The sequence below is a fragment of the Callionymus lyra genome, chromosome 5 (assembly GCF_982586985.1).
Source record: "Callionymus lyra chromosome 5, fCalLyr1.hap1.1, whole genome shotgun sequence".
NCBI lineage: Eukaryota > Metazoa > Chordata > Actinopteri > Syngnathiformes > Callionymidae > Callionymus > Callionymus lyra.
The window spans coordinates 20,870,066-21,014,244 of record NC_141822.1 but is presented as its reverse complement, the minus strand read 5'-3'; the positions used below and the strand labels follow the sequence as shown (position 1 = coordinate 21,014,244).

Below are 144,179 nucleotides of genomic sequence, written 5' to 3'. Positions count from 1 at the left end.
AATGTTATTTTGTTAGGAATTTTGTTTTTATAGACTTTTCTTTTTGCTATAATTTGAAGCCAAATTTGACAATTGGATTTCCTTATCCTTGTAATTACGATTATTTTTAACAAGCTAGATGAACCATTTACTGACGGATGTGTCAGTGCAGTTTATTAATTTTAAAAAAACTTGTGTTTGACTGTAAACATAAATCCCTCCACAACGGTGGATAAACCCCACTAGTAGTTGTCAGATCTTCCTGAAAGTCTCTAACTTAGGTACTTAGGTATTTGTTTTGCATCTGTTTTGCTCCTTCCCAGATGCAAAACAAATAGACTCAAGGACTCATTCATTCCTCAGGCTATTTGATTGTACAAATGACTTACTTACTTACTTACAATTCTGAGTTTGGGGGCAGGAGTGGAGTAAAAGTATCAGGATGTTCTGTTCTATGTTAGTCTTTGTATCCTTTGTCTTTGTAATTTTTCTTTGATCTATGTTCTTTATCTTTAGACTTAGATTGTATCATCTTGTTCTTTCTCTTTATTTCTCTTTGTTCATGTCTTATTTTTTATTTTTTATTTATTTATGAATAATTGCTGTATTGCTGTGGCTAATTGGAAAAAAAAGCAATTTCAATAAAGTTCTACCTAACCTAAAGTTCTACCTAACCTACACTTTCAATTTAATACCTATGGATCTGCCAGGTAGATAACGCACAAACTCAATTGCATTAGTGAGCGTTAAAATGTGTTTTATTTACAAGTTTTGAATGTTTTTAAAGTTGAGACTAATCTCTTTTGTAAATACTTCAAGTGGCTGTGATTGGGGGTCAGAATGGAAGCCTTCCTTAACTTTCCACTAAAGCGTCCAAATTTGCTTTGGATTGAGGTCTATACACTTGAGAGAGGATTTATTTACTTTGTTTTATGCATATAATTGGTAACCAAGTCGGTATAAATGAATGTATGGCAACTAAAAACTATTTAGGTAAAGAAAAATGTTTTAACCAGTGGTGCACCAGTCGTAATTTTTGTGTCCGATATCGATTTGCAAATCTCAACAGGCCGACTACGATTTTTGCAGATGATTATTTTTCCCCTCATCAACTTAAAAACACACAAAAGTAACTATAAAAAAAAAAAATCTATTAGATAACATCAATAAAACCGAGCAACATATGAAAAAACAACAGCCTTTGAGGGGAAACAAAGGGATGTTTTTCTTCGCAAATTTTGCAAATGGCATTTTTTTTGTGTTATCTTTTCAAAAGTGTGTTTTGTGTTTATTTTTTTGAATTTCCTATGATATTAAACGCACCATAGCAATACGCCCGTAATTGAATGCCTAATTTTAATCAAGTGTTACAGAGAACGTTACCAGACATCATGTTTCTTTAACTCCAGCTCCTCCACACATTCATTGTTGCTTTATTTAAAGTGATAACTAAATGTTTTAACCTTCTATCATCTAGTTTGAATATAAATAGCTAAAGCTATATAGCTACATAATAATATAAATATTCTGAAAACCAAATGAGCATTTATTTTTCATCTTATAAAAGGATGGTTCGTCACGAGTGCCTATATGCAGTCCTACTTTTTACTCAAAACACTTAACCTAAATAAATACACAACCGTGGTTAGTGTAACCATCTCCAACTGTTGCAGGTTCTTGACACATTTGTATGTGGAGTTTGTATGTTCTCCCCATGTCTGAGAGGGTTTATTCCAGGAACTCCGGTTTCCTCCCACAGATTGATTGGGAAGTCCCAAATGTTCCATAGGTGTGAATGTGTGTGTGAATGGTTGTGTATCTCCATGTGCCCTGCGACACATTGGCGACCCATTTAAGGAGGTGTCCCCCGCGTCACTCCCGAAGTAGCTGGGATAGAATCCCGCCCCTTGCGACCCCACTGAGGGAATTAGCGGCAGAAAGTGAAATGAAAAACATTAACTGAATTTAAAAGTAAATTGAGATCATTTTCATTGGATTCAGGTAGATGTGTAATGTCTTGAACAACAACAATTTAATCTGTAAACTGTTAAATCTTTGTAGTATATAAGGACAATCATGCCGAGTCGAATGATGGCATGTGTAACAGAAACTATAGATTTTTCATTGTGCTGAAAGAGATGTCAAAATGTGTGCGCGAGTGTGTGTGCGCAAAACGATATTCCGTGTAAACCATGTCTATCTAATTCTTCACGGCTGGAGACGGAGACGTTAAGGGATTTGGTGAAAGGTGTGTGTGTGTGTAAGTGTGTGTGCGCTTCAAAAGATATTATGTAGATCAGAAGCAGGCAGGGAGCCTCTGAGGCTATTAGCTTATCTGTATTGTATTGAGATGAGGGTATGTACACATCTACTGATGACACCAGAGAATCCACGAGTGTGTGTGTGTGTGTTGACACACACGTTTTTTTTATCCCTCCGGTGTCTGCCTTCCTGTTAAAATGTGCTCGTCTGCGTAAAAACCTCTGGTATTATTGTCATTTGCATAATTTGACAGTTCTTGTTCTTGTCGACCCAATTGATCACATGTATCGCGCAGAAAACACTTTTTGTTTGTCTTGGCTGACGCAACAGGGGAGTTATTGTCGTCGGAATGGAAAACATTTGAATACGCGAAACGAACGGGAAGCGTGTGACGCCGAGGTGTGAGGGTCTGATCACTTTGGGAGCCGGAGAGAGTTTGAAAATTGTCTGGTGTGACATTTCATTTCTGCCTCCATCAAGAAATTGCGTCGCACTCGCGTTGCAGATTTATGCCGCTCGGCAATCGGAATGAGCTGCATTGCAGCACCGCTTTGTCTCCATCGTCTTTTTTTTGTTCTTCTAAGTGATTCAGGGGTTAAATTGATACATTCAAATGTCCCATCACAGGTTGAAGCACAAGCTGATGAGGTTTAACAAGAAGCTTCTCCTCATTGTTGCCGACGTTAGCACCTTTTTAACCTGCTTTGATTGATGCTCCGTCAGAAGTTACTGCAATTCACACTACAGAGATTCCTACTTAAAAGTCTCAAGACCTCTAAATTATTTATTGATGTCTGCTCCAATCTACATTTGGCTGAGAGAAGCTGGTTCGGGGGGGGATTGTAAGGGTCCGGGCAGAAGGGGGGGCGGTGCTCTGCAGCGCCTAGAGGAACTTGTTTTCCATGTTCACTTGTTCACCTGCCTGTCTTCTCTAATGGGGCTCAGCGGGGGAGGAACAGGCTTGGAAAATGTGATGCAGAACCACATTTCAGCGGATCCGCCACTGATCTAAATGGTAGTAAAACACTAACCTTCATCTGTCAATGGATCAGGTCACGTCAGTCGGTGAAGATCTGGGAGTAAAAATCGTAGAACAATTAAGAAAGTACAAAAAAAGTAAATGTAAACCTTAAAAATGAAAGCTATTGTGATGAATCTCATGAAACGATGTCTTTATTAGATGCAAACTCTCTGAAACGTTCTTAATTTAGTTACACATATAATAATTTAGTTTGAAACATATATTCATTTTCCATAATTCCAGTTTAACAAATAAATATCAAAGTTTTTGCTAAAATCCACCTTGAACTCCCACCACCAAATGGTCAAGTCATCCAAATCCTAATGAAATGTTTTTGAACAACACAAACTGAAGGTTTTGATCCAGATTAAAACTTGGATTTGATCACATTGATCTGATTTCAGAGTCCGAGTCACAGTATTTTTTTAATTTTTTTATTTGCTTTGACTCTTTTGACTCATCTTTCCAGGGAATGGATTTTAGAAGATTCTTGAAATTCCAAAAGAACAGAATCACTGTTTACTTGGACGTCATTGTAAATACACTTTTTCCATATTGTATATATACCTTATTGAAAAGGTATTAATACATAAAATATAACAAGTATTAAATAATTTAAAGGAATTCAATCTTTCCATGTTTTAAAAAAAAAAAAATTCAACCATTCAATATTCTGATGGCATTGATTTACTTCCATACCTCTGCACTGTAGTGTTTTTATATGCCACCGATTTAACGCACTTAGCAGACTTTTTTACTGATGTTTACTAACACAGCAGAACTTGATTTTGGAGAGAATAAACAACATTAGCAAAAAAGGTATCAACCGAAATATTTGAAAAAAGACACGAAAATACATAATTCAGAAACATGTAGAGAACCAGACTGAGCAGCAGAAAGAAGGAAAACAGGAAGTAAAAAGGCAGAATAATATATGACATACACTTGAGTCATCGACTTCATCTCTACAGAAATGAAAACTGAAGTCTTTTATTTAACACTGAAGAGGAAACAAGAGTCATAAGCAGATTCATCCAAACACACGTGGATCATATTGAAACCTCAAGAGAGTCTCTGCACATGTGCTGATGCTGAAGACACATCAAACATCTTCACTTCCTCCACTGGTACTGGGAGCTGCTCTTTACTCCTGCTCCTCCAGACCACAACAACCACAACAACAACAACAACACACATCATGACGATCACAACACTGAGCAGCAGAGACCTCACTAGACGGTGATCAACCTCTGGCTCTCCGAACATTACAAGGGTCTTAGATCTGAACACACAACGTTCGTCTTTCATAATGAAACACCAGAACCCTCCGCTGTCTTCCAGAAAGATGTTATTGATCACCAGGCTCGGGTCGGAGTGAAAGATTCCGTCTTTTTTGTCCTTGATCAAACACACGTGATTGTCTTCCTTTCAGTTCCGTTTGTCTTCATGAACCAGATAATTATATTAGGCTGTTTCCAGTCGCCACATTGTAGAGTCACGTTTTCTCCTCCAGTGAAGAATGCATCTGTATGCGGGTCAGACTCAGGACACACAATACAGTTTGTAATATTCACGATCCTGATCACTGCGATCACATATGTATCTCCCTGTGTGGTTCAAGGTCAGTGATGGACACATCAGAGTGTAGTTGTGACTATCTTCATATGTCATCAATGATTTAATGATCTTCCACACGTGTGGTTTGTTTTCACTGATGTCAGAGCAGTTCATCTCCAGACTCTCTCCCTCCAAGCTGTGAATGTAATTTGATTGTATAGAACTGTAATACTCTTTCAGTACTTCGCAGTTCTGATGGTTCTTCTCCAGACAGTAATAAATGAACAGACCAGAACTTTTGTCAAACGTTACCAGAAGAGATGGTTTGTTCTTCACTTGTTGTAGTTTTTACATTGAAGATGTTTCATCATCGATTAAAGCTAATTCCATATGTCTGGTTCTGTGGTTATATTAACGTAAAGCCTACTGGACACTCTGGTTTGGTCCCAAACCATCACAATTCAGCTCCAGTGTCTGTCCAAGATAAGGGTTTAAGGACTGACGTCTTTTCTTTTGTGTGTCACAAACCAGGAGAGTGGAATTCCTCTTGTGCGTCATGTTGTTCTTGGTCCAGCGCTGTTCTTGGTACTGACCCGAGTCTGAAACCTCCAGAATGGATATTCTATAAGGAGCTTCTCTCTGCAGATGCTGTAAAGAGTTCCACAGAAGTTTCTTCTCTCATCTCTGCTGCTTCATGATCTCAATCTCTTCACCATAAGCAGCTTCTCGTCTACGATTGGTGGAACCTGACGATTTTATCAGGAGGATGCTCTGCATGCTACTTCCTGTTAACATTATAGATGTGAAGCGTCAACGGAAACTGATGATTTACACTATTTTAATGGAATTTCGCAAAACCTGGCACTTTAAAAAAATATTAACATTACATTAGCGTAGTTTAAAGGCATATAATAGCATAAAAGTCCTTTAAACTTATTTTAAAAATGACTGGCAATTTGTCTCAGAAACAAAGCAAAGTGAATCAAGACGAGTGAGAAAAAAAAAAGAGATCAAATATCAATTTCACAATAGTGAACTCACTATTGGCTGGCATTCTATATAAGTTTTCACTCCATTTGTGTCACTTTTGCTTCCTTGTCCACCGTCAACGTTTGATGTTGGCAACACTACAATGGTGAGCTCCACAGCTTCTCGGACTTTTCTTGATTCCATTTTTAGCCAAAGCACAAGAAAATAACCAGACAGACAAAAGCAAATTAACCTTGTGACTGTAAACACTGACCGTGTTCTCCAACAATACAAAGGTCGACCCCCCGACCCCTACTGATTAATGTTGACTGTGGAAAGAGTGTCATATTTCTTAGTACACACGTCTCAGAGGATTTCTCCTGAAACTGCAAACACCACTACAATAGTCAAGAAGGCCCAGCAGCGACTTTACTTTCTGAGGATCCTCAAGAAAAACAACCTGGAGGAGAAGCTGCTGCTGTCCTTCTACTGCTGCTCCATCCAGAGTGTGTTGTCCTACTGTATAATACATTGGGTATGTTACTGCACTACAGCGTACAATACAGTACTACGGAGGGTCATCAACACTGCCCAAAAAAATCACAGGCTGCCCTCTGCTCACCCTGAATGACATCTTTACCTCTCACTGTCTGGGCAGCCAACATCATGAACTCTTGCTAACCTGTTCCTCACCTGTTCCACATGCTGCCCTCTGGCAGACAGTACAGGTCCCTCAAAACTGGCACAAATGGACTCAAGAACAGTTTCTACCCCTCAGCTATACGTGAACTGAATAAACACAAATAACTATCAATAAAGACGTTATCACGTCACATCTCAGAGCACCTTGAAAAAAAAAACATTGCACTTTTAATAACGAGACAATATTATAAAACCTCTTACCTCTGCTGCTTTTCTATTTATCAGTACACATTATCTTTGTTTCTTACTTTTTATTCATCTGTTTATCCCTTCTTTGATATTTTTACCTGAAATATGTGTCATAATAAGCACCGTCTGGATGATGAACATTTTGCGTCTTTGCTCACCATCTACCCATGATCCTCTGCACGAAACATTCATTTTGTGTGACTGACTGGTGGTCCCTTTTCTGAAAACCACAATAAAATGCTAATGCTGAACCAATCTGGTTATTTCAAGTCAAAAATTCACAAGATTTTCATTCCACTAATATAAACTGCTACAAAGTACCTTAATCCATCAAAATGTAACTGTTGCATCAACTAAAAATTGCTCATTATTGCTTCAGTATTTTAAACGCAAAAGGAACATTTGAAGCGTAAGTTGGCTGCGGACCAAGTGAACAGTTAAAAATACCTGGCCCGGGCTGAAGACTCGCTCGGACAGAGTTTTAAATGAATCATCTCAGGGATTTGAAACATCGCTGCAACCTTGAGGGCTGAAAGATGAGACGGAGGTCTCTCCTCTTGGTTGGGTGAAGTTGGAGGAAAAGTAGTGAGTTCATTTACTTTGTATTGTGCGGAGAGCAGCAGATGAAGGAGGGGGAGCTTAGTCCAGGAGGATGGCCCATGTTTCTCTCCGGCTGTTTATTGAGGGACTGTCTCAGAGGCCGGCTATTGATTTCTGTCTGGATGAGATGGGATAACCTGTGCAGACTGTGACGAATGGACAGGCCGGAACAGGGGATGTGTGACGGAGTGCAGCACTTGCCACCACACTGAGGCTGATTGAAGCACCCCGAAATGTTAACTTTGCCTTGACCTCCGATGCTTGTTGTCCGTCCAACAAAGTATGGATTTTTAGTACATTGAAAAACATGAGCACACTGAAGTATTTTGTGATATTGTCATGTTTATCACTTCAATCGCCTCTACAAGATAGTTCAATCTCGATTAAAGTGGTACAAATAGATGAAAGAATTATTGTGCTAGAAGTATTAAGTTGTTTGGCCCCGGACAACATTTGGCCTCGGAGGCCACACGCGGCCCCTGCTTTCATTTATCAGTATCTGATGTTGATAAAACTGAATATGTGTTAAATTTCCATTATATGATGTTTGGTTCACATTTACAATATAAAGTATTTAATAATTACTTGACCCAGTCTCAGTTTGCATTACAACCCCATAGAAGCTTCTCAAAAACATCCACCAATATCTAGATGTAGTCCCCTTACAAAAGCAGAGCTTTATTTATTTATTACAATAAATAAATAAATAAAATCAACAAGAGGCCAAAACCCTTTCACACAAAAAAAAGACAATATATGCACAGTAACTGTCTGATTCTGTACTTCAGACACAATTGAATTAATGTCCAATTATTTACAGTTTGGTACAAGTAAAAGAAGAAGAGGAAGAAAAGCCATGATGGTCATGGAAGTGGTAAAGGAGAAAATGATGATTGGAACTTTGATTTAAAGCAACCATATTGAGTCATTAAAAATTAAGCAGATGTTTCTAAAGTTTAAAGCTAAATAAAGGGTCTTCAACCAGCTTTCAGTATGCGAGGCAGTCATCTTTTAGTCTCCGATTAAACTATTAATATATTAATTCTAAGAATGGACACAGAAGTAGAATAAATATAATAAGAAAGCAAGCTACGTGTACACATTTTAGGGAATATTTGGTGATTCTCTGTTGAATAAAGTAATTAATTTGACAATATCGTATCGTCACGAGGTTCAGTCGACCCCCAGGATGTTTTTTTTTTCTGTTGTGCCTTTTTTTCATAAAAAAACTTTTTTCGGACACTTGCTGTGTTTCATACCAAGTGGTCCAGAATTATACTCTTTTAAGAGTCTTTCATCAAGAGAAGCCACTTCTGACTGAAGCTGAGTCTCTATCAAGGTTGTGTAGTTGATTGTTCTCTTTTTATGTGCAGAGTGAGAGTCATGCACAGATCCCAACACACACACACACACACACACACACACACACACACACTTCCTAGGCTCTCTGTCAACTTAACGGTTGCCGATCAATGGAAGGAGGTCAGGGTGGTGATGGAGAACTTGTGTATATATATATGTGCGTTCATTTGTTCATGTGTCTGTGCGCGTGTTTATTTGTGCGTATGATGGAAGGCAGGGCTTACAATGCCGAGCAATTGAGGGGAAGAAAAGTGTCCAAATTTCATTTTTTCTCATCTGCTACAGACGGCGAGGAGGGGAAGCCGATGTGTTATTTTTCTTGGCTTTAGCCCTCACGGCTCTAAGTGGGTATTGATCAGGTGCCTTAATGCAAACCTGTCAAATTAATTTTGCCGCGAGAGAAGCCTTTGACTGTTGCGAGATTGCTTCAACATTGAATTGTTCAGGGGGGTTGATGGCTGGCTACAAGGGTAAGAAGTGGATGTTACACGTGGAGCGCTGCTGGCATTCTAATCATCTTTGAACAGAAGGAAAATATCTCACAGTCGCCCCTGAACGATAATTGTCTCACAGTTTTTGACTCCAATAATGACAAGTTGTAGAGTTGTAACTATTAAGTCACCAGCTGAAGTCTGAAGTCAAGTTCAAGTCAAGGACAGAGAACTTAGACCACATTAACACGTTAAAGTCTTTACCTTTAATGAATTTTGATTTAACTAGAATTAAAAAACAGACCTGGAATAGTTAGAAAAAAACAAAATGGACTTAAATTAAAAATAGTATACATGAAACTACCGCAAATAAAGAAAACAAAGTTTAAAATCACTTAGTCACTCAAAAATGAAGTTTATACATTTTAATTTAAACAGAAATGCTATCAAAACAATGTCCAATCTTGTTTTTATGAGTTTTAGCAAATTTTGATTAAAAAAATTGGGGTAACCAACTCCATATTGAGAATATTACTTTCCCAATAGTAATTTAAATAAATACTATAAAGTCTTTTTTTTTTTTAGTCTGTTCAAATTTTTTTCCCAATCATGATCTTCTCTTTCACTCTTTTGAGTCTCATATGACTCTTTCAACATGTAGGCCGCTGTGTTTTGCCTGTTTCATGGTAATACTGTGAGTGTAACTTGTGTACCTGTATTTGCATAAGTTTTTTTTTTTAGCCTTGATGCTAATGTACCTGGAGATTTGGGTCATTTAATAATCAAAAAGGGGAATAAACTCTTAACTTTAATTGACAAAATGAAACTATAATTGTGACACCCTCGTCTTAAAATAACTGGTAGCAAAATCTTCATCATAAAAAACATAGTAAAGATGCTAATACATGTTTAATTGTTCTTGTCGCTTTATTTATTAATTTTAATTTTCCTGATTTTGATGATGATCGTCTTACTGGGATTATGTTTCGACTAAAATATCCTTTCCTCTGTATCCGTTATGTATGTCTACATACTGTAACAATTATAAAACTTGTAAAGATATTAGGGGAAAAATACTCCGTAAAAAGGAAATATTATTACTAAAGATTCTATTTAAGGTTTATTATATTAACTTTAACGTAGACAGAAAGCTAGTTAACCTGGCTTTCTTGTCCAGTTGACACTTTTGAAAATTGTATTTGAGCTGACAAAATGCTGATAATGCAACATGTCTTTAAAAGATATTGCAGAGATAAGAATATATCAAAATGTAAAACGGTCACAAATCTTCATTCCATTCTTTAATCCCACACGGCAATTCACCCTGGATCGAGTCCTCTACGAAAGAAGGGATTCAAGGGATCAAGAGTTAAGAAGTGCTTCTGCATGGATCTGCATGTGATCACGCCTTCGCCGCGTCTACATTTTTTGTTTATTAGACAGATGTAAGTTTTACACAGAATGCCGTCAGCCCTTTCCATCGACCCCCTCGGCCTTTTAGATTTGTTTTATGGCCCATTTAGTGGCAACGGTGAGACAACACTCCCTCTCCTCCTTTTAAGCGTCGGCCCGCCTTGAATATTAGCTCGAACAACACGCACAACACCAACAATCTATAAACGTTACAGCATCGACGCGAACGTCTCCATCATGAACAAATCATTATTATACGTTTCTCCGTTCAAGAGGATTCTGGTGACAGAATTATAGCACTAAGTACCGCCTTGATTCAGAATGATCTTAACTGCGGTGAGTTGAGAGTAGCTCATATTCCTGATGGCACTTTAACTGTGCGCTCGATTCATATGGATGTTTAAATCAGGTTTGTTCTTCCTCTGTGGTGTCCACACGTGTCTCTCGGGCTGTTTCTTTTGCATTGAGTTTCAGTCAGAGATTATTATAAAGTTCCCTCTTTACACTCCAGGATACAAAAGATTTTTTTTAAATGAACAGTATAGTTCTGTTATTTCCATGTCTGGTTAAGGCTTAAACTTTCTTTTCCATAGAAACCTCTTTTAGCTCTTCTGGAAAATACCCAAATTCCACAAGACAACCTGATCTTCCCAAAGACACCTCTTGAACTTCAACCTTCCCACTTAACCCTTGTGTTTCCCGTGGGTCAAGGTGACCCGGAAAAAAGACCTTCCCTGGCTTCCAAAAATACATATGCAGTGGTGGAGGTGGTTCACCTTCACTCAGAGACAACACAAGGGATACCAAAAACACATTTGTTTTAGTGCCACTGGGTCACCTTGACCCTGAGATAACACAAGTGCTAAGTGGGAAGGTTGAGGTTCAAGAGGTGTCTTTGGGAAGATCAGGTTGTCTTGTGGAATTTGGGTATTTTTCCCAGAAGAGCTAAAAGAGGTTTCTATGGAAAAGAAAGTTTAAGCCTAACCTACATATTACCAGACATGGAAATAACAGAACTATACTGTTCATTTAAAAAAAAAATCTTTTGTACCTGTGTTGTGTTGTTTGTGTTGATTGTGCACATCTGCCTTTCCTCTGTAGAAAATATATACATAGTGTCTTATAAAACACTTGTTTAAACCCATAGGTGCAGAAGTTTCTTTAATTTGTTTAGCATGAGATTCAGACCTTGAACTTTTTCTTTCCGGGTCAAAGAAAGATGGCTTCCTGGCATACTTTTGTAAAACGTCCGAAATAACGTGTGACCTTGAAGTTCTCGTAAGACCAGCGTATAACATGATGACAGTATTCAATGAGAATACATATCTGTAATATCATAACTTGACAAACTATTCTCGCACCGGAGGAAAAAAATACAAAAACACATTTCCATGGAAGTCAGATGGAGTCTGTCACCGAACAGGAAATTCCCGCACAGACAGAAGTGATGGTATTTAGTTTCGACTAACATACACAGGCACATAAGGAGGCACCGAAGACAACCCCGACATAAAACAACCCCCCCACCCGCCCCTCAAAAGTGGGATCATTATTCTTAAACTAACACTGTACAGTTGGTTAGTTTTGAAAAAGGAAATGTGTGTCGGATATTTGGGAAGACCATCTGTAGAGGAAACAGAAGGAAGAGGAAGCAACTCCCCAAAAAAAAGGGACATAATATCAACTTCCACTATAAAAATTAATGAGCCACGATGACTAATTAGACTTGAATAAAATAAAATGATCACTTCTTTTCTGTTCCAATTCTTCTTACAAGATGGCTGAAGTTAAGTTACTTAAAACAAATATTCATGTGTGACTTTTCTTAGCATGATATTACCTTAAATAACATCACATTCCAGGTTTCTTTATTGAAATATAGTTATATTTAAGTGTGCAATCTTGCTGAGCAGTGGATACATTAATTAAGAATGAATCATGTTAAGAAATTTGTAACAGGTTAATGAAAAAAAAAGATCACAATGAAAAAAACATTACGATATGAACTTACAAATTCTCATGATTGGTAGAAGTGTTTTTTTGTGAAGGTCAATATCACATTTTCATTTGTATTCTCGAAACAAAAGCAACTTTTTTTGCTACTAAAATACTCAAAAAATATACCAAAACATATAACTGGAAGTAGGTTTCTGTTTTTTTTTAAACAAAGACCTTCTATCTTTCATTGGGGAATATAAACTGTCATTTTTTATTTATTTATCTATTTTTGCTCTCTTGTGAATCCACTGCAAAAACTGCTTTCACTGTCAAATTATTTCCCACCTACAGACACATATTTTATGCATCTGCTGGTCCAAACTGATTCAAAGGCAGGAATGAATTAACATGTTTATTGTCAGTTTGGGTGTTAAAAGAGGATTAAAATACGCGTGTACGTATGTGTGTTGGTTCTGTCAGTCCTCATATCCGTCATAGTCTGTTTCCCATTCCACTGTGACAAAGACATAAGGCAATCTCACCGACCGAAGGCATTTCATTTTTTTTAAATTGCTGCCCAATGAATCCTGATTCAGACGAGTGTAGCCAACTCTTTTAAATTCACATATCCGCATGCATACATGTGCGATTTAGCGGCACTATCTATTACCTACAAAAACAAAAAAAACACACACACAATCACTCCGTGGCCTCAGGGGGGGCAAGACAGAGGAAATGTCTCTTTTAAGGGGTGAATAAAGCCAGATGAGCTCTGACACTTTAACCTTGCATATGCAAAATGTATTTCCAAGCCCTAACGGAAAAACACTCGTTTGAATTACAAAAAATATGTTTTTCTCCAAGTGAGGTGACAGGTTGATATTATATTTATTAAGTTACACCCCCCAAAATGTATTTTTCACAACTTTCAATCCACTTAATCTTTAAAACAGTCTTATAATTTAAAATAACATTTTCTCTACGTTGTATTAAAATAATTTGTGTTTTTTTTATGGAGAGAATTGACATTCTTCCGCAGATCTGTCGCAAGAATTCAAATTTTGAACACCCTTTCTATGCTGCTCGCTAATCATATTTTTCAAGTTAAACCTTGGTGATTTTTGTTTGGGAGTTCATTGTTCACGTTTCAGTTTGATAAGGTGTTTGTCCCTGAACACACCACTTAGGTTCATACCCTCGCCAAGATGAAATTTCTCCCTCGTCGAAGCTGACGGGACACATTGAGAACATCTAGTCGGGGAAGGTCGTCGTTTAATTTTCAAGTATTCAAGTTCTTATAGGCCAGTTAAACTAAGACAATAGGAATATATGAAGATCATAGACCTTGAAAAGTCCACGAAAAAATAACCAAATAGATACAAACTGAAATGTGAACACTGGGAACAGTATTCCTAAATTTATAATAAAATAATAATCAATTTTTATTCATTAATAATAAATAAAAAAAAAAGTTATTTATACGTATTATAATATTTAGTTTACTATATACATCAAATTGTCTTATATATATATATACTGTATATATATATATATATATATATATATATATATAAATACTATCTTTATTGTTAACACCTTGTATTAAATGTATGTCCGTTTCTAACAAAAGTCGCACCTCATTCTAATATCAAAGGAAATAAAAAATAAATGAATACTACTTGAAAGAGCATTTCTTTCACACATGCTAGTAAAGGGAGAAAAGAACATGACGGTTCTTTGCCCACATCCGCACGAGAGCGTTGTATAAAGAAACACACATTTCTCAAAACAAGTCTGCATAATTTCATCCCAAGCATCACTCTCTTTTGTACTTCTACAAAATGGCACCATCGCCCGCCATGCTGTTGTTACCGCTAGCCAGATGATGTTAGCTTTTAGCCGCATTGTGCGAGAGAAAATAAGGCCTGTAGTGCCGCAAGCATCAGGTGTGTGTTCCCGACAGCCAATACTCGGATCAAAAGATGCATTTCTCTGTTTCTTAATTGAATTGGGAGGCACCTGCAATTGGATTGGATCTCAGCTGTGCATGTGTGTGTGTGATGTAATCTGTGTATTAAATGATTGCTTGTTGCACGTGTTTGAGGGTGTGTGAAATCCGGCATGTGTTTGATTGTAAATTGAATGGAGTGTTCTTAAAGTCCGAGAGGTGTGTGTGTGTTTGTCCGTGCACCTGAGGCCCGGTGAGTGTTGTGCTCTGGTGTTTGAAGAGCCTGTTTGATGTGAAGAATACACACCTCTGAAGTATTAAAACAACACTGAAGTAGAGAGAGAGAGACACACAAAGAAGATAAGAATGATGAAAACTTCAAAAGATCACTAAATGTTCAAACATGTTTTTTATCACAAAGTAGCTGAAATAACAATCCTTATTGTTGCTCTTGGAGATTTTTTCATTTTCTAATGACAGGAGCAGCACAAGGTGTTGAAATGTTCGTCCACTTAGCTTGATTTCTTTCATTCACTGGTTAAGATCTCATCTGGTGAACAGCATTTAATAAATGAAAGTCTTCATAAATATATATTTTTTTTCTGATCAATGCGTCTACTTTAGTCTGTGTATTATTTCTGAGGAAGTTGAGTAGATGATCATTTCAGAGGATCTGACTCAGAATTTAGGTTTTTGTGTTCGGGTTGTTCCACAACAAATTTTCCTTTTTTAAATTTTATTTCAAGGCTTCATAGTTACGGAGCAGGTAAAGTGCAGCGGCAGTATTCTTTGGTATGTATATACATGACTTTAAATTGACAAGAACTTGTAAAAATAATACATTTAAATCACCAAAACAAAAAAAATAAAAATTATAGATGTTGCATATGACTCTAAAAGTCACAGTGTTCAAGAAATGTAAAATAAATCACAACAGTTTTTTACCTGATTTTAATTAAATATTGATTTGTTTGTATAGCACATTTACCAAGTTAAGTTTGTGCTAGAATGTATACTGTCAAGTCAAGTGACACAACCATCAAAAGAATTGTGAATCTAGATGTAACTAGCCAGCACAGCTCAATTCTAATGCAGGCAATTTCTAACTATATCCTCAAAGTTAAATTTAAATATGTGTTTAAAGGATTTTTGTTTACAAGTAAACATAAACATAGCCACCCCTCAGAGGAGGTGTTCATATGATACATGATTCAATCATAGGGCAGAGCTGAAATTTGTATTGTTAATTAATATTGTTACAATTTTTTTGATGGTGTTAATTTTATGTATTTTGCTCTTGTATATTCATCAGGTTCAGAAACTATTTTTCTTGGTTCATAGACAATTACAATCTTTAAAACAAGTTTGTAGGAATGTTTTGTTCTACAGCAGACTAGAATTCCTGGCTTAGGGTTAGGTTTCATCAAGTGGTGTTGGAAATCGGCACTGCAGCCTTCTGAAGGCCAGTGCATTTGATGCTTCTGAAAATAATGCAAAAAGTGTTGTTAAAGTTGAGATAACAAAGAGTGAATGAGGAATCACAATGCTGCTTATTTCCGAGAAGTTGGAAATTTAGCACTTTAAAGGACAGCTAATGTCAAACTCCAACTTCCATGACTTACTTGCAGCTTTCAAATGTATAAATCTTTCTTTCGAAGATGCAGTAAGTCTCTCATCATGACCATGTTTTGAAGTTACTACTTTATAAAGTTCTCCAAGGCCTGAAATCTCAGTGAACGAGAGTGAAGCCCATTATGATGTAATAATGGCTTCACTCCTCCTCCAGCCAGCTGTAACCAAGCTACGCTTTGTTTATACAACAAGTCCATTGGAGGTGGAGCCTGCCAGGATTGATGACAGGTGGTTACAATCCTCAACCTATCACAGCAGAGTGGGTGTGGTTATGGTAAACAAGATTGTATTTCCAGAAAAACGAAGTTGTCAATTTAAGAGACACTCAAATCAAACCCTTAGTTGATGAGGTTCAAGACCATAGCTGGTGGCCTTCACCGACCCTGACATACGGTGTCAGAAGTGTAGTAGACTGAACGCCCCCAATTAAGGGAAGCGCAAGGGTTCGCTTTATTTGAGGCTGGAGATAGAAGTTAAATGGTTTGAATGAGACCTCAAAAAGTTTAGATTGTGTACTGCCATAACCATCAACACTCTTGAATGGTCTATGTGCAGGGTAGGCCATCAACAATGTGATGGCAACATGAGGTGGAAAACTGTTTTAAGATACCAGGAGACCGAAGTTTGAAGCAAAAGAGTAATAGAAAAGTGTAGAAGTTTTTGCATTTTCATGACGAAATAGTGAAGAGTATTCACAGCTAGTGTTGTAGCAACTGTACAATAGGTAGGTTTCTTGATGACCAAGTATTTTCTATATCCCTTTTTTTGTACAACCAGGGTTCTTCTAATTAGATTTATTCTTGTGCAGACAACTATAAACACTAATGTTTATAATGTTGGAGGATTAATTCTGCAGCAGCAACTTTATTCCACATCTTACTCTCCTGACGACCTTTAAAAAAGCTCTTGGCTCTGCTAAATAAAGCTACTAATCTCAAACGTCCATAATGCAACATTGCAATCCTGCTGACAATAGACCAACAGATAGAAAAAGGTCATGACATCAAATGAATACGAAAAAGAGAAATGAAAGATGAGCAAGTTACACCAGTTTCTCTCAGTGGATTCGTACTCCATGCCTAAATCCATCCTTTTCTCAATTAGGGAAATGAAAAATATATGATCGTCTTAAATTGCGAGGGATTAAGCGTCCGGTCCTGATGTGCGTCGTAGGGTGATTCATGACACAAACCCCCACTTTAGGACTTTTACCATAATTAAGAAAATTCAATTCACTTACCAATTCTAAACCATCTTATGAGTATTCAGATTTGTGACTTTTTGTCCGTTTGTACGAAAACGCTTTACTGATAAAAAAAACTTGTCCAACTAAGACAAAGTCGTAGAGTGTATTAATGTGCTCTTTGTTGTTTGCGTGTGTTATCGGGATCTTAATCTGTGCTTCTGGGATTTGCAGGTAAAACTTTTGACAAATTGTGATTCCAGATTTTTTACAGATGGTATTTTCGTCTCTAATGGCTATTGCTGGAAGTTGTTCTTTATTCTGAAAATGGATTGTGAATAGTTTAAGCACACACCATATTTCCTTTTCTGCTTCCTTCTTCTTCTGTCGCACATCCTCCTCAAGACAAACACTCGATTATTTAAAGCTGTCAGATGCAGCGTGGAGTTTTTTTTTTCTAAATTACAACATGAAGGATAAAATCAGTGTTTCTGTGTACGTGCGAAGGTTCGCGTGCATGGTGTGTAGCAGAGGTCTGCCGCTCCATATGTTGTGTTTGCCCTCCCGTCGAGCGCCGAGCCCCTCTGTCACCCATCACCCCCCGACACTCATGCACACAAATAAATTTGCCTTTATTCAACACTTCATTATTCTCCGGAGAAAAATGTAAATGTCGTCTTAATGTGGGTTCATCATTAAGTTGCCGGGTAAGCTTCTGCAACTGTTTGTTTCTGTGCATGTTTTATTTCACTTTTTTAGTTGATTCTCATTTTCAATATACATTTTTTTAAGTATTATTAGGGTTTTTTGACCTGCTACATAGTTTTTCCAAGACCTTCAACACTTTTTACTGATTGGTTAAAAACATCCTTAACACAGATTAATATAAGTATTTTAAAAAGTTTACAGTTAGTAATTAGATATTTTAATTCATTTTGAACACCTTTTTTCGTGATCTGGCTGAGCTACTTCTAGCTCATACCTGCTGGTCATCTAGATTGACCTACAATGGATCACCATGCACCATGTAGACTCGTCCTTAAGATCTGCTGCCACATGATCACGATATATTCATCTTGAAATACACTAATGCAGTAAAGTCGTTTGACTCCTTTGAGTATCTCGGGGATTGTAAGGCGTTACAACCTACACAAAATGATTGTGCCGAATGGCTTCTATGTAGAAATAAACAGCTTTAACCTTCTGGCTCAACATTTATAGATTTAATTTCATCTGTTTCATTAAACTGGATATTCTAGATATTCATTCTTGATCAGTTTTATTTAGTGCTAAAATAATTATAGTAATTACTATTGGTTGTTTGATTATGAATCAAAAATGCCAATAAATTAATAAAGTTATTTAATACAAATACATTATGTTTTAATGTTTATGTTGTGTTTTGTAACTCCTTTCCCTGTAGTGTTGCAATTGTAATCGTTGTTTCTTGTTGTTGTCATATTTATTACAAATGTATTTATTATTATTTACATTTTTGTGTACTGCTTATAAAAATTTAAATGTGTATGTTTGTATATGTTGTTAATCTTTTTTGTGACCTTTCTGGGATTACCCAAAATTCCCCACTGTGAAGAATAAAGGAATATATTATCTTATTTTAGGAATAACTTATCCCTTGTCATGTGTCTGGGTCAAGGTGAACAACCTCCATGACTTCCTTAAATACATATGCAGTGGTGGAGGTTGTACACCTTGACCCAGAGACAAGACAAGGGATACCACAAACACATTTGTTTTGGGACCTACAGGCCACCTTGACCCTGAGGTAACACAAGGGTAAAATAAATGAATTTCTAAAATGTGAAAAATCACAAAGGAAGAATGTGATCTATACCAACTGTCCAGAGTTTTGATTGTTCCTTCTGTAGTTCCTTCTAGACGTTTTGTTTAAATGTTTGAAGACAGAGTGACGCCTTATCGTGGTGAGATTGTTTGTGAAGTGTGACAATGATGTGAGATGTGTGTGTGTGTGTGTGTGTTCATTTGTGTGTTGAGGTGGCCTTTTCCTCTCCCTTGGGCTGAACAAGCCAATGATGGCCTTTTTTCTTCTGCTCCTTAGCTGATAACACATAGCGCCGCCACCTAATGTCCTCCCTCCTGCTCCCTCTGTGGTCATCTCACTCGGCTATCAACACCCGCTCACTTGCTTTATCTGTCTCGCTCTCCATTTATTTCCCCCCTGGCCTTCTCTCTGTCTCTCTACTGCTCCTGTCTGCAGGAATGAATCAGACATAAGAGGCCAAACAAGATTTTCAACCCATTGCTTTTGATTAAGTGACTTAACACAGAGGTCCGCGGCCCGGCAATATCACTAATGGTCCGAAGAGAAAGAGATAGTGTTTGGGGGAAACAGAGGGAGACACGGTAGATGGGGGGGGGTGCATGGGGGCGGGAAGACAGACGTGGTCTAAATCTCCCACAAGTAGTACCATTATCCCCGGCTAAAGGAGAAAGTGATTATGAACTTAAAAAAGGAGCTTTGAGCTCGTGGCTTTCTCTCACTGCAAGTTTAGTTGGAGAATTATGATTAAGCCGGATTTTAAATTGAAGCAAATGCCTTTTTCCTCTACGGCGCAGACAGGAGAGTATTGAGTATGGAAGAGTGAGTGGAGAAAGCCCTACAGTAGCAGCAAAACAGTCGGCACGCACTTCATCCATTTGGATATTATTGGAAACAGAACTTCCGTGAAAGGCTTTAAACTGCATGTTTGCCAATGAATTCATTTGTTAGAGTTGTTGAGAGTTTAACTCTGGAATATGCGTATTGCCGTCCGTCATATCTGTACATTACATCCTCATGTTTCTTCTCTTATATCAGACGAAATGTTGAGTCATTATAACGATGGTAAACCCTAAACTCTGAGTACTGTGTGCCTCACAACTAAGACTTTAGCTTGTTTGAATGTCTAACAACTTTACAGCTTTGTTTGTTATCATTTTTACTGAATTAAACTATTAAAATAAAATAAATTCATGAAAAGCAACTTTTTAACAGTCTCCCCATTGAGGCATGAAGCATTATTTGGAACTTAAACCAAAAACTGAGTCAATGATTTAACAAAAAACATGTTAATTTTGCAAACATTCTATATTTCCTTGTGTTAAAAGACATTTTTTATGCCCTTATTATGTCTGTATGTAGATATTATTGAGGACACAACCTTCTTAAAGGGATATTAACAGTAGACAAAACATCATTATTATAGATAAAGCTCTTGAATCTGTATGTATTTCTGACTAAATGTATATAAATCACTTATTCATCAGATTATAAAATAAAATGCATGTTAGAAATTTCTCTGATAATTAAGGCTTCTTCATTTTTATGAAGGAAGGTTAATTGTTTTTTGCAGTATTTAATATTATTAGGTATGGATTTCTGTCTTGGCTCTAAGTTGGGGTCTCCCCCTGTGTAGCTGGGACATGCTGCCGCTGTCACCCTGATGAACTTAAGAACATTAAACAAAAATTATCACAAATTGTCACATGACAAAAGTTCTCTACTGATGTATGACTAAAGGAATGTTGCAAAGTGTTCTATTTACTTAAAAAAACGAAGCAAAAATCGAACTTTTAACTATGTCATTATAGACATGATATATAAACAACTAGACAATATAAAAAAAAACATTTATTCTCAATATAAATGCTTTAATAAACAAGAGTGCATTTATTGTGTCCATGTTTGGCAAACGGATCTATCTAAATCCTGCTCTTAATGCAAAACATATGTCACTACTTAACTGAATTCCTGCAGGGTATCAAAACAATTTGGAATATGATCTGTGTGATGGCAGGATATACTTAAAGCATTTCTCCCCAAAAAAAACAAGAACATTTTTTTTTGATAATCACTTGTTTTCCCTCGGATTTTCCCCCAGTGATGGTCTCCACAAAAATCCAAAAAATATGTCTCACAGATTTTGATTTGAGGACGTCTCTGAGATGTATTTGAAGGATGCCGCCGAGACGCGGAGTGACATATGACGTCCATTACATGGAGCCGGCTTTTCTTCTTTTTTTTTTCTTCCCGTTGAAATGCCCCGTCTGGTTTCCAGACCACGCGGTGAAAATGAATTTAGTTTTCTGAAATTTCACTGTTATTGCTTTGTGCTCCAGTCACAGTTTCCAGGATGCTAACTATCCTCCTGGTGAGCTGTGTTTATGCTCGTGCGCTGAGAAATTATACATTTGCTGCCGGTGGGTGTGAGTTCGCCTTCACCTGTGTTTATGTTTGTTGCATCCGAACGTTGTGTGTTTTCCTTCCTGCACATTAGCGGTAATTATAGTCAGTAATAACCCTAACGAGGAGAGAGGGACACGCTGCGTTCAGAGCAGCAATTACAAGTTAATCAGCCTCCATGTTGTTGGGAGTAATTAGGCAACAGTGTGAAGAGGATTTACATCTCGGATATTTACTTTGTGTGTGTGTGTGAGCGTGTGTGTGTGTGTCTGAATCCTCTAAGTTGTCAGTACAATGCACTTCTATAATGTCTAGTTTGTTGCTAAAGTAGTTAAAGATGGAGTGTGTGTTTTGAGTGCTCAGAGGTTCAAATTAAAATGTTAAAATTGATGGACTCCTCTTTATTCCCTCAGTTATATTTAAGCAAAGTGAAGACGATTTAATGTATATTTTTAATGCATCTAGGTCTGTTTCGGGGTTTTACTTAATAACATTAATATTATTTACGAATGTATAATCTTAAGATGCAACAGGCCATCATATGTGAATCTTAAACTATAATTCACATTTAGAGACGTTATAATATTGTTATTCTGACGGCTCCTCTTTGAATTAGCTCCAAAAAATAAATAAAAAAAATGCCATAAAAAGCAATTTCCATTTGTGGACGGCAGCCATTTATCTTGTAAAGAGAATGCGATAAGGAAAATAATTAAACTCAGCTGTTTAAATTTTAATATGCTAACAGAGGTGACCACCTACAAGCGGTGCAGCTATACCGCACGCCGCTGCGTAAAGATAATTAGGTGCTAACACGTTTTCCTCGGATGCGGATCCGCACGGGTGTGTGTGTGCGTGAGCTGGAGTGTGCGGGGCCTTTAATTGTTTGACTGGGAGGAGGACGCCGCCTGCCAAGTGCCATTTAGGTTGAGGTGCTAATAGCAGGGGTCTGACACTGATACACACACTTTAATTGTATGTTGTGTTAATGAGACAACGGGGGGATACAGGGGGAGGTGTGGAAGAAGGAAAGGGGGGATTGGAAAAAAAGACAAGACGGTGACCGGACAGCGACGAGTGTGATGCGTACTTCTGACAGCTCATTGAGCAGCTCTGTCAACATTAATGAACGCGTGTGTGCTTATCACGGTGATCGTCGCCGTCGACAACACGGCTAATCTAGAGTGTAATTACTGAAGAAAGAAAGGAATAATGCATTTAAAGTTTGCCCGTGCTCACAACCAGACAAGATATAGTCATGCTGAACCTCAGAAGAACAGTGATTTGTGCACAAATGTTCATTTTATTATATATCTAATTATAGGCTAGTTCTATTAGAGGATCACTGCCAAAATCCGGTTTGCTACATGAATATTCAAGCTGAAGTACCTGCTGTGCCCGGGGGGTTTTACAAGATACAAAAATGTTAAAAATAAAAAAGTTACAAATATTGTATTTTTTTTAATATGCTTGAATGGACTTAAAAGGGTGATAGAGTAATTTGTCGGCTGATCGCGGCAGATTCCGAAAAATTCTCTGGAAGCGGCAAAATGCTGGTGGTGGACTTTGAAACTTTTAAAAGGCTGTAATTTACTTAATATTTGGGCTATGGAGACTAATTTAGTCAACCTTTCTTGGAATGGGACAAGGAGAATGAGCCTATTCACGCTACTACTGGTAATAAGGGAGTAGTTAGACCACTAACGTTCTTGAGTCTGGTCTTAGAGGTCTATGGAAAATGTGACAAACTCATGGCTCAGGGGCACGATTTGGCCCAACAAGAAATGTTTATGGCCCAGTGGATGGTTTGGCTTAAAACCAAAGTAGATTTATATTCATGTTGATCAAGTTCAAGTTATTTTTATTGTCAAATATGCATGTATTAAGACATACAGCATAAATTCACTTGTGGTCCTCTCTGACCCAAGATGCAAAACATTAAAAACATGAAAAACATGAATACGGTTGAAAGGACTTAACAATTAAAGACTTAAACAGACATTTATTAAGACATTAAATAAAAAATAATAATAAATAACCAACAAAAATAATTAAATAATCAACAAAAATAAATAATCAACTAATAAACAGAATATAATCAAACAGTGAGTAGGTTTTGATAAGGAAGATTATGGATATCCACAATTATACACATATTTCTAACAACAGTAAAACTGTGGTCAGAATTTAGTGGGAATCTGATACTCCCTGTTAAAGACATTTTGGTAAATATAATATTTTTATGGCCCAAAACCAAGAGTTCTAAAAGATTTTGGCCACTCGTGTGATTGAGTTTCAGATCCCAGGTCACTTCTCTTCTCTTCGTCATGCCTGGTCTTTGGTCTTAATAAGAGGTCTGGAAGCAGGTACATAAACTCAATACAAGTCACTTGCATTACTATCAGACTACATGCTTTTGCTAGATGGTTATTTTAGCCGCATGGTCCCTGAACAAACGAGATTCCACCCAGTGCTCTCGAAGCGTACCTATTAAAGTGGCTCAGTGTGAATCCATTATATGGAATATTGGGACTTTGCCAACCTCATAAAGAAAATATGAATTGAGTGAATTAATGAATTTATTGTAACCCAAAACTATTTTTTATCCTTTTATAGTTACTGCTTTTTAATATTCACATGTATTTTTTTTTCTTTAAGTAGATAGTGTTTTTATTGTAATCTTGTTTTCAATGTAAATACATTTTAGTTGGTAAGAGGCTACTTTCTAGGTACATTTTTGTGTTATCAATGGCTCGAGTCACGACACGTCAGAGCGTTTGTCTTCACTGATCTCCAGACTGCATGATTAGAAGTTACCCCTGTGATCTCCTGAAGTATCAGTGGTCAATGATGAGGAAATTCCGTATTGAGGTCAGTGTGTTGAAGTTCAAGAGGTCGAACAGCAATCTACATGCATGATGTTTTAATTTGCTAATATGAATTTCTGTGTGTGTGTGTGTGTGTGTGTCAGGGCAATGATGTTGGTGTGTGTGTGTGCCAGATTAAAAGAAAGAGGTGGGGTAGATTGTCCTCCTAATTACTGCAGTGGTGATGGAAAAAGAGATGCCGGGGTCAAGGGTTAATAGCTTGATTGTCGGACAAGAAGCACCAGCAGGAAGGGGTGGTGGTGGTGGCGGGGGGGGGGGGGGGGGGGCTGACGGATGAGAGTGAAGAGGAGAGTGTAAGGAAAGATGAATCAGTTTGATGGAATGACAACAAATATGTTTTTTCAGGGAAAAGATGAAACAGTGATGAAAAGATCAAGGTGAAAGGAAGAAGTAATGGGACAGGGGGAGCTACAGAGACTGCAGTGACAAAATAAACAAACACTTTTCTCTATTTATACGAATACATCTTTCACAGCGAATAAACTCTAAGTATTTATCTTATGCGTTTTATATTCAGCATCTACTTTTTGTTACCCCAGTGTACATGAAGCAATGAAGGTTGAATATAATAGAAGAAGATATGAAACTGAATTTGTTGTTGTTTGTTTCTTCTTAAGGTTGCAGGTTCGTAACTTGTGACATTTCTGTGTGAAGTTTGTATGTTCTCCCCGTGTTGCGTAGGTTTACTCCGGGCACTCGGGTTTCCTCCCACAGTCCAAAAACATACAGAGGTTGAAACTTGTGGAAATTGAGCATAGGTATGAGTGTGTGTGTATTTGAATGGTTGTGTGTCTTTGTGTGCTCTGTGACAGACTGGCATCCTGTCCAGGGTGTCCCTCGCCTCTTGCCCATAGACACTGGGATAGTCCCCCCCCCCCGCAATAATTATTTTTAGGTATTGAATTGATGAATTGTTGAGCAAGATGTTGTTGTGTAAGTAAGTAATCCATATTTATAGAGCAATTTTCAAGAGCGCTTATACAATCCATAAATATACACAATAAAATAAATATATATATAAATAAAATAAAATACTCAAGACAACACAGAGACAAACATAAGAGTCTCAAGGAAAAGCCAAACCATAAATAATTCTCATGTAGTATAACGAACAAATGTATTTCTGTATGTTGATAAATTCAGGGACACAGCTACTTACAAAAATATGAAAACTACTTGCAACATAGACTTAAAAAAAAGAATATTAAGGTATTAATTAAATCCATATGATCTTTTTTTAAATTCCAAATTGTTTTTCAAAGAAAGGCTTGAGGGATAAAACACAGACAGGCAGACGGCTAAAGCTGATTATTTACCCTAAAAACATTTTTGTTTTCTTCCTATTATGTTGTTTGTTGGATATAACGGTGTTGTTGTAAACCACCTTAACTTGAAAAAAAAGGTGTTTAATTGTACGAGACAATTAATGGAGTTAAATATTAAAAGTTTTTTGCATTAAAATATGGTGACGAACAAGTGGAAACGGGGACTCGACGGCCTGCAGACAGAGTAGTAAGTGGAGTAGGTTGCTGATTGTAAACATTATTGAAACACTGATTGTGTCGTTCCTGTTTGTAATTAATTATCCTGATTGATTGCTTTTTTCTTCTGAGTGGCATTTCATCATGGTGTTCTTTACTTAATGCCCCCGCCTCTCTCTCGCAGCTAATAAGACAACAATTAAAACAGTCATTTGCATCTTACATTATAAGTGCTATTAGCATGCGAGCGGGGAAAGCAGAGCTGAAGGGCCAGAGTATCGAGGAGAAAAAAAAAAACACTCCCCAAAAAACGGTGTGTGTCGCACACACACTTACTTCTGCACTGCCCTGAACTGATTTATGGGAACTGTGACTGCGAGTTCCATGACCCCGCGACGGTACTTCGTAGCTGACCCCTGTGTACACATGTAGAGGCACACGGCAAGGTATCACGGCGTCTAGATGTAGGAATATTAGTTTCCAAACAATGGGGTGTCCACAGGCCTGTCCTTGAGGCTGATTGGCTGAGAATTGTCAAACAATCACGGTGACAGCGATCACCCCCTTCTCCCCTCCCTCTAAAATCAATTTCAATCAACGAGGAGACGCAATATTATCAAATGTCAAGTCCACACTGGCCCCTCGGCCTCGTGCTGCTGCAGAAAAAAAAATTATTCCTGACAGCCACTTGGCGACTTAATTAAGTGCAAAAAAAAAGGCAAGAGGAACGGGAGGGTGTGGTGTTGAAAGGGAGCGGGATTAGGAAGCAAAACACCTTGATTGGTCAGTTGCTCTTTTTGTTCGCTTGACTGGTCATATTGACAAGACCCGAGAATGATACTGCCACCAGGGAGGAGTCCTGGAGCGAGGCCTACGGGTGAGGAAAGGAAAAAAAAAAAGGAATAATCATGAAATTGAAGTAGGAAGAAACCAGCGGGTGTACTTTCATGTGTGTTGGAGAGTTTGAAGTGTTAAGGGTGCGAGAAGGACATGGATGGAAAAGGTATAAAAATATACAACAGTCCACATTAGACGTCCATTTAAAGTCCTTTACGGAATACAAATTGGGCAACTGTGTTTAGATAATGAGCCAGGGGTCTCAAACTCAACTGGCCACCAGAGATAAATTCATGTCAAGACTAGACCACGGGTTGGTCGATCTGAGACTTCCAAATTGTATAGAAGTCACTTTACAAGACTGCAAAAACTGTGTCCTCCAACTGAAAAAAAATCTATAAACTTTGGAAAATGGTATCAAAACACAAGTTTATAATCCATGATTTGTGTCTTGTTGTTTGGACTATTGTAATAGTTTATTTTCATGTCTAAACAAGAAGGAGCTGTCTCGCCTGCAGTTAATACAAAACTCTGCAGCGAGAATTCTGTCCCGCTCTAGTAGAAGAACTTACATTTCCCAGATCCTTAAAACTCTGCGTTGGCTGCCAGTTTCTTACAGGATCAATTTAAAAATTCTGGTTCTTACTTTCAGATCTATTCATGGTCAGACTCCTGCTTACATCAGTGATCTGATCCAGCCTTACACCCCAGCTCGGGCTCTTAGGTCTGTGGATCAGAATCTACTGAAGGTTCCTGAACACGCTTCCGGACCAGAGGAGAGAAATCCTTCCAGACTGTTGCTCCTAAGCTTTGGAACGATCTTCCTCTCCCTCTGTGTTTGATGATCTACTGACTCCTTCAAAGACATCTTTAAGACCTTTTTGATTTGTGCAGGTTTTTTCCTGATTTTCTGGGACTCCTGTGTTTGTCCTGTAAATTTTTAGGTATTTTTACATGTGTATTGCTTTTGATTGTTCAAGCGCTTTGTGACCCTGGTCTAGAAGATGCTTTACAAATAACTAATACTTACTTACTTAAATGGTCTCCTAGCTTTTTTTCTACATGGCTTCAAAATTATATATATTTTGCTTTTGTGTTGTATCAACATCAATTGAGATCAATGTTGATTTAGTTATTTTTGTTAAGCTTTTTCATTCTGAGTATAACTCTTAACTAAGTATAAAATAAACCTAAAATAATTGGTGCCAATGCATGCATGAGATTATTGACAAGAATCTCTTCGTAGCGCACCGAAACAAAGCCGTCCATTCGGGACTCGCTGGATACGAAAATGATTCCTTGGGAAATAAATCACATTTCGATTGGCTTGTAATTGAAGAGGATCGATCAGCACATTCTTCATGGTTCTTTTTTAAGAATTTTCCTTTTTTTTAATTTCAACGTGCACACAGACATATAGCGAATGAATAGAGACACTTAATCTCTGGGGAAACCGATTAGTGATTGAGCAAATCAGTAAACATGAGACTTTAACCTTTCTTATGCAGATTCATATGATGGAGGTGAGCATTAAAATAGGTTCACACGCAGATGCCAAACTACTGTCACGGGTAACCCTATTATCACACTTCTTGAAAACCATATACATATCTGTAACACTTTTAATAAAAAGAGAAAATGTAGTTTAAGTGCATATTAATAACCATTTACAGGTTGGCTTTTAAGAGGCACCCTAGTTATTAACGTTTTTTGGATTGGTTGTTTTAATAGTTGGATTGTTATACTCTGTTGTGGGACTGATGCCCAAACAGCACCACAGGTTGAAGGAATCCATCCTGCCTCCTCTATTTTACCCAATTTTATTGATCATCCCTAGTCAAACATCTGCTCCTCATGCTTTCAACGCTACAGTGTGAACCTCATTGGTTTTATTCCTATTTCTTGACAGGAAAATGTGCTGAATGTTTAAAAAAAAAAAAGATACCTTGTTCCTGATGGTGACCCAGAACACCGCAAAAACATAATCAATAGTTTCTCGTCTAGTTATTTTATATCACAAAATGTGATTTGAATCTGTAACTCTTTACTGAAAACAGCCATAGAGATAAACACGGGAAAAACATGTAGTCAGTACAGTAAATTGATTATAAATAAACATCATGAACTATAATGCAAAAAAATATATGCACTGTAGTGGTCACTGTTTTAAACAAAACAAAACAAAAGTAGCATATATATTATTCTGGTGATTGATGGATAAACACTAAAGATTTTATTCAGAACAACATGGATGATTCACACTAAAAATCACAAGAGGTTTTACCTGCTCTACATTGACCAATAAGTAATTATGATCAATTTTCCAATCAGTCTGCGGTTATATCATGATTTATAAAAGGGAGAGAGGTCTCCGCGGCGCCGTTGCCACTTTGTCACTCTAAATGAGAGTGGCCTTTCCTCCCGTGTTCTCATGTGACAGGAACAAGCAGGTTGTCGATACACAAACGAGAGGCCGCCGTTGTATGGAAAGATGCACACATCCAGCCCAGGCCAGTTAGCACACTTATAAGACAAATGTCCAGAGCAGTCAAGTAGATAGTGGGGGGTGCGGGGGTGCCACGCAAACACACAATAAAACCAAACATGTAGATGGTATATGAAACTGACGACGGATCACTCAATAAGCTCATTGATTAGCTTCCGATTTACAGCTGCGGCTTGGATTGTAAACAGCAGCATGGATTTTTTTTCCTCGTCTTTCCATAAAAATCATACACTATTAATTCACCTTTTAGAGACAAATCAATGTGAAAGCAGCTGAATTAGGAACCGGGCGACTGAGGCTTTGGATGAAATAGAGCAGCTATAAAAGGTAACTTGCATCATGGATTAGTACCAATCGTATTGATCAGATAAATTATTTTCATTTATCAAGAAATCTACATTTATTTATTTCAGTCCGTGTTTCTTTTAGATTTAGTTAATTTCTGATGCTGTGAGTCCAAAAAAAAAAGATGAATTAAGTTATTAATGGATAATGTTCAACATTTAAATTACAATCCTACCCTGGAGCACATGTGTACGTGAGAAGACGAGGTCATATAAGGTACATGGAACCCGTTGGCTATTGGTTTTAAAACCAGACTGGGGAAGTCTTTCAGCAAATTCTGTGGATTGTCTTGGACAAATTGAAATCTAGAATTCTTTTACCATTGTATGGATTTCTTTCAGGTTTTACTGTGAATTTGGGCCATTTTTTATTTTATTTTAGGCGTTTTTATTTTAATTTTAAAATATTTCCCATCTTAACTTTATAATCAAAGATATATAAAATAAACCCTTAGATGTGATGATGTTAATTCCTTACCCATCTGAATTTAAACAAAAATAAAAATGAGTGTTTTGCACTACTTGGACTCATTAAAAACTTGATGTAGAACAAATTTCAGATACATTAGGTAATGAAATCCTTTGACAAATTAATGTACTGCCCAGTCCTATCTATAACAAAACCAGCACATATCTTAAATCACTTTGGGAGAAAAGGCAAAAGCTCAGCCGGTACACCAGATTTTTGAGAGAGAAAACATGTTGTGATTTTATTTGACAGTTCCAAAAGGATGAAAGCTAATTCAGATTTCCATGAACTTTTGTTTGACTGAATATAAGTGTGTTTCTATGCATCAGGTCATAGAGCATTATGACCGGTTGCTCACAGCAGGGTTCTTGTTTATCCTGCATATGTGAGATGCTCTTTTCCTAATCCCTGACCAAAGCCCTCAATTTATGCCGTGATGTTGTTCTCCGGACAAACATGTCCGTGCAAATCTTTTAATACTAATGACACTTTTAACAAAAAAAGTTTGGCTGAATTTAGGGCAAGGACCTCATCTTTTATCCATGTGTACTGCTCAGTGTAAGACAAAGTTGGAAGCTTATATCATTCACACACAAACACCTCCACACCTAAGGGTGTTCTGTGTAAATAAGCGGACCAGGACCGCTGTAGGGGGGTCAGCACAGCCATCTATCTACCCCTGCCTGAGGTCATCCAGCACGGAGACGTAAACATCACAGAATATTTCCTCTTTTTTTTTTCTTTCTTCTTTTTTTCTAAAACACTCTTCCACCCTGCAGCCATCACTTACTGCTTTGTGTTCATAAAGTGTTTGGATGTGTAACAACACCGGTGACAAGGAAAAGACGCAAGGAAGACAGAACACTGTCCAGAGGTCACTGTGTGTCCGTGTTAGTGTTTTATAATGTCTGCAACTACAAATGCTGCACACGCCTCCACAGTATGGTTGTGGGTTTGTTTTCATCTCTACCCCTGCAATCAAACTTTAAGTCCATGAAGATGAATGACACAATGTTATTGTGTTACTATTTGTGAAGATTATATGAACATAACTGAATGCAGTTCAATCTGCCTTAGATACAATTCCTATTTTCCATCCTCATCTGATTCATCATGCTATTAATAAATCATTAAAAGCCTATATATTCTTAATATATATAAGTCAAATGATATTTCACATAGTAAACTTTGGCTATTTCTTTTTAAATAAATTACTCAAAATATGCTGCTTCATTCACTCATGTTCTGTATTTTATTCCAAATCTGTTGTACTTTACAGAGCAAAGATAATTTTTAACTTTTTTCTCATTTCTATGTTTATTAAGTGTACAATGTATGTTTGATTACGCACATCTTTCTGTGCAAAACATATTTTTTAAATCAATAATACTTTCTATTATGTTGTAACTCACCACTAAAAAAATAGACGTCTATCCTTATATGTTAACTTAAACAATCCAGAGTGTTAATTGTGTATATCCGTGTGTTAACCGGTACATGCACGACTGCATAAATACTTAACATAAATCAGAAGATTGTAACCACAACATAAAATAAGTACACTGTGGTTATGAGGCATTAGCTGTTGTATTTACCATCCTGACCACCACTTAACATTGTGTGTTTGCGAGCGGGTGTGTGTGCACGTTCTGTGGTTGTGTTAAAGCTTTTAGTGGAACTGAAACAAAGCAATTCCTCATCTCTAACTGTCAGAGAGACCTCATCTTACATCTGATTGTTCTGGCAAACACACCAACACAAACATACACGAGGAGAGTGAAGGTCCCTCCTGGTTTGTCCGGGCTACTCCTCAGAATAACCCAGACCCCCCCCTCAACCCCTAGCACTCCTTTTACGTTCTTAAATATTGATAAGTAGCTTTGCAACATTAATATCTTAGATGGCTTACAAGAACACTTAAATAAAATCTCACTCACCCACTCCCTCCTTTCTGATCATCTCGGCCCTCTGCTTGTTTTTTCTGTTTTTTTCATTTTTATAATGCGTTTGTCTGTCTGGGAATTGTGTGACTGAGAGCGAGTGAGAGTAGGATTACATGTGTGTGTGTGTGTGCGTCATGCTTTTGATTAGGAAATAGTTAAAAAATGTGAATCGAATGGTGTCCGACGACAAAATAAATTAAATAAACCAAGTATAAAGGAGTGCTTTACATAAAAAGCAAGGTTAAACAGTGATAATAATCCAGTATTAAAACGAATTAATCCCAAATATCTGACCCCAATAGGTACAGATCGATGTGAAGTTTACCGTTGACCGTGCAAAAAATTGAGATTAGCGTTAAAAGTGTGGGAAAATTTAATCCCTGTGGAGAGAAGAGACGACGGCCACTCGTCTGCTCACGTCCCGGTGTGTGTTTAAGTGTCTCTCTGTGTTTTTTTTCTGGGGAGTCAATTGACAAGATTTAGCTGCTCTCAGATCCCGAGAGGCCTATAGAGAGTTTTAAAGGGATTAGATGAGGATTAAGCACCAACTGGGAAGGATTAGCCCCAGTTCTCTTCTGGCTGCTCACATTCGACACAGCACCGGGAAAAGCATCTGCGTTACACACTTCCTCTTGCTTTTCGTCGGGGCAAATATACACACACACACACACACACACACACACACACACACACACACACACTGTCTAGAGGGTTTTTGTCAGCACTGAAAGTTCAAGTGGAAGTTCAACAGTTTGGTCTAATCCCCATTTCCATGGTTACCGTGACCTTCAGTTTAATATTAGTCGATGTAATGGAGACAGTAGACATCTATTATGGAGATAAGGTGCAAATTTAAATGTTTATTGTCGCTTTTTATTGATAAATAAAAACAACCAATTTTTTTATGAAGCTATTTTCTATAAAAATGAGAAAAGTTAAAATTGAACACGCAGTTGACGGTGCCAAGGAATGCTAAAACTTTTCTAAAATAGGTGGATAAAAATGAAAGAGTTGGACTATAATGCAAAATACAATATAAATGCATAAGTAAACTATAATAAAAAGGCATTAAATTATGAAATTGTAATAGACTAAAGCATTATTAAAATAACATTTACTTTGGGAAAAGATCAGTTGCATAGATACACAAACGTTTACCAACATGTGCACATATACCAGGAAGGACCCCTTAACCTTATATTCATCCGAGTGAAGCGTCTCCAATGAGAGGAATATTTCTGTCAGTGTGGGTGTGTATGTATGTATCATTGGGCACTTTTTCCAGGTGAAGCCATACGGAGAAGAGTGATAGACCGACGCGCAGTGAGGTTCATCAAAGTCACGGTGTGCGACGGCACTCATTTTTCATTGGCTGAGGGGTCTCGCGCACCTGCAACCTGCAACGATGAGCCCACCTGAGAGAGGGGAGAAAGGGAACGTCCGGAAGAAAAATGAGGGGAAAAAGGGGAGAAAGATGGTGACAGCAAAATAAAGTAAGAAACAAACAGGGGGGAAGAGTCGCCGGGAGAAAGCAGGGAGATGGTAGTTGTCGCCGGGACAGTTTGAACGACAGCGTTCTCCCTTTTACATTTCACACCCGGACGCTCCTCGCACCGCCAGGGGGAGGAGGAGGAGGAGGAGGAGGCAGGAGTGAGCTGGTGGTGTGGGTTGTTTTGCTCAAGGGAGAAGGATGGGGAGATACATTGTGAGGAGGCTCTTATTATACATTTACCTTGTTTTTTTGGCTCACAGGGGGCTCACACACACACGGCGAACATACACACAGATGGATGTTCACACATCTGCCCGTAAAACAAAAACAATCTAAATCACTTACACAAGGTAACTTTTTATATTATAACTTTCATTTAATATGTGTCAGACTGTTGACTGATGTGATAGTTTTGGATAAAATTGGGCCAGTTTGTTTACCTGTAAAAAAGTTATGGATTATACTTTATACATAATGTCATTTCTGATGAATTTTAACTTAAAATGATTTTCCTTTTGATTATAACAGTAACATATTCTTATGCTAAACCCAAAAATCGTAAAGGATAGACGCAGAACTTTAGTGGCAAAACTACCAAGGATCAAAGCAAAGAAAAGGCAACAATACAATGAAAATCACGAATGCATCGGTAAAAATGACATATCAATTGCAATGAAATGTACTGGTATCTCTTATTTCTAGTTTTTGCTATAGTTTGAACGCTTTCTGAGAATAAGCCATCCTAACTTCATTAGACATCAACTCAAAACTTCAGAACTATTAACATCGAAGCATATTGTTTTGTTCATTTTTCCTTCAAATGTCCTTTCCCATTGATCATAAAAAATATAATGCACTACGTATGTATGTTTGTGTGTGTGTGTGTGTGTGATGGCAGGGTGTCACCTGCTGCACGCTGAGGTCATCATAACCGTGTGATGTCCATCGCGCCTGTCAACACACGTTTGATTGTACACACACTTCGCAGTTGCTCGCGGCCATACAAACTCAGCATCTGTCCACTTGACTCCACGCTATACTGAAGCCATCAGTCAGCCAGTGTCGTCCACACACACACACACACACACACACACATATGCAGGTAAAGACGTATATAGATAGACATGAAGTGACAGAAGCATACTCACACTCTCTCACACACACACTCACACACACACACGGTCCAGTAGACACATATCACTTACAAGCTGCCTCCTACTGCTCAGGTTCAAGCATTCACACCCTCACTCACTCAAAACAGACGGCTTACACTGGAAATGAAGATAATCTATCACGTGGAACACACACAAACACACATGTCACCTTCACAGCTCACTTATTATCACCGTGACACTGTGCCTGCTGGTCACTTGTGAATTCATACATGTTAACGTAACATTCGGTGAGTTGAAAAGACGCTGTATTTCAGACTCACGATGCAACTTTAAATTTGAAAAGTCAAAATACGTCTTAAGATAGATGCATAATAACTCTGATTTTCCAAAAAATCCTGACTGAAAATAGTAAACTCTTTCCAACATTTTCAACGTCTTGTTTCTGTTTTCTTTGAAATCCCCGATACTTAAGCATCATAAAATATTTTGCAACTAGTTGTAACTTCCTCTCCAAGATGCAGTAAGTCTCTCTCAAGCTCTAAAGTTATTATTTTTCAGTTTTATCTTGCCCTTTAAAGTATATACTTTAGGAGTATTGTTTTGATCGTTTAAGTGCTTTGTGACCCTGGTCTGGAAAAGCGCTATACAAATATAAATTACTTACTTACTTACTTACTTACTTTACAAAGTTCTAGCCTGTCGGAAATGTCTGCAAACAAGAGGTTATGAGAGCAGAGTCCATTACGATGTAATAATGTCTTCACTCCTCCTCCAGCTAGCTGTAATCCCGCCAAGCTTTGTTTGTACAACAAGTACCTTGAAGGTGAAGATTTCTGGGATTGATGATGTGCAGTGACAAAAACATGATAGATAGATAGATAGATAGATAGATAGATAGATAGATAGATAGGTAGGTAGGTAGGTAGGTAGGTAGGTAGGTAGGTAGGTAGGTAGGTAGGTAGGTAGGTAGGTAGGTAGGTAGGTAGGTAGGTAGGTAGGTAGATAGATAGACACATTCATAAATACATCTATTTTTTATGTAAATATTCCAATGAAAAGAGAGTTTTGTACTGAGGAGTACAATAGAGGTCCAAGATACATTTAAGATACACTTAAATCAATAGTTGCCCTCAATTTAAGTGTTTTTTTATTGAATATAACAATATAGGAATGCAGAAACGTAATGTGTCGAATGTGTGACAGTAACAATCAATTACACTGTAATTAAGGATATATAGGATAAATTAAAGGATTAATATATTATTCTAATTCTCTAGCAAAAAACAATTGGTTAAAATTAATTGTCATTTACACGAATGCTCCTTTATGTGTATTCCTTTCTTAACGTATCTTAAAGCCTTGACTGATGCGTAACAATCAAGCCACAAAAAAAAACAACAACCACAAATTCCTCTAGAGAATGCTAGCTAGAACATTTGACAAACGCTATCCTGCAGCGCTCCGGTCCAAACAGCAGCTGGCTGAAGGCTACCATGGACCACTTTCATGGCCCTCTTGTTACTGGGCTGTAAATTCAACGGATGGCGCCTGTCTCTGAGTATTGATCCGGCCCGTCACCTTGAACCTCGGTATTGACACATGGGGCGTCGCTGAGCAGGGAAAAGCGGCAATTTACTGACCCTCAATTATGACATTCATAGATGATGTCACAACAACGCTTTGGGACAGACGCGCGCTCGCCGTCGAGGGAGAAAATCCATTTGTTTGTAGCCTGCACCGAGCCACTCAAACACACCTACCCTAAACACCACTTAATGGCACCTTGTAAGCTTGAGTGTGATTTTGTGTATGTGATAGGCTTCTACGTCTGCCGTCCTCTCAGCCTCCAGACAGATGGTTCAATGAACCATGTCATTAGCAGAATTTAGTCGGACAATTCAACGCCTTATTCAACTCCATGTATTAATAAATCATCTTGAAGGACAACGACTACTTATTTAAATGTTTTTACTACTTATAAATGTGTCATTTAAATCAATCAGATATTTTTCTATTTGACCTCATTTTATTTTTGTAAACAAAACAAACAAGTATTTATCATTACAATTAACTTTAAATTTCAAGTATTATTTTATTTATATAACTTTTTATACACATTAAACATGGGCTTTTATTTCAAAACAAATAGATTAATTTCAATAAATTAAATAAGCTTTTTTACCATTTATAAACTGCAGAATTATACATAATACTGCATGCCACAGTTTATTGTCAGGGATAATAACCCAAGTCCAGATATAATAACATATGATAAGCAACATATTTCTAGAGTCTGTTATTAGTAGCTATTCATTAAAAATACTTTATACTATACACTCTTTCTCATGATCCGCATGTCTCCCCTGTGGTAGAGTTTGCCACTTTGGATGATAAAAAGTTTTACTTGAGAATGGAAAACACCATCAACTATACAGTAAAGATACAAAACTATATTATATTTCAAAACAACAATTATAACTCCTGAATCTTTTATAGGATTAATCTACTTGACTGATTTTTTTAGAAATACTAAGTCGTGTGGATGCGTAATACCATATAATAAATAAACGTGTATAAATCTAAATTCATAGGGAAAATGGAAAAACCTGTACATATGCACTTCAGCAATATAGTTATCAAATAAATATTAATTAATGTTAATGTTAATGTTAATGTTAATGTCATCACTACTTTCAGTCTTTAAAAAAAACAAAAATTAACTAGTTATTTTTACTTTTTCTCATGTATGAAAAAGGTTAAATCAGGAAAAATAATAAATAGCAAACCGATGGAGATGCAAATAATTGAATAACTGCTATCATTCACTATCTGTAACGCAGTTATAATAGTTCTATCAGTGAACTTCCAGTCCTGACCTTTTATATCAAACATGTGGCAATATTACATTACAAATGGATTTGGAATTGAAGTGATATCCGATGTCACATATCTGAGTCAGTAAGTAGTGGCCAGGGGCAGCCCAGCCATCGTTAATACTGTATTCACAATCCATTGATGAGATCATGAAAACGCGTGTGCGAGCGCGTGTGCGAGCGCGTGTGCGCACCGGCCTCTTAAGACACCGCCACGCACACATGCAGAGAAAAAAGAGACAGGGCTCCCGAGGGGCCCGGGGGGCTCTCAGTGTTGACCATTGAGGATGTGGGTCAGAATAAAAGGGCAAATAGGGATAGGCTCTTAACGGCACTACACAGATGGGCCGCAGTCGCGAGACACACACACAAACACAAACACACACTGCAGGGAGGTCAAGGTTCACCGGGAGAACGGCCGGTCACTGCTCATCCATCAGTTTTATTACTCGACGATGTCAAAACAGAGTTAGACCGTGGACGAGACACGGATTGTTGGACCGGCATTTGATACAGACTCGGCTCATAACTATTCATGACCGAAAGACTCTTCAGTACGATTCGAATTACAGTTTAGAGTCAATCACTGCACTTAACATACATTACTAATGGTATACAATTGATCAAGTCCAAACCTGAATAAATCTACAATATATATTAATTATAATAACTATTTGAAAAGAGCAATCTTATGAAAAAAAAGCTATATTATATGAATTGACCAGTTCAAATTAACATGTTTACTTTAAATCATGAGGAAAAACTGTTTGATGGAGTCTACGGACTCCTTCAAGAAACATATTAAGACGCTTTTATTTGTTCAGGCTTTTCCTTGATTTTCTGAAACTCCTGTTGTGTTATCAGTTTTTATCTTGCCCTTTAAAGTATATACTTTATTGAATATTGTTTTGAATGTTTAAGCACTTTGTGACCCTGGTCTAGAAAAGTGCTATATAAATAAAAATGACTTACTTACTTACTTTGCTACAACTTATAACTGATCATTGATGCCACAGGACAGTGAAGTTGAAAGTGAACTAATTAAAGTGAGCTACCTTTTAAATTAAGGTAAAATAACTGTCAAACAATCCTCAACTGCGTTTAAATCTAGGACACTCAGGTGGGAAATCAGGAAAAGTTTTGAGCTTAAAGTGATTGAGAAAGATGTAATGAACGCTCCAAAAAAAAAAAAGGAAAAACAGAATGATGCCCCGCAGGAGGGAAGTGTAGACCTAAATTTTGTAAGAAGACAAAACAGGGTCACATACGTCATCCTTTCTTAATAAAAAAGGATGGAAAGTACACCTGTTCTACCTATTCTGGAAACAGTTTAAATGGATTAACTGTCTGGCTGTCACTCCAAGTCCTGTCACTTGTAGGCATGTTTAACTTCCATACGAAGTACTGAATACAGAACACTTCTTGTACAACCTCATAGAATTTAAAAAAAAAAAAATTTTCTCATCAGGAGTATTGAGGACATGACCTCATGAGGACAACATGCCCTCATGAGGTCAACCCAAGTAAAAACTGTTTCTGATACTGACAGCTAACTATATTATTCGTATTTATTAATGTAGCTGTAATTAGACATTTCTCAAGTTATTTGTTTAATGAATAGTTGTTGCCCCTCAAAATGATTTAAGTGAATATTGAGATCATGTATAGAAAAAATGTATTTATTATAAGTTATTTTATGACATGAAAAGTTGACTTTTTAAATGATTTTTAAACAGTTTTTTTTTGTTATTCCGTTATATTTTGGCTTGATAGCCCCTTACAACTGTCACAGCATCAATGTGGCCCCTGAGGATATTGTATTGCCCAACCCTGGTCTAACTTGAATTCCATAAAATAATGCTTTTATGGATTTTTGTTATTAAGTAATTATTATTGATCAGATCACGTCAATCATATAAAGTGAGATATTGAGATTTTTTGTTGTCAACAATTCTGATGATTCTTGTCTGACTTAATAAAGAATACTTTACTCCCCTTTGGTTTCAAGACCCATTAATAGTACTTTGTAAAAGAAAGAAATACACAAACTGAACAACACACGTTAAAACCTGACTTGAATGATACTCACAATTGAGCTAAAATATCATCATTTAAATGCCGCACCGGAACTACTTAAACGGTCACATTTTACTTCTGAAAAACTATTTAATTGATGACGTGTACTTGAGCGTGGCCCTACAGAAAGTGGATAAATATATATACGTGACTTGCTTTTCCTCCCATTTCCCCATGGGTGACCCCCTCGGGAGTGGGCGGCCATTTTGTCCTGTCACTCCCCCGTGATTTCCTTCCCTCCGTGCCTGTCCAATAATGACAGTTTAATTTGCCAGCCAATTACACCTGAGCGTTATTTAAATGAGCCAGTCAGGGCGGCTGACAGACGGACGAGTCGCTCCAGTTAGCGCTGAGTACGAGAGGTCGATTGACTCCAGAGTGTCTCTGTAGTTCGGGAAGACTTTGGGTGGATGTTGTTGGACATACTTTCTCAGTGGTAAGAATAAAGAGAGGAGGAATTATGTGATTGAATAAAGGAAAGATTTAATCCTCTTTTTTTTTTTTGCTCTTGTGTAAGTAAGACATGGGCATCTTATCCCTCTCATCTATGTAATGGGGGGGGATTTACTTAAACACATAATCTCCTCCCTTAAATATGCTTTGAAAAACCTCGAGGCTTTCTCTTATTGTAATTGTGTGCGGTGAAAAATGCCGTCTATAATCATAAATGACTTGGATTCAACGTAAGAACGCACTTTTCTTAATTGAACCAGCCTTTATTTAAACCTAAGAGCCGCCCACCAAAATCATTTCTTGATGACGACTCAGTCTTTTTAATAGAAATTGATGGTTAAGTAAAAATAACCTGGAACTAATATCTTGAGATTACATAAATCTTTTATCGTCTGGCCGTGCTGTGCTGCTTTAAGCTCTGTGAGCACAATGAAAGACTTATTTATAATCACATCGGCATAACCACTCTTAGAAATATTAAAAAATGGCTGCAGGGTTTTGTAAATTGCTCTTTTTTTTCAAATTTGCAACGTGACCTGAAAGGCTTTTCCTCACCGTAGGAATGACTCGGCGAGGAAAAAAAAGGCTAACATGATGTAAATGGATGAAAGTTTAGCAAGTGGTAAATTATTTTAACTCTTTTTGTCTCCCTTGGCCCTGAGATAACACAATGGATACCACAAAAACATTTGTTTTCAGTCCTACGGGTTACCTTGGCCCTGAGATAACACAATGGATACCACAAAAACATTTGTTTTCAGTCCTACGGGTTACCTTGGCCCTGAGATAACACAATGGATACCACAAAAACATTTGTTTTCAGTCCTACGGGTTACCTTGGCCCTGAGATAACACAATGGATACCACAAAAACATTTGTTTTCAGTCCTACGGGTTACCTTGGCCCTGAGATAACACAATGGATACCACAAAAACATTTGTTTTTTCAGTCCTACGGGTTACCTTGGCCCTGAGATAACACAATGGATACCACAAAAACATTTGTTTTTTCAGTCCTACGGGTTACCTTGGCCCTGAGATAACACAATGGATACCACAAAAACATTTGTTTTTTCAGTCCTACGGGTTACCTTGGCCCTGAGATAACACAAGGGTTAAGGTGACAACTTGAATATTAAGTTAATAAATTCAACCGATTTACTCTGGAAACAGACAAATGTTACATTTCAACCATGTACATACTTAAGTTAAATACGAAACCTAAACTGTGAGTATTTCTTATACATACATCTATACATATATATTTTTTTCTCTCCAGTTATTTCGAAACATAACACAAAAAAAATGTGTTCCATGTTTGTACTCTTGCTGTGTATTAATGGGAGCTTAAAATGTTATAATAATATATATTAATAATTGGAATTGATTTCCTGAGCTCCCCTGAGTTTTTGCATCAACATAAAAATGAAGAAATATATATATATATATATATATATATATATTATGTCTTCTTGTGACATTAAATAAACAAATAAATATCTCCTAAAAATGATAAATACATTGTGTTTATTAGAAGTGTATTTAGATATAATTAAATAAAGAAATTAGAAAATAAATAGGCCAAATATTGATCATTTATGAAAAAGAATAAAAGTATGAAAGGATGCATAGTAATCGCCGGAAACAGCAAGGAGAAAAAAATTAAATTTGAAACCACGAAAGATATTTTTGGTACATTAATGTCTTATAAACTTAAGCTTTGTACAATATTTAATCACCAATCAACTCTAGTCACACAAGTGATCTAATAAAGTGTAGAAATTAAAGAAAGGGCAAAATAAGAAAATTAGACATTGCATGGTTGTTAAAGGGGGTAAAAATGAGGCAGAGGGGAAATCACACATTTTATCTCTTTGTTTTGTTAATTGTTTCTACAGCTGATGTTTTCTTTTACTGTTCATCCGAGATTTGTGCCAATAAGAACAGGATTAAAGAAAAATGGCAAAGACACGAGAAAGAAGTAAAAAAAGTTGAGTTACAGCACAAGAGAAAAAGGAAGTGTTGTGTCATAGAAAACGTAGACGGTAAAGTAAAGTCAATTATTCATTTGTTAAAAAAAAAGATCTATAGGATAATGACGAAGGGGGTTGTTATGATTGGAAAGGAGGTGATATCATTAAAACAAAAACGAAACAAGTACCAAAAATCCAAAGAAAAGAGCAAATGTTCCAGAGGAACAGGAAAGTAAACAAAGGCTATTACGGCGTAAATGAAGGGAATATTAAATCAAATCCACGATGGATGACAAATTCAAGGGAATCTTCTTTGTGCTGCATGTGCACAGATGCGACCCAGACGACCATCGGTAGCTCAGTCAGTTAGTCAGTTAGTTAGTTAGCAAGGGAATCCGTGGGTACTTAGGCCCCAATTATCCACTAAATCTGCCTCTCTCTCTAAATGAGATTATTGCCACACACAAAAGCTGTGGCTCCCATTGGGTTCCATTAACTTTGATTACTCCTCATTATTTACTTACAGCTCTGCCACTGTTATTGCTTTCACCTACACTGAGACACAGCAATGTCGGGGGGCCCGTGTGAGGGTGGGGGGGGGGGGGGGGGGCACATAAACAGGAAGGCACATGCAGAGTTATATAGAATTACATATAGCACAAACAAAGTCTTCGCGGGGGTAAAAAATGCAAGTAATTAAAACAGTGTTATGTTTTACATAAAATGAAATTAGAGGCATTTTAAGAGCTCTTGGTTGTTAATGATGTGTGAGGAGAATATAACAAGTGGTAATAACTTCACTTGTGCTGTGGTAATGCAACCAGAAGGAACCAAGAATGTTGATTATGTTTATAAGTGTTGATTTATATGAATAATTGCTTATCTTAAATTCAGATTTAAAAAAATGTTTTGTAATAAACATACTTTGGTAATATTGGTTCAGTATTATTCAAAGTTTCCTCGTGTGTGAGTTGAACTGTGTCCTTATATAATTATGTTGGGGTTTGGCACTAAACCCTTGTGGGTTAAGTTGACCTGAAGGCCCGAAACCTTGACCCCACCTTGGCCCAGAGAAAACACAAGGGATACAATAGAAACTTTGCCTGGCCTTTGGGTCATATTGACCCAGAAATAACGCAAGGGATATCTTAGACACATTGTCGGATCGTTGGGTCATATTGACCCCAAGATAACACGAGGGATATCGTAGACACATTGTTCGGGCCTTTGGATCATATTGACCCAGAAATAACACAAGGGATATCTAAGACACATTGTCGGGCCTTTGGGTCACATTGACCCAGAGATAACACTTGGATTCAAACAAAATTGAACTGAAATTAAATGGAATAATATTAAGACCTTAAATGGTGTGTTCCTTTGTGATAATTACTAATGTATTTAAAGGGCAACTAATATGTTGATTTTAGTGTCTCTTGAATTTATCTTGGACCTTTATTGTACTCATCAGTATGTGTTGTTTGTACAAACCTCTCTTTTCTTTTAAATATGTACATTAGAAAATGTGCTTTGAATTTAGATTTAACTGAATAATATTAAGTAAGAAAGTAAGGGCCAAAATAGTTTTTTCCTTCATAATAATTACCAATATATTAAAATCAGATATGCTCTTTTTTTAATCTAAACTTCAATTAAATCACAATAACCCCATTTTTCCCCTCACTTTTAATACACTAAATATCGGTTCTGAATTCACAAACTGTTAAATTTACTGGCATCTTTAAGAAAACATTGTTATGTTATAAAAACAGGGATAAGGAAAAACAAAAATCATTACAGAAGAAACTCTTCCCTGAGATGTGAACCTCAGTTGTTGTTTTGAGGCGATTCCCCCAAGCTCAAGCTCGTAGAAAACCGGAGAAACAACCATTACCTCATGCACTCGCTGAGCTGCCATTCACACCAAGTCACTTCGAAGTGTGCACGTGCCATATCATTTCGGTCTGGTGGGGCCTTTTGTGTGAAGTCTATTACCACACGGGCAACAGGAGATCACAGCTGTTTAGCCTCAGAACTTTTTCCAACGGGCGAAGAGAGTGAAACTATACAAAAGGCAATGAGGAGAAAGGAGTGGAGGGACCATGAACCTCGCTCTAAGGCTTAATTTCACTGACATCCTCGTCCCTTGCTTAATTGCAAAAATCCCTCTGTTGCCTCGCCGTGACGCTCCTAAGGCGCTCCGAGGAATAAGGGGGGAAAAAAAAAAAAGAAAAAAGTGAGGTTCTAATTTCATTTTGGTTTTCTTAGTACAACTCTTAGATGTTTAATTCTATCCCAATTCCATGTAATCAGACGAAAGAGTTCCCTGGAGGGAGGGCCACGCAGGCCAGAGCCGCGCCGTCTGCTATTTGCAAATGTAATTTGTCCACCTCAATTCTGCACACCCTCGTTTTCCCATCTCTGCGTTGCTCCGTTGGCCATTTTATCCTCCATTATCTTTACATCCCTCTTTTCCTCGCCCTCCATCCTCTTCCAGAAGCAACATCTTCTCCTTCTCTTCTTCTCGCCTCCTTCTCTTCCCCTTTTTTTTTCCGCTTCCAGCCTCTAGGCGCAGCCGGGACGGTTGTTATTGTGATTTCATATTTTCTCCTCATCTCTGCCTCTGCAGCCTCTGGACATTGACTACAAAATCCATTATCATTTGTATATTTTAATTATGCAAATGAGGATAGCTCAGCTGGCCTGTTGGAGGGCTGCAGGGGAGGAAGCGGGAACTCCATTGCGGGTGATTACAATTCATCCGCTCGTCTCGCTTTAATTGTAACAAGCTAATTACCTTGTTTCCATTTAGTTTGAACAATGCCAAAAAGAAAGGGGAACAGTGATAGCTCTGGCTAAGAGTTAGGCTAGCAGGCATGAGGAGGTGGGGAGGTGGGGAGAGTAGGGAGGGGTGGAGGTAAAGTTTATCCAGTTATAAAGATCTTTCATGTACGGCAAACGATCAACGAGAATTAAATGTTGTTGTTATTCATGTAGTATCTTCTGCCTTTGAAGTGAGAAAGTAACATTTGGGTTTTTAACTAAATACAGTGTCACCATCTGACATAATACTGATTCATTAAATAATATATAATCATATATCATCTCCTCTCATTTGAATTGGAATTTTCCAAGCATAATGTTCATAAAAAAGATAAAACATACTGTGCACATCTAAAAATATGATAACAAAATATATGTAAATAATGAACAAATATGAAAAAACAACAATAAAGAGTAGAATAATTAAAGTGTAACACATAACAGAAGTTGAGGGAGGGTTAGTTAAAAACACTAAGTAAATACTAGTCTACTGACTCCTTCAAGAAACATCTTAAGACATTTTTATTTGTTCAGGCTTTTCCTTGATTTTCTGGAACTCCTGTGTTGTTCTCAGTGTTATCTTGACCTTTTAAGTATATATTTTATTATGTATTGTTTTGATTGTTTAAACGCTTTGTGACCCTGGTCTGGAAAAGCGCTCTATAAATCTAAATTACTTACTTACTTACTTACTGTATGATTTTTCTATAATGTTTAATATTTGAACTTGACAATTCCCAAAATGCATTGTAAAAATGAGTCTTTAAAGTAAGTCAATTGCTTAAATCAAATCTTTATTCCTGAATACCATGGGCAGTTTAGAAAAGCAAATGCTTTTGTTACACATCTTTGCACCAAAGAACAAAAATGTAAACTCTTTTTAGAATATTGAAATACAATGATTTATTTTTTTTATATTTTAACTATCATATGTCCAACGGTTATCACTGTTAAGTATTAAAACAGATATTTTATTTGTTAAACTTGTGATTTTCTTTTTTTAATTCTCAAAACTCTCAAAAAATATTTGGAAAGATTATTTTAATTTAAAAAAAAGAAAAGAAGATCTAGTACTTTTTGAATAAGGAGGCTTGTATTTCCGCCGGAGGTTTCAATCCCTATATTCTCTGTGTTCAGGAGGTTTCTCATGAAATGAGTCCAGGGCTTCTGGGGATCAAGACCAGGCCTCCGCTGAACGAAATCTCATTATCTCTCCCTTGCATTCACCCATGCGACGCTTAGACACATGCACAGACATACACACAGGGACATGTATTCACACACTCCCTGTCACGCCACAGTGAGCAGCGAGTCACACTGAGGGGACCTTGAATGTATGCCACCGCCAGCAGACTCTTGTACTTCAACATCATTACTGATCAGATGTAAACAATATTCAATACACTGGATCAATGACAAGATAAATGATGTTGGATACAAACGCTCCTTAAATAGTGAGATACAAACTTGTGTACTCAAAAGTAACTTTTAAATAATCACTTTTACACAATGGCAAAATAAATCTATAATACAATATAACATTATTTGTTTCAAAATAGTGTGTTTTAAGAATACCGTCCAATAGTTATGTGAAAATAGAGAAATGTGCCTCTGTAACTGAAAATCAATTCACGGATATATATCAGGGTTTAACAAATATCAATATGGTTTGCTCATTTTTGTGTTGCAATTAAAATTCAGGCCACAGGATGGCAGCAGTCATTAAGTCCTCCGCAGCCAAAAGAACAATGTAATCCTGCTAGATCCCGGCGATGGACCAGAGGCTTGACATGATGTCATCAACATTCAGAGTGCCCTAAAATTGATGCAAGTTTTTTTAAATATATATCGTATTGACTCATATTGTGTGATGAATATGTTGTATCGACTCGTATCGTGAGCTGAATATATTGTATCAAATTGTATCTTGAGCTAAATAAATAATCATCATCGTTATATTATCGCTACAGCCCTATTTAAAGGTGACAACCACTTAACTAGAGCCGAGTCTGCAGTAAAACAATGAAGAGGAAAATATTGTATTTAATCAGACCCAAAAGAGTCGTTCCAGCCTCACTCAAAAGTGTTACTGTTGCACAGTATTTTAGTACAAGATACATTAAACATTATTTAATTGTTTAAAGGATTGTTCTTTAGACCACATGGTTTAATATTTTCCTGTAAACCAGCCACACACACACACACGCAGACACAACTCTCAAGTTCCTAACTTCCTTCCTCTTCAGGCCCACCTACTTTGCAATGCCATCAGGGAGATAGTTGAAAGGTATTTGAAACTGTCTTCCTTAATCATTTCCCGGGTCCCACAGGACACATGACGGATGGATGGAACAGGGAGAGAAAGAGGAGCAACAGGGAGGGGAGAAGTTTTACCTCAAGTATTCTTTCATGAAACAAACCCAGAAAGTGTTAAATTAGCGGCACTGGAGCCTCTTGAACACATTATTCCTGAAATTGTATAAAACAATTAAAAACTTTTTTTGTTTTACACTGTGATGACTTTAGAAGGAATAAAACCGCACCTGGTCAGCTTTTCATTAAAATATTTGAACGTATTTCAGCTAATTATAATGGCAGTAAAAGTATTACTTAAATGGGAATATCGAGACAATAACACACATAACAAACATCATACACATAAATTAGTTCGACCAATTTTTAAAGAAATGTTCATTTAATTTGAAATGAAAAAGAGAAAAGATGTATAAAAATGATTACTAGAAAGAAAACCATTAATCCATTTGATATATTTTTGACCAATAAGTGACATTTTATATTTGAAATGTATCAAAAATAATCTTATTGTGAAAAAAGAGATCAACAGACAAGGGCCAAAAAGTGAAAAGTTATGAATAAAACTAATAATATTAATAATCAATCATACTTTATTTAATGCACTTTGGTGATGCATTTCAATACAGATGTTTAATTAATCAAATATTTGTGTTTTGAGTTATAATTTAATAATATTAAGCAACAGAAAATAAATAACATATTATGAGTTTGTATATAAATCCAATGGCCAAAAAAGTAGATTAATTTGTATGTTTATTAAATATTCATGCTGTGAAGTTTAATTTGATTCAGGCGGTAACAATTTGCTGCTTTGTTTCTGTGAGAAGAGATAAAATCTATGAAACAAAGCATATGTTGAACATGTAAATGACATTCATATTACACACTTCATAAACACACTTTCATTTCCATATACAAGAGATGCGTACTCAGTGGTTTTAAGCTTAATCTCCAAATAACTGTCACACAACAATAAGAGCTTAATGGAAACATCTGGCTGTTGTTAATTTCTGTGTTCGCCTCGTTCCATTTATCTTTCGCTGGGAGAAAATGTCACATTTTCTGACTTAAATGAAAGGCTGTAAAAGCGAATGGAGGATCTGTTTTGTATATTGAATCAAGCAAATCGGCAGGATCTTAAAGATTATCTATTATAAATAAAGCTGCAAAGTTATCCTATAATAACTTCTGATTACTTTAATGTACAAATGTCATGCTAAAGGTAGAAGCTACTGTGTAACTACCATTAGTACAGAGGATTATTTGTTATATACAGTTTGTAACTATCAGCATTCTCCAACATTCAAACTTTAAAACATTAAAGGTACATACTTAACATAAAAGACTGTTAAACATATTGTTTATACGCGCACATAAAATATGTTATAATTGAAAAAACATTTACATTAGAACGTATTTAAAATGGTTTATAGAATATTTCATGGTGGTTTATAATCACATATGTCAACTTATTACAAGCTTTATGAAGTATTATAAGAGGTGGACAATAATACTGTATTTGGATGTTTTAAAAATATGTTAAGAAAGTCAGGTTATTACAGTGTAAATACAAGACATTTTTCTCACATTACTTAATCTTAAAGTCCAACACTTTTTTTATGAAGGTTATTATAAGTTTCCATGCATGATAATAAACCTTGAGAAGAACTTCTTCTATGAGAATGTATATAATAATGTATTATACACAAGATATTTATAGAAGGTGTTCTTTTTTTTTAAAAAAAAAGGGACACTACTAGTTTATACTTTCTGAAGTTTGACTGCACAAAACACTAAAACATTATAGTATTTGAATATCTAAAATGATGTCTCCATAGATAGGCAGTAGACTGGCATTAGCAGGGAAATCTAATAAATGAGCAAAGATAGACAGGAAGAGCGAGACAGATTTAAATCAAACACTCTGGGGAGGATTTTAAAGCTGTTGATGTAAAATAACCATCGCTCTAAGATCTATTTTTATCAGATGACCTCTCATTTCTCCTGTGTCCTCATGCTAGAGAGTGACATTCAGCATCATTTTACAGTTGCATAGATATTTCAAATGTTTGGATTGGGATACATTTAAAAGGCATTTTAATTTTTTTAAATTATTTTGTTAGAATGTAATATATGTTGTCTTTAAAGGCAACTGATGTCAAACTCCAACTCTCATGATTCACTCACATGTTTTAAATGTAGTAATTCCCTCATCATGATGATGTTTTGAAGTTAATACTTTGCTTTTTTGAAGTTAATACTTTATAATTTGAACCCATCTGAAATCTGAGCGAGAGGTTATGGTCATCCTCCAGCCAGCTGTAATCACGTGCAGCTTTGTTTGTGCAACGAGTCCCTTGTAGGTGGAGACTTCTGATGAAGCATTGTGACAAACCTTGATGTTTGACTAGTCATAGCACAGTGGGTGTGGTTATAATAAATCTCCCAGAAAAGTATTTTCGGTGTATTTATTTGTATATATTTCAATGATAAGAGAGTTATGTACAAACAGAGACATACTGATGAGTACAATAAATGGAAAGATAGATGGATGGGTGGTTTGATGGATGGAGGTCAAAGATAAATTTAAGAGACATTTAATTCAACACAATAGTTGCCCTTAAAGTAAGATGCATGGGTTAACAATAAACAAATATCAAAATAGATTAAACTTACTGTGTCTGCAATAACTGGATAACATCAGTGTTGAAAGGAGGCTAGGTTTGACTTAAGCGTAAATGGACTTCCTCTCTTCTACCTGCCAGAAACAAGCAGTGCCGGTTAATTGTTCTATGTTAACCGCCCTCAGGTGAGAATGTATCACCTCAATGTGTCACCTGAGTGAACGACTAGACGGGTGCCAGATTCTCTCCTTTGACTCCATTCTGCCAAGTCGTTACAACGGCGTTCACAGTCGCCCAGACAAAATGTAGAGCTCAAGGCACATTTTCATCTTTAACACCAACATGTTTTTTAGCACATTTGCATCTTCTATTTCTACTGATGAATCTAAATGCTGATGTATCTAAACTCCTATATGTAACCATTTAACACAAGTTGTGTTTTACTGTGTCTCTTTGTGGTTCCCAACAGGAGAATACATAGGGCAAGATGATAAAGACAATGTCCTCACAAAGCCAGGCTACCATAGGTATTAAGACAAACAAACAACCCTGTATGTTTTTGGAAAGTTGGAGGAAACAAATATATATATAAATACATAAACTGATGCATCTCAGGGAGAACATGAATGAAATGTCTAACTCCTATTTCTTGAAAGTAAGAACTGAACAATGAGCCTTTTGTAAATATAATTTTATTTAAATAAAACTCAAACAAGATTTGATTATGTCCTTGTCTTGATAAAAGGGTCTTTTACAGCTCAATTTGTGTACTGTACTGTAGACATTTAAATGTCCCTATAATTATCTTTACTTTCTTTTTAATTCAAGTATAAAGTGTGTTTTGCAGTTTTTCAAAAATAAAAATGTGACATAAATAGTCATAAAACAAACAGGGAGAGTCTGAATTAATAACATTTTCTATTTGTTGCAGGTTAATATAAAATCCAACTGTTTAAACGTTTGGTTACCGGATTGTCGTGACTATTCTTGCAAAGACAACTGTATACAGGTTTCTACATAATCTTTTTATAAATTTCTATGTTTGCGTGATACTTCTATTCTCTGCCACTCTCAGCACTTTTATTGTCTGTTATTTTGCGCATTAGTATTTTAATGATTAAACCTCAGCCAACCAGGGCTGCGGAAGGCCTTGGATTATCACTGTAACATCTGTGGACTCTGGTAATGGACCGCATATGTTTTTAATGTTGAGATTTGTGAGTCAACATGTTGCTCATTTTAGGACTGAGGATGAGTCTTTAAAAATAAATAAATCAAAATTGAGTGCAACTGTCTTTAAGCAAAGTACCACTGATGATAAGAGACTCACCCAAACTGTGCAAAAGTCAATATGCACTTAAGGATTTCTCAATATCCCCATCTGTCACTTTCACACTGCAGCAGTTCTTACTTAGCGTACAGATTCCCTGTGAGTGTAACATGCTGCGGGGATTTCATAAAAATAGCAGACACAAATGTGTAAATGATCTCAGCTTTTAAGATTTTAGTGTCCCTTTTTATTAAGGTCAACCCTGTGAGGTGAAAATGTACTTTAAAAGTCAAACGTGGAGCAGTGCTCTTTGAGGCAACTGGAATTTAAACTTGTCCTAAACCAACCTTAATCACAAACCTTCTATTCTGATTTATTTAGACTTTAGATTTTAGCCTTTCTTTTATTGTCATTGCACAGAAAAAACACAGGCAGGGAAACTAGGGACAACATTTTCATTGCTTGGCAACCGTTAACACAGCATTGAGTGAATGTATATCTAAAAAAGTATAAATATAAGTATTAATAAGTAAACAATAGTGCAATATAGTATATACAGAATAAATAAAGATTGTTTTGAATATTGCATGTTTAATCAGTTATGTCTCAGGATTTATTGCATTTAAAGTATCCTCAAACTTTATATTTTATTCACAAGGAACATTTTTAATTAGAAGAAAAATATATTATAGTATTATCCCTTCAATATTTTGAAATGAAAAAGGTTTAGGTAATGTTGAGGTAGTGGTTATAATCCGCAGAGGGCACTATGGTCTTGATCTGGTTCGGCTTCTTATCTCATCTGTAGTTGGTCATACTCTAAAAAAAGTTCAAGACCCTTAAAGTTAAACTAAATAAATATCTAATACTCTGTATACTGTAGCACCGAATCTTTGATATTAATATTAATCATAATAAATATAAATACAATAATATATAAATGAATTATACATATTTAGATAAGGCTTACGGTCAACCAGTTAACCAGTTACCGAAAGTTATTTATAATTATTTTTACCACATTTGGGTGTGTAATAAAATGGCTTTGATGTCTTTTTTTTTAAAAGAACATTAGCTTACATGTCCAAATATCCAAATATTTTTGTACGGTTCTATCAATGGAAACATCTGTCATTAAGATGTGAAAAATAGATTAAATATAATCCACCAAGTTATGAAAAACATGTGTCTGTGTATCACAAAGGGGACGAGGGGGGTGTTTGTGTCACTAAGTCACGGTCAAAAACAACAGAGGCTCACATTTCTATAATCATTCGTGATGGCTAGATAAGTGTCACATATCGCTCACGTCTTTTGCAGCAGTTAATCCTTCACACTGGTGCGGTGGGGTATTTGTGACTAAGTGGATCACCGCTGATTCACAGGGAGATCGAAAGAAAAACAATAATAATGATGATATGTGTTTTGATGTCCATTTAATGTCAATAGAAGCTTTTTTTTTCAAAACAGTGTTGGCAAAAAAAACAACCTCTCCTATTTTGAGTTACGGTTCATTTAGGGTCTCCTGTTGGGTGAAACATTCTCTTTTATTATTATTTCTAATGTTTTTCAAGGAGAAACCAAAACTCTACTCTACTATAATAGATTATGTATATATATATATATATATATATATATATATATATATATTAAAAGTGTATTCCTATCATCTATAAATGTAATCATAAAGTGGTTGTATGTAAGCAAAGCATTCCCAGGGGCAGAACAATTACTTCAGCTTTGATTAAAAAACCTGCTCGTTCAAATGTGTTATCATCAACACATGATGTGTTTTAATCTCTGAACGAATACATGGACATATGCGAGTCATTCCGTGTCAACGCACATAAAAGCTCCACACTGTCCAAGCCGCATAATAAAAAAGACGGCGTGTATTAATTGTTATTTAAACGGCGGAGCAGATAGGTGGATGAACAATAATTATTTTCCGGAACAATAATTATTACCATTTTTTTTGTCTGTTGTTAACCATTTTGCCTGTGGTCCCTCTTTAAAAAGACAGCATACTGACAAGCCCTTGAGCAAATTGCATTTAACGCGAATATCAAATAATTAAAAACTCAATTAAAAAAAAAAAGAAAAAAGTACTGCAGTTTATTTCTATTCTAGGATTGAATTAATAATGTAAACAAATATTGCCTTATGTTAAGAATGGAAGTGAATTGTTAAAACAATTTTGACTTCAATCAAATTTCATATGATGAGTAAACATATTTAAGACTTTGTTTATTAACCATGTAAGATTAATGGCTGTTAACTATTGTCCTGCTGTTTTTATGTGTAAATAAAATAGACAAACAATAGAAGATTAACTAGATGGTTTAATCTGGCAGAGACCTTGGATACTGTACTGCATGTATAATGATGGGATTACATGTAGGGATACAGGATTACACAATTAAACTGGTCAAGGGTGATCATACTGGTGTGACGCCATGAGGTGAAATCAACCTGTCAACACATGCTAGTAGACATGACAATAATATGAACATTTTGTGGCAGCTATTAACTCGGTTTTGAGGTTAAAAACTTGATATTAAACATTTTATGTTCATTTAAATGTAAACACAGTGGACCCAAGTCAACCTGTATCGCGATGGTACGACAGTTCAAGTATTCTCTCTTATTTATTCACTTCTTACATCACTGTGTATAACTCTTTTCTTTCCTGGTGATTAAGCAGTAAATTAACATCCAGTCCTCATCAATAATACAGGAATAGAAAAAGCCTTGGTTGTTCCGCTTCCTGTCTGCAGCACTAATAGTCTCCTTAACGTCCACATTAACAAAGCTCTTGTTTACTCGGTGGATGGACGGACGAGTCTGAAACACGGTGGAAAGTCGAGACCCGTAAAAGCATCGGGGATCTAGTATTTGTGGAAGTTACGGGAAAGACGAATCTCCAGGATCATGCTGATGAATTGCATTTTCACCGGTAAACACCATTCTAGGCTCTAACGGCAAATTGCATCGCAGACATGTTTAACGTCTAAGACCATTTAAATTAAATTAATACATTCAACGGAAATTGTACTTAAGCGCGTAAACCACAAACAAACATTTGCTGCTTCATACAAACAGAAATCATCACACACGCGGGCACAGCCGGGAACACACATGTATGCATTCACAAACACATACACACTATATTCCATCAAATATTCATGACATTAACCAGTCTATAAATCTAGGCTGCATTACTTTCAAAATGTGCCCATCTCTTTTAAGCTCATCAGAACTGAGTAGAGGGTTGTTAAAGACAGACTTCTTATAACCAGAGAACAAGCTAAGACACAATCACATACCGAAGAAAACAGTAGTACGGCCCTTATGGGACAGCATTTTCGGTAATTCACTCCCAATCCATTCGAATGCTTTCTCGAAACGTAAGTGCCAATCTTCCTTGTTGGGGAGTTTTCTTGATTTTATCTCTCGTATGAAATGATGCAGTTCGCTCCATAATGGCCTATTTAAGTAACATTACCGTGGAAAATTCCCCAGTAAAGAAAATTAAGCCATGATACCGTGAGATCATCTCACTTAGTTTCCTTGTCCCTGCAGAGATATCTCTTGTTGACACCCTGCAGAGAACTGGATGATTCTCATGGACGAGAGATAATGGTCTTCTACTCTTTGTTGCTGTCTGAAAATCCTGATGATCTAAAAATGCTCCAGTGACCACCTATTCTATTATTTACAAAAATGACCCAAAAACCATTAATTAAAGATTTTTTAAAAAAGGATTATTTAAATGGAAAATTCCCTGTCCATTTGGTTATGGATCTTACCTGTAAAAACAATGAAAGTAGATGACATTGTTGTGTTTTGTCTGCAAATGGAATGATCCTTTTTAACGACAAAAAACTTGTTTTCTTGCACTATTTTAAGTAACTCTTAAAGCTTGATCATCTTAATATGGATATTGATATATAAATCGTGGATGGTGAGTTTTATAGCTCATTCCAAGTACATTCTGTTAAAAATCTTTGATGGTAAAATAAACATGAGCAAATTTAGCTCAACACAAACCAACTTGTATCAGATGCTCCTTGCTAACAACTACAATAGAACTCAACTAGCATCTAAGGCATAACAAAAAAATCAACATGTTGCAATCGTATTGCTCTTCTGGTGTCATTAAAAGGTGTACTTTGTTCATTGTTATGTACCATAACATAGTTGATAAAACTCAGGGATGAAAGGTGAACGTTACTATTGTGAAATTACCCTAAATTACAAAAGCCAATTACAATTAATTCAATTAAACTGATCAGATTATTCACACAGATGCACTAAATGAAGTAAGTTTGGACCAATCATCATAGGAATGTAAATCATTAAAAATGGAACTAGCAACAAAATAAAAATAAAAACTTGAAATGCACCTAGAAAGTGCACACCTCCCTTAAGACGTTCATTTAGTTTGAGTTACTGAAAAAATGCTGATAATGCATTAGTTTTTTAAGAACTAAATAACAAATTCTAATAACTTGGTAAAAATCCAATTAGGAATTGTCATGTATTGATTGAAGTGTCTCTTAAATATATCTTGGACCTCTATTGTACTTATTAGTATGTTTATATTTGTTAAAAAAAAAAAGTGATTCAGCCTCACCCACTGAAATCGCTTTGTTTTTCTGGATATAAAATCTTGTTTACCATAACAACACCCACTCTGCTGGGATTTGTCAAAACCGCAAGTTTATTGTTAGATCATAATGGGTTCCGCTCTCAGAACCTCCCGTTCGCTGAGCATTGCCATGATGAGGGACCTACTGCATCTTGGAGAGAATTAGCTTCCCTTTAAGCACAACATTTTCTAGTTAATCTGTTATCTTTTTCTTTTCTTTTATCATAAATGATGACTTAAATACCAACTGTTTAAAAGAGAATTTAAACATGGCCCCAAAAGGTGAAGGATACAATACTAACAATTGGAACCTTAACAAATGCTTGTATACAAGCTGGTCACAAAAACCTGTTTCGACCAAGTAATGATGGTGACCTAGTTAAACGATATAAAGATTTTTTCAGTGTTTTCCAAGCTTGAATAAAAGTTTTTGCAATATGATTTTTTTTCCTATTAGTAATACATTTTAGGGAGGGATTTTAGTGGGGTTGAGGTGGGGATATATTGTTTGTATACTACAAAAGAGGTTCATGCAATTGTTTGAATTATCTTCCCAATACATTTAAGTTTGTAGCCAACAACCTGCACACAGACACTCAAAGCCCCCTCCTTCGATGCTCTCTGCTTGTCTTTTAAAAGCACTGTAGTGCCCAGCAGTCTGTCTGCTCTGGAGCTAATTGGCTTTAGCTCAGTGTTCACTGTTAACATCTCATTACTCATTCCACTTGGAATAACTTCCACAAGTTTGCTTGTGTTCTGGGGTCATTAAAAGTCAAGCAAGCCTTTAATTATGAAGCTGAATCACTCAGTAAGTAAAGCTCCATCTCAGAGCAGCTATCTGTACTCTTTATCTTGCTCCAGAAAACAAACAAGACGCGAGCAAATTGAAATGACGACGGATGAATGACGACCATAACTTCTCACGTATGATATCTATCATACATTAAAAGTATATTGTGTGATAGAAGTGATGTTAATAATTATGATAATCAATAAGAAAACTTGTTTAACATGACAGCCTTAATAAATTGCATAGACTGAATATGTTCAAGAAATAGCCGTGTTTACAAATAGCTTCTTAAATAAATATACATGCAATTCTTGAAATTGAAATTCAGGAAATCCCTTCATCATTTAAAACCTTGAGGTATCGCATAACCAACTAGAGCAAAGATTCTATGTATAACACTTCTCTAATGGAAAAGAAAAATCAGCTTTTGTCGGGGTGTCCAAGTCATTAAAGGGATTAATATATTTATAAAAGCATTTAATCTTTAACCTATTTTCTATCTTTCCTGATTACATTTCAATCAAATTTAATTATTCAAGATTCAGACGAAGGACATCCCGTTTGTTAATGTCATATTAATCTTCTGACAAACACTTACATTAAAGTGGCAAAAAAAAACAATCTGGTTAGTGTTATCCTTGTGTTATTATCTCAAAATGAATATTACCAAATCATTTATTCAAGCTATTGTTCCAGATCTTTGGTGAAATATAGGGGTCTTTAGTGGCGGGTCTGTTGTGATAATTGGTACATTTGCCTCGGGCAGGCCTGCATGTATAATAGCATATGTCTGGTCACGGAAACATCAGAAGATTGAAAAATAAACCCCTGAAATAGAACATATGGACGCATGTATCTCACTTACGTACTTGTTTAAGTATCACAAGAATTATTAAAGAGTTTACTATGTAAAGTGCTGATTCAGCAATCTGAAGAAATTGTGATTTTGGAAAAATATTTATCTTCTATGTATGTTAATTGTAATGCATGGTTAACCTCAAGAAGACAGTCATTCAGTAAAAGACGTGCTAAGTAAGGATTAGAGCATTAGATTCTGCTCACCATATTGTAACCTAAATCTGCATTTAAATCCACAATAAATGCGTTATATTTTAAGTAATTATAGGTTTTTGACTGAAATGTGTATGTGTTTCCCCTGTATAAATCGTGAGTTTATGATTGCTTCATAGCTATAATATCCGTCATTAGAATTAAAAGTTAAATCTTGTTATTAAAGTGCATCACTCACATGGGAAATATTTGATTTAATTACACATCAAACATATTAGTTACCGATAACAAACACAAATCATCAATAATTATCATTATCTTTTCTGGTATCCGGATGAAAGTATTTTTTAACAGCTGCAATAAATCATAATTGTATACATCATTATATACTATTTAACCTAATGCTGTCTCAAGAGACCAAAGGACTTATGTCTGTACATCATCACCACTCTTGCCTCTGTGTCGTGAGCTCACTCGTCCCGCTGCAGCAAGTGTCCCCGTAGTGTCCGCGAGACAAAAGCATGTCAGGTGACAAGCTAAATTGCTTTGAAAGGAAGCAGATGGGGCTTTTGCTCTCGACTCCCCCCGTCTCACACACACACACACACACACACCCGACGCACACACACACATCAATTATGACCATTCTCAAGGTCTACCTTTACTAATAATGTATAGAGAGATATACTGTATATTAAATGTTTTTTTTCCAATTAATACATTGAATATATTCATCATTTAATAAATCAATTTGTTCCACATGTCCCAGTCACAGAACCCCTTCATCATTTTTAGCAAACCCTAAAATGATGAACGCTAAAGTAATAATAATAATAATAATAATAATGTCTATTTATATAGCGCCTTATAACGCTGACATATTATGTATTTATTCTATTTATAAAATATTGCAGTATTTTTAACTTATTTATATTTATACTTTTGTATACATTAATTATTATATGAAATATTTAAAAGGTTATATATTTATTCTGTTTATACTATATTGCACTATTTTTAACTTATTAATATTTATACTTTTTATATATACATTCACTCTGCTTGGTTGCCAAGCAACGAAATTTCGTTGCCAGTTTCACTGCTGTGTTTTCTGTGCAATGACAATAAAAGAAAGTATATAGTCTAAAGTCTAAAACAGATTTTTTGTAAAACGACAGCTAAAAATACATTTTCTGGCATTTAAATGGAAGGAAATTTCAATGGATAAAGATTGTGATGTTGTTTTATTGAGCTAAAGTGTAGAGTTTATGTTTATGTTTGCTAGCTAGTACCAGACCCCAGTTCTAGCTAGCAAGATTTTTTTTTTTTTAAATATTTCTAACCGTTTTATGGCGTTTAGTACTGTTTCACTTTGCTTAAATTGATGGTGAAAGTCAGGAAAAAAGTTTTAAAAAAAATGGTTTACACATACCTTGGTGTTTTTTGTTTTTTTTTACTTACATCAGTGGAAGAAGTATGACGATTTTCTCAAGATGGCTGCCATCACGGTTGACGTTGGAGTTCTAATAATTGATTTTATTTCTATTTAAATAACTACTGAGACATTCACTCTTCTTTTATTTTAAATACTAATCTTGCTAAATCGTTCTTTAGTTAAAAAAAAAAGTTGTTGACGAGAGCGAGTTTCGAAAGGCTGAAGCCTCCACACGTCAATCAAACGCGAGAGGCGGGAGGGGGCGGGGGGAGGAGGATTAGCGCGGCGCGTGGCACCGCTGAAGCGCGAATAAAGGCAGCGCGAGCTCCGCGGTGTAGTCACAGCTAACGGTCTCCGCGAGCCTCCGCGTCTCCGCGTGAAAACTCCACGAGAAAGAGAGTTTTTTAAAAGAATGCAGGACACTTGCGTGGGTCAACTCCAGGGATATTTTACAAGCCTGTGAAGCGCTTTTTTTTTATTTGGAGGGGGATTTACCCTCTCTGGGGGTGAGGTAAGAACATTTTTACTGCTTTTTTTTTCCCTATAAAGTTTGCAACCGGAGAAAACACACTAAAAATATGCATGTATTTATTTTTATAAATCCTATGTCGGTTTATTGATGCGAACGGTTTTAAAAAGTTTGCATCAATTCAAGCCTTTGGATTCCGTTGCATGAAGTTTACCGCGAAACGTGGCCGGATTTAATATCTTTTTTAAATTGAAATAATTCAATATATTTTCTTACATTCGCTTCTTACTACAACAAGATGCAAACTATATTGTTTAAAATATGTCTCGGGACTTAAATTGAGGCCCTTTTTTTGCGTGGCGATAAAACGGAAAAAATGAAACATTAAATAACGCAACTAAAGTTTTATTTAGATCTAGATATGTTACCATTTTTTTAAACAAAATATATATAGGTTTAAAACTAGTTGCATTACTTAAATCTAAACGAGTTGACAAGGAGGATGACGAAACAAACGAACATTTAACATCGGACAGCGTAGATGGATAATACAATATAAATATATATTTCTTTGTTATTATATATATATTTTTTTCGTTGCTAATGACATTAAAACTAATATATTTGTGAAAATGTTGGCCCTATGTAGTTATTTTTATTTATCAATGTAAGGTGTGAGGCTATAAATACAAACTTTCAATACTATAAAAGTGACAGTTTTGAAATCATAAACGCCACATTATAACCGTTGCACAAAAAATAAATAATAGTAAATATTTTGATGTGTATCATTTTAAAACGCACCGCCAGGTTTCTCCGGTTTAACATATTTGTTCTATTTAAACGCGTACGGTTTACGATATCTTTACGTTTACCGTAATTGTGCGATGTATTTTCGATATGGATTCAGGTCCATTTAATTCGTTTTTTAATATAGTTAACAATATGGTTTTGTTTGGCCTCTCTTGCAAAATGATCTATAAATGTTTATTTTTCTGTTTTATTATGTCAATATCTTTAAATAATTTCACCAACATTTTAAATAATACCTTTGCTTACTGGCCTAATGTTAAAAAAAGAAGAAAAAGTAAAAGGCCTTGAATTTAAAATTCACATTAGAAAATAATCTTTCCATAATATTTGATTAATGAGATTGTTTTTAATATATTTATTTTTTACTTTTTAAATGAATGTATAAATGCACATTTATAGCTACATTTAAATATATCTAAATAAATATTTAAATTAAATTAAATGTAAAGGTTTTTAAACCTGGATAAAGTAAAAAAAAGTTTGTATTTATTGAATCTATGTATTTTAATCTAGGTAAATAATTCTTTTTTTAAATCTTTTCTTTCCAATGTATGCAGGTTTTTCTTCGTGCAAAAATCCCAATATCAAAATGGAAAAAAGTCATCTCTCCAGTCCGGCTGAGATCATCATGACGAGTTCAACAGGCCCGTACCAACAGGAACCTCTGACTCCCCCGAGACTTCACTCCTCATCTTCCTCTTCTTCCATCACATCCCCCTCATCATCCTCTTCCCCGATGAAGCCCAACCAGGTGGGCCAGGTCATCCTCTACGGCGTGCCCATCGTGTCTCTGGTGATCGACAACAACGAAAGACTCTGCCTGGCTCAGATCTCCAACACGCTCCTCAAGAACTACAGCTACAACGAGATCCACAACCGGCGCGTGGCTCTGGGCATCACCTGCGTCCAGTGCACGCCGGTCCAGCTGGAGATCCTGCGCCGGGCCGGCGCCATGCCCATCTCCTCGCGCCGCTGCGGCATGATCACCAAGCGCGAGGCCGAGCGCCTCTGCAAATCCTTCCTGGGCGAGAACATGCCGCCCAAGCTCCCCGACAACTTCGCCTTCGACGTGTCGCACGAGTGCGCCTGGGGTTGCCGGGGCAACTTCATCCCGGCGCGCTACAACAGCTCCCGGGCCAAATGCATCAAGTGCTCCTTCTGCAACATGTACTTCTCGCCCAACAAGTTCATCTTCCACTCCCACCGCACGTCCGACGCCAAGTACACGCAGCCCGACGCCGCCAACTTCAACTCCTGGCGCCGGCACCTCAAGCTCTCCGACAAGCACCCGGCGGACGAGATGGTGTACGCCTGGGAGGACGTGAAGGCCATGTTCAACGGGGGCAGCCGGAAGAGAGCGCTGCCTTCCGCCCCCCAGTGCCCCTCCATGGGCTCCATGAAGGGCCTCCCGGGCTCCGTGATGCCCCACATGATGGGCGCCGACCTGGGCTCCCAGAAGAGGGCGCACTTCGACGACGACGACGACCTGGACGGCGCCGGCCTGTCCCCGCGTAAAACCCAGCGCAGCTACCCCGTCATCCCGGTCCCCAGCAAGAGCTTCGGGATGCTCCAGAAGTTCCCCCCGACGTCCCTCTTCCCCTCGCCGTACCCCTTCCCGGCGTTCGGCATCTGTCAGCAGAAAAAGGAGGACAGCGACTTGACCGCCGGACATAAAGGAGCCGGCTTGTCCAGCCTCTTGTGGCCCGGACGCAAGGACACTTTTTATCCCCCTTTCTGCATGTTTTGGCCCCCGAGGGCGGCGGGTGGGATCCCCGTGCCCACCTACCTCCAACCTCAGCCCAGCGCCCTCTCGTCTCTGGCGGACAACCCTTCGCTCCGACAGGCTTTCCTGGATCTGTCGGACAGCTCCGAGCCCGGGGCCGCCATCGCCCCCGGCACGACCCCAACCCCCAGACCCGGCCTGTTTGACCCAGAGGGCACAGGGAACATGCTGACCCCCGACATGCGCCCCGTGACGTCGGAGGGCTGGATCAAACTCCTGGACAACCAGACCCTCCAAAGCAGGAAGCCCAGCTACGGCTCCGCCTTCCGCCCCGTCGTCAAGGACGCCGAGGGCATCGCCAAGCTTCACGGCAACGCCGCCCCGACCGCCGCCGACGACGACTTCGGCACGGCGGGCGGAGGGTCGCATCACCGGATGTCGCCCGGCAGCAGCTGCAGCTACGGCAGCGAGAGCGGGGGCGAGGCGGCGGACAGCGAGGAGGAAGGGGAGGTGGACGTGGAGTCGTCCAAGCTGGACGACGGGGAGGACGACTTCGCCGCCACCACCGGCCTCCCGCAGAGGAGCAACCCGTTCATGCCGGGCGACTCCTCCTCCTCCTCGTCCCGGGAGGAGAAAGAGGGCGCGGCGCCGTACCCCGGCGTCTCTCCCCGGTCCCCCTCGAACCCGGCCTCGCCCGACCGTCCCGCCTCTCCTCCTCCTCCTCCCGGCTCCTCACCGCCTCACCAGGAGGAGCGAGCGTACAAAAATGTAAATATATATCCACCCTCGGGGTCACATTAGTTAATTGTTATTTACATGCGATGGCATCCGAGCACTGATCTGCATAAGTAGATTGATAGACTGGCTTCTCCCCTGTAGCGATAGAGTGTCGCCCCCAATCTGATCTCAGCTAACAGGCCCTGGCGCTTGTGTTGGCTCTCCTGCTGACACCCGGGCCTGTCGGGGCGACGCTAATCTTTAACCTGTCGACACCAACATTTAGTAGGCCTCAGAGAGACGGGCTGGGAGGGTTAGGGTTGGGTTTTTTAGAAAGAAATAGAGAGAAATCAAACCATTTATTCACTAATAATACTAATGTTTATCTTAGAGTCACTGATCGTTTTTTTTTTCCAGGGCGAGAAGAATCGAGATGAAGGACTTCCTGCTTATGTGACCAAAGACCTGTCAGGTGAGCAACATTTTTTTAAATTCAAGCATCACATGCAATCTCCCCTTTTATTTCACACCCACAAAGCCAAGGTTATTATTTGGTTCATTTAAAAATTAAGGATAAAATAAACCTTTATTTTTTACTCTTATAAATGTAACAGCAATTAGATAAAAACTTTCTAAAATCAGATATAAAACTGAAATATATTTAAATATATACATAACACTAAACAGTAAAAGATGTTCTCTACATTTCCCCCGTTATAAATTAAACCAATCACACATTTTATTGGCTGAATCCGGCGAATTGTTGCTTAACAAACAAAACAAAATATGAAGATAATGTGATTTTTATTTTCCTCAAGTGACCGTTTTATTATGTCTGCAATTAAACGGACTCAATTTAATTCCACCCTAACACTGTGTATTTATGTGGGAAGAGCATCACTATTAAACATTAAATTAAAATGTGTTTATTTATTTTAACAAGATTTTCAAGCCCTTCATCTGTTCTTATGTGGATGACTTGTTGCTCAATATATCAGAGCACAGTTGGTTTCATCAGCAGTTTATACAGCTTTTTTTTTCTTTTTTTTTTTACACTGTTTTGTCAAATACTATCACACAGTTTATTGTCATCCCTCCACCGCGTAGTTTTCCATCAGGCCTGTGGCTCGGCTGTATTATAGCATCTTTGTTTCATTTAGTGTGTGAGTGAGTGCTTTTATGTGTTTCTCTGAAAGGCTCATATTCCTGCAATGTTTCATTTGCTTTTCTCATCTCCCACTTCGACCCTGTCGCACGGGAGAACCTTTTTTTTTTACTTCTGTGCGTCCCGTGCTGGTGCGAAACACACACTCGCACACGTGCACACAAGTGGAGGACACACGCTGTGCACACACTTAGTTATCTCCATGTGTCTGGATAACCAGCTCAGCCAATGGACCTTACTGAGCTGTCTCCGTTTCTTCTCTCTGTCTCATTTTCCCTCAGATGAAAACAAAGAGCAGAATAGTTTCTTTGTATCAGAGAGTGAGACGCCGGCTCCGGACTACTGGAGGGAGAACTCAGGTACGAATAAATTTGTTTGTTTTTCATCTGGGAAACATTTTGAATTCGAAATATGTCTACTGCAGACATTTAATAACCTTTCACTTAAGATGGATGTATCAAACAACAAACTTTGTTTATGCTACAATAAGATAAACACAGTATACTTATAAAAAAAAGCAATAAACTGTAGGGGAAATAGTAAAAAGAAAATTATTACCTCAATTCAAGAGTAAAACAAGTTAACATTATATAAAGTGACATTAAATCAGGAGTAAATTGTGGAATAAGATGAATTAGAAAATTTGAAAAATAGACTAATTAATATTACCTGAAAATATTTATTTCTACTTAATGATAAAATAGTCTATTTTATCAAAACTAGGATGAATTAAGGATACACATTTAATTTAAAAGAATATTTAAAACACTGAAGTTACCAACAATACTAACAGTATTAAGTACTAACAATAATTACAAACATTATAGGTAAAATCAACTAAACTAATGGTTAAATAAAACATAAATACATTTAATTCAAAATATACTTTTAAACATGTTTTTGTTCATTCACACGTGATATCTTTTTTTGGCATTTAATAGTCTTAAAAGGGAATATTTTCTTTAAAGAAGTTAATAAAGTTTGACAACAACTTTCTTTTGTTTGGTGAAGCTGAAAGGAAAACATAAAAAAGTATCATCCATAAATGTTAATTCATCACAAACAAGTCAACAAAATCATTTGATAACCTTTAGTTTCTAAAAAAAGTAAATCGCTTGTTTAAAAACATAAGCTCCACATGAAAGTCAAACAACACTAATGACCCCATTTAGGAAAAACTCACAAGATTGACATGGAAGTCTTCTTCTAAAAAGTGAGGGAAGGCTTCTTTATTTATAGACGCACTGAGATCCAGTAAAGCATCTTCTGCCGCCGCTCTGCCAGGCCTTCTCTCGGCGGCTCGTAAACTCTTTTGGGGGCCGTTATAGTTCAACAAGAAAACATCAGCTCAGAAATAAGCAGTCGCACCGGCAGCCTCCATCCAAGCCCAATATTGCCGCAGACATAATTGCCTTTTTTTTTTCTCCCCTTCTTCCTTCCTCAGCGCAAAATAAGCCCTTTCCTGTTTGAAAAAGATCACAGCTTATTGCCTTTTTATATCTGTCAGGAAGACATTAAAAGTGCTTTATGACATCTGTGCCAACATTTATATCCAGCACCCCCCTCCCCGTCTCCGGCACCCCCCGCACACACGCTATAATGATCCCCGGCACATAATGTATAATGTATTTCGAAAAATTACACGAAACAAATTAAATGAGACCACCTTTCCCCTGATTGCCAAACGTCTCCCTGGGCGGTGGGAAGCTCTACGTGATTAGAAGGACTGATTCCTCTGAGTGCCCCCCAACCTCCCTCCCGCACCCCCCACTGTCTTTAAACTCTCCCTCTGTTTCTAGGGAGGAAAAAAAAAATAATCTAATTTTCCATTTATGTAATGCAAACCGCTTTGGCTTTGACTATTCACGGTTAATTGACTGTCAAACGAGGTTGTTATCCTCAGGCACTGTCTGCAAATTTGCTTGTCAAATGAGACAGACAGAGGAGAGGGAAAAAAAAGGAGAGCGGAGAGCAGAACCGGCATCTAAACGAGAGAAAAGAGCGTTAGAGAAAAAAAAGGGGGCTTTGAAAGGTGGTGTGTGAAATGACTTGAGCAGAATAAACACGTCCGGGGGATCACTTCATTTGAGACGACGCTTCATTGTTAAAATTCAGACATCTGGGTGGGGGGGGGGGGGGCAAAAAAACAACAACGTCAATTGTCTGTTCAGCGTCGGGAAATAATTAACTTTCTAACATCAATTACATTCACAAAGACTGACTTTTATCTACCTGGATTAAATATTCAGCAGTTTGTTTTATACTAACATCAAATGAAAATGTTACACCTTCAAAATAAGTGATAGGATAACTTTGCAAATCTAACCTTTAACCTCTGATCTAACCTTGTCCACTTGGGGTCAAAATTAAAGCGATCTAATAAAGAAAAAGTTACACGAACTGATATGTACTGACACCTACTGGTCATTAGTGGAACTAAGCATGACCTGGCTGTAAAGGCGGTAAATTACAATGTCATAATTTAACCCAATGTTATTTGTTTTTCTAACGATACAATTATTAACTACACGTTGTTTAATTCACATGTAATAATATTCCACAGTATTTGGTTTAATATTGAAAAAAAAAGTCTAGTTTTAATAGTTTCTCTTTTGTTTTTTTTAAATGTTCCTCATAACCGTACATAATACAAATTATTTGTACTGGCTTTTATTTTAATAAAAATAACAAAAATATATATAATATAAATATTAGCTTATTTTGTCGTTTGTTGTATTTTAAATTGTGTATTTTCTGTCTAACCCCTCAACATTGAAATGGATGAATATAAGGATAAGATTAAGACAAAAAGCATACAAATATTATATTTTATATATTATATTTGGTGATTTTTTTCTTAATTTTTCTTTTGCAAACTTAAATTGAGTGTTGTAGTTTGCTGCAGGTATTAAAATAATTTATTTTCTATTTACAGGTGATCGAGGTGCTGCTTCTCCTGTTACTCTGAAGAAGGATGTTGAAAACATGGAGAAAGGTAATTAATAGACTGAAATGTAGGATGGCTGCTACATGAAGGATGTGAACATCAACTTATTGACCGTGTGGTTTCAACAGAGGAACTCCAGAAGGTCCTGCTGGAGCAGATCGACTTCAGGAGGCGACTGGAGCAGGAGTTTCACGCCCTAAAAGGAGCCTCACCGTTTCCCGTCTTCCGTAAGTGTGTTCGGATCCTCGTCGTTCGGCACGTTAAACGATTTCATCACCATGAAATGATTTCCAATGATGAGATGCTTTTAATGTTTATCAGTCTAATCAAACCCTTTACAATCATTTCAGACAATTTCCAAGATCAAATGAAACGGGAGCTCGCCTACAGAGAAGAGATGGTTCAACAGTTACAGATGGTGAGACTTCTAATGACTTGGATCGACTCCTGTGCTCTTCTAATCAGCAAAAAGTATCTTTTATTCGTGACAAAAGTTCCTTAAAGGTTTAATCCAAAGCAGATATACATTTGTTTTATTTATAAAAAAACTACTTAAAATATACATTATTCTTGAAAATTGGGAAATCAAGGATTAATAATAATAATTACTAATAAAAAAATGTGTCAACTCCTTATGTTACTACCAAAAATAAGGCCAATCCTTCAGTTTGTCTTTCATGGGTGAGAAGTTTCAGAAGGTTCTGGTGCACATCAATCATCAGAGCAGCAGGAAGACAGGCTGACGGATGACTTTTGTCTTTGACACGCAGGAAAACTGTGCACGTGCACACACACACACAATGACAAGAAAAAAAACATCTGAATAATGATTAATGTGCCTAGATTTAGCAGATGGTTTCGTCTCAGACGTCTGACGCACTCATTTTTTTCTGGATATTTAAATGCAGTCAAAATTAACTGAACTCTGTCGTGTTTTTTTAATCATGATATCGAGATTTCACAATTATGAGGCAGCGTGACAGAAAAGTCATTCCTACTGTACCTTCTGCTGTTATGACATTTAGGAAACATCGAATTTCTTACTCATTTTATACTTCTTCAAAATTGTCGCTTCATTTGAGATACGTTTGTCTGACTCATCTTTTTCTTTCTTTTAGATTCCGTATGCAAATATCATAAGAAAAGAAAAGATTGCCTCACATCTCACTAAGTGAAAAAGGTAAGAATGGATCAAGTAACGCAAACTAATTACTAGTTATTTACATTTTTTATCTGACACTATATTTTTTATTATTTTTTTAAACGTGAAAGTTGAAACAATACTTGTAAAAAGGTTCTAATTTTTGTGTTTTATTCTGTATCCACAGAAAGATGATGAACACAGAGTGGAAAAAGAAGTCTTGTTTTTTTTTCTCCATCTGACGTTTCAGCCATCTCTCCCTTTTTCTTGATCAAAACCAATGATCTGACAAAAAAAAAAAAAAAAGTGTTTGCGCTCTATTGACTGCACCGACACTAAAACTGAAAGCTTTACCAGAGCAGGACCAAAGCAGCAGTGGCTTCTGGGTACTTTTTAAAGGCAGCTGAAGATTTCTTCATGAAACAAAAAGACTTTTTAAAAATGACTTCAGTGAGACTGGATCATATTTTTGAGGACTCTGCTGGTGCGGATCTTACTGTAGATAGAAGACACTGACGATTGTTGCTGTTATTACTGTTGTTGTGATGACATCGAACAAGGAGCGTATACATCAAAGTATTTATGACATTTATTTATTTGCTGTGAATCACACATCATCATCATCATCTCTGTCATCATTGTTGTTATTACAATTTTAAATGTTACACAAAACTTTTTGAATATACACGGAGCCACCTGCTCAAAAATAAAAAAAGTTCTGGTCTTTTTTCAAAGCTGGTACTTTGCTCAAACGAACATGAGAGTCTGAGCCTTTGCAAAGTTGTACATACTGTAAAATACTGAACTTCACTAATTGTATAAAATGTCATGAGTGAGAAGGACCTCGCTGTCTATATATACATATACAGTATATATCTGTGCTTGTGTGTTTTGTCTGTTTATTTAAGTATCCAGCCTTGAGCTCATAATTGTAAAATAATATATTTATTACATGGTGGCATACACATGAAATGATGGTGTTATTCATGTTGAAATAGGAGAAAAAAGACAGAAGTAAACACATCCATTTGTTTTTAAGGATGACTGAAATAATCAATAAATGATATTGTCATTTATGAAACATTGCAAATGTGTTTGTAAATACACCAACATTCTTGTCCTTTCTCTACTTTTTATGTGCACATTAAAAGTCTACATGAATAATGTAGTCAACGTTTTTGTCACTATTTTTACTCACAAAATGTCAGCTTCCTAAATATAGAGTAGGTCTATATAGTAAGTAAGTGAGGGTTATTTGTAAAGGAAATCCTGTTGTGTTATCAGTTTTATCTTGCCCTTTAAAGTATATACTTTATTGAATATTGTTTTGATTGTTTAAGCGCTTTGTGACCCTGGTCTGGCAAAGCGCTATACAAATAAACATTACTTACTTACTTACTTACTTTCTACGCCAGGCAATAGAAAATGTGAAATACCTGAAGTGACTAAACTGAGAGCTGTTTTAACATGAAATTATAAAAACGATTGCGTTGCAAAAAATAATGTTTTAACAGAGAGGCATATAGATTAGTTTATTTTCTGAATTGCAGAAAATATCTGTAAAAAAAATAAATATATAGAATTAGTGTTACTTTACTTTAGTGTCTTAATTATTTTTTTTTCTAAAATGAAGAAATTAATAGAAGTTAAAGGGAAGATCGTTTTGTTTTAAATACTAATAAAAAAAAAGTTATAAAGTGATAATTGTTTACAGCAATCCCGTGACGCTCGGAAGTAAACGTCTTTACGTCTCTTCACGACAGTCGCGGCGCCTTTACGGCAGTAGCATCACCATAGTGAAAAGACAAGCCAGGATTCTGCCAGCATGGCGTTTACTCTTTACTCTCTCATCCAAACCGCTATTTTGTGCACGAATGCCATCGCCGTGTTGCACGAAGAAAGGTTCCTCAGCAAGAGTGAGTCTCAATGATATTTAGGAGTATATTATCTGGAGAAGTCGTTGTATTCGCAGATCGAGTGACACGTCAATGATGTGTTTACTGTCTCCTGTTGTGACTCCTTTTTTTTTCTTAATCCCTCTGTTTTTTTTTTGTCATTTTCTTCACATCCCGCATTTTGTTTTTCATGTCCAGTCGGCTGGGGTGTCGAACAAGGAGTCGGGGGATTTGGGGATGACCCAGGCGTGAAGGCTCAGATCTTAAATCTCATTCGCTCAGTCCGGACCGTCATGAGAGGTTTGAAGTACTTTTAAAAATCATCATCACTCGATTATTAATGTCTACATCTATTCAGATCCTTTACTTAGCTTTGTTTTGTTATTTCTAAATCTTAATATCACATCTAAATCTGTTTACTGTGAAGGTGTTTTTACTGATTCTTGATTTAACTTTACATTTGTTTGTTTTTCTTCCTGTTTAGTGCCATTAATAATGGTGAACACGGTCTCCATCGTCCTGCTCCTGCTCTTTGGATGAGAGCTATGGAGTGGGATCTCCAGATCCAAGCACCAGATGAGAGCCCGGTCAAGGACCATGACAAGAGACGGACTCGAACTAGAACCAGACTGTTTTTTCTACCTTTTGTCGTTGAAACAAGAGACTGTTTAAAACGTCATTTTTTTTGGATTACATTTTGAAGCCAAAAACAAATAACTGTTGCACATGATTGACTGTTTGACAAGATGTTGTTGTTAACTTGTTTTTTTTAGGATTGTTGGTGATAAATATTGAAGCGTTATATTTCCACACTTGAGTTTCATTATGTATCGGAGTAACAAAGGAACTATTTCTAGGTTTACCGGGGGTCACCGAACCTTCCTTGAGCAGCTTCGAGCTTATAGTAATAACAGTGTTATACACTATTCTTTGAAAAGAATGTACCTTAAATTAAACAATATTATTACGTAAAATCCGTGAGTACATTAATTAATGCTGTCGACAATTAAAAAGAAATGAACCACACACCTAACAGATTGATCTTATCGTTCCACCTTTTACTGTAAATTGTCTGCGGTTGTTGTGAGACGTTAACTTGTTGACCTTGTGTAAGATGTGATTTGTGTCGTTTTACTACGAGAAAGGAAATAAATTTGGGCTCTGATATGTAAGGCTACGACATTTTCACAAATATGTTTTGTAGTTTGTTTTCCTTCATTATATCATAACCCTTTTGTTATCTCAGGGTAGAGGTGGGAGGACTGCAAACAAATATGTTTGTGGTATCCCTTGCATTGTTTCGGGCTCAGGGTTAACACATTGACACGATGGCAACACAAGGGATTCCACAAACACATTGGTTTTTGTGCCTTTCTGTCAACTTGACCTTTGGATAACAAGGGATAAAATATTGTTTATTTGTTATATTGGCAAAACTTGTCAGTTATTTTTTATTTTGATTTGATGATCAGGTAAAAACAGAACTTGACAAACACCGAAATAAATAATTTCTATCACACGAATGACTCTTTTGTTGTGAATTGAACTGTGCAAACATGTTTATTAACATTGGTCCTGTTTTTTTTAGTGATAAGTGGATGTGACGGATTATAAACATATGTTCTGAGAGATATATTTGCAGCAAAGCCATTTTGATCTGTGATAAGTCTGATGCGGCTCCCAAACAAAATCTGAAAGTGATCACAGGCCAGGAGTGATTCTGTACGTGCACCTAAAAGGTTGTTAGTTACACAGAACAAAACATAGAAAGGATGAAGAATCATTTTCATCTTACTTGTGTTTTTATTGCATGTTTCATGACACTTTTGATATCTCTTTATATCAATATTGTTATTGTGAAACCAAAACTGTACACAACCTCTTTTTTGTTGCAACAATATGTGACGATGTCGGCTAAAAAAAACACTTTTTTTTTTACATGTAGAACTGAAACGAAAGAGGATTTGATATTTTAGTCTGGCGTCCAGCAGAGAGGTTTTTGTTTTTTATCATATCCATAATACCCTGCACCATATTAAATATATCAGGAAGCCCTAAAGGACCATTTAATGCGATATATCTGTTAGTTGTTAGTGGATATGAGATGCATATGTTTTTTTATTATCGTAATGAGCGATTACGACCTTGAATATAACCCTCTTTACAGTCTATAAATCCAAAAAGGTTGAAAATATCCCAGAGTGGGGCATGTAGTTGCTTATATCACCTGAAGGGGGCGGTGAGGGTCCAACAAGACCGACGAGGAAGAAAGAAAACAGGAAACAAGAGAAGCGTCTGCAGGTAAACACTTTGCACAATCTTACATTTTTATCTTTAATTCCTTCTGGATCATGCTTCAGTCATTCATTGGTGGCATGAAGAAACTTGTTTTTGACCTAAAAAAAAAAAAAAAAAAAAAAAAAATCACATTATGTCGTTTACATAGATATATATTTATTTCATAACTGCTACTATACAAAACATTCTTATTTAACAAATGAATGCATAAAGGTTCTAACATATTATGAGGTATAGAAGATAATATGACATATCAGTATTTGCTTGTATTGTTATTTTTAATAATATAATTTCCTAATTTTTAATAAAGATAGCACCATCTAAATCGTTATTCTGAAGTTTTTCAGTTTTCAACCTGTGTTTTACTTCTTTTTTTTTTATTCACAGTTAAATTACGTTTACATTATTGACACAGATGTAGAAGCAGAAGGAATAAGCTCTTCGTCTGCCCAATCCCTTGGTGACAAGCTGGGCTGAATACAAATAATATTTATTTGATCTGAAGTCAGCGCTGTGTGTGTTGCTTCACATTGATAAATACATGACAGAAATCCAAGCATGTCTAAATAAAGAGGGATCACGTTGAGTTGAACATTAATAAAGCACAATCCTAAAATCTGCATTCCAGGCAAAGGATCATCGATTCTCAATGTAGGAAAAAAAAAGAAAGAAATAATCCTCTCAGATTGTCCTGATGTAGGTTTGAGCAAGATGATAATCTCATAAATTACTCATCTATTGGGTTGATTTATGATTATAATGATCGTATAATCCTTAAAAAAAAAAATCTGCTTTTCCGAACTGCTCTATTTAACTCGACTTGTTCCATTTCAAGCAGTTACAAAATTATAATCACACGCTGCCAAGCAGCTTTAATCTGAGGGGGTGCAGCAGTTACTGATCAGAACCAATGAAAAGTGACCAGTGATTCCATGAATACATTTATGAAACAACTTCTCAAAAGAAATTGGGCTTTTTTTCATATGGTCGTCAATATCCTCAGATATTCATAATCATCAGTCATCCTGTGAAATTGATCAACATCTTCACTCTGGCTTGACAATGTTTTGGTTTTCTCTAGTGAGAGTTGGCTGTAGGATCGTGGGGGGAACTTTGGGTTGACCTCAATTAGACTGTTAACCATACAGGAGTTGAGGTGAAAGTGTGTTTTTCACCTGAAGTGAGTTCTACAGCAGTCTATTTGCTCCCATGCAGGGGTCCATGATGGCAGGCAGACGAGCACTTAAGGCCATATTAATTGACCTCAGTGGAACTTTACACATAGAAGATACGGCGGTGCCCGGAGCTCAGGAGGCTCTCAACAGGTACGAGGACCACACGATGACTTGCAACAGCATTTCCATCATATTATACTATGCTGTGTTTATAAATAGTCATGTGAAATGTAGTGATAGGACGCTGCTTCATTAAATGGCAACTAATGTTTTGATTGTCTCTTATAATTCTGAGTTCGGGGGCAGGAGTGGAGTGAGAGTATCTGGATGTTCTGTTCTATGTTAGTCTTTGTATCCTTTGTCTTTGTTGTTTTTCTTTGACCTATGTTCTTTGTCTTTATCTTTAGACTTAGATTGTGTCATCTTGTTCTTCTCTTTATGTTCTTCTTCTTATTTTATTTTTTATGTATTATTTTTTTTATTATTGTTTATGAAAAATTGCTGGCTATTGGAAAAAAAACAATTTCAATAAAAAAATCAATACGTTTTACCTTACCTTACCTTAAATTTATGTTGGACCTCTGTTGTACTCATCAGTATGTGTCTGTTTGTACAAAACTCTCTTCATTTAAATATTTACATTAGAAAATGTGCTTAATCCCCGGCCACTGAAAACGCTTTGTTTTTCTGTAGATTAAATCTGGTTTGTCAACATGCGTCATCAATCCTGGAAGTTTTCACCTCCAAGGGTGTCATTGTATAAACAAAGGGGGCATTAATACAGTTGGCTGACCATTATTACAACGTAATCTGGTTTGCTCTCGTAACCTCTTGTTTGCTGAGATTTCAGGCAGGGGGGAACTTTTACAAAGTTTCTTCAAAACATGGTCATGATGAGGGACAATCTAGAGACTTGAAACACATTTTTAATATATATACTGAACAATGTTCATTAAACTTCCAGCCACTAGATAGCATTACATTCTCTGCAGTTAAAGGAACAAGGAGGACAACGCAAGAGGGAAGTACTTGGGCAATACTTCAAATATATCCTTGTTCCTACAGTATCACAATATTTTACCCCTGTATCGTGATTTTCATCGTATCGCCAGTTTTATTCAAATACACACCTCTATCATCAACCCATCACTGCTGAAGAAGCTTCATAGAAGCTGTGTCATAATTATCATTAAGGCTCAGCAGGTGACATCTAGTTGGATCTGGGAAAAAAAGGAATTATTTCATGATGTCAGTAGTGACTTGAGCTTGTTGATAGTTTCAAATGTCTTAATGCTAATTGGTTAAATAAAGTATGTCTAACAATTCCCAAAGAAAAACCTCTTCTCCTAGCTTTAATGTGACAATAAACACTGTTCTAACTCTGATGTTGTCAGGTTGCGACAAGAGTCTGTTGCTGTTAAGTTTGTGACCAACACGACGAAGGAGAGCAAGAGGAACCTCCTAGAGCGACTACAGAAGCTTAACTTTGACATCCAGGTGATACAAGGGTCTTGTTTCAAAAACTTTTACCGGAGACAAGATATGAATGGATTTTTCTTACTTGCAGGAGAAGGAAATCTTCACGTCACTTACAGCAGCCAGGAGTCTGATAGAGCAGAAGAAACACAGGCCGCTGCTGCTGGTGGAGGAGAGCGCACTGGAAGACTTCTCTGGTACACTTTCATCATCCTGTTGTATAGGTTCTTATCTAACTAGCTGAAATACTTGCTGTCTCCTGGGTGTGAAAAGTACATTTGAAATCCAAATACCGGAAATCTCTGAAGAGATTGGGGAAGTCGAGTAGTGAGTAAATTCAGGTGGATTAGGAGGATTACAGTTGCTGGATGAAACTGAAATAATGAAAGACATTCTTATTCAATATGATTAAATATGGTATTGATTTCATTGAAGGGTCTTCTGTGCCCCTCTTGTGCCCCTTGACCTGATGTAGTTTCCTTCCCTCCCCTAAAACCTTTACTGAGGGGTCGGTAGTCTATATGTATTTTTTTTTCAAGATATTTGGTTGAGAAGAGACACACAGACTCCTACTATTCTACATGTATACACTGAGCAGTATATTTAGTATAAGTATATTTTAAACATGAGCTTTAATCAATTTATAAATTATCAAGTGTTATTTGGTCAAACAGGATTAACTATTATTACATTTTGGAAGTTTTTGCTTAGAGTTTTAACTGTTGCTGTGCAGTATGGAATTTGTTATGTGTCATGTGGTGGTAGAATCACATTTTTTTTTTAATGATTTTAAAACAACATGGTGGTCAACATGATGTTAATAATCTGATTATCTTTACAATACTTCAAGCAAAAGAGCATAATATAAACATAAAATCACACTTTTATTGATTGTTTAATACATGTTTATCTGGCAACTCGGCTTCAGCTTTTTTCTCTTAATACTAAAAGTAGTATCCAATGATGAAGATCCTGCATGAAAACCAAAGTCAACATCTAAAGCGGTTTCATCTCTGCAGGTATAGACACAACAGAACCAAATGCTGTAGTAATCGGACTGGCTCCAGATCACTTCAACTACCAGACTCTAAACAAAGCCTTTAGGTAAGACAATTGCACCATAAAAGTAAAGCTATTTTTTACTGTTTTGTTTCTCCCATCACAAATGATTTAATCATAACAACATGATGACCTCATCATTCACTTATTGCTTCTTTTATTCATGTTATTACGCACAAGCAGAGCAACTTTGTTCCACCTTATCTCTGTCTGGTTGTCTTCTACTGCTGATGTGGATTTGATATTGAACAAAATAGAACATCTGGTTGGAATACAAACACTATTTTTAATATAACATACTTAGTCATGTAATTAAATAACATAAATATAGAATATTGCCCCAAGTGGAACAAAATAGAATAAGCAATTTATCTCAAATGTGATGTTTATTGATGGTGATGCTCATTTGTCTAGCATTCTTCATATTTTATGCTTATTAAAAAATCCAAATCAGGCGTTGCTACTCTTGGAACTGAAGTAAAGAATATTGAAAATCATCAAGCGATGGTAGGAATCAGGATTCAGGGAGTCTAAATGTGTGTCAAATAAGGTAAGGTAAGGTAAGGTAAAACTTTATTGATCCCTCAGGAGGTCTCCTTCGGGAAATTGTTTTTAATTTAGCTCTAATTTACCTCATACGTGTGAAGTAAGTGTGAGAACATGCTTCATCTCGAGCTAGGTTCCACACTTCTAAAATTTGAAACAAGTTGGCTCGTTGCTTCCCTTTAGAATGATTCTGGACGGCGCTCCTCTCATTGCCATCCACAAGGCTCGCTACTACAAGCAGAAGAATGGTTTAGCTCTGGGCCCCGGGCCCTTTATAACTGGACTGGAGTACGCTACTGACCGGGAAGCTACAGTCGTGGGGAAGCCTGAGGCAACTTTTTTCGCACAGGTAATAAAAGACTGTTTCATAATCAGCAAGTTATCTTTATATTTGTCAGTCTTAATCTTTATTTTTTTTTGTTATTTTCTTCCTGTCATTCAGGCCCTTGCAGAGTTGGGATGCAGCGCAAGTGAAGCAGTCATGATCGGTGATGTAAGAGTCTACTCGTTTATAACTCTGGTCCTGAAAACTAAAAACTAGTGATTATATAGGGAGAAGTCCAATTCTTTATTCTAAAATATACTGTCATTTTGCATTCAGAAGAAATTGAAAAAAAGATTGGGTAAAATCTAAAAGCCCTTTTTTCATTTTCCCTCTGCAGGATGCACGAGATGACGTGGGTGGTGCTCAGAATTCTGGGATGTTGGGTATCCTGGTCAGAACTGGTGAGACAAATGTTGAGGATTAAATGACGTGTTTTCATACATATTAAAAGAAACTTAATATAGAATATAGAAGTTATAAAAAATAAAAATTAAATGGTTCAAAAAAATGTTAAGATTTTAAATATTTGATTCAACGATTTAATATTCCATATGCGTGCATTTGTTAACCCTTGTGTGTTGCCTCTGGGTCAAGATGACCCAGTGGCAGAAAACAAATGTGTTTGTGGTTGTCCACCTTGACCCAGAGACAACACAAGGGATAATTTAATCACATTTGTTTTCAGGCCTTCCGGTCAACTTGACTTGGGTCAATCCCACCAGTTAAAACCTTCTTCTCTTCCTCTTTCAGGTAAATATAGAGAAGGCGATGAAAACAAAATCAATCCTCCGCCTCATGTGACATGTGACAGCTTTCCTGCTGCAGTCGAACACATTCTGAAAAACTTGCTATAACACACATAACGTTTATTTATGTATATATATATATATATTCAATGCTCTGACTATGCTGTGTGATAAATTGCAAAATAATGTCCAATGTGTTTTAATAATAAAAACTGGAAACCGCAAGAATTAATTTCTCATCATCTTTATTTCATTTTAATGCTGGTGGTGAATTTATTAATCATAATAATACTGTTTAAAATTACACAATACCTGAAGACAAAAAATCAAGCTCACTGACGTCAACATGGAGTCAAGAAAGTGAACCATTGCTGTGAAAATACTGAATAATTGTTGTAGAGTGGGTTCAGTGCACAGTCAGACAGACTCGTACTCCGTCTCCCAGGCCACGTATCTGTCCATGAGGTTTCGTGCGGAAGGTTTGGTGTGTGAGATGACGTCCAGAAAGTCGGCGGAGGTGACCGTTTCTAAATGGATGGCTGGCATGTGTGACATTGCTGGAGTAAAAAAAAAACAAACAAAAAAAAAACACTTGAATAGTGAGAACAACATTTTCTTCAGGACTCCACCATGTTATGTGTCTTACTGTTGTCATGTGACTCCAGCGCACAAAAGATCTTGCGCACAGGCCTCATGGCAGCTTCTTTACACACCAGCCTGATGTCTGAGCCCGAGTAACCCTCCATCTCCTGAAATCACACACGTCATCAGATATGACTTCACTAACTATTAAAACATCTTCTTCAAATTCATTTTGTCTCCCACCCTGGGGTGTGAATAGGAACACGGGTATATTTGTAGTATTCCTAATAGTATTAGTGCTTAAAGTGCTTAAAGTACTTGACTCTTGCGCTGTAGAATTTACAGACCACGTGACTCTTGACTAAGTTGTAACTGCTTTCCTTTGTTTTGAAACCAAATTATGTTTAAACATCCGCTTTAAAAGCTGCTGACGTCTACTGTATCCTCTTGTCCTCAGTCAGTCAACAAAGTCTGTCTAGATTTTAGTGTTTGTTTAGCTGCAGACGACGTAAGAACTACTGCCACCAATGGTCAATTAAAAGATCTATGATACAAATAAAATATGATTTGAAAGCCAAAAAAAAAGTTTGAAATATATATATATATATATATATAAACAATAAAGTTCTATCTATTTATATATTGATACAGTATCATGAAAATAAAACATTGCGATATATCAACATTTTTTCACACCCCTAGCCTTGACTCACCTTGGCTAACATTTCATAGTCGAGCTCGGTCCGTAGCTTCAGATGTCCCTTGGGGTTGAGGGCCGGGAGCCAATGAGCAATCATGGCCTGGCGTGCCGGCCAACAGGGAAGTCCAACCAGGATTCTCTTCTCTAACCGCCGAAGCATCGCGTGGTCCAACTCCCTGAGCGAGAGGAGAAGGTCAGTTTGTCAATGACTTAAACTACCTTTTTCCCTTCAGCGTGTCATTCCCAGGTGATAATATGCAACTCAATCTCTATTTTAACCATCCTTGTTGAGATGCTAACACTTACCACGGCAAATTGGAGGCTGCGAGTACAAACACCAAGTCGTCGGATTTAGCGAGACCGTCCATTTGAACCAGCAGCTCCGTCTTCATCCTGCGACTCCCCTCGTGTTCGCCTCTAAACACAAGGAATATAATCATGTTGAAAACTCAAACGTGATCCTAATTATTATGTCAAAATCTACATTTAATGCTGAGATTAAACTGAAGTTAATGTTTCTTTTCTTACATTAAAAATGATCTGTCAAAAAGAGTATATAAATAGTTCTTTAGATGAACTAATAAAAAAGTTATCCATCTACATAATCAGATTATAGTTTAACTCACAACCTCATAAACTATTTGTACTTTAGAAAGTTCTCCCCTGTCTGAAATCTTGGCGAACGAGAGGTTACGAGAGCGGAGTCCATTATGACATAACAATGGTCTTCATTCCTCCTCCATCCAAGTGAAATCACAACCCACTTTGTTTATACAACGAGACCCTTGGAGGTGGAGACGTCCGGAATTGATGACGCGTGGTGACAACCCCTGATGCCTGACCAATCACAGTAGAGTGGATGTGGTCATAGTAAACAAAATTTAATGTCCAGAAAAACAAGTTTTTTTTCAGTGGGCGGGGCTTAATCATATTTTCTAATGTTAATATTTCAATGACAAGAGAGTTTTGTACAAACAGACACATACTGATGAGTACAATAGAGTTTAAACATCTAATTAAAGACATATTAAATGTCTGTAAATTTAATTTTAGTTGTCCTTTAACAATAACTTTGAACTGACCCTAGAGTGCTCCCTCTCTGAGCCATGACTGACTCCAGCTCGTCCAGAAAGATGGTGGAAGGCGCGTGATACCTGGCCAGCTCGAACAACACCTGTGGAGGATTGAGTGACTCCATTGTTAGAAAGGCAACATTTTTTAAAAACTTTTTTATCACAGACGTGTTTCGTACTCGGACGAGCTTCTCCGAGTCTCCCCTCCACTTGCTGACGATGCTGGAGGCCGAGATGTTAAAGAAGGTGGTCTTGCACTCCGTGGCCACCGCCTTGGCCAGCATGGTCTTGCCCGTACCTGATCATAGATGCAAAGTCATTTGTTTGTGAAATCTCCATCTGAGAACTTACCTGGTGGACCGTAGAGCAGCAAACCCTTCCATGGAGACAAGATCCCAGTGAAAAGCTGTGGATACTGAGAAAAAAGGGAATGTAAAAAAAAAAAGAAAAAGCAAATACTGGCAAAGAAAATAAAAACATCTATTTATTTCCTAATTCTGCAATGTGGACGAGTAATACGCGGTGATGTATGAGCGAGTCGCCCGCAAATACCACGTGTCGTAAATTAGTGTGAATCTGAGGTGATAAACAAGAGGCGCAGTCAAAATCGCCGGCGCCGACCTTTTACCCCAAAGGATGAATAATAATGGAAAACGGTCGGGGATTATGAGAACGAGGCCCGACGACGACGTTATTCAATAAAAGCGAGCGGCGGGAATACAAGATAGACACATCCGTCCTCATGCGAGCGTGCAAATGTCAGGAGGATGCAGACGACCTGATTGGCTGTCATCATATCCATCAGGGGGGGGTGTCTGGATGATGATGATGATGATGATGATGGAAATGTATTCCGCTGTGTTTGCCTGCTTGTGACGCCACGTGTCGTATCGTTCTGATTGTCCATCCATCTGTGTATTGTGTTACCATATTATCCCGTGGTATAGATTTCACGTCAGCCTAACGGACTGGCCTGACCCCGGCCACCCTTCTCCTCTTTAAGCCCTTCTAAAGGAGATGTATTCAGAATCGAAGACAGGCGGCCGGTGCTGAAATACCAGCGTGCCTCGGCGGCGGGCGAACCTTAATGGGATAGACGATGGCCTCCTTGACTAATCGCTTGGCGTCCTCCAGGCCGATGATGTCCTCCCAGCGCACGTTGGGGCTGTGCAAATAGATGTCCTTTAGGGAATGAAAACATGGAAGGGGTCACATTAGCAAAACATCTCTGCTCTCAAAGCTAGCTTGAACATTTATGCTACAGGGTGGAAGAAAACATTCACTTTTATTAAAAGAATTTATCAATTCATACAATGCAAGGATGTGGCATCGACACGTTTCATGCCCGTGGACAGTCACGACACCTAGTGGACAATAGTGGATATTGTAAAGAGGCGAAAGCTCGCTAATGAATGCCCTCAAAAGTAGTACACTCAAGTCTACTTTAAGTTTACTAATTGTACACTAAAATTGAGGTACTTTAAGTTTACTTTTGACATACTATACTTCAAATGTTGTAGTACATTTCTGGAACTCCTGTTGTGTTATCAGTTTTATCTTGCCCTTTAAAGTATATACTTTATTGAATATTGTTCTGATTGTTTAAGCGCTTTGTGACCCTGGTCTGGAAAAGCGCTATACAAATAAAAATTACTTACTTACTTACATTGATGTATACTTATGCTCAAGTATACTTAACCCCCATCATAAATCTACATATATATGATCAAGTAGTGATAGAGTTCAGGTTTATCGCTAGAGTACGTGTGTTCATTTCTATTACGTTTTTTACCTTAAAGACATACAGAAAATATTTACATTCAACTTACCCTTTTTATTAATCAAGTTCTAGTCACTTTTTATAAGGGTTTGGCAATGAGAGTTATGTCCATGTACATACAACCTTTTTGAATCATTACCAGGTATAGAAATATTTTATGTGCGTCCAAATGACTGAATCTACAGGTGGCAGAAGAAAACTTTCCAAGTATGCACTGAACTTCTAGCTTAGTTGTTAAATACATTTACCTAAATCCATGCTAGAAGTATATACTACATTGGTAGTATTGAGAATAGTGTACTTTGAGTATACTTCTCTAAACTATAGACTCAGAGTATATACTTATATACTGGTAGTATAGAGAAGAATATACTTGAATGTATACTTCTTTAGACAGAAAATGTTCCTATTTAGTCCGAAGAAGTATACTTTAAAACACTACAAATACATTACACCCTTGTATACTTACTGTACTTGAACTTATACTTCAGAGGTTTATTAGTATACTTGATAAAATGAACTTCAAAAATACTACTTTTTTTGCTAAGGGCTTGTGTGGAGGGTTTACAGCCACAATTCTCTTATATAATTAATACATTTTTGGAAAAATGACCGCAAATGGGTTAACACACTTTAGTTGGAATATTTGATTAAAAATATTTCAAGAAGTTTCACACTGTAGGGCAACCATAAGCCCCCCTTTTACAGACCACATATTTTTTTCAGGTGCTAAAAAATGATTTTTCGTTCTTTATCTTCAAACACACTTTTTGTAATCATTTTGGAACATTCTTTTGTGTCTTTGAGAAAGTATTCTCACCAAACAATCAGTGAGAAGCTGGTGAAAGAAGCCGTCTGTGTTGTTATAGCTGTATATTGCTGATTCTGAATCAGTTTAAAATGTGGATGATTAAAAAAGAAATATTTAAAAATGGGGTTTTCTCAAGCACTCAAAATATTTATTTAAAAAAATATAATGGTCTCTTTTTAGCTCCTTGGTGGCGCCCTCAGTTTTAAAATGACTTGAGGTTTCAATCAAATAGTTGTTCAAAGTAATAGATTATAGAGTAAAGAGTGACATCTAGTGGGAGATAACGTGACTGCATCATAAATCTTCATCAGCCCATCTTCCAGGGGGGGCGGGCATTAAAACGGGTATTAATGTATGTGTTCAATCTTGTACAAAGTCAGAGATCCTGTGTGCATGTGTGTCTCACCCTGCTGATAATGGTAGCCAACTCCTTCATTTCACCGCTCAGTCCCTGAACTCCGCTCAGAGGCTTCAAAAGACGCTCCTGCAATACACACAATGCTTATTGTTTTCCTTTTTTTTTAACCCCAATCTTGCATTTTTCATTTTTTTTACCATATGTTCGATGTCACCACTGCTCCCTCTTCTGTCAGATATCTAGGAATAGAAAAGACACAGCAAGAGGAAACATATTCAAAGACAAAACTTGGACAACATCTATTTATTACCATACGTAAAGTACAATTATTATTTTTTAGATCTAAACCACCTTTCTGTTGACAGGTGCATCCCCAGCTGCAACGTTCTTGAGGGAGGAAACATTGAGGCCAAAATCTGATGACTCCACCACAGATATGTTATCCTGCGTAATCGATAAGAATCACAATCATTGAGAAATCAAACATTTGAGCAAAGAATTATGGAATATCTGACGGGAACGAGCAATAACCTTTTTGAGTTCAGTTATCCTTTGGCTTTGGTTGATTTTGGGAAGAGGTTTTACAACTGAGCAAACACTCCTGAAAGACAGAAAAGGACACCATTACCTCCTGACATGCAAGATTGTATTTCAAAAACATGTTCTTACCTTTTTAAACCTGCACTTTTTCCACATCTGCCATCGCCTAAAGATAAAAAATAAGTTGGAATTATGTGGAAAAAGAACATGATACAAATACAAATAAAGTTACATACCTGCCTCTGATGTTTTCCTGATGAGCTTGGGGTACTTCTGGAACTTCACATAGTGGTAACTCTCGTACTCCATCAGCACCATCTCCAAATCGATATTATCGCAAACCTCGAACCTTCTCGTTCCCTCGTTCATCTCCTGATCCAAGGCCAGGGCTGCAGCCACATACCTAAACCAGAAAGAGAACTTGCTTTACGTTTACACGGGACATAATAATATGTGCAATGTAATTTCAAGTCAGCTTTTTTGTATGAAGATCTTCTGCAATAGGTTTCACTCATGATCTGGTTGTATGTGCCATGTTTTACTACATTCTAGTTGTTGGGTTTTTTTTGTTGTAAAAAGAAGACATTATGCTTTACATCGTGCAGGTTCAAAAAAAAAACAAAAAAACATTAGATTTTTAAATAAATAAAGCAACCAGAAGACAATATTACCCCTGGTTGAGTAGATGTTGATAAATGAGGATCAGGAGACTCTTTCTTCGCATATCAGTCCTCTGCTCGTCCTGTTTCAGAAGAAAAACATCATTAACAAACGTGAATTCATTTTGACACGAATTTTTAATAATTGTACTCTTAACTTATGTCTGGTCTTCATGCAACTTGTTGAATATTGTCACTTCAGGATTTATAGCGATTTAACTCGTCATTTAGTTCAAAGTACAGCCGACAGAGGGCGACAAACGCTCTTAACTCGAGTGGAAACCATGGTAACCCGTGGACGCTGATATACGAGCTACACTAAAACAACACTTTTGTTTCGAGTTACGGAACATTTATCTGGCGATGTATACAAATGCTGCAACACTTGACTCACTGAAGTGGGAACTTGTCTCGATTACTAATGCAAATGTACAGCATTTATCGTCAGAAAACTCATTTACAGTTTTATTTTACCGCGAAAAACCGCAGGAGAAACGTTTACTCACCGCTTCCCTTGCTTGGTGAGAGACTTTAATTGACTGGTAGGACAATTCCATTTTATATCTTGTATTTGATTTGTTTTAATAGTTTTTTTTTTCCAGTGTGCCGTAAATGTATTCCAGCGGAGTTTGTTTACGCCGATCGTATGTCGCAAACTGCCGTATTCTGCTCTGACGTAACGTATATTTCACAAATAAAACATTTTTAATAAACACTTAGAAGGTTCAACGTCGTTTTTATAATTAATTTAATTATATTAATTAAAAATATGTATGTTTGTCATTATGGTTTTTAAATGGTCCATCTTTCTTATATCAAGGTAAATATGGAAACATGACGTCATCGTCAAGAATATTTAAAAATAGATGTTTTAACAAAGCCAACGTCTCCCAACAAAGTCCGACTGTTTACATCAAAGTTCGCGTGTAGACAATAGATATTTATGTCCATAAAGATCGGAGGGGCTCGTTCAGCAGACTTGTGTGGGAATTATTTAGGATTTTTAATTCTACTTATATTATTTCTACTTGCAGCCTTTTTTTTGTTTATTTGCAAAACAAAAACAAGTTCCTAAAGGATTTTTTTTCAAACTTGTTTGAACAAACAAGTTTTAAGTCTGCTCATCATTTTAGGTGATAGAAGAATTCCCCACCAAAACTGCTGACCATGCAGGATGTTATCAACACCATGAAAGGTACCGCCCTGGGCGTGGCGGACTTTCTCACACCGGTGCTAAAGGAATCCAAATTTAGGGAAACCGGAGTCATCACACCGGAGGAGTTTGTGGCGGCAGGAGATCACATGATCTATCATTGTCCCACCTGGAAGTGGGCCACGGGGGAAGAGGCCAAGGTGAAGCCTTACCTACCTCCTGACAAACAGTTCCTCCTGACACGCAACGTGCCCAGCTACCTGCGCTGCAAACAGATGGAGTACTCGGAGGAACTCGGGGCCATGGTGGAGGAGGACGATGGGGACGGGGGCTGGGTGGACACCTACCATAATGCGGATTTTTTGGGAGGCTCCAATGCCGTGCTGGACATCTCTCTGGATAACAAGGACCAAGCCGGGGCGTGTCGCGGCGAAGAGGAAGAGGACGATGGCGAGGCGGCCGATATGAAGAAATTCGAAGAGGACGGATTGGAGGAATCCGACGAGGCCACCTTGGATACCAATAAAATGGCGGAAGCCAAAGGGAAGCCCGCCATCAAAGACATCGTCCTCCAGACCAGGACGTACGATCTGCACATCACGTACGATAAATACTACCAGACGCCCAGGCTGTGGCTGTTCGGATACGACGAGGACAGGAAGCCACTGACCGTGGAGCAGACGTACGAGGACATCAGCCAGGACCACGTGAAGAAGACGGTCACCGTGGAGAACCACCCTCACCTCCCGCCGCCGGCCATGTGCTCCGTCCACCCTTGCCGGCACGCCGAAGTCATGAAGAAGATCATCGAGAACGTCACGGAAGAAGGACGGGAACTCGGGGTGCACCTTTACCTCACTATTTTCCTCAAGTTTTTCCAAGCCATCATTCCCACTATTGAGTATGACTACACCAGACACTTCAAGATGTAGCTTCGACATTAGCAATAATCATAGTGTGTCATACAAACATCATCGATAATTCTGTAACAACATTGCAAAGCGATAAATACATATAACTAAATTCGATATCCAGCTCAGAGGGACTTATTGTGATACATTCGAAAGACTTAAACAATATTAAACATCTACTTTTGGCATGTCATATCAGGGGACACCATAGGATGTCCATCTTTCTTACCTTAACCTGTTTTCTCCTATAAATTACATATGTTCATTTATCGCATGCATGGAAGTCATTAGTTGTCCTTCCTGTCTCCTGCACTACATAAGGAATAATCTCGAGATCTCACATACTACAGAAGACAATACAGACCATAATAAATAAACATTTTAGAGAAAAGTTATTTTTAATGTTGAACAAACTAATGGAAAAAATGAATACACATTCTATATAAAGTCATAACACAGGTTACCATTCTTCACAAACATGTATCTGCTGGTCTTTTCAACCCTTGAAATAAAATAAAAATAAACATTCCTATTGACATTGATTTGAGAAGTTTGTTTCGTGGACCATGAAAGCTATTTTAGCTGTTGTATTTGATAAAGACATGTCTCTGACCAGAAACTGTTTCCTTCAACTGAGAACAATCTCTAAATTTAGGAAAAGGTTGTCACAACATGATCTGGAGCTTGTAATCCATGCGTTTGTGTCTTCTCGCCTGGACTATTGTAAAAGTTTATTTTCATGGCTAACCAAGAAGGAGCTGTCTCGCCTGCAGTTGATTCAGAACTCTGCAGCGATAATTCTGACCCGCTCTAGTAGAAGAACTCACATTTCTCCGATCCTTAAAACTCTTCACTGGCTTCCAGTTTCTTTCAGGATCAACTTCAAAATTGTGGTTCTTACGTTCAGAGCTATTCATGGTCAGGCTCCTCCATACATCCCTGATCTGATCCAGCCTTACACCCCAGTTCGGGCTCTGAGGTCTGTGGATCAGAATCTGCTGATGGTTCCTCGCACACGGTTCAGGACCAGAGGAGAGAAATCCTTCCAGGCTGTTGCTCCTAAGCTTTGGAATGATCTTCCTCTCTCTTTGCGCTTGATGGATCTATTGACTCCTTCAAGAAACATCTCAGGCTTTTCCGGATTAATTTTCTGGAACTCCTGTGTTCTCAGTATTATCTTGACCTTAAAAGTATATATTTTATTGAGTATTGCTTTGATTGTTTAAGTGCTATGTGACCCTGGTCTGGAAAAGCGCTATATAAATACAAATTACTTATTTACTTACTTATAAACTGTCGCTCTCACATAGAAAACATTATCCTCAGGCTGGTTTGATATATAGATGGATGGCTGTTTTTTTGCAAGGTAGCCTGAAATGATGGATGGATGGATGCATAGACGGATGGATGGGCTAAAATGTACCTATAGCAAAGGATCAGCAACGTTTAATCATGAAAAGAAAACCTTTATTTACAAATGGTTATACAGAATCAACCTGGCCTCTAAAATCCTTACTATGCTTCATGAAGTTTCATCAGCCCACTAGTGTCTAGCTGTGCTGTTATCCTGTATCTAAAGCATTTAAATAATGACATCCTGGACTTTTGCAAACCAAATTACTATGTAGGTCTGTACCTAGAACCCCCACACCACCCACACCCCCTCTCCGATAACAACAACTTTCTTACTTACAAGATTTAATGAGAACCAGATAACTAAACTGCTTACACACAAAAAAAAACATTGTATAAATAAAAAGTTCACCTATGACATGAGCTGTAGTTGTTGTGGAGATTAAAGCTCACTTCAACACTAAAGCAAAGAAGTCAACATGAAAGAGATGCCCAGTGATTTAGATTCAAGCTGGTGTCCATCTGTGCAAGACGGGTGGTGTAACTTATATAAAGATCAAGATCCAGGAGAGGAGACGTAATAAAGATGAGAATAACTAATAAATAGTTTATGGTGAGGAACTGCAGTTTCGAAAGTAGTGCTGAGAGATATGTGCAGATTTAAATAAAGAGCTGGATATCATTGTTAAACCAGATGCTAAATGAAGAAAAAAAGATGGGATCACATGGAGGAGGAAAGATATCCTCGTACTACAAAAGGTTTGTGAAATGGTCCCTTCAACGTCTATTGATTTTACTGACTACAAAGTTGTTGCGTGAGCAATTATGGCTATTTATGGAGTTTTTGGTTAGATATTGTTACTTGTAATTATGGGGTAGTGAAGCTTTATGAGGCAGAATCCTTACCTTTAGCGCCCATTAGATGGCACTCTTCTCTATCATATAAGGCTTTGAACAGGTATTCTAGTTAAACCTCTCACCATTATTAGACTATAAAATAGACTAAAATGTTATTTCTCCAGGTAGTGGCATCATCTGATGATGTCTGAGATGGTGGAGCATCTGTACAGCACAGAGGTCAGTCAGTTTTTTTATTTCCGTGAATGCAAATGTGGGGCATACATACGTGAATATGTGTCTTTTTAAAACTCTTGCAGAAGATGATAATGAGGCAGTTTATGCTCCTGCAGCGACAGGGCCACGTCTCCGATTATGTTTCAGTGGAAGACATGAAGTCGTGGCTGCTAGCCAGCACGAGCTTTCAGGAAGAGTGAGTCAATTTCACAGCAAGAATCTGCCGAAAAAAAAAGGAACCACTAACTGCAAATCTTTCTTTCCCTAAAGGTTTGAGAAAACGATGGGGTTGGAAACCACAGAGCTCCGTCAAAATGAGGCGGTAAAGAACAAATGTTACACAAATACTTGTTCAGTGCTCATCCTATTACAGTTCCATTTGTTGATAATCAGTTGCTTATCAAACAAAGTTGCAGAGTAAGACACATTTGTCAGATGCAACGGCTTAAATCTGGGTTCATACAAGGATTTTGCATCGTACTGTCTGATGCTTAAACTTATGACCATTGCATGAAGCCTCAAACTAGTGATGAAGCTTCATGAAGCTGTGTCATCATTTTATAGCCCAGGAGGAGTCACTAAGTGTTGTCTTGACCTTTTAAGTATATATTTTATTCGGTATTGTTTTGATTGTTTAAGTGCTTTGTGACCCTGGTCTGGAAAAGTGCTCTACAAATATAAATTACTTACTTACTCTTAACTTGAAATGTATTAGGTTTTCACTAAATTATAACTGTGGAAAGCTATTGATCATAGAGTAAATAGAGTGGCATCTAGTGGTCTCTGAAAATAATGGCAACGCTTCATGAAGCTTCATTTACTAAATGCTTCCAGAAAATCATTTTTTTTAGTGTAAGAAGGAATCCTTATTTGCCTTTAAACAACACAGTTCTGACTCCTTTTATGCACTATTTTTATGATGTTAGACGATATATATGTATTGGTAAGAAAAACGTTGTTTTGAAAGCCTTTTTTTTTTTTTACACATTTCCTAAAATAAATTAACAACACATGACCATGAACTACACTACAAATGAGTAATTTAATCCAGAAATGACAATAGAAATCCTTCAGATGTGGAATTATAGCACAAAGACTTAAATGGTAATTGTTGAATGATGTTTCACAAAACAGTGCGTTTATTTGCAAAGTATACTAAAGATCAAATCAAATGAAATTCGACGAAACCCTCACTTAATTTATAACATTCACGAAACCTACAATAGTGCTAATATACACCACAAATGATATCATAAAGAAAAGTTCTAACTGGGGCCCACATGCTATTTTGATTTTTAAAATTGAACACAATGTAAAGCAATAAACAATAACTACACTTCTGTCAATATTGTCACATGAAAGTTGATTTATTATAATATTATTGAATTCTTCTTTATTTCTCTTAACTCATCAAGATAAGTCGTGGCCTCACAGATATCTCTAACTATGTGTTGTCTATAAATAAATCGTGGCTGGTATTACTCCAATATAATGTAAAGATCCTTGTTAAATGGATGCAGGAGATTTGTATTATTTGTGTGCTAGTAAATTATGCAACTAACTCATTATTCATCCAATTGATCTGCTTGCTCGATTCTTTCAATTTTTAAAGCCTCAGCTAGTGTTTTATTGATGCAGACCCGAGACAAACACATTGATTTTTGTACAGGTGCTGACCTCGAGGAAGAGGCAATGTCTGGACCAGATCGAACTGGAACTCCTGGAAGAACTTGAAAAAGAAAGAATTCTCTCAGATCTTTACAAGAGAAAGGTAGGAAGGGAAATATCAGTTTGTGGTGGTTACCTGAGTTCTATGTGATTTGTGTTTTTATGTTTAGATACTATTCTGTTAATACATGACAACCCAGACTGGTGACAAAACATCTCTGACAAGAAAGGTTACCATGTTCCAAAAAAAGACATTTCCCCCCAAAACCCTGGAAATGGCTTATGAATCCAATAACTATTTTGGGTAATTTATAAGGGCTTTATTTTCATGGACGAGTCTTCAGATGTTTAAGTAAACTTGACCAAAACAAGGGTCTAGACTTATCACAGGGTAAAGTCACTTTAGATGCAATTCTGTTGTTTTTTTCAAAATAAAACACCTTTCAGACAGTAATAAGTAATCAAGAATGGTCAGAAATTATATCATTTAATGATACACGTCCTGGAGAGGGAACCTCTATCCACTTCCTCTAATTATTTGTCATTGAATTAATTCTCTTTTGGTTCATTTTGATGTGAAGCAAGTATTTTTAAAGTTCCTGTTTTTTATTCATCTTTTCTGCTCTCAAAGGTGACCCTTGAAGGACACACACTCTTTCTCTCGGCGGTCCGACCCAGAACTGAGCAGGATGTCAAAGATGGACTCAGAAATTTATCGAAAAGTCTTCTGGAGTTTTTCACAGGTTCTAACGTCGATAGTATTCGTTACTTGACACTGATATTTGACTGCTTGGCATCAGATGTGGTGGAAAAAGTTCTCAAGCATCTCCTGGACAAACCTGAGCCCCAGCCAAAGGAGGACCCCTCACAAACCCAGAACCTATACAAGGACGCTGACACCAGTTCAATGGGGGAAAGGGTGGAGGCTGCCAGCGTTGATATCGGAAAAATGTTATCCGATAAATTAGCATTTTCATTTGATCTGGTCACGGATTCAAACAAGACAGAGCTGGAGCAGATTTGCAACTTTGCTGCACACTCCATGGTCCAAGAGAGTCACACAAACATCGACGACCTCTCGCAAACCTACGACTTGATGGACTTTGATGAAAGCTTCTTCATCGCCCGGGAATGCGTCATCAGTGCCATTCAGGACATGGAGGAGTGTGTGCTGCATAAGGCATACGACTCTTTTCTCAACGATTTTTCCGATTCTTTGACGATGGAAGAACCAGAAGACTGTCATTGCAGTCTTGCTACCGAAATGCCAGGTAAGATATCTTCTTATCCAGCTAACTTAAAGTCCACGTAACAAAGACAGCGTTCTCTGAAACTCTTCGACATTTATCTTCTAGCTCCTTTGACAGACAAGAAACCAGGAAAAGTGGGGAAATTCCTTCGTCAAATTTGGAAAAAGATAAAGTGGAAATCGATGGAAGATACATAGATGCAGCTGCTTTAAAATTAACCTTAGAATATATATTTTAATAATAAAGATAATAAAAAACACCTCAAATTGGTTTACATGTATTAAGCATTACACAATTGCTGTAAAACACAAATGTATAATAATTACACAGACAAGACTGTCACACACTCCTTAAAATCACCCTTTGTATTGTCATTCCAACAACGTTTGAATATTACCGTCAATGTTTGGACAGCTTCAGCTTATTTTTGGTTGATCATTGGTCCTAAAATTCAAAATTACATTAAGGAGTCTCCCTCTTCTCAAAACTAGATAAAAGATCAACAGAAGTGAACTGAACCGACAGATTGTAAAGTATAACGAAACTAAATATTCACAGAAAAACCTTTTATTATTGCAAAAATATAGTGTTTATGTCTGTTCAACTTGTGATGGGCTGATGAAGCAGCAGACTAAGATTGAGGTCAGTAGGTGGCACTCACAGTTATGTCTTCGATGGAATACCTTTTTAAAACCAAGCCAATCAGTTGTACTACAACTAACAGTATAAGAAAAAGACAGTAAAAATAATACTTAGTCCATCATCAAAAATATATTTATTTCCACACTCTGGTAAAACACACTTTAGAGCAGCTCATTAATGTTTATTTTTGAAACCATAAATTCACTTTTAGACTAGAACCATGATGTCAGTGTCGACGATAACAGGGCCAGACATGTACATTTATTGATAATTATATGGCAAGTTAATTTAAAGCAGAATGTGTCAGTAAAAAATATGCATCAGTCTGTCATTCAATTCTATTTTTTTTTTTTTTAAACATTCTCTAGAAGTTTATAGTTAATTGTGAAAATTGTTAAAAGCATGAGAACAGCGATTAAGCCCGTTTAATAATCGTAATGGGCTTCAAGATCAACAAGCACTGGTGCGCTTTTATTTTTAAACTCTTGGGGGCAGCAAACAATTACTTGAGATGGATGTGGGTCACCTATAAATACATCAAGATGAGGTCCAGATCCCCCCAAATTCTGTTATGTAATCTCAAGAGTAGCATAATATTAGCCATTTATAATTTCATGGTTAATTTCAGGAGCACAAACAGTAGCTAGTTGAAGATAAGATTTTGTAAAAGCTCAGTTTTTATTATTCAGTTTAATTAAATGTATGACACACACGCACGCACGCACGCACGCACGCACACTTTGGCAACATGTGTGCAAGTACAAGTCAAACCTTATAATACCGTATAAATTATACTTTTGTTAATTCCCGATGCAACGTCAGTCTTTAGGACTCCAGCTTCAGAAAACTCCTAATTCCGTTAAATATGTTCCGGACTCTAAAAGCAAGGCTTTTGCGTAAACACGAATTATGTAGAACATCGTTACAAAATCCTGAGTGCTAAAAAGGGTGTCTGCCAAAGCAAAACCCAAGGTGGACGGGATGAATCCCTGGCCGTACTCCACCATCCAAGTCCCGGCGCTCCATTGGACAGATGTGGCCTCCCCAAGAGTGTGCACGATGAAGTCACCTGCAGGAAGAAGGATGTTGAACTTGAGAAAGGAAACCATGAGAATTATTAAAACAATAGAGAATTACCAGGATAGTAGAGTTCACTCTTCGTCGTTCCCTCCTTCCATTGTCTGAAGGTTCCAGAGATGATGGTGTCAGAAATCTCTGCCCAATAACGACCTGAAAAAAGGTAAGTATGTATTTTATATTTGTAGAGTGCTTTTCCAGACCAGGGTCACAAAGCGCTAAAACAATACCCAATAAAATATATACTTAAAAGGTCAAGACAACACCGAGACCAACACAGGAGTCTCAGAAAAATCAAGGAAACTAAACAATAAACAAAGGTAACTTTAAACTGTTAAACCGTTCCTTGTGTTTTGCCTGGAATTCTACCACATCTTTCTCACCTGAATGTCCTCCAGTGTCTACTGCTGTTCCAAAGAGCAACAGGTACTCCGTGAGTGAGGCATGGAGGAGACACATGGAACCCATCCATCCTCCAGCATTGACAAAAACCCACTGCAGGTCTTCGTCTGGCAGGATATGACCAGGATACCTGAAAACAAAAAGCCATTTGATTGACATGTCAAGGGCATATATAGCGTTATAAGCGACACGCATGTTGTGTCACTTCATTAATAAACCATTATCTGTAATTTCCACCATGACAAGTTCCACTTTTCATTGAAAAGATTAATTGTTGAGGGAAACTTGAGCTGGTTCAAACGATACAGTTTTGAGAATGTTTCCAAAATGTTTAAGATGTCTATCTCTTATTTATAGATCAGTTCTCAGAATTATCTTAACTAACATTCTGTGGAAGACATTGTAAAAATGTCTGTTGGTTATCTTTCTGAGAATATTTGGTGACAACCTCTTGAAATGTCAACAGCACTTTTAGAACATGTTCTCAAGAACTCTGAGCAGGTGTCAATACAGATATTTTGTGTGTTCTGAAAACGTTACAACACTGCCCAAAGGTCCTCAAGAACCCTTCCTCGAGCAACATGATGTTTGGATTTCTTGACATACAGATACTTTTAGAAATAGAACTCATCCTTAAAATCTGTAAACACAAACCATTATAAGGTTTTCTTACCTTTTCCTGAGCTCCACTACCACTTTGGCAAAGGCCTGATCATGGTCTTGTCCTGTGAACACCAAAAATGGGATTGGAGAAATGCACTTGAGGTGAGCACTATAAATGGATCATATTTAACAAGGATTTAGAGAACACTAACTGACATGTACCTGCATACTGTTTGGCCAACTTGGCGATATCTTCTTTGTTAAAAACATATTCCTTGGATGCCAACCAGTGCCTTAATAGCAGAACGGCCAGGACGCTAAGAATTACAAGTATGAACAATCTTAAGAGGGTTTTAAATACATGCATTATGGAAGTAAAAGCGAAAACGCAACAAGTTTGTGCAGCATGAGTGTAAACTGAAGTGCAAAAAAAAGAAACGTGGAATCGCCACTGAGTTTATTTCTGGTCAGGTGGGGGCGTGGCCTGTGTTTTCAACCAACCAGAGACCAGCATGAGATGACAGCTCAGTTGGTTGCCAGATTAAGCAGAATCCCCCTTTCTATAAATGTACTTTCTACCTAAATTCAACATTATCAAAAACATAATTTCAGTAACGTATATTGGAATTTCAATTTATTTCATAAATATAATTTTGTTTTTGTTTTAAAGACTCGTTCTTGGAGTATATTATATCAATGTTTCGTACACTAAGGCGCCCCACACTCAGGAAGTAGCGCCCAGGAGTTATGCTAGTAGCATCAGAGCAGAAGTACATGAACTGATACATGAACATTAGTTTATGATATAAAACTATCGCCATGAGCACCAACGAGGGCGTTTGTTTCGATCCAAAAGGTATTTAGTTAAAGCTTACTTCATACCTTGAGTTGTCATTCAATCTCGTTGTTTAAAATACCTTAGTAAATAAGTTTTAGTGGCTCAAGTTATAAAGTGTAAACTATTACTCCATAATGTTTATATATCTTAATGCTAAATTGCTTTTTTCATATAGTTTCCACATCAAGCATTACATTGCATATTATTGCTATTATATTTATGTTTAAATGATCACATAGTGTTGATATAACAACTTGTCTTTAAGTTAAACTTGCTTTGAAGACTCAAACAAAACATGTTGGTTAAATTCATTGAATTGTGTCACTACATAAAACACACACAAATACAATTAAACAACTGTTTCAAATACTTTTTCATTACCTCTAGTCTTTTTTTTTTTTTTTTAACTAGTTGTAAATTATAATGATTTATTTATGTTTGATTTTTTTTTTCTTCCAGAGCACCAGCACCAGCGTTACAACCCGCTCAGGGACAGCTGGGTTCTGGTGTCAGCCCACCGGATGAAAAGACCCTGGGCTGGCCAGTTAGAAAAACCTCCTGAGGAACAAATACCCCGATCTGATCCCAATAATCCACTATGCCCAGGAAACATACGGGCGAATGGAATGGTAACGGCCGAGTGTTGTTTAATCCATCCATTATTTTTATGAAGCCATAGTCCATCACACTGTACTAATGATAGTAAATCTATGCTTTAATCCTCGATGTCTGCAGAAAAATCCTGACTATAATAGCACGTTCGTTTTTGAAAATGACTTCCCTGCTCTCCAGCCAGATGCTCCAGATCCAGGTGGGTGGAACGTCCTGTAACACATTATCTAATTTTATATATATATATATAATTTTGATTTGTTGTTACTTTTTTTCAGATCCAAATCAACACCCACTATTTCAGACTAGACCGGCAAGAGGAGTTTGGTAAGAATACATTAAAAAAATAAATGTTTGCTTGCAAAAAATGAATGAATGCTGAAAATTACCACATCTTGTTTTTTTTCTTTTTTAATGATCGATATCTCCTGTCTAGCATACAAATAATATGAGCATTTAATTTATTAAATCGTGTGATATAGCAAACATATCAGGTTATTGCATGAATAATAGTCAATGGTGAGTTAAATATTATTTACTATAATATTTACTGACATTGAACGTGCAAATGGGTTTCTCTTTTCTACCACTAGATGGCAATGTTTGCTCACTTTATCAAAGTTGAATGACTACGTTTTTGTTTATTTCATGGACTTAAAACTGTGTTTTGAGGCTGGTGACAATCACAGAAATGTTACTCTTAATATAGCAAAGCATTTCTATTTATTTACGGATCAATTATTGTTAAAGCAGCCCAGATAAGCCAGCTGCTGGTAGTGCAACTTAATAATGGATCAAGATATTGCACGTCTTGCTTTAACCCTTGTATCATCTCACGGGTGTCATTCACTTTGACCAAGGCAAAAAAAGGGATAACACAAACACATTTGTTTTCGGACCTTTGGGTCACCTTGACCCTGAGATAACGAAATGTTAACCAAAGGACTGTTTTTATAAGTGGCAGTGTCAAGTAGTAGAAAGGAAGGGAACATATTCACGTTTTAATGTAATTTTATTTAGTCTTTTCTTACTTCATGTACACAGTCTTGATGTGTATACCTCTCACTTTGCCAAGAGGATATCTACAGGATGCAGCCTGAACCAGAGCTTGTTGCCCCGCAGCAACATGGAGAGCCAATTACTGTGCTGACAAAACCTACTGTTGGGTTTTAGGGATTTAGGTTGTGGGAGATTTAGCCAAGATAGAAAAAAAAGGCTTGAGGTGAGGTCATTTGAAAGGATCCGTCTGCATCGTTCCATAGAGAATTGATCGTTAAGCTTGTGATGGATCAGTCAAATGACAGACTTGGTATAAAAAAAAACATTTAGACACTTTTGGAGCAAGTATTTAATGGAAAAGCTGAGCTGCAAAATCTTACACAAAGACATGTGAAAACACAATTTATTTAACAATACCGTTATCCATTATTGACTCTGAGAGTTATTAAAGTTGTTAACATTGTATCACACCTACAGAATATAACATTGTTAGAAGAACATTTTACGCTTACAAACAACAAACAAATACTGTAGTCACACTCAATAATTAATGTTGTACCAGATTCTCAGTCCATAGAAAACTCCATTTAAAATGTTCTGCCGAGTCAAGGAGGGCAAAGAATCACATTTGAGTCCAGGAAACCGAAGGAAGAAATACACTGAGGATATTTATAAAATATAACTTATTACATGTTAAAGAAATAATTCACTTTATTTCTGGGAATTAGATAAAAAAATAAGCACCGTATATATAAGGTACCTAAACGGGGAAGAGAAGTGAAAAAGAATGTGCTATTATTTCTTGAATCTAGTTGATCCTAAAGCTCCTCTGGTTAGAGACCAGATACAAAAATGGATTAATTTACAACAAGACACACTTTTGTTTTCTCCTTGAAGCACAGACATCCACTCACCTCATAATATAACAGTTTAGTTCTGGATTTAATTCAAAGTCAAGGCCTTCACCCCCATATCTCTATGATCTCCTCCACGTCCTCACTCCCCCCCACACCTCAAGATCCTCCTCCTCCATTCTCCTGTCTGTCCCTTTGGCCTATCTTACCACCAGGATTCAGCCGCTCTGCTCCTCATCTCTGGAACTCATTACCACCCGAACTCAGAAACAAAGACTCATTTACGCAGTTCAAATCACAACTCAAAACTCATCTGTTTAAAACGGCTTATTGCATCTGATTTCATTCTCTCTAGCATTTCTTCTCATTTAAGTTCTTCTGCAGCTCCTTTTTTTAAAAATGTATTTTACCTGCAGTTTTATGTTTTATCATAGATTTGTAGGTTTTTGTTTGGGTGTGTAAATAAACCTATTCTTTTTTTCATTTGTGTATTTACAATTAACAAGCCAATAGTCACTGCGTTTGTTCATTTTTGTGTTGCAATTATTATCTTATCTTGTGAAAAGGAACAATGGAATCCTTTGAGATCCCGTCGATGACTGAGGATGAGAGGATACTATGCAACCCACTCCCGCTGCTTTTAAAACTGATGTTTTTGGCATAATTCAGTACAATTAATTTAACGAAGAGGGAGTGAAAATACAACCCTACAGAATGTGAACATTGAGTGCCCAGAAAGGCTTCTTAAAATAAAATGTATTATTATTAACAAATTCCTTCTTGTTTTTTCCAGAGGAATTACATTCAGAATATATTGCTTTTATGAAAGCAGGTGCCCACAAGTCATGATATCAAATATGTATAATGGTTAATATTCAAGTATGGAATATGAGGTTAAAGCTTTTGTGGGTCACATAGGATAACTCAACAGCTCCCTCCTTTGTAAAAACATTGTAATTGCATCTTTGTAAAAAACTGAAAACCCTCTGCCACAGACCTCAAGTGCATGAGTTTACCGAATGAAAAAATGGTTCTTTGGGTCAGTTTTCACTTCCTGAATGTTCCAAAACCTCAATCATAAGGAATTAAATCAAACCATGAGGAACGGAAACTGTTCAAAGTCAATCATTCAAAGACAATTAGAAGTAAAAAAAAAGTCACAATATTATGTAGTGCTGCTTTAACAGATGAAGAGTTATTGTTTCAATCAACCTTTGTATGTTTGCAGTAAGGTCATGTGTTTCCATCCATGGTCAGACGTCACCCTCCCTCTTATGAAAAAAGAAGAAGTTGTCAAAGTGATTGACAAATGGGCAGAGTTGGTAGAAGACCTGGGTTCCACCTACCCTTGGGTACAGGTAAAAATGTCTATATATATATATATATTACCAATCAGAAAAAACCCCAAATATAACCAACTTCTCCTCGTGCCCAAGCATCCAGATTGATTTATTTTCTGCTCTGTCCAATCGTTCATTTTACATGGTTTTTGTTAGCTTGAATAAAAGTTTAATGAGTGCCTCAGGGCAAAAACACACATTGCAAATTCGGTAACAGCAAACGTGGGAGATGCAAAAAACAAGAGAGGTTGGATGTTGACGGATCCTGCTGTCTAATCAAGACTAGAGATGTATGTTTGTAGCTAAAATAAAATTGTATTGTGAGTGATCTACTTGGCTGCGTTCACAATTTTAGTTATTATTCCCAATTATTTATTAATGACTTATAAAACTAGAGACACTAGTGAGCAGAGTGACCATCAAAATACATTGTTTTTGATCACATACTCAATATATTTATGTTCTCAGCCATGGAATTTACATGTTGACAACAATAATTGTTGTAATGTGTAACTGTAACTTTTTTTTCTTGTTTTCTTTCCAGATCTTTGAGAATAAGGGAGCCATAATGGGATGTTCCAATCCTCATCCTCACTGTCAGGTGAAACTTTTAAATGAATCACACATTTAGAAAAATCTGTCAATGCAACAATTTGCACTTTTTCAAGTGTTAAAAACACACACTTTACTCTGTAACTTGTTAATTGACTTGAAATTATACAAGTGAGAGTGTGTGGGATCCAAATGAAAGCAGCTAACATGTTTTTTGGCAGAGAATAGAGTTTGTTATTTCTAGAGAAGAAACGTATTCAAAGGTGCGAATGATGCATTGAGGAGGATCTTCTTTTTTTAAAGCGCTTGAGGCAGGGACAACCAAGTTGAAAGGATGTTAAAGATTAACTTGGTGATCTTTATGTTCTTCTTTAAATCTAGCTGAAGTACCCTGCGTTTCTCCGATATGTCTGAAGAGAGAAAGGGAGGAGAGAAGATGATAAATTAGGCTGATAGTAGGTGTTACAATTGCCAAAAAGCAGTTGAAATTATGGAAATACTCCTTAATTAATATGTATTAAGGTAAGGTAAAACTTTATTGAAATGAAATGAAATTGTTTTTATTAAATAAATACAGTATACTCTTTTAGTAAACATTACGGTACTTGAGGTTTCATGAGGGTCGTCTGCCCCCCCTTGGTACCCCTGTCATGGTGCTGTGAAATTATGTCAGCCGTAGGATGGGTACCACATGAACAGATCGTTCTTTATTCACTGTTATTTATTTGGTAAACAAAATGTTTTACGCATTCGTAAGTAAGTAATTAGTATTTATAGAGTACTTTTCAAGACCAGGGTCACAAAGCACTTAAACAATCAAAAAATACCCAATAAACTAAATACTTAAAAGCTCAAGACAACACAGAGACAAAACACAAGAGTCTCACAAAATCAAGGAAAAGCCTACACAAATAAAAATGTCTTGAGATGTTTCTTGAAGGAGTCAGTAGACTCCATCAAGTGCAGAGAGAGAGGAAGATCGTTTTTCTCCTCTGGTCCTGAACCATGTGCGTGGAACCATCAGCAGATTCTGATCCACAGACCTCAGAGCCGGAGCTGGGTTGAAAGGCTGGATCAGATCACTGATGTAAGGAGGAGCCTGACCATGAATAGATTTAAAAGTAAGAACCAGAATTTAAAAATTGGTCCTGAAAGAAACTGGCAGCCAGTGAAGAGATTTAGGGATTGGAGAAATGTGAGTTCTTCTACTAGAGCAGATCAGAATTCTCTCTGCAGAGCTCTGTATCAACTGCAGGCGAGACAGCTCCTTATTGTTGAGACAAGAAAAAAAACTCTTGCAATAGTCCAGACGAGAAGACACAAACGCATGGATTACAAGCTCCAGATCATGTTGTGAGAACATTTTCCTAAGTTTAGAGATTTTTCTCAGTTGAAGGAAACTGTTTCTGGTCAGTTTTCTACAGTGTTGAACTAGAGACATGTCTTTGTCAAATACAACACCCAGGTTTGTCAGACTCAGTTTGACAGACTGACCTAAGTCACCCAAGTACTGACTCAACCCTGGAATCTTATCATCAGGAGCTATAACCAAAGTTTCAGTTTTGTCCACATTTAGCTGCAAAGTGTTTTCACTCAACCATTGTTTGATTTCTAGCAAACAATTCACTAAGATGTTCAGCCTCTGGGGCTCAGTTAGATTAAATGAGCAGTAGAGCTGGATGTCATCAGCAAAGATGTGGTAAGAAACATTAGGAAATCTCTGAATGATTTCACCGAGGGAAATCAAGTACAGCAAAAACAATAAATGACCTAGAACAGAACCTTGAGGGACTCCACACAAAGTGTAGCAACCGTACCACTCTGTGTCCAAATGTATAATGAGATGTATAATGAGAGGAGAGAAAAGGCAATATTTTTACAATAGTAAAAAGTAAAGTTGTAGTTTGAAATCTCCAGATATCAACTTTATATTTAAAAAAGTGCTTTAAAAGTTTCAAGCATGAAACACACTTCCATGTGTTCCATGCTTTAAGCAACATTTAATGAGAGCCATCAGTGAGCAGCAGTGGAACAGCTGAATGATAATGGTAGGCCCTAATGATTTTAATTGAAGGTTGTCTTCTTAAAACTGAACATTGCACTTCATTTTCCCATCACTTGTCAGCAGACGTACGCAGCAGAAGAAGCTGCTTAGAGCCAAAACAACACCATTAAATTTTCTGGATTAACACTAAATCTGTATTCGGAAATGAAGAAGTTAGGATAACTACATTCAATATAGTAAACTTTACTAAGAATATATTGTAGATACAGGTTTACTAGACTAGTGTATAAAAGGCAAACAGTCTTCATAGTGAGGCAGATGGCAATTTGATAATCTGGAAATTCGTTTCGGCATCTGAATGCATGATTGGTTGGAGATAGAAAGCAGGCTGTGTAAGTGTTAATGTTATGCCCTGAGAATTCAACCTATTTGCATTACAACTGAATCCTAATTGAGGATTGGACATCAATTATTTTCCCCCCATATAGTCCAGGAACACAATTTTTAAAATCTTTTTTTTTGACACAGTTCTGCCAATATATAATTTATACCAGATCTGGGCGGGGGCCACACATGGGCCCCTGAATCTATCTATGCTGCCCGCATGAACTTAAAAAGAAATTCTGTAAAACTGGCTGTTTAGAAATGTTTAAAATCGCTATTCATAGATACTATTGCTAGTTTAACCCAACATATTTTAATAATTACCTATGTTTGAATATATTTTTAAATAAAATGTATATAAGATTAAATATTATTTATTTATTTACCACCGGTCATTTCTTTATCATGCATTTTTGCATTTACAGTATATTTCCCTAAAGATCTTTGCTTTTTTTTTCTTTTTTTTTAACCTTTTTATGGGTTTTTGTTTCTTACTTTTCATAATGTTTTTGCATAATTAAAAAAAATAAATAAAATGTATATAAAATATTACGTTTAATTAAGAAAATAAAACAAAATTATGGAATAATAACATGAACTATGCAATTTTTTTAGAATGTCTAAATAAAATGAATTTTCATAAAATTATATACAAAAAATTATATAAAATTATTTATTTGTCCCTTCTTTCTTTTGAGTTGACGGCCCCTTATATCAGCCAAGGTATATAATGTGGCCGCCGAGGAAATATAGTTATCCACCCGTGCTTCATACTGAGAGGTGTTTAGATTGTACTTTGCAAGGACCACATAATAGAAAATGGTTTAAAACTTTATTCCCTCACCGCATTGGGAAATGTGAATTTCAAGTATCACATTGTTACAACTTATCAAAAACCACTACAGAGACAAATGTGACTTCAAATATGAATTAACATCAGAACGGCACAGACCTCCTGCTACATTGCTCTGCCACTTAACTTAAATCAATAGAAATAAACAGTAGCCAATTTCTGTGCTCAAACATCACAACCTTTTATTTATAGAAGAAATGCAGCCGTCAGTCAACGCTCTAATCCTCCAGCTTCACCGAAATAATTTAGATTTTCTTTTAAATGACACGTGTCCACCTACTCGTCTGGTTTAAGCCCACTAATGACCTGAAATAACTGTTGTTTCAAAGTGCAGAGTAGAATTAGACCAGACGAGTGGGGAACTGTTAACAGAATTCAAAGGACATCATTTTTGTCTTTCATTGTGGGAACGTACAATATGATTTATTAAAAAAAAAAAGCATTAACCTATAAGCTTTCTTTGGCAACCCACAAGAAGACATTTCTAAACACCTCTGAGAAGCACTATTCTTAAAAAAAAAAGTGTTGTTACTTCATGTTCACCCTCACACATCTGCCATAAATTCTCTATCCTGACTCATCCAGGGCATCGCTGGCATTATGCCCGGCTCCAGACTCTCACCACCTACCTGTCTTTTTTTTTTTTTGGTCATGCACTTGTGCTTTCAGGAGAAAGCAGTTCCAACCCATTCACTGACCCTACATGTCCAGAAAGCTAAGATAAAAGGGAGACAATCAGTCTTTGTCCGCTCCAGGTGCATCGCTTCATCACATGGCGTCACTGGGAAAAGCTTTTTACAAGCTGGAGATAGATTTACTGGTGTGGGGAAGAAAATAGTTTTTCTTGCCTCCATCTGGCAAATTAATGGATTACGAGGCTCCTTTAGAGCTTATTTGAAACCCCCCCCCCCGCCCCCACAAAAAAACAAAAAAACAAATCGAAACGTCTTAATTTTAGTTGAATAGAAATTGTAGAAATCATGAGGCAGACCAGAGGGGGACAAGAGATGATTTCAATAATTACAAGAACTTAAGTGGAATATAAATCAGGATAAAACTACTCATAGAAACATAAAAAGAAGCTTATTTAAAAACGATTCAAAATAAAGTAGAAACTATTGTGGTAGTCTTTGCTTTCACTCTGGACATTTACTTCGCTAAATTAGGTAATTAATTCATTTAAAGGGAATCTTTATAATTGAGATATCATCTTCTTTACACATGATTTATGACAGAGTTTTATATCTTAATCCAATTATATTCATATATTTGTTTATCTTTGCATGTACATTTTGTCGCAGACTATTGGAACAAACCACGAGTGGACATTTTTGTTGATACTAGTGACGGGCAGATGAAACTTCATGAAGCAGTGTCAGTATTTTCCGAGCCCACTAGATGTCAATATCTGCTCTATAATCAATTAACTTAAACAGCTTTTCAAATGGAACCCCTGCCACCTACTGACCACTAAAAGTAGGACACTGAGGACACCAATTATTTTCATTTTACTAATATAATTAAACGATAATATTCATTATTAAGGTGTTAAATACATATTCAATTGAGGATAATTTATTAAACTGCTCTAATATCCCTTGTTTTTAAAGCATCATTTCGCTATAAACTTTAATCATATTTTGAAATGCCATTTAAAAAATACAATTATTTTATAGCTGTGACCAGCAGATGGTAGTATTGAGCTTCGAATTTGAACTGGCTGTGTGTGCGTGTCAATGATGAACAATCCCTTAAGGCCAAAACATAAGAAGCATGGATTTAAAACTTTGAAGAACTGTGAACAGAAAATGTTAATTAGGGACTGAAGGCTTTTTCGGCATCTGATAGTGTGGCTCTCACAGGAGTGAAGCCGTGTGAGTTTTTATTTAAGTGCCGGCTGAAAAAAAAAAAGGTTCATTGATTGATTGACTCTCTTCTTTCACGAGCAAACACATTGACATTAAAAGCAGGGCACAACATTTCCTAGCGACGGAAATGTTTTCCGTGCGACTATTTTAAGTGTTCATTTCTCTTCCCAAATGAATATTCAGCTGTCAATGATGAACCCGGGAAGTCGGTAAAAAAAAAGAGCACTGATGGTTTTTGCATTAGTGTCCTCCTCTTTGTGCGAACTGATCATATTTATTCTGTCTGATGCATCTCATCTCCAAACATTATGCTGCGGGTGTACGCACAAACACAGGTGCACAAATATACTCCGAGCTACAGATGTTGGACTGCAGAGGTGCATATCCAGAGTATTAACAGATGATATTCTCACAGCAACTGTGGTCAAATACATTATTTAAGAATCATACAAATGGCAGCTCCAAGTCATTCCAGTTTCATATTTAATGCCTCAACACTGGTCTTTTTTGCTTTGTCTGTTTTTAGATGTCATTTAATAGCGTGAGATGTGGTTAAAATCGGTGTTAATTGTTACGACAAAGCAATTAAGTGACACATGTTACATACGCCTACGAGCCATCTTTTTGAAACACAATGTTATGAAAGCTTGTTATAGTTTCTCCTCAAAGATTTAATATTCTCCACTTAATGATTATGTTGAGCACCATTTTCCTTTATTAAGTCTCAATAAGAGAAGGTAAATGGCATTTTGTTTCCTCGTTGAAGCCGCCCTAGCTTGATGTGACCCTGGTCTGGAAAAGCGCTATATAAATAAATATTACTTACTTACTTACTTACTAGAGCAACTGACATTTATGGACGTCTACTGCATTAGTTCCATTTAGAAAAAAATAAAAATCCAAGATTGGGTTTTGTGTCATTTTGAGCCACGGCGAGTGAAGCGACAGTTCTTCAATGAGCTTTATTGAAAGAGTTCATCTTTGGTTTTTCCATTCCAAAAAAAATTAGCATGAGGCTACTTTTGATCATTTTATGCTCCCCTTTTAATGTCTTCAAATGTTTCATCTTCATCTTTCAGCCTCTCCCCCATCAGGGGTTTCCAAAGTAAGTCGGCACGCTAACCTATTCTGATCCCCCTCCCTAGTCCTTAGCTGCGTTTCCATTGCTTATTTCTAAAGTTCTGACAAAGTTGCACTTTGAATTTGTTTCTGTTGTAGCAGACTTTGGTCTTTCTGTATCATTTGGTGGCGTCACTTTCATGTGCAGTGAGAGAGTGGGTGTCAGTTTAGATCTCTTTAGTAGACAGTTTCAGTGAATAGTGATGTGGTGATGAAGCTTAATGAAGCACTGTCACCATTTTCAGAGTCCACTAGATGTCACTCTTTGCTGTATGATCCTTTTGGAAAGCTATTCTTCTGAAACTTCGCATCATTTTTAAACCGAGTCCTTCACCTACTGAGCTCTAAAATGCTTCTTAAAGCTTCATCAGAACATCACAAGTGGTAAATCTGTCGACCAACTGACAACTGTCTCTCTTTCTTAAACTTTGGAAGCACACAAGGATCACTCAGTAAGAGCATGAAGGTTGTTTCTTGAAATCTCATTCAAAAAACCCTCAAATTTAGTTTCAATAGCACATTTTACTCAATTTATTCATCCAATAAAAACATGAACATCTTCAACTCTTCAACTTTTTCTTAACAGTCTGAAAATGAAAATGTTTATTAAACTTTTTAAGGAAAGTAAATGTGAAAAATGTGTCACTGAACTAAGACCGTGAACATGTTTTTTCAAGAAATGTTTGCTCTTCTGTGTGCTGTTTTCTATTTGTTTGATTTTAAAGTAATACAGTAGATATTACAGATAATACATACTTACTTGAAATTAAAGTAATTACTGAAAAAAAGCAACAATTTTTCCACAAACTCTTTGATTGTAGTAAGATTACATTCATGTTCTTTATAAGTGACACATTAAGTATCGATTTTGCAAAAAGTATTTATTAAAAACATTAAAAAAATTCTCAAAAAAGAATGATTAATATTATTATTTTAGTAAGGTAAATGTGTGTCACAAAGTTATTAAAATGTTAAATATGATTTTATAAAATAATATTTCAGAAGGTACCACATTTATAAAAAAAACAAACTTAAATTGAAGTGAAATCATGTATATGTTCTTTATAAAATAGGTAGTCATCAAAAGTATTAGAAATAAAAAACTCTTTTCACACTCTTCAACAATTAGAGGACGGTACTTTGAACTCCGTCTTGCGTTATTATTATATCGTTAATATTTACGTCATCATCACAACTTAGAAGTTATGTCGAGCCTCGGCGGGAGCCACAAATCAAACTAATATTTGTGATACCGTAATCTTAAAGTGTGGTTCTACTGTTCTGTCTGGCCCACACAGACTTCACCTCTTCCATCCTGCCTGCACTCTCCTCTTCACCTCCCTCGATATCTGTCTATTACTCTTGATTGAACTGGAAACTTTCTTTATTTTTGTTCCATTTTGTTCATACATTTTTTTTAAACTTTTATTATCTTCAGAATCAATATCATTTATGCTTGATTTTATTTGTTTTTAAAACTTTGTTGGACCCCTCTGTGTTATGTTTTTTTGTGCGAAGTGGGGGCCCCACCAGAGAAATGTTGTTTATTCCTCACCATTTCTTGTGAACACAAGCCCAAAGAAGCTGAGCAAGAGGTACAATAGCAGTCAGGGAAAACACAATGGGTGAGCAATATCCCAGCCAAGGGAGGCAACCTAGATGCAGAAGTATATTTTAAGCCAAAATAGCAAATAAATATCATTTTAATTGAATAAGGCTTACAAAAGCAGAATTGTTGAGGGATAAAACTTTTGTTTTGGTTATGATTTAATTGTATTTGAATGTTATTATGATGGACGTCATTGTGTATAGTTTGGTAACAATAAACTCTAACTTTGTTTGTTGCTATGTGTTAACTAAAAGTCCTCTGCAAACTTAAAAAAACAACTAAAAAACAAAACATATTTCTTTACTGGTTTCAGTGCAAGGCATTTCACAGCCTTATATTTATTGCAGAGCAGACCCATTTCTATGTCACCTCGGACTGTTTTGCTTTCCTCAGTACATTTTCTATCCCATAAACTGTGTTAGCTCCAGCACTCACAAGCAAATATGTTTTCTGGGTTCCAAACGGCCGGGGTTAATGGAAGCCAGCTGATGGCGTGACTCGTGATGAAGTGCTCCTGTCAATCGTGTCAACGTCTTAGTTGCTTCCAGTTGATTTTCACAGTATTAGAATAAATGAAAGCCGGTGGCTGTCTGGGGGGAAACTATTTGTCATTTTTTGTAAAAGCCTGGAAGAAGGGAAAAAAAAAAAAAGTGCAAGTGAGCTCTGAAAACGCTCACATCTCAGCACCTGTGAGAAATGTGCAGCGGGTGTTGATGAACGAGCTGATTAAATGTGGTCATTTTGAATCACGGCGCCGCATGTTTCCCCTGGAAAGTGATGTTGATGCATACAAGTTTAGATGAGCTCATAGTTTTTATAGATTTCTATCGTGTCACATCCTTGTCCTGCTCTGTCTTCATTCTGCTTCCTCTGACATCACAGGTGTGGGCCAGCAGCTTCCTGCCTAATGAGCCGTCTCTCTCCGATCGCTGTCAGAGACGCTTCTATGAGAAACACGGAGAGCCGCTGCTACTGCAGTACGCCGCACAGGAGGCAGAAAAGAAGGTAGTACATCTACAAAAATAAGTTAAAAATGTCCTTAAACATAAAAACCTAATAACCCTCAAAAAAAATCTATTCTTACTTTCACGTTGCCTCGTGAAAAATCAATCAATCACCTGATGTTTTTGTGATGCTTTATTTTGCACGTCTGCTGTTATGGCTCAACTCATCATGCTGTTTCAAATAACTTTGTTGTTTAATAACTAGAGGATCAGATGGTTTTGTTTCTTGCAGGGATTTATTTTTTTGCAAATCAGTTGGCAAAACGAGGCATGAAGAACTATTGATCAACAGCAGTTTAAAATAGTCTCTTCTGAACTTCAGAAAAAAGTCATGCTGTGATGCTCCTGTTCATGTGTTTTAACCACAGATAATGTTTATTCTGTATGGGTAAAACTATGTATTATAGAACAGTTAGCCTGCACATATTCACACTAGGGATTTAAGAAGATATTGACGTAAATATCTAAGATTTTTTTCGCAATACCATATTGATATTCAACAGCTCTGTATCCATCGAAATTATTTTTATTTCATAAGATATATATCATAAGATGTGTGTTCATAAAATAAAATATTTATAAATATAAATATAAATATAAATAAATATAACATATTTACAACTAACATGCCAGCCTTCATTTTTGTGTTGCAATACACGTTCTGGCCACTACATGGCAGACATCATTACGTGTTCTACAGCTATAGTAACAATGAAATCCTGGCTATGACTGAGAATGAGAGGATACACACGACTCGAGCAGTGTTTAAAGTTGATGTATGGAAATATTCTGTTTCGTCAAGAGTCACACAGTCTTGGGCAATCACAATATATCGTATCGCTGCCCCTGTATCGCGATACGTGTATCGTATTACCAGATTCCTGCAAATACACACACCTAATGTGCACGTCGAGAAATCCAGCCCACAGTGGAAAAAAGTCCAGCTTCCATTACCTGGAATACTGTTATTTCCCACTGAAGTTTGACAAGCATCTATCTACTGCAACAATTAAGGTAATTGCCGTCTGTCTGAAACTCGGTGCAGTGCAGTATTGACTCAATCAGGAATTTACCCAAAACCAAAACCACACACACACACACAACCACACAACCACACACACACACACACAAAACCACACACACACACACACACACACACACACACACACACACACACACACACACACACACACACACACACACACACACACACACACACACACCTACCTCTAACATTTCAACCTACCCCTCTCCCCTCTATATCTTCACCCGTCACCGGAGTCTGTATACCTGTGTATTTTATACATTTGACATGGGCCTGATCGGTTGCGAAGGAGACTGCCTGCCACGAGTCCGGTCCTTCCAAGGTTTCTGCCTCTTACAGGAAGTTTTTCCTTGCCACTGTGAGTTATCATGAGCTCTTGGCAGGGAACCAGACTGGTTTTATTGGGTCCAACATTTATCCAACAACTAAGTTGTTTATGAAAAACTGTTGATGGACAATGGATGCCCCACCACAGAATGGACAATACAATTGTATTCTGTGACTGTTACAGTTTACATGTACTGCATTGTAACTGGTGAAGGTATGTAAATAAAAAAAAAAAAAGGAATTTACCCAAGAAATGCATCTTCATCTGACAGAGGAAAAGGATCCATGAGCTGAGGCACACCTTGAGGCTAAGGTGGTGTTGCAGTGAGTTCAGTTGAATACACTTTTTGTTTTTTTAAGATGCGTTTATCATTTTTATAAACCATTATTTTAAGCGTTCATCTTATTATTAATCATAAAAGGACGTTGAAGAATTTAAAGTTAATCTGTAATTATTATAATATATGAACATATAATTAACATTAGTATATTTATCTTAGGTGTAATCATTTCTCCTGTAGTGGAAGATACATCCTGGCGAAGTAAAGAGATTTTTCAACATGATTTACTCTTATTTTCTCCTTAGTAAGACTAAAAATGCTGGTCGCATCCACCACCCACACATATTTATTAACGTGCTGTAGGTAACGATTTTTTCCGGCACATGAAAAATCATGTTAAAATGTAAGAGCTGGGCCAGGTTGTGCTGCAGAAGGGCTTCTCAAAGAGGTCCAGTGGAGAGAACAGCATGTGTGTTTGAGCGAGCAGAGACGAATTAATGTGAAACTTAAATATTTATTGTAAAAAGCTTCTCGGGAAATGTTAGACCTTCAGAAAAATCCAAGTTTTTCAGAGCTGGGGGAAATAAAAGTGAAAGGCTAGGATGGCACTGGGTAAAAGAGGATGGTCAGGGACCATGCTTTAATTAATGTAACTCTTCTACCTGGACTTTGGTTTTCCAGAGGAGCGGAAAATACACTCTATTCTTTTTGGATCAACGCTCACTGGGGCTGACCTTTTGTGAAATCATAGTGGAAGCAAACTTCCAGCGTTTCAAGGAATTTGACTTGTTCTGATCCAGCCGTGCGTGTGTGTGTGTGTGAGAGCTTTTGTGTGATTCCTGATATCCCTTCTCCTGTCCTGCCTGACCCCAGGTTAGGTTTGTTAATCGTCACAGTGCAGTGTTTTCAAAGTTTCAAACTGTCTTTTGCTCCCAGTTGACATTCTTGACTTTAAGGTTCATACGTTTTAATCCTTTAGAAGAAGTTAGTTGGTGGAGTTTGGTTTTAATCTACTAGACACTTTCTTCACTTATTCCATGATACTAATTTAAAAAAGTAAACAAACATTTAAAATGAGATATTTCACATGTTCATCAGAAGAAAATCCAAGGTACTTTTTAGGTACTGTATTTTCTGAACTATAAGGCGCCCTCTAGAGCATTTAATTTTCTGTGGGCATAATAATCCGGAGCGTTTCATTCATTAACAGTGCGCCTTATAGTCCAGTGTGCTATATAGTGTGTAAAATATGGATATTTATGTCACCTGAACTTATGACACCAGACTCAAACTGGTTGCCAGTAGTAATGGGCTAATGCAGCTTCTTGAAGCAGTTTTAGATGCAGGAAGTCCCTCATAATGACTGTGTTTTGAGGTTATTTCTTTAGAAAGTTCTCTCCTGTTTGAAATCTTGGCGAACAAGAGGTTACAAGAGTGGAGTCCATTATGATGTAATAATGCCTTCTTTACTTCTCCTCCAGCCAACTGTAATCACGCCCTGCTTTGTTTATACAACAAGTCCCTCGGAGGTAGAGACTTCCGGGCTTGATGACATGTGGTGACAAACCGTGATGCTTGACCAATCACAACAGAGTGGGTGTGGTAATGATAAACTAGAATGAATCTCCAGTAACATGAAACATTGTGAGTGGGCGGGGCTTAATCATATTTTCTAATGTAAATATTTGAATGAAAAGAGAGTTTTGTACAAACAGACACTGAGTACAATAGAGGTCCAAGTTCCATTTAATACACACTTAAAACAACCCATTAGTTGCTCTTTAAAAATGATACAACACTATGTAACATTTCTTCAATATTTGACTCATATTAAACACCATCTGGAAAGTCATACTCTTAATAAAAAGCAACACAGTAGCACATAACTGTAATGAGAAAGACTGCTTTGACAGTTGGTAGCTTAGCTTACTGTCAGTTCCACCTTTTCACAAGAAGAATATTATACCTCTGGTGCTGCTGTAATAGAAATAAATATAATAAAAAGAAGAAAAAGGAAGATTAAAAAAACATAATTAATGACCGAAGCATTAACATTTATATGGCTTTGGTTTAACCATGTTCTCTCATAATATAAAAAATATATATATTTCTTTATTGTATATGTCATTTTCTGCTATATATGGTTGAAATATTCAGAACTAGTAAAGCACTCCAAGGTCAAGCTTTTTATTTTAAATTGTAATTTTCAGTTTCCAATATTATTGCCCGCTGTATGATTTTAAACCTTTGTTTTTTAATTGTTACAAACATCATTGATAGCAATGAGTTCAACTGGCCAGCAGTGGCAGTAGTGTCTCTTGTACGACACACAACGGAGAAGCGAAAAAAGAAAGGGCTTTAGTACAATACTTCAATACTTTCAAATGTTAGATAGTGGAAGAGCAAAATGCTTGTTGGATATATGAGGGGTATTCAATTGCCGTAAATTCAATATAACCAAATCTCTATCTTGTATCACTGCCGTGGCTGAGCTGTGTAAAGATTCCTCCAATGTGGAAAAATCCCGGGCAGGAGACATGAAACGTTCCTGGGATTAGATGGAAAATGCAAGACAGGCACTTCTTGGTTTGTTTTGTTTCACCACATAGTCTTTCTTTCGTGTTTTATTGATTTTGTCAATCCTGCAGCTCTTGATAGTCTCCTCCAATAGTCTGGCATTCTATCCACATTGTTCTGTTTTTTTGGGCAAGATCCATCCCCATCAGCACCACTGTTAAGATCCAGCATAAATAATGTCGACATGCTTAAAACATTTTTGTTTTATCATCCATGTACAATATGAGCTCATTTTAGATGAATCACGGTCACAGTATTTTGCTGTATAAGCGCTTTAAAAAATTCACAAGAACCGGTGGGAAGAAAAAGTTGAGTGTGAGAGGAAAAGTACGAGTCTTAAGTCTTAAGTCGTGACCAGGATGAGTGAGCAGTGAGGATGTATTCACGATGTTGTTAACAGCTCCTGCGATCCATCATTTAAACACAGAGGTGAGCTTGACGTGAATGCAGAAACATCTGCTTTGTAACAAGTTCATCTTTATACTTCAAACCATCTTCTTTTTTCCCAAGAAGAAGTTGTTGATAAAATCTCATTATTATGGAGTAGCAGAAGAAATCTTACGGATATCTCAACACTGCTGGGGAAGTATGTTTTCCTCCAGTTATTTAACCGTACACTTTCCCCTCAACCCTCATTAATTATTCACCGATGCCTGACTGCACAAATATGATCAAACTTCGGGTGAAACTCCAGAAAGCAGCTGATGCCTGCTCTGGCAGAAACTTACAGCAACACTTTTTTTTTCTTATGGGAAAGTGTCTTATTTACATTTGAATAAAAGATGGATTTTTATTTTTTTTACTGCCCTTTTTACCTCTGTTAAGTAGTGCAATACGGACCGCCAGTTAATTGCACAACATGAAATGAGGCCTCAGGAAATGTACTGTAGAATATACTCGCAAAAACAAACAAACTTGGCGAAAACTTGAATACATTAAAAACATCTGTACGGAAACCACAGTGTTTACAACACTGGCAATAAGAGTTTCTCGTTCTTATTCATTCTAATCTGCATAACTACCAAAAACCAAAAGTACTTTTTTTGTGTAACACAACAACTAGTGTGCATTTTTGATTTCCCTAATAACTGCGATGGACATAGTTATACATTAATCTGAAAGTAAATCGCTTTAATCAGACTAAATATATGTTTTAAAGGGCAACTAATGTGTTGATTTAAGTGGCTCTTCAACTTATATTTGACCTCTATTGTACTGAGTATGTGTCTAAAAAAAAAACCCCCTAAAATATTGACATTGCAAAATGTGCTTTAGCCCCACCCACTGAAAACACTTGTTTTTTTTCTGGTGATAAAATCTTGTTCACCATAACCACGCCCACTCTGCTGTGAGGTTTGTCACTCAGTGTCATCAATCCCGGAAAAGGGACTTGTGTATAAAGAAAAAAGCTGGACGTTCTTCAGGTGCAGGAAGATCGGAGACCATTATTACGTCATAATCGACTCTGCTCTCGTAACCTCTTGTTCGCCGATATTTCAGACGGGGGGAGATCTCTCTATATACAGGAATAACTTCAATACGGAGAATCATCATGATGATAGACTTACTGCATCTTAGAGAGGAAGGCAACGATTGAAAAATGTGAGTTATTCAGGAAAATATGTGTTTCCCTTTAAGAATCAATGATATGTAGGCAGTAAAGTACAGTAGAAGCTCTCTGTGGGTACAGATGTATTATTGTTTTCTCTGTGGTGTACACCCACATGTTTATAAAAACAACTCTATGATTCTATTTTTCAGGAGCGTGTGGTGGTGGAGAACAGTTTTTGGCTGGCTGTGGTACCGTACTGGGCAACCTGGCCCTACCAGTCGCTGCTGTTACCACGCCGACATGTGCTCAGACTAAATGACTTGACGGCTGAGGAGAGAGATGGTGAGTTACTCTGAGATTTAGGAGATGACTAATACAAATATGGACAAAAGAGATCTCGGAGCACTGTATGTGGGTTCAATTCCTGTGCGTCATCATCATCGAAAGATGTTATCAAAATCCTCAACAACATTGATTTATCTGTTCTTTTCGTTGCTTTACTTACATTGTGTCGTTCTGCCAGGAAAGAGATTTAGATGAAATTCAAGGACAAACATCTTCATCAAATGAAGTTAACAAAGCTTTTAGGAAATTTCACTTCCGCCTCTCGCTTTCTAACCAGAGAGGCAGCGGTGTTTGTCCGAATGAGCTGGTGGGCGCTGATCTCAGATGAGTAATGGTCTTTTTTTTTTTATACAGCTGAGCCTGCCATCGAGTATAAACGCTAAATCATATTCGAGCTCCTGCAGACAGACAGCACTTTTGATAAATGATGGTGTGATTGGGTTGGAACCAATTTTTGATTTGTTTTTTGGGGGATCTGTGGCTGTTAAAGCAATGTTTTAGTTGGCTCAAAATAAAAGATATTGCTGATTAAAATGCATCTCATGCAGTTTCTTGATTAATTTTCATCTGAAATATGTTATTCCAATGACAGCAATTACACAGCGAGATATTTCGCATGAAGTACTGCAAACTCCTCTACCATTTTCCTCAATCCACAGTCACATCTTAATGTTTTGTTAACTCGTGTTATCTCCGGGTCACCTTGACCCAGAGGCCCGGAAACAAATGTGTTTGTGGTATCCTGTGTGTGCCTATGGGTCAAGGTGAATGACCTCCCTGGTTTTCAGAAATGCATATGCAGTGGAATATGTTTGTGTTTATCATACAATAGAGGGTTATGAATCTTAATCACAATTAAATATATTTATGAGTTTTTAACTTTCGAATTTTATTCAAACCTTTAACTATCAATTCTGTAAACTTTAAAAAGGAAATGTATTTACTGAATGGTCTATAGGTCATCCTCTCCTTCACACTGTTTAAAAAGAAAATGCCTGTTTTTCATTAAATTTCCTTCCTTAAGTTTTCTGTTTTTGCAAGAATAAGTGATACTCTCTTCTCCTTAGCTTATTATGCGCATTAGCAATTTCACACACTGCAATATAAGCATTAATTTTAATTTGATTTTAAGCATGTGTGTGGGCCACATTAAGTGACTAGGCGGTCCAGATTTGACCCCGGGCCTTGTGTTTGACTTGATGTGATATATTTAAAAAAAAGAACAATTTCTTACTGATAAGGGAATACAAAAGGTCACATAAAGTATTTAAAATTAATAAATAAACGTTATTCGGTGTATGTCCCATAAATTGTCATTTTAACTGTATACAAAGCAATGTGTATGAGCGACAATGCAATAAAGGACAGTTTAAATTCTCTTATCATCTTGTTCCTGTCAGAGTGTTTAATTCTTTAACCTGCTCTCCTCTTTATTCCAGGACTGGCTGATATAATGAAGCGGCTGCTGACCAAGTATGACAATCTGTTTGAAGTGTCCTTCCCTTACTCCATGGGTTGGCATGGTGAGTAGAGCTGTGGTTCAAACAAAGAAACGTGCTCCAATAGATCTATAAATATCGATAGAGATTTAATCCAGAACGTAGCAAATATAAAACTTGCTCTTGATGTTTTTAAGCTGAGATAATTGAATTTGATGGTTTTATGTCATGATGTCTCCACACTTCACCGCCTTCGTCTGATGTTTAAAAAAGAAACGATTTCTGAACAATAATACATGCAAATGAGTCCCGAAATTAAATAAAAAAATCCACAGTAAAGTGAGTCGGACTGCAGACAGAGAGACGGTTACCGCACAGAGTGTTTCAGGTGAACCACAAGACACGTTTGATATTTATCAGCCCACAAACCAGACAGTGATGGAAATAGCGGACGGTGAATGAGTGTCAGTCGGTCCACGGTGGGACAAAGGTCAGCAGGGAGCAGTGATGCGCTGAGTGATATGTGACGGCGGTGTCATCATGCCTGAGCAGTCAGAGTGATGCCTGTGTAAACTAAAGGTTGGAGGTTCAACTCCAGCAGCAGATGTGTGTCATTGAGAGTTGTTTCAGAGATGAATGCACAATAGCTGCCTTATTGCCCTAAATCAAAACATCTGAGGGTAAAATTCAGATGAGATACGGTCGTTAAATTATACTTTAATAATGAAGTAAGTAAGTAAGTAAATTATATTTGTAGAGCGCTTTTCCAGACCAGATAACGCCGAGAACAACACAGGAGTCTCGGAAAATGAAGGAAAAGCCTCCACGAATAGAAAATGTCTTAAGATGCTTCTTGAAGGAGTCAGTAGATCCATCAAGCTCAGAGGGGTGTAAGGCTGGATCAGATCACTGATGTAAGAAAGAGCCTGACAATGAAAAGCTCTGAAAGTAAGAACCAGAATTTTAAAGTTGATCCTGAAAGAAACTGGCAGCCAGTGAAGAGTTTTAAGTATCGGGGAAATGTAAGTTCTTCCACTAGAGCGGGTCAGAATTCTCGCTGCAGAGTTTTGCATTAACTGCAGGAGAGAAATTTTGGTGAACCAGGTCACTGTCAGGATATTTAGTAGTTGCGTCCTAGTTCTTAAAACTCAAATCGTTTTATTTAAAACAAAAGTTACTAGAAGATCATATGACAGAGTGACATTTAATGGACTCTGAAAATTAAGACAAGGCTTCATGAAGCTTCATTAAACTCCATCAGACATCAGATTTGCGTTATGGTTTCATTCCGATGCCACTGGTGGTTTGGATTCTGCCCCAGGCTTGGTTCCCCCTCAGGGCAGGCGGCTAATTGTTCCATGAGCCGTACAGAAAAACTGTTGTGCGAACACAATAACAATTCAATTCTTTAATTAAAAAGAAGTCGATTGTCTCGTCAGTGTAAATGCAATATTTTGTGCAGCTGGTCTGATGTGGAGAACTGAGTTGCCTTGAGGAAGTTCTGAGCTCTCTGGGTGCTTTTCTACTTTCAGAACGACAATGAAAATAGTGGTTAAAAAAAAAGAAAAAAGAAGCTTATATTGTTCTAACCATTTAATTTAAATTAAAGTTTTCCCTGTCGAAGCCAATACTATAAAGTCAACATTAACATGCCTTCAAGCATGAATCCAACTTTTCGCATTGAAATAACAAAGAATGGAATCTGGGCACTGTTAATGAGAAAAGGAGGGTTTTTCTTCATGCTCCAACACTTTTGGAATGAGTTTCCTCCAATTCTGAGGAGTCTATTATTTTGAACTGCATCATTATTTCAGATTTTTGGATCTGATCTGAATTGACTCTTAGATATAACATCAAGGTGAATGTTCTTAAGTCCACACCTATAACATTGTTTCTTAGATGTTCTTATTGAAGGAAGAGAAAGACACTTATTCACCAGAAATGCATTAGTGCTGTTGAAGATTCACATCCGAGTTATCATGCGTTTTTTATGCCTTTGATCAGTCCGACCCTCCAAAAAGGATTTAGTATTGTAATTCCTGACACATAAGCTAATATGGACAATGGACTGTTCACTCTCCTGGCGTCTGGCAGAAGGTTCCGCAGTATCCGCTGCAGAACAGAAAGATTTAGAAACAGCTTCTTTCCTCTGGCCATCAAACTGCTGAATGAAATATAACTTAAGCAATGCAATATTTAAAATATTATGTATTTATTCTATTTATATTATATTGCACTTTTCTTTAACTTATCAAAATTCATACTTTATAAACATTAATTCTATGCAATATTTAAAACGTTATTTATTTATTCTCTTTCTATTATATTGCACTTTTTTATTTTTAACTTATTAATATTTATATTTATACTTTTATATATACATTACCTGTGCTGTGTTTTTTAACAGTTGCAAAGCAACGAAATTTCGTTGCTAGTTTCACTGCTGTGTTTTCTGTGCAATGACAATAAAAGAAAATCTAAAGTATAATAAACAGCTCAGATTGAACAAACACACTATATGTTGTTTCAATGATGATGGATGTAATGGAAACATAAATCACAGTGATGGTGTATTTTCTTTGATTGAATTCATAAAATAGGCAGAGGTGAAATTTCTTTAAAGATTACAAGCGATCAGGTAGTCGGCGGGTCCAAAACAAAACAAAATGTGAATTTATCAATTTAAAAGATATTATGTAGACTCACAGTTGTATGTATTGCATATTATTATAGGGATTCCGATGGATAGTTAACTTGACTTGTTTTGTGAGAGTTTTGAGTGAAAATGTTTTGTGAAAAAGATTTGTGGCACGTGTACATGATCACTCAGAAAAACTTCAATATTCTTGATAAACAAGGACATGTGTTTAACGTCATTAGTATTAATGGAAAGCCGATATTCAGGAAGCAGTAAATACACATATACAGTACCTAAATCAAGCAACATAAAAAAAAATCCTATCAAAAAATCCTTTATTATTTATTTATTATTACTTTATTATTATGTTTTCATGAGACATGAAGTGTGTCATTCAATTATTCCACATAAGTGATTGAAACACATTAACAGGGCGCGTCCTCTGGTTGTTTGAACTTCATTTTAATCTCCCAGTATTTACCTCACTTCACCCGAGTCGTCATTCATAATGTAAGCAGGAAGGACATGCAAAACACAACACAGACTTTGTGTGCAAAACATCAATGATAATCTGTCAAAGTTTTAAAACTTGAAAGGAGTAGCTTTGTTTATTGTAGTGTTCAAAGTATCTTCGCATCACAGGCTTTAATCTCAGCCTGTGACTTAAAACAGACTAGAAGATTAAAGGGAAAGCTCGAGAAGATCTGTAGCCGCCACCTTCACAATAAACTTCTCCTGAGATTTCACACATGCAATATCTACTATAATGGAAGAAAGTTAGCTGATCACGGACTCATCGAGTACAGCTTGTCCTTACTTTTGGTATACAGTGAGGGTTCATAGCACCTTTTTCTTTTATCAATTGTTCTTCAAAAAAAAACATAAGACAAAAAAGAGAAATGATTGAAGCCCTAATAACTGATCATTACTCGAAGTACCTTTGTTCTCATCCAAACCACTTTTCTTCTCTCAGAGCTTGATTATTGAGCTTCTATTGTAGCCAAAGCTTTTCTAAAAATGTCGCTCAAATGAACATCTTGATCCTCGCGGCACATCCATTCAAAGTGTGGATTTAAAGGAGCCAAGAAACCTTCCAAGTAGTTCCAACTAATGATAACACAAATAACAGCCACCTTACCTGACCCCTCTCTGGTTTAACCACAAAACCTTTTAAGCACGATCCAAAATGAAGCTTGTGCAAACCTTTTTTTTCAAGGAGGGCCACATTTGATAAAGTGAAAGTGGCTAAATGTGAACAGTGTCATCATATAATATTCTCATTCGCATTTAGGAATGAACACAGACACTTACCAGCTTGGTGTTTTCATCTGACTAATGGGATCTTGTCATTGAAAAAAAGGATATTTTTAAAAAATGTGAATTTTGCATTCTCTAGTTGTACAAGCCACATCAAATCTGCTTAAAGTCCGCAAATGGCCCCTGGGCTTCACTTTATAAGTGCTTGGTATAAAGAGAATGCTATAGAAGTCTCCCTTTTAGGTATTGGTTAAACAATTGCTTTAACAGTTCCGTGATTTACAATCTGACTCAATCCTGAAACATTTTTTTTTTGTTTTTTTTCCCTTGAATAAAAAACAATGTAATATACAGTATATATTGTTTTGATTGTTTAAGCGCATTGTGACCCTGGTCTGGAAAAGAGCTTTATAAATACAAATTACTTACCTACTTATATATGTATCAGCTTTCACATTTTTATTTTCTTTCAGGCTACGTAAACGTGGCAGTTTTTGAGAGTGAACTTTTTTGTTGACATTTAAAGTTGGCAAGACTTAAACACTTAGGTCTCAATGTCAAAATGCTTTAGGGCGATTTAAATTCATATCGATTTTGTTTTCAGGCCCTCTCTGATTAACTTAAAGCTCTGGCAGGCGACACAGAATGACTTGATGTTCTATATTTGGTCCTGGGGCCTTTTGTTTGCATTCGATTGGATTTTCTCAAAATGGAGAGAAATTTAATTTCTTTTTGGTTTTAAACTTTTGCTTTTGTTTTTCTTCCATAGTTTGTGGAATACTTGGTCTGTTAAATGTTGACCTTCCCTTTGCTCTCCAAGGACTGTATGTTGCAATAGTGGTATGTGCAGTCTGTATTCCTCAGTGTTTTATAGCAATTCTCAAATACAACTTTCCAATCAACTCACGTAGGGCCGTCCTAATGCCAGTCTGTGACCTGAATTTGAGGACTTTTGTACAAAGTTACAAGTACCAGTAGTTTAATTTAACAAAAACATGAACTTTAATAACTTCTAAACTTTAAAATGCAGATTTAAATCCAAAGAGTGTATTCATATATTTTTGCAAGATTTAAACGTTGATTCTTGTGCGAAAACTAGAGTAAAAGTGTTTTCAGATGATGCACAATACATCAGGGAGATTTGGGAAAATGACTAATCTATGTCTTCTATTGTACAAGTGCTCAGGTGTGACTATATGTTTGTCCGGGGACATTTAAAGCACTGCATTGAGTCCCATGATGCACATAAGTAGAATAAAAAACATCTAGACCGTACGAGATAATAACCGTCAATGGACTTAAAAGGAAAGCAATCTTCAAAAGTGAACTTGCAATATTGCCACCTTAAACAAAGGTACTCTAAACATATGTATACATTATATATATTATGTTGGAGATGACTTTTTTCGCATTTATCTTTTCCATGTGATGACCAATTTCAAGATGACATTTCAAGTTCAGTTTATTTTGGCCTCTCGGTAACATACAAAAAAGCAAAAGAAAATGCGTTTGCGAACTTATAATTATGAGTGTATGTACCAGTACATTAAATTATTATTTCAGTCACATTAGGTGTCACATTCAATTACATTGATTTTCCTTCATAACAAACTTTTATTCCTCCCTTCAAAAATCAATCACTTTCATTATAAAGGCTTGTTTCTGCTCCCTTAAGATTTGGAACAGTCCACGCCATAATTGTGCATTAGTCGGATTTATATCCCCGCAACATGACAGCCGTAATGAGACGTGTTATCTCAGCCATCTGTTTTCCATTTTATTTTTACTCCTGTAGAGGTGTTGGACTTCTCTTTTGTGTCTGCTTATTAGAGGAAGTACAGAGGAGGGGTGTTGGGGGGGGCGGGCTGGTGTTGCCACCACTTGGGAAATCATAGATTAGATAAAGCTTCTTAGTTTTTCCGTCAGGGGGAAAATGCACTAAATTGTTACAGACAGAATTAAAGGACTAAAAGAGGGATAGGGAAATAGAAGTTTGGCCATCAAGTGTGTGTTCGTGCGTGTGCATGCGGCAACAATATTGCCTTAAAAAACACCCTGAATGAGGAGATTCCGAAAGTTCCGAATGCATTTAAGAGAGAAAATACCGGGCCTTGGAATCAGAGGACTTCCATCATACATACACTATAGCGACTGAAGTACAGAGGTACAGAATGAATAGCAGTGTAAAAAATACATTTTGGAAGCAATCAATGGCTGAGAATTGATGTTGAAAAGTAGTTTTCAAGCAAAAAGAAGCCTATTTGGAGTGCATCTATAGGAACAACTGAATGCATAACTTCCACTTCTATGCCTGCAATCATCACCCCTTCGCTCTCATTCCTCTCAAGCACTCATTCACACTCGATTAATCAGAGAGTGCATTCAGGTGCTGTGGGACGGAACAGGGAAACAAGTTCCCTATAGGGAACATTCACATACATCTACATGGAGTGGGCTGTAATCTTTCGGCAGTTGTCAAGTAGGTGAAACTATATGCTCGGGGAAATCTCAGTGTCCGGATAAATGTTAAGTCTCTGCTGCTGCTTGTTTCGGCTGTCAAATTCTATAGTGGTGGAAACTCTGGGCTCCAGATTTAAATTTGAATCCACCATAAAATCCAGATTAGCAGTTAAAATAAATCAAACGTGGCAGACTTTTGCTTTTAGAAATTCCATTAGGGAGTACGCTCTTAAATATCAATCAACTTTAGCATCCACATTGACACACAAGCACATGTTTTTTAAGATTCCCTACTAATTACCGCCCGGACATTTAATGTCGTCACCATTAAGATTCATTCACACAAGAAGCGTTCTCATTAGTCCATGATATGTAGGTCTGTAGTTTCAAGCATCAAACCATTAGATAGAACATTAAATAAAAGTCGGCCTCAGCTAACACGAGTATCCGCTCTCGTTCATCTTACGTCTTCATCCTCCTTTTGTTCCTTTTCTTTCAACAACCATTAGTCTCTTTTCATCTTTCCATCCTGTCGCCTCGCTCCGTCTGATCGGCTTGTATTGTCAGAAGATGTCTGAGGGATTTTCAAACCTTTTTTGTTTTCAACAGCTAAAGCTTTCTATTCTGCTAAGATCAGACAGCAGCGGCAAGACAGGGCAACAATGTAGATAATTCGAGTTGGAAGAACGGTTTCATTTATTTATTATTTTTTTGCGGAAATGGAGGATAATATTTTTGCTGTACTGTACAGATAATTCTTTATTTTATTTAATTGGTGGCGTTGAAAGGGAATCAGTAAATCATTTCGATTGAAACCAATATCCACTTGTAACTTCTACACATTCTGTTGTCCGTGAAGGTTCTCATTCATCCTGGTCGTGGTTATCCTAGTTTGAAAGTGAGTCAACTGGACTGTGTAGAGTTCTAGGAATACGTTTCTCATCTCAGCTGAGAAGTTTTTTTCAGTTCCAAATGGGCTGGGGTTAGGAGTATATATCCTGTAAGTGGCAGGAACAGAGAACCATAGGGAGGGGTGTGGAAGCAATGTTTTTGGGCTGAAACCCATCAGTGTGCTGAGGGTCGTTAACACCTCGAACCACTTGGATAACACACTCTGTTGTGTGTCCTCCCAAACCTAGTATTTCCTATTGGTAAATGTCAAATATGCATACTATAAAGTAGGGGCGCCATATATCCGGTTACACAATGGTTAGAAGCTTCAGTTACATATTGTATTCGTTGACGCCCCTGCCATAAAAATAGTGCATCATGAGATCCTACCCCAGTTCCAGAGAACAGTGTCTGGACTGTGGTTTCAAACTTTTTCAGCCTGAAAGATATTGTACTGCAAAATTCACAAATTATCAATATAAATAAAAACAAAAAACAAATCACAAAAAAAAAAATAGAGACTGAGACCCCTGATATTGGTCATGTGTTGGGGATTGAGGGTGTGTCTCTAACTAAATATCGCTTTTCTTGGACCTTGAATGTACTCATCAGTATGTGTCTGTAAAAAACTCTCTTTTCATTTAAATATTTACATTAGAAAATGTGCAATTTTCCGTGGACGTTCTTTACAGATCATGATTAATGATTGTTTCAATTGTTTGAATCCGTTGTCAGCACAAGATAAAAATACAGATTCCTTTAAGATTTAAAGTTACATCAGGTCAAAAAATCTCACATAACACGATTTCAAATGACTCTGTGAACACAATTAGATCGCAAGAACATTGTGTAAATATGGACAATATTGACTAGGCAAAGTGAAATAAACATCTTGTTTTTCCTTGCTATCCCTTCTGTACCAGCCATTTACTGTCTTTCAAAGCAGCAAGTAATGACACATTATATTGTCACTATGCAAGCTTCATTTATGTTACATCTTCATCAGACTCTCATGTTGGGGAGCCAAAATATCCCAGATTGCAAAATCCAAAATGCAGATTATTTTATTATTCTTACATGGAACCAGTTCTCTAGACATGAGGCTTCTGTATCAGTTTCCCCCGGTTATAAAGGGGTAAATAGATAAGTGTTGAAACTCCGAGTAGAACCACAGCCTTAAAACAATCATTAACTAAAAAACTCTTTCGCTCGTCCTTTTCTTTAGGAGCCCCAACTGGCCCTCATCTGAAGGAAGACAACTCTCACTGGCAGCTTCACGCTCACTTCTACCCTCCCTTGCTGCGCTCCGCCACAGTCAAGAAGTTCATGGTGGGCTATGAGATGCTTGCCCAAGAGCAGAGAGACCTCACAGCTGAGCAGGTGAGAACACAACAGCCTGGTTGTTTCATTTTGTTGCCCTTGTTTAGTCTGCTGTAGGTTGTGTTTTTTTTTTTTTTTACTCAAGGTAAAAAAAAGAGTTGTGTTTTCAGGCTGCTGAGAAACTACGGAATCTACCAGAAGAACATTACAAGAGCAGAAACACCCAGGAGAAATGAGCGAGGGGAGGAAAAGGGATCAAGTGGCAGCCTGATGCAAATTAGGAAGGAAGACAGAGAGCTGTGCAACAAAATCCTTCTGGTTCTTTCTCAGGTACCTGAGAGTGATATGTATTGTTGCACTGCAAAACAAAAATAACCAAATGAAACAACAAAAACAACACCATCAAATCATGTTGGAGAGATGCTGCAAATGACAAATCTTTATCGTCCTTTCCTAAGGAAAAATAACGCTCTATATTTCATCAGACCTGCTCTTATTCAATGCCATCAATTGACTGAATGAATAATATAATATTCACGCCACACGTGTTCCTCACCAACATGTCATTGAAACAAGGCGATCAATTTCAATCATGTGGAAGCCAGTGGTCGTAATGAATGGCTGATTGATCGTTTTCTTGAAGGCGGCTGTGGATAGTGTGTTTAAAAGCTGCACAAGCAACCGTCTACTGTGAAGATGAAATGTCTTTAAAATGTTACCTATCACCACGCTTGAGGAGTCGTTTTGAGCAGCTTCTAGTTCATGTATTATTGTTTCAAACATCATTATTTTGGTCAACTGACAAAGAATAAAGAATAAGAGACAGATCATCATAGACATTGAACTGAAGTGATAATTATTTTAACTAACCACTTTGAAATGATTAAGATGGAAACTGTGAAAGATTGTTTTAGTCTGTATATACATATATTTTGTGCCATATGCGAGTTTAATGTGCCTGATTTATCATCATCTAAACTATCTAAAATAGATCATTAATACAGCTCTAATCAGAAATGAAATTCAAACGTGAATATATCGAAGCAATGGATCACTAAAGCACAGAAACTATTTCTCCACTTTTACTTTTGGATTCAGGTCTTACCCTCACTGACTGAATGGACTAGTTGTTTTTTTTATTGTATTAAATTCAGTAAAATACTAAAACTAAAATCTTTGTCATTAAAGCAATAATATGAAACATTTTAACATTGTTGTTATTATTTGTTTTAATTTATTCTGCAATGATTTGTTTGGATTTAATCAATTCTGTACAACTCTGCACTTATTATGTTAATGATGCTCTGCACCAATTAATATTTTTGTCTTTTGTTAACATGCTGTATTTGGCAATGGCACAGCTGGAATTTCAAGACATTGCAGTGGAACCTTTTTGATAGAAAACAACCCTTTAAAATACCTTTTCTGTATTTCTGTCCAATTACTTTTCCTTGGCACGTTCCTCTTTATTTGGCCTTTTCTTGTGAATTGATAAACTATTTGATCTACAAGCGAAATTAACTTTTTCTCAATCGAGCAAGATTTCTACTCCACGTTGACGGATAAATCGTGGAAGTGTTTTTCTTTCTCAAAGTTGCATCATTCAGTCTGAACTCTGTCTCTCCTCGGGAGAAACTGATGAAGACAGAACTTTCTGGGGTTCCGGGGCCATATTTTCAGCAAATATTTAACAACACAATATCTCCCACAACTCCTTCAACACTTCCACCGCAAATATCTATATATATACATTGCTTCAGTGCCTGACCTGACCTGATCAACTCTTCTGATTTGCATCAATACAACATTTCTGTCAGCTTGTCGTTCGTTATTGATCCCTCAGGGGAGTGTTTATTATTGTTGTAACTTTATTCCGGCTCCACGAAAATCACTAGCAACTTGGCAGTTCATCATTCCGCAGTCTTGTAATCCACTTTTCTGATTTCAATCCGGCGTGTCTTTATTACAAATGATGTATTTACGCCATCCAGAAACCCTCAAATCTACTTTTTCTCCCATCAGATTTTATTGCATCCTCTTTCTATCATTACACTTGTTATTCTCCCTCCAGCATGTTTTTAAATATTCAAGCAGCTTCCTAGATTTTCACCAAATTGAGTGAGTAAAAACAATAAGTAGTTGCAAAGACGGTATGACACAGAGCCACACGACTTTCATGATGAATAAATCACAATGTATCCGAGTCCACATGTGTTGTTTGAGCAGCCATCGATGTGTGTTGTGCACCGCCGTTTTTTATGTACTGTGACAAATCTCATTCATCCAGGTCAATATTTATCCAGTCCTCCAGGCTCACTGGATCCACTTCTCTTCTATTTCATCACTCCGTTGAGAATTTGTGTGCTTGTTTGTGCGTGCATGTCAATGTGTGTTTCATACTCTGTGGCAGTGAAAGGATGGTAGTTTGGCTTCAGACCCCGAGTTGTTGCTCATCTCTTGCAGCAGCTACAATCACAAATTTCTTTCTCGCCCCCCCACTGTGAGTGATGCCAATTCTGATTCGTGAGAGTGCGTTTGAAATGAACACCCCATTGTATTGTACCTCTTAACTTTTAACTCGGCTTGAACCTTCGTTGAACAAACTCACTTAAACTGTGATGCTCTAATGTGCGACCCTAGATATCTCCCGCCATGTATGCAGGGTTTATTTTGGCTTCATGCCTCGAGTTTGCAGTGATTCTCACCCATTTCTACCTCGTACTTCTTGAAAACGATACTTCACCTTAAACTCAAACTTCACTCATTTTCTACTCACCCTCATGTCGATCAAGGGTTGGGATTATTTTCAGAGAAATCCGTTCTTTTTATAGAGTTACAGGCAAAACTGTGAATCTATTTTAATGTAGCGACTGGAGCTTAGTGGTCGTCGGATTCATCTTCGTACAAAAGTACACTTAAAATCATCCAAATACCTCCATGGTGCTAGTCTCTTAACATCCATAAAGCCTCGACATTGAAGAATTGTTCTGAAAAAAGTGTACATTTTTAGTTAAAATATAGTTTATATGTTAAAGCAATAATAAATTGAGCATTTAGAAAGTTTTATAGTTTCATATTTTCGCTAACTAAACTTATTCTAACAATGCAATTCACTGCAAAATGTTGTCTGGACGACCAGCCGACAGTCTCATGTGACCAAACTAGTTTAAGTTAAGTAATAAGAGGCAAAAACTTAAATAAATGTACAGTACATGTAAAGTACATCACATTGAAGGAGCCACAACATTGCGCTATACACTGTTCTGACACTGGGGGAGCCAGAGACAATGTTTTCAGCCTAACATATTGTGGCTTTAATCCCCAACATCAGGAAAGGTTTATCATATTAAATAAAAATGATTATAGTTTAATGATATAAAAGATTTTTTTTTCCTCAACAACAAACCCTTTTTAAAGTCCTAACCCATCAGTCGAGTACCAAGATTTTTTTTCTTCTGGTTTTTACCATATTTACACTTAAATCTGGCAAACCTGTCTCCCATCTCAATTGTCTCCCCCTCAACGCATGGTCTCTCTCTTTTATCAGTATCCTCTGCTAGCTACCTCATCCAATTTGTTTATGGAATCTTACCTTATCTGTTTTCCCCCGGGAGGACATTTATCAGTATAATGGCCGACTGTCTTATCAGCTCGGTCTACGGTTTTGTTACGTGTGTGTTTTAAACATCCAAACAAGAAACTGATATCATCTAAAGTCTCTCCGGGCAGCTGTTGGTTTGTTAGGAACCACCGGGGCTATGTAGATGTATTTCAAGCTTCACTTCATGCTCCCTCGTCTGCGCTTTTTTTGGTCCACGGAGAATTCTGAGGGACGTAAATGCTCATCAAGACGGACAATCTCACCACGTTATTCCCCGACCTTCGCTCCGTCGCAAGGCAGGCAGAGCATGTAGGAAATCTGAAGTCACGGGGGATATTTTAGGAAAACATGACCCACTTCTTTGTTGTGATGAAGATGGAAGTGATAATCTCGAATCTGGTCAAATAAAGATAAGACGCGTACAAATATCCCCACAGCTCTCTCTGCACCAACGACACCCCTTTTTTTTCCCCCTCTTCTTCTTATTTGCTCCGGCTTTGTTAAGCAAACACTTGTTGGCCTCTCCTCGGCTGCTCCTCTGATAACATCGCACTTTTCTCTCCGTGTGTTTAATCATGTCGTCGAAAACACGATCTGATACGATAATCCGACTGCATTTCGTATCTGCATGTGGACTTTCATGATGCATGTTTATGCCTATTGTTGAGGATTTGTGTTCCATGTGATAGAAAGATAGTTTAAAAAAGAATAATAAAAAAATTAAAATAAATCCCAATAATTTGAAATAATCGTTATTTGATTACAATAAATATAAAATCTAAAATTCTTTTTTTTTCTCATCGTAAATTCTTAATCTTTCGGGAAAAAATAAATATAACTTTGCTTTTGCATTATTTAAGACTCAATAGCAAACCAATATTGTAATTAAAATGTTATAAATAATTTAAGCGCTAACACTCACAGATACACACCGGCTCGTGGTCCTTTAACAGCATTAGAATCCTTCAAATGATTTGCAGATCCATATGGTAATCCTGGACACCACCAAATGTAACCGTCTGTCCCCTGTCTCACTACAAATATTCCCAGAAAATTTTAACTTCTTTTTTTGTGCCGACAAGCACATCTTATCCTTGGTAAAGGTAATGATTTAATCTTAAGTAGTTGGGAAGTAAGTTTTATTTGTAAAGCACATTTTCCAGACTTTAAAACCTTAATCAATATTCCTTTTTTAGGGAGGGGTAACTGAGGTCTTGAATTCACACGCTTATATTAATGACAGATTTTTTTCCCTGTTTAAGCTCCATCAGTCCATCACTAATATGTACATGTGGGAATTCTTTCTTACCATTATATACTTTTCACATTGAAAATCCAGAGAAATAGTAAAGTGCAATATCACACAGTTAAAGGTCCACATGTGCTGCTCCTCCGTATATTGGATTTTGAAAGAATGCATTCAGAGAAAGTGCGTAAAATGATTTTGAACTTTAGTCAACCAAAACGGCACATGTGACCCGTTCTCTTGCATCGTTTTTTTGGGGGGGGGGAAACCGGAAGACCATTAAATGGTCTAAATAATACATTTCTTCCTCCAAATTATGAGCGTACCAAATAACCGCTTCCATTAGAACATGATATCCGAGCCCCACGGTGCCTCATGTAAGTCAGAAACTCGGTTACACTGACCTTTAAAGAGAAATGCGTTATTCTGCGCGTGTGAAAGTGCTGCTTGAAGTGGCCGAGTGCCAGAGTAATGTCCCTCTCTCGCTCCCACCCGTCCATCCCTCTCTCCCTCCCTCCCTCCCAGCTGTACATCACTGCCCTTCACCCTGCTGCTTTTTCAGCTGCTGCAAATCCCTCATTGCCCTTTTAATTATGGCCAAGATTTAGGTCCCATCTTCAGTTTTTAACGACTGAAAAAGGTCTTCGACGAAAGCAGATTCATCCTGGAATCTTTAATCACTTTCATTTATAGTTGATCATCCCATTTTACTGTGTGCCACAGAAAAAACAAATGCAGGCAGTGGGATGTTTAAGTTTATTAGGTTGTTTTTAATATCGGTATTCTTCCGCAAAAGTTTGAAATGTCAGCTTTAGTTGCTGCTCGTTGGTGTTTTTATGAACTCATATGAAAAACTGTGTGGTATTTTCTCCCAAAGATCCTCTGCTGAACTTCTCATTTATTATTTCATGAGCATGTTTTTTAATGCACGTGTTTTTATGTGAAAATATGCAATATAGAAATAACTCATTTATTTTGTTGATCGAAATACATTTAAAATATTAAAATGAGCATATTTGCTTTCAAACATGGGCTGAAATACACAGCATTGCCTGGATTTAAACATACATTTGAGACTTAAGTAAGTAGATAAAGCGGAGAGGAGGGAGGGGAGGAAAAATAAAAAAATATTAAATTGTGAATTTATTAGACCTCATCAAATGTTCTATGGTGTCATTTGATTTTTGGGGAGTTCAATAATCTACATTTTTTCCCCAGAATATTAGGTTTACCCCTGTAAAAAAACATTTAAAACTATTTTAAGTACTTTTAAACCAAGTAATGATCCAAAAAGCAGGTTGAAATTCACAGGCCGACACACAGAGAGAGAGACAGATCTTGTATGTTATACATACAAAGATATATCCATTTATTCATTAATATTAAAACTCAACCTCGTCTTTTGTGAGCATTTTTATAAAACACATATTCCAGTCAATGTGTAGCATTAGTTATACTCTAATTGATTTCATTTGGTTAAAAGCTACAAAGTGTTGCACATTAGCGACAAAGAAAGTAAATTATTCCTGCTGTTAAGTAACCCACCGAGGAGGTCAAGAGCTGTGATGGGGTGCCAGCTTAATTGGAGTTAGTTATTATTGCAGGATTAAACAAAAAAAGGTTTTTAAAAGAGGAATGTCAATTCATGCTAAAATGTCAACTATGAATCAGTAATTAAATAATGTTTTTTTAAAGCCACCTTTAAATAACGACACATTTTTAAATGCATCTCATTGAACAGTGAGTCGGGAAATGCATCTTTCTTTGAACATCTGGGACTGCCAAAGGAACCGTGGTAAGGTCAGGTTTCATTTTTTCCCCCGCAGGAAAATCACATCTCGAACTGCTTTACATGGAAAAACTGCTGCCCAGCTGAAGGCTGCATAAGCCAGTCAGACTCCATCAGAGCTGCTGACAGGGTCATGCTGAGGGTCGCCGCGGCTCTGCTAGCTTAGCGCTGATTACCAATCAGCTGGCAGGAGGAGGCCAACCACCTGATCCTTCCATACAGAAATCAACCCAGGTTGACAAGTGAAAAAACAAGCGAGTGATAAATAACTCATTTTAGATTGGAGGTATAAAAATTGGCCTTTAATGATTGAATATATTTGAAGTTCAATGACATTTTATGAAGCACTTTCCCATGTAGGTGATAAATAGTGAATTCTTCAAATACTACGATAGTGCCCGACATGAAATGTTAAGAAAAGTAAATTGCTGAATAGTTGTGTAAAAATATTTTGATTTATTTTTAAAAGTACAATAAAACATCTCTCTTCTAGTCTAACACATCGTAGAGATACTAAGGTATTAGATTCTTCAGAATAAACTCTCTAAATGTATGATAGTATAAATAATAGATAGAAAAAAAGAGGATTGTTAGTCTATTCTTCAAGGGTGAGTTTGTACTCAAAATAATTCCTGTCACTGTGGCTAATGCCAACATATATAAATGCAGAACACTGAACTCAAAGATTTTACCTTTCTGTAGTTGCCTCATAATAAGATTAAAAAAAATAACCAGGTATAAATGACAATGCCAAGTTGGGGATCGAAACCCTGGAGTGGAATTTGTGGCTACGAAATACTACTTCTCACACTCAAAACAAAGCGTTACTGTCGGTCAGTGTGAGTGGTGTTTTAAAGGTTAAATTCCTTAGTTCCTTAGATTAGTGACCGGTTGTGTAACTGTTTTATTACATATCTATTTGTCAGATGACTTTCTAGATTGAAGACAGAAAAATACAGTGAATCAATCATATTTGTCTAACTGTTAGTTGTGTAAACATATTTCTGTTACAACAATCTCTTGTGTTTCTTCACATCTTTTTAAAACAAGGTTTCCTGCTCTTCTATGTTTTATACAATCGCTCTCTTCGAATCTTGCACTATTTTTGTTTTGTATCCAACTCTCTCATGCAATTGTATAACTCTTAGATACAATCAGTTTTTATTTGCTCCAACATATTTTGTTTTAAGATTGGAAGGGGTTTAAAGGAGATAACTGTTCTCATTATTTCTGCACCTTATTTACTCTTTTCTATTTCGACCACCCATCCATTTTCTTCCACTTATTCTCTTATGGGAGTCGTGGTGGGCTGGAGCCTATTCCAGCTAATTGGGGCGAAAGGCTGGGGACACCCTGGACAGGACGCCTGTCTGTCGCAAGGCACACAAAGACACAAATATTCACACACACTCATACCTGACAATTCCCAATTCAAAGCTCACCCTCTTTATCCCGTGAATAGAAAATGATGTCACACTTAAGTCTATGTTATTTTGTTAATTTATTTGATGTCGCATGATGTGTCCGGATATTTTGCCTGTAATGTATTTTTGTATGGTGTTACTTAACTCTTATTAAGCTTATAAGTAATTGGACGCTAATTTAATCTTCCCTTAATGCAACATAATTTAAATGAACAGCCGTGACTCATTTAGTCAAACTCTTTAGCGGTTATGTCTCTTTTTAGCTCTTTTTAGAGACTTTTTTAAAGTTACCACGGACTGGTAAAACAACTGACTTACACAACAAGTTCCTTAATCTCATTTTGGAAACACCCCAAAATTGGCAACGACAACATTTTTTTTGCAGCATTACACTAATCAGCCACTGGGGGGGAAAGGCTATGGTTAGAGACATTCATTAAAGAAATAAAATGATGAATCCACAGAATGAAAAAAAGATCAATAAAGAGACTGCGGATAGATACTTCCTCATGCTAATGAAATTAAACCAAAAAAAAGATTTGTCAGACACATCCAGTAATATAAACAGAACCAGATGTTCCTCTTCCGCGGCAGAAACAATGATCCCCGGCAACACTTTCATCTCCAGCGCTTGTAATCGAGACTTCAATTACCAGGTGGAGATATTCTGTCAGGAGCGGCGAGGCGGCGCACTGAACAGTGTCCACCCTCTCAGATCTCGCTGGCGACTCTCTAAGTGCTCGACTCTTTGATGTCACAGCAGAGGAAGATGAAGATACATCACTTCCAAACACTACTAGACCTGAGTGCTGGATCTCTCAACATGAAATTGCGTACACTCACTTAGTTCCAGAAAGTGAAGTTCCTAGAGAGACTGATGACGTCGAGTGAATAGAAAAAAAAAAATTGTTTTAAGTTTTGAGATGTCAGTTGATGGTTCACTGAGTAGTATTATTGTTTCACAACATACTGAACTTTATAGAGCTTTTATTTTCGCATCAGATGCTTTTAATATTTTTCCTTTAAGTGATGCCCTCCGTGTTAACTGTTGGTCTATTAAAGGGTAACAACACTTCAAAATCTATTTGCTGGCATACCATAATAAACCGGCTCTGTCGGGAAGCCAATTAAAAATGAAACTTGCCCAGCTGTTTCTCCAAATAATCTGCATTTCAGGCCATGAATGTCTTTAAATCAACAGTGGCAGTCGCTCACTGGAACTCTCCATGGTGCTGAATTTAAATCGCAGCTCTTAAGCAAGCTGCAGTGGAAACAATCAGCAGATACTTCCATGTTTCCATCGTTATTCATGTCTATATTTCGACAAACATCTCACTGCATTCGTTTTTATGTGTAGTAAGAGTGATGAGAATCAAAATCACAAAATTCGAGTTAATTTTTTTAAGCTGGACTTTTAATTTTTGTAAACACTTAGAGCAAGAAGATCCTTTTACTCTAGGACAGGCGTGTGATTTCTAACTGAGAACTAGAGGTGCTCTAAACCACTCACTGCTCATCTCTCAAGGAATGAAAAAAGGTTCCATGTACTTTGTTCTGGGCTCAAATGAGTAAAAGTGTGTCTCAAAAAAATGTAATGGATTTAAATACAAATTACATTTAAAGGCTTTGAAATAGATTTCATTTTCACTCTCTGTTGGAAAAATACGATTTTTCTCTCAACTTTATTATTTTTTTGTTGTAACAAATGCCCTCCATGCTAGTTTTAGCTCTGGCAAAGGTTCAGCAGTAACACATGAAGATAGATCTGAGATTAAGCCTGCTGGGAACAGCGAGAAATAAATGGCTCACGAACAGAGGACGTTGTCTGTCACTCAGGTATGACAAAAAACAAATGTCCCTGATCTTGGAGATGATGAGTCTCTGACTGAAGGTCTGCCTGAGAAAAGGGAGAAATATAACGTAAGATTTTTTCAGTTTACTTTCAGGTTTTCTTGCTGACCCTTCACCTGCACACACTTTGAAAGATAGAACCTATTTGTAAACTCAATATTACTTGGTGGATAAAAAACTTTCAAATGTTGTTCTGATGTGAAGCTACAGTTTTCTATAACCACTTACACTTACATTAAAGTAACCAGTGATGGACGAATGAAGCTTTATGGAACAGAGTCATATTTTTAAGGGCTCAGTAGGTGCTGCCTTCATATTCTAAAAAGATGATAGAGTGACATCTAGTGGGCTCGGAAAATAATGACACAGTTGAATGAAGCTTCACCGACCAATCACTAGTTATTACTACTGACATAGTGAAGTGGATATTCTGGGCATTGAGATTTCAATTGGTCTCCCTCCCTTTTGAACTGATTACTTAATAAAGTTCTTACCCCATCCGAAATCTCGGGGAACGAGAAGTTACAAGAGTTACGTCCATCATGAGGTAGTAATGGTCTTCACTCATCCTCCAGCCCCCTTTGTTTATTACAATAAGTCCTTGATCGTGGAGACTTCCAGGATTGATGACGCTGCGTGACAAACCCTCAATCACAGCAGAGTGTAGGCGTGGTTATGGTGAACACGATTTCATCTCCCGAAGAGTCTCTCCAGAGAGACAAACCAATACCTACTGATGGGTACAAAAGAGGTCCAAGATCAAATTAAAAGACACTCAAATAAACACATTAGTTTCCATTCATGATCACATCACATTATAACATTAAGTTACTTGGTAATTTTGGTTACATTTTCCAGTTATTATTGTAATTTTAGGTTAAGAAATGAATTCATCCATGACCAAGCTGTCACTGTAATGTTGTAATATTCACATTGTTTTGATGACATTTATTTGGTATATTGGTTATTTTGTGTACGTATTCTAAATGTCAAGAATTGATTACAGTGTTTTACCTTTTTCAAACTTAGTTTGACTTCTTTTTGTCACTCGATACTTGTATAAGTTTAGCTTGAAAACCTTTACTCAAGGATCAGTTTTTGCAGTGTAGCAGTTTTTTGTTTATCCGTCCTTGGCTTGCTAAGAATTCTCTAATTATATATTTTTTACTGTTGCCTGGTTACTTGAGACATCCAGCAGTTAAATGACACTTTGACACAGAAAGGGTGTCGAGAGAGAAGGTCCACCTGATGTTACCTCTGCATACAAAGTCAAAACATCATCTTAGATCAACTATAGATAGTGAAACCATCATTTTAAAAAGCATTAAATGATACTTAACTGTAACTAATGTTTATGAAATGAATATCCCAGCTTCTAAAAATCATTATGTATTAGCTTCTGTGGACCTCCATGGTGCTGAGAAACCGCTCCGCACAGTGTGTCGAATTTTTAAAATAATTTCATAGTTAGCCACCCAGAGACACACTCACACACTCACACAGCACAGTGTCCTGCTGGCAGAGACAGAGAGTTGGCTGCAGGGAGGAGACAAGTCTCCATCGACCAGCAGTCAAACTTTTAATAAACACATTAAATCCTTATGGATCCTCCCAGTGAGCTGCCACTAAATGGCACTCATGAGGAATTAGCACGAGGGAAGATTAATTGGCTGCCTGGAGAGCAGAGGTGAGTACGGCGGTGTGAAGGGGAGATGCAGGAGGGAAGGGTCTCAGGATTCGGGAGAGGTGAGGATAAAATGAAGTCGGACAGGTGAGGAGAAGAAGGAGAGATAGCTGAGAGGGAAACTCTGGAGGTCAGGTGTGATGAATAAATTAAGTCACTGAGAGAAGAATTATGGAAATCTGATAACGACACGTCTGCTCGATCAATAGAGGTAATTGACAACATCGTTGGGGTTGAGCTCCGGTCGTTCATCAGACGCCACTTTCTGTCTTCGCACAGGTTTAACTTCTATGAAAGACCTGTTTTTTACAGCTCAAAAAGTCATACAAATGAGCCTGTCACAAATTCTAATTCCATTCAAGAAATCGGAATTCTTTTTCTTAAGGTTCTTAAGGTTGGAAACAGGAAGTATAACTCAAATTTGAACTGACAAGTAAAATCAATGAAATACCCTACATTTGTTTTATTAAAGAATCATATTAGATGTAATTTCTCATACTTGACTGGTCAACATGTTTCATAACTTCATATTCACATATATTTTAATCAAAGGAAATGTGTTTCAATTACAAATTAATTGTCATCTTTGAAACAAAACAAATCAAATTATTATCACCTTTTAATTATAGAAAAAAGTAACACTTTATATCCGGAATCCCTTACTTTTTAACATAATGTAAGTATTTAAAATGGCATCCTAACGCTCTGTTGATAGACTTCCAAATTGTGTGATATGTGCAACATGGAAAGAGACAATAGGGGAAAGCAGAGAGTGGACTAAGAACAATATTGATACTGCTTCATGCATAGGAACATCACAAGTAATTTGGCTTTTTTTTTGTAATCTTTCAAATCTGTATTTAATACACCCTGATCTCGTGAGTTAAGGATCATTCTAAATTCAATAGAAATCAATTAATTTCATCTTAGTTCCAATATCAGTCAGTTTGGTGAAGGAATTCTCACTGACCATCGTCAGAGGGTAGAGGTTAACCTGCAAAAAGATCCCGTAGATGTTGTTGTCAGCACGTTGTAGATCGACATGCCTCTACTTTTCTTTGTAAACTCATGAAAGTCGAAAACACAGGACCTACAGGGACCATTGATGCCCCTCTGCGATCCCGCACAGGTGTTTTTTCTTTTTCTTTTTTTTTTTACATCCCAACTCACCTGCAGAACCATCCACATGTCCTGGGAGAATTCGCACTTCCCTCAGGATGAAGGCACTGGAGCGTCACCACCAGACTACTGAACAGCCGAACTGTCGGCTTAAAACTGCTGGTTTTCTGAGTTTTAAATTTAATATTATTTTTATTAAAACTCATTTTTATATATTTCTTGTCAGTGAAACTGATTCATATTGTTGTTGACAAATTGGTCTAAATATTGTGCACGAAACCTGTCGAGATGTTCACTCTCAAAAGCTTGCAAAGGTAACAGATACTTGAAATCTTCTATGTAAAACCGTCCATTACTTACAGCTTCATGTGATTTATGTAACCATTTCCAAGCAGTCGCCCGGTTTATATTTGCAAAGAGAAGTCGTCCATCTCTCAACGAGCTCCTCGGCTTCTGCAACGCTATTAGTTTTCAGTAAGTCACTTTATTTTCTTGTTTTGCCCTCATTGATTTGAAAACGTAGCGCTTTAAATCATACCTCACAGACATTGTGTGGGCATCGCACTCGCCACCTCCACAGCCCTCTGTTCTCCACCCACATGATTCCGGTTTCTGCTAAAACCGCGTTGACCTTGTCTGTGGGTCCAGCACCCTCGTGCTCGTGTCCATCTTGTCAATATTTACAGATGGATATGTCCAGCTCCGTACAAACAGATGGACAGGAGTATTTGGTATTAACTTCTCAGACACACTGATTATGGAGATGCACGTCTGGATTCTTCATCATTTGCAACTGTGCTCCGGCTGCAGGTGATCCCTCGACTACCTGATCAGTTCAGAGTTTAAAAAACAAAGTCTGACTCCATATTTTTGACTCACTTGTTGACAAATTTGTTGTACATCATAAGCTAAATATTCATCTATTCCTGATAAAAAATAATTATCCTCATTCTGCTGCAAGACTATTTCAATCATAATCTTCTTTGTTAGCCGTGCCATGGAAATTATAACTTCCATCTGTTAAATAACTCAAAAACGGATTCAGGGATTTTAGTGGTGATCTGCCTGTCTAAGCTTTGGAGTGTTTGCAGAGTAGGGGAAGGGTTGTATCTGTGAAGCGTTTCATTTTGGGGAGGAGCTGAAAATGATGATGTCCGAAGCCTTGCTGCCGGGCCGCACCACGTGCTAGATTCATGGACTGGTTTGGATGTTGCAGCAAGTTTTTATCAGATGTGAACCCCATAAGGCTTGATTCAAAATGTGAGTGTTTGATGGAGAGTTGAGGTCCCTGAGAGTTTGGAGACAGTTGCAGACAGTAAGAGATAGTTTGGAGAGAGGTAAATAAAATGTAATGACAGTAAGTAAGTCAAATTTGTAAAGTCCTTTTGTAGACCAGGGTCACAAAGCGCTTAAACAATCAAAACAATGCTCAATAAAATATATACTTAAAAGGTCAAGATAACAACAAGAACAACACAGGAGTCTCAGAAAATCAAGGAAAAGCCTGAACAAATAAAAAAGTCGTAAGCTGTTTCTTGAAGGAGTCATTAGATCATCAAACACAGAGGGAGAAGAAGATCGTTCCAAAGTTTAGGAGCAACAGTCCTGAAGGATTTCTCTCCTCTGGTCCGGAAGCATGTTCAGGAACCATCAGTAGATTCTGATCCACAGACCTCAGAGCCCGAGCTGGGGTGTAAGGCTGGATCAGATCACTGATGTAAGGAGGAGCCTGACCATGAATATAACTGAAAGTATGAACCAGAATTTCAAAATTGATCCTGAAAGAAACTGGCAGCCAGGGAAGAGTTATAAGGATTGGAGAAATGTGAGTTCTTCTACTAGAGCGGGTCAGAATTCTGGCTGCAGAGTTTTGTATCAACTGCAGGCGAGACAGATCCTTCTTGTTTAGACATGAAAAAAACAAACTGTTACAATAGTCTAAATGAGAAGACATAAACGCATGGATTACAAGCTCCAGATCATGTTGTGACAACATTTCCTAATTTTATAGATAACCATTATCACTGACCATACCTCAACGTTACAAAAGCACAATCATTGTCCTTACCCTAACAATTCTCTCGCGTCCAGTAGATGTGCTACTGGAGCAAGTGAAGCTTCAAGAAGGTTTGCGCTGGCGTAAAACAATTGGATAAAAAGCTTTATGAAGCTTTATCTGCTCATCACTATAGATTTTAGCAGCTGATTACATGAAAGGGGTTTTTACAGATACCATCAGGATCCACTAATCCATTGAAGATTTGTCACTCTGTAGTGCAGAAAAAGCTTCCCTTTTTTTTGCTTGTAAAATGTATCTGTTGAGCGACCCAGTTCTGGAACGCTACTGTCACCTGCTGGCTCTTTTTTTTCCTCAATGAATGCAGCAATAGTTCAGGCGCTAAAAAAGTTTTCTAAATTATCTTAAGATTATAAAAGCACATTTAAGTGAGAGTGGAGTGTGAATGAGCTACTTGGTGCAGGTCTGTGTTTCCTGGTGTATTTTATTCATTTTTCTATTTCTAATACATTTATTATGTCACAGGAGGCTGGAGCCCGTCCCAGCTGCTCAGGGGCGAATGGTGGCGTACACCCTCAACAGGTGGCTAACCTATCGCGGGACACACAGACACAAACAACCAATAACACTTACTGAATATGCAGTGTTCTCAATCTGTGGGACTGTGGGTGTTCCTGGTTATTTTTGACATTTATTCGTTTAACTTTCTGGTATATCAGCTTTTACGTTTGCATCTATACTAACTGGTGCAATATGGGTAAATTCTAATTAGTTAAATCAAGATTTAGAGTCTCAGAGACACTGAAGTGAAGAACGAAAACAACCCAGACGAACACAAGAGGTGCTGCTGCGTGTCGAGGTGTCGATATTTGCATTTGGTGTGAAAACAACGTTAGAAAGCCACATTGTGTTATTTTTTACACCAGTAGCTCCAAGTGTTAAGATTCATCGTCCAACATCTCCAGCTGAAAGTGTTGTTCTTCACAGTGCATGTTACGATCCCCACAGGACCCCCTGAAACTGTAGTCGGAAGATAATGATTGTAATTAATGAGGAAGTCGCCCGCCTTAAAGCGTTGCTAAGGCAAAGTGTGATGATTGTAGCTGTTGACAGCGTTAAATAGTGCAGTCAGATGGTTCGGTCACAGGTGAGTACGCTGCACCGGGTCCACTGTGTCTCGCGGAGGAGGAGCAGATGGCGCTGAACACACAGCGAGACACAAGTTCGAGCTCTGGGCCAGAGAGACCACACAAATGAACGATCCTCGAGAACGTATCGGAGCAGAAACGGGATCTTGGGATAACCTGAACCCCGTCCTGAGGTGGCAGCTGTGAGTCGGCGTCGGCTCTTTGATGGCGGCTGTGTCTCTGGCTCACAGCAGTCAGCGTGAGCCGGGAGGAATGTTTCGTCAACAGATGGCTAATTGCTTTTTCAATTAGGCATAAAAATGCTAATGGAGGTGCATGATCAATTATTCAATTTGATATATGACTTGTTAATCATTTGAGCCGCAGTTCACCATGGAGACTGGGGTGAGAGCAGCACCTCGGGGCTTGGATTGGAGTGAACATTTCTCTTCCCTGTGAAGCTACAGTTTGTATTTAAAATCCTTAATTCATTTCTTAAACATACAACTCCATCTATAATTCTGAATATTTTAAATTTCCTGACAGAAAAATCATGAATCTTATTGCGACAGAAGTACAATAATAGGTAGAATTGGCTGATTCGTCTGGCTTTTAAAAGGGTCAAGTCAAGGTGTCCTAGATCAGTGGTCCCCAACCCCTCGTCCAGGGACTGGAACTACTCTGTGAGGCATTTGTTAGTGGGTTGCACAGAAAGAAAATAACTCTGTTTGATTGATTATTACAGTCTTGAAGGTGCTTTGTTTTCTCTCAAGTCACAACAGCATTTCACTCTTGATGCTCGTTTCAGTCAAGTTTGGTCTAAAAATAAATCTGTGAACTGGTGGAAAATTGTTTTTATCTGAAGGTCGGTCCGTGAATACGTGGTGCCAAAATGGCCTTAAATAACGCTGTCTTTGTCACACGGAGAATAATAAAAAGGTTCTTTAACCAAACTTCTTCTTTACTTTTTTCAATCAATGGATTTCTTCTGGAGTTAGATCTGAGATGTTAAATTCCACCTCATGAGCGCTTACGTTCATGAATAACACGACCTCCCGTCAAATGTAATGTTAATCACTGTCTAAACTTTTGCTTTCTCCGACCTTCACTCAAATTTGAGCTGCTCCACTCATTTACCCGAACATTCTTGATCTTGTGCTCTCCCACAGTATCTTTGGAGATGATTCGAATGTAAAAGATGTTGCAGTCTCAGATCACCAGGCAGCGCTTCCCTAAAGTTCTGCTTGCATCTCCTGATCGCCATTTCGGAATACTGATTCCCTTACTATTCCTGCGGCGTAGCTTGCTCGTGTGACGCCTGTGTGTGGACACTTTAATCAAAGCTTGGTGTGAGAAAAAAAGATGGTTTAGTGAAGAAATGGTAAGAAAGAAAATGTTCAAATGTTATTAAAAAATACTTTTAACTACATGTCAAACATCCTTAACCTTCTCTCCACAATCAAGGGAGTTTGGGCATAGGTAGGTTTGGGAGGGGTCTGCACTATTGGAAGACTGAAGGTGCTGTAGTATGACACATGACACAATTGTGTACCCCAGGATATCGGGGTATTCTTCCCATGTGGCGAGCTCCACCCTTATTGTTGTCTTTCTGCTTTAGCCCCAGCCAGTGGCTTCTACTTCCTGTGGTAGCTGGAAGTGCCTCAGCGATCTTTTGGTTGAACCTTATCATGGAACTAGCTCAGAATGTCACTGAAGTCCAACTCGACTGTTGGAATAAATTATTTCCAGGCCTGGTCCCCTGATTCCGCTGTGAGTCTCGCAGGTTATGTTTCTATGAATGACTCATTTTTCCTCCCATGGGCCTGTCGACTTTAGAACTAGAAGTACGAGTGGGATCAAAGAACCAGGTCTTATTTCAGGTGTCTCCAATTCTCAGACTGCATCATGTGGGCAGAGGTCTCGTGTTGGCAGTAGGACAAAGAATGTTGTCAAGCGGTACTATCACCTTCTGAGGTCTTGGTCGTTTGGCACATACAGTAGTACATGTTTATCTTACATGGGTAAGGCTGGCCTTACCTCCTTATCCACCAGGATGTGTTTGTTTTTCTTCTCTGAACCGGATTATATTTTACAGCTGAATGCTCTACCAACCCTGCATTTGCCTTAACAAAAGTTGTCGGATAATCCTTAAAGTCAGAGAAGTGTTAAAGTTGCGTTGCCAAATCTTCCCTTAGGAAGTCCTTTATGCTTGGTTTTTGGAGGCGGAGACGTTGGGATTTATACCTAATTTATTGGAAGCTATAATTTCCCCTTCTAAATTCACAAAAATAATAATAAGCGGTTGCTTCATACTTTGGTTAAAAAAGCCCCAAACACCAACCTTTGAACTAGCTTCGAAAACAATGAAGAAATACATTTTGATTTTGAGAACTGAAGTTGGATTTTTCTCTGATCGCAGCAGGAAACCGCATCACATTCATGATCTACTCCACTTCAAAGTTTGATGTGTTGGATCACAGCATCATGACGATGATGAAATTAGCGACGTCAGCAAACCGGGATTGTGTATAAAGCATTCTCAAATGTACATCCCTCTTTTTCTCCGGCCTCACTGGATTCCTACTCAAATCCCCAAAACAGCGAGAGGTAAATTATTGTCATTAAAATTGTGATTTCCAGTGTATCCAGTAATGGACTGGAAGTCCCAAGTCACTCTCTGAGGGTATGAGTAACAATGTGACAAGACTGACATTTGTGTCATACTTTAACACATGATTGACTTAAGCTAGCTAGCTACTTTAGTCCAATTTGACAAAAATAGGTTCTTCTGTTAGCCATTCCGACTATAAACATGAAGATTAACCTTAAAAAATGACATCTTTGACAAGCTTTAAAAAAAATAGCTTTGGCATCTACATCCTAACATTTTTTATTAATTATAATTATTAATTATATTAATATGCATTTTACTTTGTTAGAATTTGGTTACATTTTGTTATAACTATATGCTATACCTCTGGTTCTGATTTTCACAATTTCTTCATTTTTTATTAATCCTCTTGTATCAAAAATGTGAACAATGATTAGCTTTTTTCCCTGGATATTGAATTCAAGTTTGCAATGACAGTAATGTGAGACGGTACAGGATTAGGAAAGCAATTAAAAGAGAGTTTTGAATTTTAGAAACTGCATTTTCTGTTACAAAGTAACAAATATTCTTGAAGTATGCATCCACAACGAGTCTGTGAAATACGTAGACAGGTATATCTTAAAAAAGACTGGTGTTTATCTCTGAACAGCACATAAAAGATAAAAAAGGAGGGCATGCTCTGCGGCCCACTGCTTTAAACCTGAAGGGTCCCGGTGAGCCTCTCCTCCTCCCCGTCTGAACATCTTACCTCAGTTGCAGAAGCATCAAAAGTCAGCACCTTTTTCTTGCCACTTTTCACATCTGAGTCTACAGGGACCAGATCCTATCTGAAAAAAAGAAGAATAGTGCGGAAGGAATTAAATTGACTCTCAAAAACCTACAACTCGGTGTATAAATCTGACATCGTTATTACATTATGATGTTTGGTCTGAATGGGTGGAGCTGTTGTGTTTCCACAATGAAGGAGTGTAATTCCTCCAGAGGGATTTTAGATTTTACCTCACATTTCTATTTCATAGACTCAATGATGACACTCAGCAGCAGCAGCCACGGATGTTACGATGACTGTGTTGAAGGACGGCATTTAGTTGCTTTAATTCAACATTTTTTTTAAGCTGATGAAGTTCATGGCTGGTGTAAATGAAGGCATCTGCAGAAGCTCCCGGTAGAACGGTTACTAACGGAGACTGACAGATCCCACGTGCAGGAGAAATGGCCTCTAAATGGCAGCAGAATGTGTCTGAAGACTCGAGGTGCAGCAGCCGAACACACAGTGTGCTCTGCCCCTTTTTTCCCTGCAGCAGTTTTGATGGAAAGCTATGGCGGTAATAAAGTTGTAATAAATAAGATTGCGGTGCCCCCTGTGTTGGCCTAAGAAGTTTGAAAGTGGAGGCAATATTTTGTTACTATTTGAGTGTCTCCTTCTTACCTTTAGTCTCAGCATATATAGATGATGTCCAATATAGTGGCAGGCGAGGCCAACTTAGGTCCTATTTGCTGCCACTGCCTGGAGAACAAATGTACATTTAAGATGCAAATTACAAGCAATAAAGTCATTCTGATTTACCGCTCAGGCCTGTGGGAGCTACCCCTTATCTGAGGAGTAACTAGCTGTTATTTTTATTGTCTCATTTGGTGACGAGGCCTCGTT

General features: G+C 37.2%; 7 protein-coding genes and 1 pseudogene across 9 annotated transcripts; 6 read left to right on the top strand and 2 right to left on the bottom strand.

Moving 5' to 3' along the window:
• Nucleotides 1-59,213: 59,213 nt before the first annotated feature.
• Nucleotides 59,214-68,163, top strand: skor2 (SKI family transcriptional corepressor 2). Its single transcript, XM_087791374.1, has 9 exons — nt 59,214-59,270; nt 60,599-62,532; nt 62,899-62,953; nt 63,928-64,005; nt 66,582-66,641; nt 66,722-66,820; nt 66,944-67,011; nt 67,712-67,773; nt 67,922-68,163. The coding sequence occupies exons 2-8, from the start codon at nt 60,631-60,633 to the stop codon at nt 67,766-67,768; spliced, it is 2,319 nt and encodes a 772-aa protein (XP_087647500.1). The 5' UTR covers nt 59,214-59,270; nt 60,599-60,630; the 3' UTR covers nt 67,769-67,773; nt 67,922-68,163.
• A 1,345-nt stretch (nt 68,164-69,508) lies between these two features.
• ier3ip1 (immediate early response 3 interacting protein 1) lies at nt 69,509-71,148 on the top strand. The gene is made up of 3 exons (XM_087792533.1): nt 69,509-69,650; nt 69,828-69,929; nt 70,114-71,148. Exons 1-3 carry the CDS (start codon nt 69,560-69,562, stop codon nt 70,167-70,169), a joined length of 249 nt encoding a protein of 82 aa, XP_087648659.1. The 5' UTR covers nt 69,509-69,559; the 3' UTR covers nt 70,170-71,148.
• A 748-nt stretch (nt 71,149-71,896) lies between these two features.
• Nucleotides 71,897-77,482, top strand: hdhd2 (haloacid dehalogenase-like hydrolase domain containing 2). 2 transcript variants are annotated; one of them, XM_087791378.1, is made up of 9 exons: nt 71,897-71,930; nt 73,143-73,252; nt 74,497-74,599; nt 74,670-74,775; nt 75,598-75,682; nt 76,367-76,532; nt 76,626-76,676; nt 76,846-76,909; nt 77,259-77,482. In XM_087791378.1, exons 2-9 carry the CDS (start codon nt 73,149-73,151, stop codon nt 77,360-77,362), a joined length of 783 nt encoding a protein of 260 aa, XP_087647504.1. In that variant the 5' UTR covers nt 71,897-71,930; nt 73,143-73,148; the 3' UTR covers nt 77,363-77,482. The 2 variants fall into 2 exon arrangements, with proteins under 2 accessions (XP_087647504.1, XP_087647505.1); XM_087791379.1 differs by lacking the exon at nt 71,897-71,930 and adding an exon at nt 72,979-73,083.
• A 78-nt stretch (nt 77,483-77,560) lies between these two features.
• katnal2 (katanin p60 subunit A-like 2) lies at nt 77,561-84,494 on the bottom strand. Its single transcript, XM_087791375.1, has 16 exons — nt 84,264-84,494; nt 83,770-83,840; nt 83,335-83,501; nt 83,228-83,264; nt 83,090-83,159; nt 82,910-83,002; nt 82,756-82,797; nt 82,607-82,684; nt 80,693-80,791; nt 79,961-80,024; nt 79,789-79,907; nt 79,619-79,710; nt 78,843-78,953; nt 78,550-78,712; nt 77,901-78,003; nt 77,561-77,811 (listed from the first exon to the last, which is right to left on the bottom strand). Exons 1-16 carry the CDS (start codon nt 84,312-84,314, stop codon nt 77,672-77,674), a joined length of 1,500 nt encoding a protein of 499 aa, XP_087647501.1. The 5' UTR covers nt 84,315-84,494; the 3' UTR covers nt 77,561-77,671.
• Nucleotides 84,147-91,417, top strand: LOC148079716 (uncharacterized). 2 transcript variants are annotated; one of them, XM_087791377.1, is made up of 7 exons: nt 84,147-84,278; nt 88,197-88,251; nt 88,332-88,444; nt 88,519-88,570; nt 89,918-90,019; nt 90,548-91,187; nt 91,272-91,417. In XM_087791377.1, the coding sequence occupies exons 2-7, from the start codon at nt 88,213-88,215 to the stop codon at nt 91,361-91,363; spliced, it is 1,038 nt and encodes a 345-aa protein (XP_087647503.1). In that variant the 5' UTR covers nt 84,147-84,278; nt 88,197-88,212; the 3' UTR covers nt 91,364-91,417. The 2 variants fall into 2 exon arrangements, with proteins under 2 accessions (XP_087647503.1, XP_087647502.1); XM_087791376.1 differs by lacking the exon at nt 84,147-84,278 and adding an exon at nt 87,024-87,933.
• On the top strand, nt 84,917-86,363 carry LOC148079717 (ubiquitin-like-conjugating enzyme ATG3 pseudogene; annotated as a pseudogene).
• A 505-nt stretch (nt 91,418-91,922) lies between the features above and the next one.
• On the bottom strand, nt 91,923-94,323 carry sigmar1 (sigma non-opioid intracellular receptor 1). Its single transcript, XM_087791395.1, has 5 exons — nt 94,113-94,323; nt 93,961-94,012; nt 93,269-93,417; nt 92,946-93,038; nt 91,923-92,877 (listed from the first exon to the last, which is right to left on the bottom strand). Exons 1-5 carry the CDS (start codon nt 94,255-94,257, stop codon nt 92,648-92,650), a joined length of 669 nt encoding a protein of 222 aa, XP_087647521.1. The 5' UTR covers nt 94,258-94,323; the 3' UTR covers nt 91,923-92,647.
• Nucleotides 94,324-94,628: 305 nt separating this feature from the next.
• On the top strand, nt 94,629-125,264 carry galt (galactose-1-phosphate uridylyltransferase). The gene is made up of 11 exons (XM_087791389.1): nt 94,629-94,746; nt 95,188-95,357; nt 95,464-95,539; nt 95,619-95,667; nt 98,422-98,551; nt 99,078-99,134; nt 107,806-107,928; nt 113,919-114,051; nt 115,494-115,577; nt 123,965-124,119; nt 124,230-125,264. Exons 1-11 carry the CDS (start codon nt 94,710-94,712, stop codon nt 124,293-124,295), a joined length of 1,080 nt encoding a protein of 359 aa, XP_087647515.1. The 5' UTR covers nt 94,629-94,709; the 3' UTR covers nt 124,296-125,264.
• Nucleotides 125,265-144,179: the final 18,915 nt, after the last annotated feature.

Excerpts from the sequence above, each read along its gene's own strand:
- LOC148079716 (XM_087791377.1), top strand. The coding sequence starts at position 88,213 with ATGATGTCTGAGATGGTGGAGCATCTGTACAGCACAGAG. Across the intron at positions 88,252-88,331 it reads AGCATCTGTACAGCACAGAG|AAGATGATAATGAGGCAGTT; the intron begins GTCAGTCAGTTT and ends AAACTCTTGCAG. Across the intron at positions 91,188-91,271 it reads TCTTGCTACCGAAATGCCAG|CTCCTTTGACAGACAAGAAA; the intron begins GTAAGATATCTT and ends TTTATCTTCTAG.
- galt (XM_087791389.1), top strand. The coding sequence starts at position 94,710 with ATGAGCACCAACGAGGGCGTTTGTTTCGATCCAAAAG. Across the intron at positions 95,540-95,618 it reads GCCAGATGCTCCAGATCCAG|ATCCAAATCAACACCCACTA; the intron begins GTGGGTGGAACG and ends ACTTTTTTTCAG. Across the intron at positions 107,929-113,918 it reads CACAGGAGGCAGAAAAGAAG|GAGCGTGTGGTGGTGGAGAA; the intron begins GTAGTACATCTA and ends TCTATTTTTCAG.
- hdhd2 (XM_087791378.1), top strand. The coding sequence starts at position 73,149 with ATGATGGCAGGCAGACGAGCACTTAAGGCCATATTAATTGACCTCAGT. Across the intron at positions 73,253-74,496 it reads GCTCAGGAGGCTCTCAACAG|GTTGCGACAAGAGTCTGTTG; the intron begins GTACGAGGACCA and ends TGATGTTGTCAG. Across the intron at positions 76,533-76,625 it reads AGGCAACTTTTTTCGCACAG|GCCCTTGCAGAGTTGGGATG; the intron begins GTAATAAAAGAC and ends CCTGTCATTCAG.
- sigmar1 (XM_087791395.1), bottom strand. The coding sequence starts at position 94,257 with ATGCATGTATTTAAAACCCTCTTAAGATTGTTCATACTTGTAATTCTT. Across the intron at positions 93,039-93,268 it reads AGACACTGGAGGACATTCAG|GTCGTTATTGGGCAGAGATT; the intron begins GTGAGAAAGATG and ends ACCTTTTTTCAG. Across the intron at positions 92,878-92,945 it reads GAGTGAACTCTACTATCCTG|GTGACTTCATCGTGCACACT; the intron begins GTAATTCTCTAT and ends TTCTTCCTGCAG.
- ier3ip1 (XM_087792533.1), top strand. The coding sequence starts at position 69,560 with ATGGCGTTTACTCTTTACTCTCTCATCCAAACCGCTATTTTGTGCACG. Across the intron at positions 69,651-69,827 it reads AGAAAGGTTCCTCAGCAAGA|TCGGCTGGGGTGTCGAACAA; the intron begins GTGAGTCTCAAT and ends TTTCATGTCCAG. Across the intron at positions 69,930-70,113 it reads AGTCCGGACCGTCATGAGAG|TGCCATTAATAATGGTGAAC; the intron begins GTTTGAAGTACT and ends CTTCCTGTTTAG.
- katnal2 (XM_087791375.1), bottom strand. The coding sequence starts at position 84,314 with ATGGAATTGTCCTACCAGTCAATTAAAGTCTCTCACCAAGCAAGGGAA. Across the intron at positions 79,711-79,788 it reads ACTCGGAGAAGCTCGTCCGA|GTGTTGTTCGAGCTGGCCAG; the intron begins GTACGAAACACG and ends AATCCTCCACAG. Across the intron at positions 78,954-79,618 it reads CAGAGAGGGAGCACTCTAGG|AGGCGAACACGAGGGGAGTC; the intron begins GTCAGTTCAAAG and ends CCTTGTGTTTAG.
- skor2 (XM_087791374.1), top strand. The coding sequence starts at position 60,631 with ATGGAAAAAAGTCATCTCTCCAGTCCGGCTGAGATCATCATGACGAGT. Across the intron at positions 62,533-62,898 it reads AGGAGCGAGCGTACAAAAAT|GGCGAGAAGAATCGAGATGA; the intron begins GTAAATATATAT and ends TTTTTTTTCCAG. Across the intron at positions 67,012-67,711 it reads TGGTTCAACAGTTACAGATG|ATTCCGTATGCAAATATCAT; the intron begins GTGAGACTTCTA and ends TCTTTCTTTTAG.